This window comes from Aotus nancymaae, unplaced genomic scaffold (assembly GCF_030222135.1).
Source record: "Aotus nancymaae isolate 86718 unplaced genomic scaffold, 86718_ANA_hifiasm-v0.15.2.pri h1tg000083l, whole genome shotgun sequence".
NCBI classification, from domain to species: Eukaryota; Metazoa; Chordata; class Mammalia; order Primates; family Aotidae; genus Aotus; species Aotus nancymaae.
The window spans coordinates 3123658-3267836 of record NW_026988498.1 but is presented as its reverse complement, the minus strand read 5'-3'; the positions used below and the strand labels follow the sequence as shown (position 1 = coordinate 3267836).

The 144179-nt window shown below is 41.9% G+C and overlaps 1 long non-coding RNA gene and 1 pseudogene across 1 annotated transcript; one reads left to right on the top strand and one right to left on the bottom strand.

Moving 5' to 3' along the window:
* Positions 1–36794: 36794 nt before the first annotated feature.
* Positions 36795–104641, bottom strand: LOC135271582 (uncharacterized). Its single transcript, XR_010339708.1, has 3 exons — positions 104575–104641; positions 40386–40458; positions 36795–37050 (listed from the first exon to the last, which is right to left on the bottom strand). It is a non-coding gene; the product is annotated as an uncharacterized LOC135271582 (long non-coding RNA).
* LOC105710846 (ran GTPase-activating protein 1-like) lies at positions 54475–58613 on the top strand (annotated as a pseudogene).
* Positions 104642–144179: the final 39538 nt, after the last annotated feature.

Here is a 144179-nt window from a genome sequence, read left to right as displayed (position 1 = left end):
GTACTGGGATTAGAGGTATGAGCCACCGTGCCCGGGCTTCCCCGCCCTCTGCCCGGAAACTGGCTTTAGGTGAAAAATACTTGCGCTAATTTTCTGGCTTGCTCAAGTCAGCAGAATGCTTAAACCAATGTCCTGGACAGTTGCTGGGCATCCCCACAGAACAGGCTGAGTTTTCCAAGACGGCCCATTAATTCTTTCTGCCTCTAGAGGCATTCAGAGACAGGAACATTAAATGTGGAAAGACAAGCCCAATAGCACTGGTATCAGCTATTTTTCTTGTAAAATACCGCATTTTGATGTGACGCTATTGAACCTTCACATTTAATGACCTCTGCAATACACCTCTATCAGGCAAAGCCATCTGTATTTGGGAAAATATGCCCACTTTTCTGTTTACTCTGCATACATCGTCTTTACTTAAGGTTTAGGGGGAGATGCATCTATTTGGACATCTGTACTTAACTGATTATAGGCATGGTGAGCAAGTTTCATCCTTGTGCCTGCAGCTGCTGGGAAATGATAAGAGCCCAACATATGTTAGAAGCAACAATCGCAGACAAAGAGTACAACTTGTTTTTGAAGGTATGTAAATAGGAGGCTGGGAGTTGCTGCCTTTCTTCCCTCGCACCTTAAGTATTAGTTCTATTCAAAATAACAAATATTGTAACATGTGCCAGGACAGCATCGTTTTTTTGCTTTGGAAAGGAAAATGCACAGCTTGTGTGAGTTCACCCACTACCCTGGCTCCTAAGGCGGACACCCATATTACCTCTGCCTCTGCTTCAGAAGGCTGCTGCCACCTATGGGCGTCTGTCTGCATCTGCGCAGATGTGATGTCTCCGAGTGGGGAGAGGAAGCCCTAACACACAGGGAGAATACAGGGCACAGAAGGGGAGCGTGTGGAAGTCAGGGTACAAACAGCACGAGAGCCATCCCATCCTCTAAGAACTGCGACCCAGCTCTTTCCTATGAACCTTCGGGTGAAGTAAGATGATCCACCTCAACAGATCCATGGCGGGGAATGGAGAAACTTCAACCAAAAAAATCACAACCCTGCATATCAGTCAGACTCCTGGGGCTCTCCATGCTGACTTTTCAAATGAGAACACTTAGACACCACCCTGTACTTGCCAGCATGGTTCCTGTCTGTTTGTAAGTATATTCCACGATAATATTGCAACAAAGAAAATATAATTTTTTTTTAGATGGAATTTGCTCTCATCACACAGGCTGCAGTGCAATGGCATGGTCTCAACTCACTGAAACCTCCGCCTCCCAGGTTCAAGCGATTCTCCTGCCTCAGCCTCCCAAGTAGCTGGTATTACAGGTGCCCGCCACCATGCCCAGCTATTTTTCTATTTTTAGTAGAGACAGGGTTTCACCATGTTGGCCAGGCTGGTCTTGGACTCCTGACCTCAGGTGATCTGCCTGCTTCAACCTCCCAAAGTGCTGGGATTACAGGCGTGAGCTACTGCACCAGCCCTATAATTTTTGAATTATTTCTTTTTTTTTTATTCAGGCAGAGACTTGCTCTGTCACCCAGTCTGGAATGTAGTGGTACGATCTCGGCTTACTGTGACCTCTGCCTCCTGGGTTCAAGTGATTCTTGTGTCTCAGTCTCCTGAGTAGCTGGAATTACAGGTGCACAGCTGTGTCTAGATAATTTTTGTATTTTTAGTAGTGACAGGGTTTTGCTATAGCTAGTCTCAAACTCCTGGCCTCAAATTTTAGCCAGGCTGGTCTCAAACTCCTGGCCTCAAGTGATTTGGCCATCTTGGCCTCCCAACTTGCTGGGATTACAGGCATGAGCCACTACGCCCAGTCTGAATTAGTTCTTAAAAAGTATTTGTTTCACTTGCTTATATCCTATAAATCCTAGAATCATGAACTCTATTGAGTGTTGGGGACTGTATAAAGCAAACAAGCCCACACTTTAACTCCAGGAACCTATTTTAAGATATCCTGGACAAGGAGTCCTCTAGCCTATGTGTAATGGCTAACCGGTGCGTCAACTTCACTGGGCCATGGGTTGCCCAGATAGCTGGACAAACATTATTCTAGGTGTGTCTGTTTTGGGATGAAGTTAACAGTTAAATCAATAGAGTAAAGCCAATTGCCCTTCCTAATATGGGTGGGCCTCACCTAGTCCACTGAAGGCCTGAATAGAACACAAAGGTTTACCTTCCCCCTATTAAAGGCGTTCCTCCTGCTTGATAGCCTTCCTACTGGGATATAGGTTTTCTTCTTGCCTTCAGACTCAGACTGAAACACTGGCTCTTCCTGAGTCTCAAGCCTGCTGGACTTTGGGCTGGAACTAAACACTCAGCTCTCCTGTGTCTCCAAGCTGCCCACTCTCCCTGGTGATCTTGGGACTTCCCAGACTTCATAATCATGTGAGCCAATTCCTTATCATAAATCTCTTCGTCTATATGCACACATCCTGTGAGCTCTGTTTCTCTGGCAAACCAAGATAATACTCTGTGTTAAAGCATTTTCAGGGATGCTCACGTGCTAAGTGAGTCCAAGGCCAAGCAGTTAGCTCCTAAGACAACCAAGAGTTGGACTCAGAAGTGTCGTCTTCTCCTGGCCTTCTCTGTATTCACCCCTCCATCCTTCCACTCATCCTTCATTCAGCAAGCATTTATGACCTAGAGCTAACAAGTGAGCCACTTTACAATGTACTTACAATAAATATTTTGCAATGACCTCCTTGCCTGCAAACCCAATCACACTCAGCATTTCAGCAGCTCACAATACAGTCGTGCCCGCCTTCTCCAACAGCACCCCCTGCTGGTTTTCCTCCTACTTCATCAAGGGTCCTCTCAGTTCTCTTTGCTGGGTCTTCCTCAGGTGTGTGACATAAACGTCGTGGGTAACAGGCTCTGGTCTGGCCACCTGCTCTTCCCTACCTGCACCTTCCCATTAGGTGCACTCATCCCATCTCTTGGCTTTAAATGCCTTCCGTATGTTGAGTCCCAGACTTATATTTCTGACCCTAAACGCACCTCAATGCTCCAGATTTGCATATTCAACTGCCTGCCGTGTAGATATTGACTGAGTGACTGAAATTTAACACATTCCAAACACAGCTCTTGATTTTCTTCGTTTATCCCCAGCTGTCCCCCGACCACCTTGGGCACGTGTCGCCAGGACTCCCTGAGACTGTGTCGTGGGCCTTAACCTTGGAAAAATAAACTTTCTAAATTGATTGAGACCTGTCCCAGATATTTCAGGTTTACATCCCCTGCACTTCATCCATGTTGGCCTTTTGATACTCCAGCTGGCTGAGCTCGCTCCTGCCCATCTGTTCCCTTTACTTAGAAAGGTCTCGTGCTACCTCCTTCCACGGCTGGTGTCTCGTCGGGCCTCGGTTCTGCTTTCTTCTAAGACAGTTCTTGGAATCTGGCAGATACAGCTCCTGTAAAGGAACAAGGTTACAAAGTCACAAACCTGATGTACCAAGAAAACATAGTTTCTTCCTCCTATGAAGCTGCTCTATGAGATTCTGCCTCCTAGAGAGGAGAGAAAATGAATATGCAGCATTTGTCTCATTTGGCACGATTCAAGGATTTAAACAAAGTCTACAGGTGTAATTGAGTCATTTGGGGCTACTTTCACATTATTTCCATTCTATCCCTCCTATTTGTCCCTGAGATATTGCATAGGACTTGAAAGAAGCTGGAGTGGGGAAGAAATCCCTTGCCCGCGTGTGGTCTGTGGGTGTGTGCTGGGTTTTGCCTTCTGAGTTGGCTCAAGTTCCATCCTGGGGTATCCTGATGGTATCTACTGTTGACGTCTGCAGTTGGTGAAGTGATGAACTGTCATTTGTCCATTCAGGCAGAGCTAGTGGCCCTTCCCTGCTGCGTGTACCTCTTTCAACTCTCTCTGGCCATCCAGACTCCTCTCAACTTGCCTCTGTTCTCTTCACATTGGGCCTTGTTGAGACAAATATCATGGCCTGCCATACATATCCAATATCATCTAAATCCATCATCTGCCAGAACTCTCTGAAGCCCCGCATGTCACAAGATTCACTATTCCTGGCCACAGCCCAGGAGGGCACTTAACCCACACATATAGCCTGTGACCAATCAGATTCTCTCTCTCTCTCTCTCTCTCTCTCACTCTTATCTCTCTCTCTCCTGTCTCTACCTCACTCCCCTTAATAAATTGAGCAAAGGACACTGAAACAGGTCAGGAGATTAAGCTGAAAGATCCTTTATCAGGACCAGTACCTTGGCAAGTTGAAGTCACATGCACATTTCAGTTACATGGAAGCAGAGAAATCCTGAGTAGTAATAAGAACGATGGCTACTATTTAGTGAGTATTCATCGTGACAGGTGCTATGTGAAGCATGTGTTGTTTAATTTTTATAACCCCAATCAAGATATGTGTGTGTCTATCTACTATCTATTTTCTAAATAAACAATAAATAAATAGAATTACTGTGACCACCCAACAGATGAGGAACTAAGGGTTAAAAACGTTTTGAAACTTGTTTCCAAGGTCATGTAGTTAAGATACTATAATAAAAGCCCAGGCAGTGTGATCTCACAGCTATTTACTCTGTGACTGGACTGTAGAGAGGATGATGGAGCAAAGTCTACAGAGAGATGGGAACTATATGGTCTTAGACAGACAGATGGTGGACAAATAGACCAACAGAAAAATCAAGATTGACTAAGAGGTTAGCTGCTTAGCCCCAAGAGATTTTCAGTATTCCATATCTGTGCATGTCCTTTTTCCCTCATGTCTGAACACATTCAATGCTCCTACACTCTGCCTCCCTTTCCCATCTCCACACCTGCTTAAATAGCTCAAGAGAGCTTCTCGTCCTTGTAACCAGTAGCACTTTGGAGAAAAGACCCTTCAACTAGACACCCTCTCCCTAGTATTCCGGCTCTTCTGCTTTTCCTGTATACCAGTCTTCGCTTTCAGCCAAAATGGTCTGTTTACTGTGCCCTAATTACCTCTGGAAATTTCCCCATCTGAGGCTTGGTATGTTCTTTTCTATTATTCCCAGCTCTATAGATTTCCCTGCTATTCCTACTCCGCTGTCTCCACGAAGCAGTGGTGCTCTCCGCCCCCTCGACTCCAGAGCACCGTGTTTTCAGCCCCCTGGAGCACCAGTTTTACATCTATCACGTTACACTTTCTCCTTTCGTATTTGTCTTATTTCCCGTGGGCTGCATAGTCCTTGCCTGCACCCATGTGGTACTGTGTCCACAGCAGGAGCTCGGTCAGTATTTGTGGAATCTCAGGGAAGGAGTGGCGCTTTAAAGTTTAAAGCCAGAGAAACGTACATGCTCAATTCAGCAAACCCCCATCAACTGCCTGCTATGGGCCTGCAGGGACCGTGTTACTACAGCCATGAAAAGAAAGCAGTCTTTAATTACACAGGAGACAAATAGAGACTCTGTGAGCTGGGATGAAGAGGGCTGGCAGGGACACAGGTACAGAGGATCAGGCGACTGCAGGTGATGAGGATTAAATCTGCCCAAGAGAGTGGAATCCAGGAAGGTTTCCCAGAAGAGATCACATTTCGGCTAGCCTTAAAAATGGGACAGGTGTTCTCTAAGCTAAGATGTGGAGGAGCAGGGATGGACGAGACAGACCTAGAACAAAAAATGAAGGTGCAAAAGCACATGATGTGTTTTGAAACTGTCAGAAAACCAGTGTGTGTGTGCATGTGGGTGTGTATGCATGATGTGTGTGCGTCTCTATGTGTGTAGTGTGTGCATGTGTCTGTGTGTGTAGAAGGTTTGGGTGAAGAACAATATAGTGGGGAAAATGGGGAATTCGATCTGAAATGAGAAGGGGTCAAATTGTGGACAACATTGCATTTAACATTACATACTTTAAACAATTTGGAGGGCAGAGGGAGCTAAGTAAAGTCTTTAAATCAGCCAAGCAATGTGATCAAGCTTGTGTTTTAGAAAGATAATTATGGATGCATGGTAGAGCATTTGAGAAGATGAGCAGTCTACCCACTGATAACCGTCTGTCAAGTATTTACACCTGCCTCTATCCCTACACCTTCGTCCATGTTCATATCTGTATCCATATCTATCTACGAATCTATGTATCTAATAATATGCTGAGTGGTTTTCAACTGGGGGCAATTTTGTCCCCCAGAGACATTTTACAATTATCTACCTGGAGACATTTTTGGTTGTCACAACTTGGGATGCTACTCAATGTCCAACAACACACAAGACAGCCCCTGACAACAAGGAATTATTTGGCCCTAAATGTGAATGGTGCCAAGACTGAGAAACCCTGACCTACCTGCATGTAGAAACCCGCTCAGATGCCAACTCTAACTGGATCTAAATCAACTAAGCAAACCCTTCAAAGTGAAACCAGTTCCCTTTCTTTTTCTCTCCCTTTCAAGATCCTCAAAGCTTAAGTAGGTCAGAAGCAGCATGAATGTAGTTCAGTTTTGTTTTTATGCTGCTAAGTTTAAGCCAAGAGTGGCCTGGTATTTGTCTTCTTGTTTGACGTAAACATTCATTCTTAGGGCATTGAGTCTGTAGAGCTGGTTTTATAAATGGATGGGTTTCTAGATGTGATAATAATTGTGAACTTTTAGAGACTACTCACCCTTTCCGTACATTTTCTTATTATCTCCATTTTCCAGTGGAGAAAGCCGATGCAGAGAGTGATTTACTTAAGAGACTCACGGTCAGCTGGCAGATTTAGTAATTGATGGAGCTGGACCTGAAATGTAGGTCAATTCAACCACCAAGTCTGGCTCCTAACCATCGTGCCATGTTGATCTTTAGTGCACTGTACTAGTTTCATTATAATTTCCTTCTATGGTGTTGGTCTGATGAGCCTAATTGTCTTTGACTTAAAAACGCAAGGGTGGCCAAAAGGGGGAGAGGGGTTCACAGCTGTGCTGCGTCAGGCAGAACCTCTTGCAAGTAAAATGAAAACGGTTTTGCAACAACCGCAGGAAAAAGAGATTATGAACAGATAAAAGTGTCTGGATCACTCGAGTACACTGATTTATGACTAGCACTATGTCCCTTTGAGAAAGAATACTATACGATGATTCATATTTGGCATAAAAGATGTTTCCTCTAGCTGAGGAAACTGGCAGGTTCTCTCCTGTCTTCTCATATGAATATTTAAGAGCCCTGCATCATCATTCATTAGATTTTCTGAAAATTATAGGTGTGAGCCTCTTGTCCAGAATGCTGGCTTTCTAAGTAGGCTTTACTGGATCATCTATAACTTACTTACTTAAAAAATAATTGGATTTTTAGGCCACTTGAGGATTTCAGAGCCACTTCTGGGAAGCACTGCTCTCTGTGATGCAATGCACTTGCTGCTGGGCATGGTTTGCTCCACGTAGCTGTCGGTATTGAAGGTCTTTCCCGGAGCCTGATGTGGGATGTGCCTCCCCTCTTGCTACAGGCACAAAATCGAGCTGAACTCTACTAGTTCAACTAGTTCCCCACTCTGGAGCATAACCCCAGAATTGGGCATGCCATAAAGAAAGAGATGAGCTGGGCGTGGTTGCTCATGCCTGTAATCGCAGCATTTTGGGAGGCTAAGGCAGATGGATCACCTGATATCAGGAGTTTGAGACCGTCCTGGCCAACATAGTGAAACCCTGTCTCTACTAAAAATACAAAAATTAGCCAAGTGTGGTGGCATGTGTCTGTAATGTAAAGTATTAAAATCAGCCTGGGTTTGTCTTCTTGCGGACCATCAGAAATAGTCACATTTTGTCTTTGAAGGAGAGGGAATGATCCCAGGAACTGATCCCCCAGGAACTCAGGTCATGTTTGCAAACGATATTGACTAGACCTCTAGGCAGCTTACTTGGGAGGCTGAGGCAGGAGAATCGCTTGAACCTGGGAGGCAGAGGTTGCAGTGAGCCAAAATTGCAGCACTGCACTCCAGCCTGGGTGACAAGAGCAAGACTCTCTCTCAAAAAAAAAAAAAAAAGAAAGGAATAAAATGTAGCCATGGTGACTATCAGGGTAGGAGGAAAAGAATGATTTCCTCACCCATTGCAAAGATCATGGCTGAGACTCCTGTAACAAAAGACAGATTAACAAGGGAAAAGCAGACATGTTTATTTAATTCAAGTTTTATGTGACACTTTATATGGAGCTTTCAGGAATGAGGATGCAGAGAAACAGCACTGTGTAAATGTTACGCTAAGTCTGATGAAGAAGTGGATCCTTGTGGAGAAATGTGATTGGACCAAGGGGGTAGGATCTACTGGGAATAAACTGGAGGGAACTTAGCAAGGCCCATCTGTTCAGATTCTATCCTGTGTTCCTGTGTCCCATAGGACACCTCTGGAATGAGGACTCATTCCAGTCCTATTTCACGGAAGTTCAGCTAGGTCATCAGGCCTGCTTCAGGACACATGGCATGAGGGAAATTCTCTCCAATTTTTATGGTGAGCTTTTGAAATTTTCCCAAGGTGCGTACTTTGGGGTAACATGTCCTGAACCCCACTGTCAGCCAGAAGAGAGGGACTCCTGGGTGGAAAGTATTAAAAGAAGCCTGGGTGTGTCTTCTTGGGGACCATCGGAAATAGTCACATTTTGTCTTCGAAGGAGAGAGAATGAGCCCAGGAACTGATCTCCCAGGAACTCAGACTGTCTTTGCAAATGATATTGACTGGGCCACTAGGCGGAAATGGAACTGTGATAAGAGTTGAAACAAAGCTGTGAGTTTGTGTATGGAGGAGTTGGAAGGAGTTGGAGAGGTTGATGGAATCTGAAGAAAAGATTAAAACAAGGAACTGAAAATAAATATTTGAGATTCCATATCATTACTTATTAAACTTTTTGAAGACTACACAAATGAGACACATCAATTTCTCTTTCCCTTAAAAAAAAAAAGAGAGAGGCAAAACATAACCTCCCAATCCCGGCAAAAGGAAAGAGACACCCCTGTAATCCAAGGAAAACCAGTTTACCTTATTGCCATTTCATGGAAGCAGCCTGATCCACCAGGGAGGGACCAAAGAAAGGCTTTTATTTAAAATTAATGGCTGAGGTCGCCTCTTAAAAGCCTGTCATTTACATGAACAGAGGAGCAATTGCTTCCTGACAGCAGTGATGGGAAAATGGAAACATCGGCATTGATGTTTTACCCACAAACCTTCACTCATCTACTTACTCCATTTTATCCCTTGACCTGTCTTTTTAATCATTTCACCTCCTTTTTGCAAAGAATTACTGCTGTCTCTAACACAGGCAGTGACCTGACTGCCTGGGGATTTCAAGGACCCCTTTGACAAGGGGAGGTCACTTATGATTGTCCATTCATCCTTTCAGGGATAAATCACGTGGGTTCTTCCCCATTGCATGTGGACTCATAGGAGAATGGAGATATAGGGAAAAGGTTGGGTCTGGGTCTCTCACTCTCCAGAGGAGGGATACCTGCAGTTCCCACTGCACCACTTGAAGGACATTGTCCAGAAAGCCAGTGGTCCAGCTATCACTGTACTTAGGTGCAAGCATAATTGTCATGTCATCTAAAGACTGAGTGTTGTCCTGAACATACTAAAGGCCATCCTGGCTACAGAACACACCATCACTGCAGAGTATTCCTTTGTTTCATTTTGTTTGAGGAGAGAAGAGGATGTTCTTGTGGCCCCATTTGCCCCAAAGTGAGTCTGTAACTTCTGTCTGACTCTCTTGAAACTTCCTTAACTCACAGAAGTCTGTGTGTCTCCCCAGAACTAGAAAATTACAACACAAATTGAGGCCTTCCTGGTCTGAAATCTCCAAAAAGAAATTCTCTTTCTCTGGCCCTTCCCCCTGGATTTTCTTTACTCTAATTTTCTTTCAAGATGTATATGGTGGTGCTTCAGAAGCAATATAGTGCAATGGCTAAGAGTGTGACATAGACATATGTGACATATGACATAGACCCTTCAGTCCGGCTTCACACTGGCCAGACTCAAGGGTCTATGTCATATCCTGCACTTGCAAGTCTTGAGGGGAGAAGACTTCTCATCACAAGGTTTGTGGCTGAGACCCTGATATCATTTGGAGGTTTGTCCCCTCCAAATATCATATTGAAATATGGGGGCCTGGTAGGAGGTGTTTGGGTTGTGAGGGTGGATCATTCATGAATGGCTTGGTGCCCCCTTCACAGTAATGAGTGAGCTCTTATTCTATTAGTTTATGTAGAGCTGGTTGTGTAAAAGAGTCTGGCGCCTTGTCCTCTCTCTCTTGCACCCTCTCTTGACGTGTGACATGCTGGCTTCCCCTTGGCCTTCTGCCATGAGTGAAAGCTAACTGAGGCCTCACCAGAGGCAGATGCTGGCACCATGCTTCTTGTACATCCTGCAGAACTGTGAGCCAATTAAATCTCTTTTCTTTATAAAGTATTCAGTCACAGGTATTCCTTTGTAGCAATACAAAATGGACTAATACAAACCCCTATAAAAAAAAAGACAGATTAAGGAGGGAAAAGCATACAAATGTATGTAATGTAAGTTTCACGTAATACCAGAGCCTTCCGAAACAAAGATGCAAAGAAGCAGGAGAACCATGTATATTTTATGCTAAGTCTGATGAAGAAGTGAATGGTTATGGGGAAACACGACTGAATAAAAGGAGTGTGATCAAATGGTAACAAACTGGGGGGACTTAGTGAGGCCAGTTTGTTCAGATTCTCCTATGTGCCTCTGTGTGACATTCCTTCCTTCTGGTTATAGGGGAAAGCATCTGTCCATAAGGAACTTTAGGAGAGAAGGGAGGGAGAAGGTCAGAGACTGACCTTCTTTGGATACATGACCTGCTGTTGGAAAGGAGGGCAAGGAGAAGGTCAGAGAGACCTTCCTGCTTCTGCTTTCTCAAATGCCAAGGTGTCATATTTTGGGGTAACATGTCCTGAACCCCCTCAATAGTTGTGTCTTTGAGAAAATGTAAGCTTTGCTTTCCTTATCTGTCAACTGGGAGTAATAATTTTAACATACTAGTGTTTGAAGACTATATTAGCCAACGGAATCAGCACAGGGCCTGTGATATAATAAATACTTGATAAATACTACCTTTAGCAGTAGTATTATTGCTTCCTAACATTGTTATTAACACACATGCTCGATGTAATTCAAGTCAGACCAGTTACCAACACCATTCTACATTGCAAAACGCCTAATCACCCGTGCCTTTCACAAGGAAAATACCTAATGAAGACCCTTAACATGGGTGAGAAGGAAAGAAGAAGAAGACAGGAAGAACTTGGTAAACACTTCTGGCAAAGCAGGAACTTGCAAAGCAAAGAATCTGTCAACCATTGTGACTCCTCCCTACTCTATGAAGGCCTACCTGGGAGCATTCCTGGAGGCCTAGTGAAGCCCTCCTAATAGGAGAGAGTCCCTGATGCTTAAAGGATGGAGGAGTGAGGAGGTTGAAGTGGGTAGAGTCAGGGCTGGGCTGAAAACCTGGAGAGACAGGCAGGGCAGGACCAGGCTGAATTCCTAGTTATATTACTTACTTTGGTTTTTATTCTAAGAGCAAGAAAGCCAACCAAGTGTTTTAAGCAAGTAAATTTTAAAACCAAATTTGTATTTTGAAAAGACAACTCTTTTTCTTATTTTTGAGAAAGACTCTTGATCTGTTGTGCAGTGGTACAGCCCTGAATCACTGCAACCTCTGCCTCCCAGGCTCAAGCTATCCTCCCACCTCCACCTCCCAAGTAGCTGGGACCACAAGGTCCCACAAGGGGCTTGACACCATGTCAGGGTAATTTTTGTATTTTTTGTAGAGACAGGGTTTCGCCATATTTCCCAGGCTGGTCTCCTAACATCTCTCTTCAAGTGATCTACCCTTGGATCCCAAAGTGCTGGGATAACAGGTGCGAACTGCCACATCTGGCCTGAAAAGACTACTCTTAATCTTAAGCATAGATTGGATGGGACCAGAGTAAAAGAAGGTGATAGATGAATTGGAAGATTATTGTAGCAGTCTAGGCAAGAAATGTACTAGCTGAGAGTATGGTTGGGGTGGAGAAAATGGAAAGAGATGGCCATACTTGGGAAGTAATTTGGGAAAAAACATCAAGAGGATATATTTATGAATTAGTAGAGAAAGAGGTTGAAGAAGAGAGTGGTATCAACTGTGACTCCTAATTGTAACCAAAGAGATTAAGTGGTTGGTGGGACATTTGAGTTACTTTTGAGATATAAAAAATAATTAACTAGATCACTGGGTATGCAAATCTGGAGCTCAAAGGAAAAATTGGGCTGAATTTGGAAGTGATGAGATGGTAATAAAAATGTTTTCAAAGTTGGCGAAAAGTATAGCAGTAGCTAAAAAGGATGAGACATTAAAAAAATTTACTTTAAGATCAAAAGTTCTGGAGCGCACAAGGTAAATGAAAATAAGAACAATGGAATATGCAGGAGGAAGAAGAAATAATTATAAAGGTATTCTATCAATTTGTCTATTTTTAACCAATTTTGTGTCTTTCATATTTCTAAAAATTACTCAAAATAACATAACATTTCAAAATGAAACACAAAAGCAGTAGTAATTAATTTTTGAAATGTTTAACATTAGTAACAGAAGATTATAGTACATTGTGGTATCTGAAACGTGTGGGTCTGTCAGGATGGTTGAAATGAACAAATAACAGGGCTAAATCTAGCCTAGCATCTGATTTTGTAAGTAAGACTTTACTGGAAAACAGATATGCTCATTTATTTACATATTGTCTATGACTGCTTTCCACCACAATGGCAGAGTTGAACAGAGATTATATGGCCTGCAAAACCTAAAATATTTACTCTCTGCCTCCACTTTGGCATAAAGATTATTTTAAGGTGCAGACAATGAGAACAAGCAGACACAAAAAAGCCCTCTGCTTTGCCCCTATCTGCCTGAAAGCAGGACATAAATTTCCCTTTGAGATGGTGTCCCCACTCCTCTTTCCCATACCAGGAAGAAGAGAATGAATCTTATTACTGGAGATAGCACTGAGATAAGAATTTTACATAAACAAAACCTTAATAAACAATTTGGATCTTGCATTAGTTTCCCCCACACATTAACCTTCCCACAGATTACCCTGGAAGCTCAAAACCCCTGTGCCTTTGTAATGGTCACTTCTGCACAAATTTACAGCCCTTTGTTAAAGGGGTATATAAACCTCCAGCTCTGACTGCCTCTTTGGGGCTTCACCTGATTTCTGTGAGGCCTTCCATATGCACAAAAATAACCCTTTTTCTCCTGTTAATCTGTCTTTCGCAAGTTTACTTTTTAGAACACCAGTTACTGAACCTAAGAGAGTAGAGAAAAACTTCTTCCCTCCTCAGCACTAATAAGCATGTAACATGCAAGTAAAGTGCAAAAAAAAAATAGATGTGAGATCAGGAGGGAAAATTCAGAGTTGGAATCAGAGACACAGAGGGGAACTGATATCAGCATGCCTTATTCATTTCTTCATTGAGAAAATCACTTTTTTCCAAATTTTTCTGGTATTGCATTGAAAACACAGAAATCACTTTCTGGGAATCTTGGGTTTTTATACTTATAAATATTCACTTAATTTCCACAAGTATGACATTTTCCCCAAGGAAGGGGGGCATGCTTATTGGGAAAGATTGTAATGCAGGGCCTTGCAGATTTTCTACTGTCCTGATTTCTTATTAGCTTGAAATAACTTTATTTTTTTTTCTTTGGAATATCTTTTCCTTTCTGGTTTCCTCATTGTAATCCATAAGATAAAGACAAGTTCTTACCCAATAGAGTCCTGGGAGAAAAGAAGAGATTTAGAGTAATGTGTGACCTGTGCAGGATTCTCTCTGAATTGGAGTTTGGTAAATGGAGAGCTTGAATAAGAGATTTCTGATTTCCTTGTTAGTTTTTCTCCTTACTATTCTACCCAGAGCATATTTTTTAGATATATTTGGAATATTAATTGAGTACCTACTGTAAACCTTGCATTTTACATAATTTGTGTAAATTATTCCTCACTATAACCTTGTAAATATACCTTATTGACCCATTTTATAGAAGAGCAGTGAGGTTTACAGAAGTGAATTTCCCACATTCATAGAACTGGAATTTGAACTTGGGTCTATTTGAATTACAAAGGTTGCCCTCTTGCCAATATATCCTCCTGTCATGTTCTTGGGTAAGATGTGTTTTCCTGGTAGTTAATTCTGTATCAGCATTTGAACATATAGCCAAGGACACAAAGAGAGTTTGTTATTTTTAGGATTTCCAGTGGCGTTCTTTGTAAAAGCACTGTTCTTTTACATTTATTTTTTACATCTATCAAGATTTTTACATGTTGATTTTACAAATATGTGACCAATCTTTTTGCTGCTATCTCTGATCTCATCTTCTTGTAGCTGAGCTCTATATCTTAGAGTCTTCTCTTTTGAACACTAAAGCGAAAATACTAAGAGTTTTCCCAACATAATCCTTAATTAGCTGAGGTAGCTACTGTTGAAACTGCTTACTGTCCACCTTTACCCATGACAAAATTGGGAAAAGCATTTCCTTTGCAAGGAGATCCATAAATTATGCAGAAATATATTGCTAACTTACTTTTTTAGTAGTTTTAAAAATTATAATAATATTGTCTAACAATATGTTGGTAACAATGGTTTGCACAATGCACAGACAACTTTGCAAAATGTAGGGAGATGTTCTTTAAGTCTTTATTATGAGAATAGGTGAGTATGATGAATTCATTACTGCCTCATCTTCTTGCCTGTCCTATATTTAAAACACTGCAGCTTATGATGTAGAATATTAAAAATCTATTATGAATACATGATTAATACACATAGAAAAACTCCTCTAACAGCTGTGTGCGGTTTTATTGTTATGATTGTCTTTCCAGTGTGACATTAATAAAGTTGATGCCATAATACAGCTCCTCAAATTGGTTGTTACTGGTAACGAGGGAATAATTTGAAAGTAAATAGTCTCTGGCAAAACTAAAGATGGCTATTTATTTGAGAGTTGATTAATTAATAATTGTTCATTAACTAATGCTAAATGCCTCATGTGTTGTCTTTGCCTCTTGGCCAAAACATACTGGTGTTTTATTTTGGTGCCAATGCTAATTGTTAATTATTGCTCTGGGAGCTGGAATTTGACTGAGAAACAAAAGTTTGCTAGCAACTTGCTTTCCTGAAGTCAATGGAGGAGGAAAAAAACAACAAACCTTCAGACCCTTGGGTCTTTATGCCCAAAATTTGCAGCCCCACGGGTAAGGTTTGGAAAGCTGCAGGAAAACCCCACAAGACAACTATTCACAGCTGAAGCTTTGGGGACCATTTTTGCAAACTGAGTCCTAAATCAACCGAGGTCATTTTAATTGAATGCACTACCAGCCTGTTTCAGTGAGGAATTTCAACAGCGTATAGTTAATGCCCCATTAACTGGCTTTGTTGTGGTTTAACATTTTGACTACTGGGACCTAATTGCACCTTAGGTCTTAGCAGTTCTAAACAAAGAGTGACATTTTCAAATGATTTGGGAAAATGCATTAATTTCCTTAGCTTTTTTATTGTTTGTGGGCAGGACTGAGGAAGACTACATCTCTATAAAAGAGCACACAGATCCTTCCAATTTATTGCTTGACAGTTCACCAAAGTTTAGACATTTGCATGGTTGATGGTACATGATAGAATGCCTTGAATTTTTTTCCAGGGTGCAAAGTTTATATGATTTGTTTTAAATTTCATTGCAATAGGCAGTATTTTTTTTTTTTTTTTTTTTTTTTTTTTTTTTGAGGCGAAGTTTCGCTCGTTACCCAGGCTGGAGTGCAATGGCGCGATCACGGCTCACCGCAACCTCCGCCTCCTGGGTTCAGGCAATTCTCCTGCCTCAGCCTCCTGAGTAGCTGGGATTACAGGCACGCGCCACCATGCCCAGCTAATTTTTTGTATTAGTAGAGACGGGGTTTCACCATGTTGACCAGAACGGTCTCGATCTCTTGACCTCGTGATCCACCCGTCTCGGCCTCCCAAAGTGCTGGGATTACAGGCTTGAGCCACCGCGCCCGGCCATAGGCAGTATTTACATTGGCAAGATTTTTTTAAGGCTGAACATGCACAATTTCTGCAGGCAACAGGAGGCAGCCAAATGCCCAGGCAGACAGGGGAGGGTCCCTCAGTGAAACCCCACCTTCAAGCCAAAAAACAGCCTGAAGGCAGGAAGACCAGACCACCGCTCCTGGATGAAACCCACTACCCAGAGTGAGAACTTTTGCTCCTGTTTGTCCCCCCTTTCTTAATTGATTCTTTCTGAATAATGCCTTTTAACCAATTGAATGCTGCCTTTTCCAATACTATCCACAGCCTGCCCCCTCCCCTATTCTGAGCCCATAAGAGCCCAGACTCAGCCACACTGGGGGGACTTCCCTGCCTTCAGGTAGGTGGACCATCCCCATGTCTCCTCTCCCCTATTCTGAGCCCATAAAAGGCCTAGACTCAGACACACTGGGGGGACTTTCTTGCCTTCAGGAAGGAGGGCCATCCCCATGTCTCCTCTCCATGGAAGGCTGTTTCATCACTCAATAAAACTCCCTGCCTTGCTCACTCTTCAATTGTCAGTGTATCCTCATTCTTCTTAGATGCTGGACAAGAGCTCAGTACCTACCAAGTACAGGTACCCAGAGAAAGGCTGCCACTCTGGCCTTTTGCCCTCACTGGTAGAGGGCAGCCACCCCACACAATGGGGCCAGGGGCCAGCTGAGCTGCTAACATACCACTGTCCATCAGGCTGTGGATGGTGGAACTAAAAGAGCTAATTAGCACACAAACACCCCCTCTGGGGCTTCAGGGTCACAAGTACCCTCTCAAGGTGACATGCCTGGTCTGGCCGCAGGCCCCACATGGAGCTTGTTCCTGTGTAGGTGCTTGGAGTGGCCAGCCAGACCCTGCACTCACTGGCTCACGTGCTCCCTCCTGCAAGGGACTGAACGCAGCAGGCCAAGTAGATGGGATACCCCTGCTGCGAGTCCAGCAAAGGGGCTGAGAAAAATCCTGTGTCACTTCCACAATGTATAAAGCTCTAAATTTAATGAATATCATTCTTACACATCATTTAAAAATTGACACTAAGCACTTTGTGGCCACTTTAGTGAGTTCTCTGGCATTCTTTTGATGGAGTGACTTTCTAGTTAAGATAGAATTATACTTCTCTAATTTGGGAAGGAAACACAAGGAGCATTTGTTTAATTCTTTGATCCAGGTTAATTGAACAGTGAGTTGCCTATGCTATTCTGAAAGGTTTCCAGGAATGAATACTTCATCTCTTGGTAGCCTGTTTCAGTGCTGAATCAGAAAGTTCCTTACCAATGTCTTATTTGACTTCTTGTTGCACCAAAAGCTCTGCTCTCTGTGGATATTGAGAATGGTTGGGAAACAGTCTATTTATAATAATATTTCAGATTATTAATGATAGCTATTAAATTTCTCTTCGACTTTCTTCCCACCAAGCTAATTAACCCAATTCTTTTAACCTTTTCTTCCAAGACCTCACGTGGCTGTTAGCAGCCATGTATCATTTACATAACAATTCTCAGTTCTAGTACTCAAATTATTTCAAGGATACTCACTGGGTATTTGGCCATGAGGCATTGGAAAGGTCTCAATGAATTCCAACAAGAGTGTTCATTGCAGTGAATCTATAAATTGATTATAAAGCCTATTATCCACCAGGTGCTGAGCTCTGCCAAGGACCACCTTATACCAGCTGAAGTTGTCAGGCTCTTATATTTTATGGTAGACAGTTCTTCTCTTCGCAGAGTTTAAAGTATTGTGGAGGAGTGTACGTCTCCAGGAAATGAAATGAAATCATTTCAGCCCAGATTCACTTGACTGTCATCATTAATGTTGGTTGCTGTTCCTACAGCAGCTTCCTTTCAAAGATGATTTATCAAGAGAGTGTATAGGCTGAGAAAATGGACAATTTGGTGTAAAAACCAAATACATTGTTTTTGAGCTCATGGTCCTTTGAAAAGTAGAAGAACAAACAGTAGATGTCTGAACATCTAAAGCACTGTATTATCAAAGATGAGGGAGTGACAGGCTCTGCCTGGGAGTGGTTGAAAGTGACATTTGATCTGCTCATGTAGAAAAAGGAAGAGGGAAGCTCACACCAGTCCCAGGAACAGCTCAGAACCGAGGGAGCCACTGTGCAGATGAGGGGCCAAGTGGGGCTGAAATCCAGTGCCAGTGCTTGCTACCAAGCAAGGTGGCCTGGCCCTGGCTTATCCTGCTGGGGGAAGGGGCCTTTTGATTTACATAAAATCTCTACATGCACCACTGACAGCCCTAGAAGAGCTTAAGTCCAAGGATTTGGCATCCAGTGTCACACGGCAAAGGCAGATAGAGAGGTCCAGAGGTCCATGGGATGAAGCTTAAGCATGGACCCTGTAGAGAGCCGTGCCTGGAGAGGTGCTTTCACAGTCTCTTAGAACGTCTTAGAGATTTCAGACTCTATCCTGTGGAATCAATTTTTCATGCTAGAACATTAGACCTACCCTGCACGATCAGCACTGCATTTTGGAAAACATGTCCTTGGGGCCAGGCGTGTTGGCTCACGCCTGTAATCCCAGCACTTTCGGAGGCTGAGGTGGGCAGATCACAAGGTCAAGAGATCGAGGCCATCCTGGCCAACACAGTGAAACCTCGTCTTCACTAAAAATACAAAAATTAGCTAGGCATGGTGGCGGGTGCCTATAGTCCCAGCTATTCAGGAGGCTGAGGCAGGAGAATGACTTGAACCCAGGAGGTGGAGGTTTCAGTGAGCCGAGATTGCGCCACTGCACTCCAGCCTGGCAACAGAGCTAGACTCTGTCTCAACAAAAAAAAAAAAAAAAAAGAAAGAAAGAAAGAAAGAAAGAAAGGAAAGAAAAGAAAAAAGAAAACATGTCCTTGGCAGCAGCGTGAAGGGTAGTCAGCAAGAGAATGGAGAATAGACTGAGATTAGAGGTGCTGGGGTTAGTGAGAAGTTGTGAGCAGTCAAGGTGAGAATGCGAAGATTCAAGTTTGTCCAGATGGTGGGAAAGGCCACGCTTTGAGAGATACTTCTGAGGCTAAATGAGCAGAACTTAAGTCCCCACTAAGGTAAGGCCTACAGAGAAATCAAATATTTTCCCTGGTGCACCCAATCTCTGACTTCAAAAAGGACCTCATTTTAATTTGAGGTTGCTGTTTAGAGAAGGCTGGGTGTGATGGCTCATGCCTGTAGTCCCAGCACTTTGGGAGGCTGAGGTGGGAAGATTGCTTAAGGTCAGGAGATCAAAACCAGCCTGGGCAACATAGTGAGACCCCATCTACACAAACAAAAAAGATAAACTCAGACTCTCTTGGGACCCAAGTGTCCCAAGGCACTGTATTTCCTTCTTACCTGTGAAATATATAATGAGTTCCAAAGTCTGTTGAGCTTAGTAACATAACGAGATTCACACCTGACCTTTTAGGACTTTACAATCACATGAAAGATTTAAAAAAAGAAACCTTACATTTTTCTCATAATATTTGTAGCCAAGAAAATCCTTCCTTTCTGCAGTAATGATCTCTCCTAGGTGCTTAGTCCTCATGGACTTGAGACCCAATTTCAATGTGGTCTGAAAACATTCCTCTCTCACAGCCTCAGCCTTCCCTGCCCATACCTAGCACATTGGCTTCATAATCGAAGGCTTTAATTTATTCACCACACAATGTCTTTGCCCTCCTGCCATCTGTAATTTATGCCTAACACACTCTGCTGCCTGGCATTATTTAATTCTGCTTCAAAAAATGACAAGAGTTTTGTGAACCAGTTGGTAGGAATCACCCCATTAAAAATATTGTTATGCATAACGGTGTTTAAGAAAAATTCCCAGCAGTGAATTTCAGTTTTGTAAGATAAGGCTCGCTTAGCACTACCCTGCTGGTGGTTGCAGTTATCATTAATATTATAAAGTAAAGATAACAGAAGCTCTAGGGAAAGAATGACCTCCCAAGAGAATGCTAGAGATTCTAATCCAGATTTGAATTGCCCATCTGGGCAAACAAAACGAAGCAGCAACTTAAATGTGTCAGGGTAGAACCTGAACAGAATCTCTGAAGTTCCCAGGCAACAATTGACCTCTCTTTCCTTCAATATCATGTTTTTTGGCAGAACACAAATTGGTAATTAAAATATTGAGAATATCCTAGTAAGTGCGCAGAAAGGGCATCTTTTTTTCCTTCCTCTTGAAGATCTTGCAACCAACACTCTAATTTTCGTTTCCTGACTACAGTGTGCTTCTTGAGTAATAGGGAATAGAGCCTGCAGTCGAGAATACTAGGTGATCACCAAAGCCAATTTCTCTGTTTTCTGGAAGCATGTTTTGTTCACATTCCCTCTACCCTGGCCATGCAACTGAGTTCTGGCCAACACAATGCGAGTGCCATGCTCTGGACCAGGCTGGATCCGTGACGCCTGCCAAGGTTTGATATATTTTGCTCTTTTTCCTTTCACCAGCTTGACACAGCCATGGCCTTGGAAATGTTTGCTGAAGATGATTGAACCACAGGATTGAAGGGGCCTGGGTCTCTGAATCAATACATGGAGGAGAGCCTCTGTAAAAGCTCTGCATGCACCACCGACAGCCCTAGGAGAGTCTAAGTCCAAGGACATGGCATCCAGTATGACATAGTGGAGGCAGACAGAGAGGTTTGTGTCCTTGTATCTCCCAAAATTGTATGTTAGAGTCGTAATCCCAGTACCTCCGAATGTGATCTTCTTTGAGACAGAGTCTTCACAGAGGCAGTCTAGTTAAAGTGAAGTTGTTAGGGTGGGCCTAATTCCATAGGACTGGTGTCCTTATATAGAGTTTTTTGCTGCTGAAATATCAGGAGTTGGGTTTAGGTCCTGTTACTTGCTGCACAGAAAGCCAGTCACTAAGATGAGTATTGCCAAGGAGGAAGGCTTTAATCAGGTGCTGTAGCTGAGGAGGTGGGAGCTCAGTCTCAAGTCCATCTCCCTGACCAACTAAACCTAGGAGTTTATATAGCAGGGAAGAAATGTAACAATGTTTGATAGAACAGGAACTGAGGAGGGGTAAGGTAGAAAGCCTGATGACTGAGGGGCCTGGAGTCACCCATGTAATCACCTGGTGAGTTTCAGTTCTTTGATACTTTTTGAGAGGCCTAGGAGTCCTTTCCTGAAGAAGGAACTCAGATTTTGAAAAATGTAAGCTTCTTTTTTTTTAAAAAAATTATTTTTTAAAATTTTAAGTTCCATAGTTTTTTGGGGAACAAGTAGTATTTGGTTACATGAGTAAGTTCTTTAGTGGTGATTTCTGACATTTTAGTGCACCCATCACCAGAGCAGTATACATTGAACCCAATTTCTAGTATTTTAGCCCTCATCCCCTTCCCACTCTCCCCGCTGAGCCCCAAAGTCCATTGTGTCATTCTTATTTCTTTGCATCCTCACATCTTAGCTCCCACTTATGAGTGACAATATACAATGTTTGATTTTTCATTTTTGAGTTACTTCACTTAGAATAATAGTCTCTAATCCCATTCAGATTTCTACGAATGCTATTCATTCATTTCTTTTTACAGCTGAGTACTATTCCATCATGTATATATATATTACAGTTTCTTTATCCACTGTTGATTGATGGGCATTTGGGTTGGTTTCACATTTTTGCAATTGTGGATTTTGCTGCTATAAACACATGTGTGCAAGTATCTTTTTCATATAATGACTTCTTTTCCTCTTGGCAGAAACCCAGTACTGGGATTGCTGGATCAAATGGTAGCTACTTTTAGTTCTTTAAGGAATCTCCACACTATTTTCCATAGTGGTTGTACTAGTTTACATTCCCACCAGTTTATAGAAGCGTTCCCTTTTTATCACATCCACATCAACATGTATTTTTTTTTTTATTTTTTGATTATGGGCATTTTTGCAGGAGTAAGGTGGTATTGCAGTGTGGTTTTGATTTGCATTTCCCTGATAATTAGTATACTGACCATTTTTTTCAGCGTTGGCCATTTGTGTATCTTCTATTGAGAATTGTCTATTCATGTCTTTAGCCTACTTTTTGATGGGATTGTTTGTTTTCCTCTTGCTAAGTTGTTTGAATTCGTTGTAGATTCTGGGTATTAGTCCTTTGTCAGATGTACAGATCGTGAAGATTTTCTCCCACTCTGTGGGTTATCTGTTTACTCTGCTGACTGTTTCTTTCACCATGAAAAAGTGCTTTAGTTTAATTCAGTCTCAGCTATTTATCTTTGTTTTTATTGCATTCGCTTTTGGGTTCTTGGCCATGAAATCCTGTGTAAGCCAATGTCTAGAAGGGCTTTTCTGACATTATCTTCTAGAATTTTTATAGTTTCAGTCTTAGAGTTAAATCTTTGACCATTTTGAGTTCATTTTTTAATAAGGTGAGAGATGAAAATCCAGTTTCATTCTCCTACATGTGGCTTGCCAATTATCCTAGTGCCTTTTGTTAAACAGGGTGTCCTTTCTCCCCAGTTTATATTTTTGTTCACTTTGTCAAAGATCAGTTAGCTGTAAGTATTTGGCTTTTTTCTGGGTTCTCTATTCTGTTCCATTGGTCTATGTACCTATATTTATACCAGTATCATGTTGTTTTGGTGATGATAGGTTTATAGTATAGTTTGAAGTTGGGTAATGTGATGCCTCCAGATGTGTTCTTTTTGCTTAGTCTTGCTTTGGCTATGTAGGCTCTTTTTTGGTTCCATATGAATTTAAATATTTTTTCTAGTTATGTGAATGATGGTGGTATTTTGATGGAATTGCATTGAATTTGTAGATTGCTTTTGTCAGGTGGTCTTTTGCACACTATTGATCCTATCCATCCATAAGCATAGGATGTGTTTCCATTTGTTAGTGTTTATGATTTCTTTCAGCAGTGTTTTGTAGTTTTCCTTATAGAGATCTTTCACCTCCTTGGTTAGGTATATTCCTAAGTGTGTGTGTGTGTGTGTGTGTGTGTGTGTGTGTGTGCAGCTATTGTAAAAGAAGTTGAGTTCTTGATTTGATTCTCAGCTTGGTCACTATTGAGCTTGGTCCTAAGTGCATATATATAGATGGCCAAATCTTGGACAATGAGAATATTAAAATAAATATTTTAAAGAACTGTATTCCATTGAGTAAAATGAGAAACCATGAGTTTATAGTGACATAGGTAAATGAATAACTTAGAAGGTGATAAGGTATAGGCTATTTACATAGTCTCAAAATATCTTCCCACTAAATATCTATTAATTATAAAGGAAAAATGCCATTAGATTGAAGGATCCAGGGAGAAAGCACCTTGACCATGTGACCAAAATTAATATCTGTAATGAGTCCATCCAAACTGCACACTGCCTATGTGTAATGGTGCTGCCAATCTATTCATGAGGCAACATCAGCAAAAGCAGCCTGAGAGCTATTCTGTAAAATAATAGGCCTTTGATCCACAAAGGTTTTGAGATCAGGAGAGTTGGGAGAGGACCTAGCAACTGTCCCAGATTGCAGGGAAGGCATGACATGACAATTAAAATCGCATGACAACTAAAAACAGCATGTGATCCAGAATAATCTCCTTTTGCTGAAAAGGACGCTAATGAAAGAACCAGTGAAACACAAATGCATCAACACTAACTTCCTGATTTTGGTGGTTGTGTTGTTGATTTTGTCCTTGTTTATGGGAAAAACACACTGAAGTTTTCAGGGTATGAAGCACTAGATTTGCATCATGTTGGAAACTCAAGAGGTTCAAGAAAACCCTTTGTACCAAAAGTTGCAACTTTTCTAGAAGTTCGAGATTGTTTCAGAATGGAACAAATTCAGATCCATTTTACATAGTCCCGAGGTGCTTAATTAGCCAGTATGTGAGGCAGCCAGGCCAAGTTTCTTGTTTAACTGACTTTTTAAAACTAATCAATTAATTAGAGTCAGAGTCTCGATCTCATGCACAGGCTGAAGTGCTGTGGTGCGATCACAGCTCACTGCAGCCTCGAACTGCTGGACTCATGTGATCCACCTACCTCAGCCTCCCAAAATGCTGGGATTCCAAGCGTGAGCCACTGTGCCTCATCTCATTAACTTTTATGGCACAACATTGTCACATTATTAGAGTGGTGCAAGGAAAGTAAGTAATTTTATCAGGGGACAAATAAACCTATGTCTAAAACTCCACTCTGCTTAGTAGTTTTATGCCCTGACCACAGTACTGAACTAATCCACGCTTCATCTTTCTCGTCTGTAGTTGTCTGAGGACTCATTCAGTGCTAATATTCTGTGATTCTATACTGGGAAAAATCAGTGATAACCAACCAATAATTTTGGCATGCAAGTTTTGGGAAACATTTTTGCTTTCATTACATTTCCTCCCAGGTCCATAAAACAGGGAAGCTGTTCTATTACAGAGCAGTGTATCTCCTTTTATTGAAAGCTATGAGTGGTCTGAGGGTGGAGTTGGGAATGACGGCTTAAATTATTCATCGTGACAGAAATAATTATCTTCGTACATGAAACAGAAGCCTAAATGCCTTTTAGGAAGTCAACTTGAGAAATGTTCCCCAGTGATAGAGAAAGTAATAAGATGGGGGCCAGGCCCTATTCACAAGCTTTGATTTTTCAACACTTGCAAAGTGCCCTGTGCTGACAAATGTCTGATTAACAAAATTAAGAAGAGATTTGGCTGCAGCCTTAATCCCTCTCCTGGGCCTTTCCGTTTCTGGATTTCTAGGTTGATTATTTTTTTGGGTCAGCCTGTTCTCCCTGTGTCTCATTCTTTATCATTTGTGGTTGAGTCAATCTGAAGGTTTTCTGCCACGAGAGGCCTAGGGCAGAATAACTGTCTCCCTCACAAGAGGTTCTGCGTCACCAACAATTACAGCCCATTATGTCTCAGAAAGGCTGCTGATAGCTTGTCACCTTTCCCTTCAAAAGTTCATGTGTTTCTTCAAAAGAGAAATATAAGCTATTGTATAAAAAAGTGGCAAGAATGTTTTCATTCAAACCTGGATATGACTTGTGCAGACCCTAGGGGTCTTTTTGTTATTGTTTGAGTTCACTGGTATTTATTTTGGAGGTTGAGGCTATGAGGTTGGATGGGGATATCACAGGGAACAATCTGTCTGTCTGTACACAAAGGCATGGTTATAATATTGAAACGCTAGAGATAGATACGATTATTAGTGTTATTATTGTTGTTATTTCATATTTGAGGAAGATGAAACTCAGATTCTGATAACTTTCCCTAAAAGTCAGAGAGCTAATAGAGTTAAAGTTTAAACATGGGTTTTTCAACTCAAAAATGTCAACCACTGATTGGAGCATTTGCTAAGAATTGAATTGGCTTATAAAGTATAAACATTAGGTTGTAAATGACTTGGCTAGTAAGTTTGACCAGCAATGAATCATACAAACCATTATTATCAAGGTTGGGTAAAGACTTAATAACATTTTAAGGCTAAATAATATAATATTATTAAAATATTATTACATACTATATTATATAAGGTTACTATACATAATTAAATACTATATATTATTTATGTTTTCAATCACTTATTTCCAGTTAATCCAGTTGAACAAAAATACATTTACCTTTCTGACCTGGTGGGAAGACATCTGGCATAGCCCCAAATGATATTTTGGCTTTGACAGGTTCTAAAAGAAAAAAGGGTAAAACAGTGAACAATTACATACATTATTAAAATCATCTCCTTTAAAAAAATCTTCATAACAAATCAAGATGAAAACATAAAAACATAAACTATTAGAGATTTGGAGATATTAAATAGAACTAAAGACAAAGCAAAGCAAAAATGGGTGCTATCCTTGTTTTCAGCTCAACATTTTTAAAGATATGTGTATTAATACTCAGGGCCCCCAAAAAGGAAAAATCAGACAGGACCTACATGTTTGGGCTGATGGAGGCATGAGAGGCTCTCTTGAGGGAGCCTGTGCACAATGTTACATTTATCTTTCTGACTCTGCAGTGCAGCCCCTGGCATCTTCTCACCATCCTGGGCTTTGATTTTTCCACTACAAAGTGAAGAGCTGAACTAGTCTTGTTAAGGTTCCTAGAGCTTAATGTTCTACAGCAGGGGTGTCCATGTTTTTGGCATCCCTGGGCCACAGTGGAAGAAGAAGAATCATCTTGATTCACACATAAAATACACTGACACTAACGATAGCTGATGAATTTCAAAGCCACCAAAAAAATCTCAGAATGTTTTAAGAAAGTTTAGGAATTTGAATTGAGCTGCATTCAAAGCTGTCCTGCTATAGAGTGGTGAGAAGAAAGTAAGTAATTTTATCAGGAGACAAACCTACGTCTAAAACTCTGCTCTGTTGAATAGCTTTTTGCCCGGACCACAGTACTGAATTAATCCAAGCTTTGTCTTTCTCACCTGTAGTTGTAGATGCACAGCATGCGTCCTGCAGGCTGCGGATTAGACAAGACGAGCTTGTTCTAGAGGTCTATGGTTTTACAATTGAATAAAATAAATTTCATGACAACCTGAAAGTGAAAATTAATGACAAAAAAAAAATCAATTGTTTCCAAATCTCCAATAGACAAAAAGAATAAAAACAATAGCCACAATTCACTACATGCCAGGCCCAGGTCTGACAGCTTATATCTTTTAAGACAGAGGTCTCCAACCTTTTTGGCACCAGAGACAGTTTCATGAAAGATGATATTCCCACGGATCGGGGTCGGGGAATGGTTTCCGAATGAAACTCTTTCACCTCGGATCACCAGGCAATAGATTCTCACGAGGACTTGCAAATGGAAGGTGTTAGAGGATACCTGAAGAACAGGATAACGAAAACAGTTTAAAAGAAAGTGGTTGGTTTAAGCATCAGGAGACCTATTTTAATTATGGCAAATTAATTAATCTGCCTTGTACCGAATCCACATCTCATAAGATCTCTCACCTCAGTTCCTTGGTTTAGTAGTAATAATGAAAATAACAAAAGCAACAACAGTTATAGCAGCTGACATTATTGAGCACTAACTGTATGCAGCAATATGCAAGGAACTGTTAAACATTTATCTCGGCGGGGCGCAGTTGCTCACTCCTGTAATCCCAGCGCTTTGGCAGACTAAAACAGGTGGATCCTCTGAGGACAGGAGTTCAAGACCAGCCTGCCAACATGGTGGAACCCTGTCATTACCAAAAATACAAAAAATTAGTCAGGCATGGTGCTGAACACCTGTAATTTTAGCTACTCGGGAGGTTGAAGCAGGAGGATCACTTGAACCTGGGATGTGGAAGTTTCAGTGAGCCAAGATTGCACCACTGCACTCTAGCCTGGATGACAGAGCAAGACCCTGTCTTGAAAACAACAATAATAAATAAACAAAGAAAGCATTGATCTCATTGACACCTTGCAAAACACTAGCAAATATACTTTGCTTTCTGTTTGCCGATAAATAAGTTGCAGTTTGAAGAGTTTAAAGCATTTCCTCCAGGTGACACACAGTAAGTGGTAGAGCCACGAACCGATGAGGGCTCAGTTGGATTCTGAAGCCATGTGTTCCTTTCTCTCTCCCCACTGCCTCGGATCCCATTTTAATGCTCTCATTCTGCACTGGCACCATCAGTGGCAGCTGGCTACTGTCTAGAGTGTTCAATGAACAGAAACATCCTATTGCCAAACCATGTCAGAAAAATGAGAGCTGGAAAAAAGATGCAAATGAAAACAGCAACTGTCATAAATTGACCTTGTAGCATGGATCTCAACCGGAGCTGGAATATAAGAATCACCGTGGATCTTGATCGAAACAGAAGCAAAAGTGAAAGTGCACATGGCTGAGACTCTCCCCAGAGTGCAAACATTATCTATTTATCTTCTAGGTGAATACCCAATTGTCCCAGCACTACTTGTTCAAAAATTGATTCTTGCATCTTCACCAAAAATAAATTGACCTTAAATATAAGGGATTATTTCTGGACTTTCCATATTATTTCATTGCCTATGTGTCTGTCCTTATGCCAAAACAATATGATTACTGTAGTTTGTTTTAAGTTTTGACATTGTGAAGTGTGTATATCTTCTTGGGCATGTATAAGTCAGAAAAGCTTCTCTAGAACTCTTTTTTTTAAAAAAAAAATATATATATATATATATTTTATTGCGTTTTAGGTTTTAGGGTACATGTGAAGAACACGCAGGATTGTTTCATAGGTACACACATGGCAATGTGGTTTGCTGCCTTCCTCCCCATCACCTATATCTGGCATTTCTCCCCATGTTATCCCTCCTCAACTCTCCATCCCCCACTGTCCCCCCTAATTCCCCCCAACAGACCTCAGCATGTGATGCTCCCCTCCCTGTGTCCATGTGTTCTCATTGTTCAACACCCGCCTATGAGTGAGAACATGAGGTATTTGATTTTCTGTTCTTATGCATAGCCCAGGGGTGAGAACCACGGGTCCCAGAAGACCCGTGGCATTGTTTATTTCTAAAAGTGACTCTAGACTCACGAAGGACCTGAGCTTTCCAATGTATCTCTAATGCTGCTGCTTTAGCAACCAGGACAATAACAGCATTTAACTTCAAAGAAGTGGCTTTCTGTAGGCAACAATCCCCTATTTATTGCTGCTAGTGTCAAAGCTTCCATTAAAACATAAAGCTTTTCAATATCTAGGCCATAAGGTCTTAACTTGGAGTAAGAGGCTTATTGCAAACAATAATATTTGCTTGTATGTGCAATTTCTGGGAGAGGATCTAAAATGTTTTATAAGATTCTCAAAGGGGTTCATGATCCAAATTAAGAAGCCAAATCCCCTGGATAAATCTGCTCTTTGTAAACCCTATTAGAAGAATTCAAATCCTAACCCAGGTGATGGTGGACACTTCCAAGTGACTTGTGGACGACTATTTCTTTGGCTTCTTCATAAGGGAGGCATTGTGCCTTTTGGGGAGAAGTGAACGCTGACTGCCAGTGACCCTGAACACCAGGGGTTCAGTCTAGGGCCTGTTTCTCGCTGCACAGAAAGGCAATCAATGAGATGAATATTGCCAGGGGAAAAAAGGCTTTATTTGGGTGATATCACTAAGGAGACAGGAGATAAGTGTCAAATCCATCTTCCCAACCCACCAAAACCAAGGTTGATCTAGCGAGAAAGGAATGTAGCTATGCCCGGGAAAACAGGAATGAGGGAGGATAAGGAAGAGGAGCTGGCCAGCAGGAAGCAGGTGGTAGGTTAGGCAGTCATGGCGGATGAGGGATCTGGCCACTCACTGTCTGGCTGCGGTTATTTAGTAATTTTCAGTTCCTTACACTAACTGGGAGGCCTGAAGGAACCCACATAAGGGCTGAGCGTGGTGGCTTACTCCTGTAATCCCAGCACTTTGGGAGGCTGAGGTGGGCAGATCACCTGAGGTCAGGAGTTTGAGACCAGCCTGGACAACATAGTGAAACTTGTCTCTACTAAAAACACAATAATTAGTCTGGTGTGGTGGCACACACTTGTAACCCGAGCTACTTGGGAGGCTGAGGCAGGAGGATCACTTGAACCTGGGAGGTGGAGGTTGCAGTGAACCGAGATGGTAGCCCTGCACTTCAGCCTGAGTGACAGAGTGAGACTCCATTTAAGTCCAAGGGGGTCAATTTCTGTGTTTATTCAAAAAAACCCACAAACAACAGTTCTATAGGGAAATTGGTCTGGCATCACCAACAACCCTGAGAAACTGTGCACTGTGTGTACCTGTATTCTGATCAACTGGAAGAGGACAGAGCTCTGGAAGTTTCTTCCCATTCCAAAGTTCTATGTCCAGCAGTGACCCTGGAGATTTTCAGGAAAGGAAATGGCATGTGTAATTGGCTTATTTTCCAGTGAAAACCTTATATCTGCCATCCTTGCCACCCAAAGTGAACCATCCACTCTCCCAGATGCTTCCAGATTTCCTAATTTATGAAATCCTTCTAACACTGCATTTACGTGATGCTGGGTAGTAATTTTAACTGTGTACAATCCAGTCAAATGCTCTTACCATATGATGATAATCACCTAGATGTTTGAAACCTTTGTAAACTGTGGGTTCAAACTTTCTTCCCAGCTTTTCTCATGTCCCTTCTTTAGGAGGCAAAGACTCTTCTCTTAACAACTCCTGTGTTCTCATAAATATGACAGAAACATTCTTGGTCCTGTCATTTGACAAAGAAACATAAATATTTAGATACTGTGCAGAAGTGCCTGAGTAGAAGTATAGACGAATTATGAGGTTTGGGATGTCATCATTTCTTCATCTTCTAGGAATAAAAAAGAAACAAAATGACTCCATGGTAGACAGTGGTAAGTGGAAAAGGATATTTAGGCAGGATTCTTCAGCAGATTGCATGCTGCCAACCTTGCCTTTTTGGATTGCTGAGAAAACAGTCGAATAGAGAAATCATAGATTTCAATGGTGAGCGGGGGAAAGAATGCAAAAATTGTTATATGTCCAGCACACTGTATAAGATCTGGATTTCTTCTTTGTTTCCTGGGGCCAGGACCCAACTGTCTCTTCCAAACTCATGAACTCTTAAAGCAACCATGTATTAATGAGGCCAGTATGAGGTGGGAGTAGGCACTTCATCTTCATCTCATCAAATAAGCAACACATCATTGACTCCATAAGATCTGCAGCTTGATTGAAGCTTCTATGGCAGTGACCTAGATATTCTGGTTCATAAAAATACCAAATCCTTTAATGAAACACACAGAATTAAGTTAATATGATTTATGTCACCCGTCACCCAGGGGGCTGATGCTTCGTAGTGATCTTGATTAAAGGGAGATTATGAAATAGATGCAACCTCCCTCATTTGCATTTAGTTCAAAGAAAAGGGCCCAAATGGAACTAAATAGGCATTTAAATACAAGGAGAAGATTTTTTTTTTTTTTTAATTAAGCATGAAAATGAAACAACGTGCCAATAATTTACACAACATTATTTTAGGACTAGAAAGTGAATTAGGCATGAAAAAAGTTCCATACTGATTATGTTAATTATGTTTCATCTGAACAAGGAAATTTAATAATCTCCATCCCCCAATACCTCAATCTCAAATTTGGTAGTTTAAGCTATTTCCGTCTTAGAGTGTTGAGTGGTGCATGTTTTGAACATATGTGGTTTCTTTTTTGGTTCAAAGGAAGAAAAAAGTGAGAAACTAGTATGTAGTATTCTATGACTTTTGTTTCATTATCCTCATTTTACAGGTAAAGAAAATGAAGCTCAGTGGGTCCAATCTTAATAGTAGGAAGAAGTAAAGCAGAAATGTAAATCCACACCTATCTGTTTTTAAAGCTCATTCTTTTCTATCTCACCATGTTGCCTTCTCTTCTCTCCTTTGTATCTGGAGTAAAGGCTATTTTGCATAACTAATATACCCATAAAGTCCAGAAATGGTACCTGCAACAGAAAACACACATCTAACTAATACTGCATACATTACTTCCTGGGACATAATGGGTTTACTAATATCCCTTTCTGTAAAACAGTAGCATCTGCTTCCCTTGGGCTGAACTAGGCATTGTTTTCGTGTGATTACATAATTTCATATGACCATTGAGAGCCAGCATTGGTGAGTATATGAAAATTACAGTGGGTTGTGTGTGATGGCTCATTCCTGTAATCCCAGCACTTTGGAAGGCCCAAGCAGGAGGATCACTTGAGTCCAGGAATTTGAGTCCAGCCTGGGAAACATAATGAGATCTTGACTCTACAATAAAATCCCAAAATTTAGCCAGGGTGTGGCAGGCAGGCACCTGTAGTCCCAGCTACTCAGAAGGCTGAGGCAGGAGGATGGCTTAAGCCCAAGAGGTCAAGGCTGCAGTGAGCCATGACCACACCACTGCATTCCAACAACAAAGTGAGATCCTGTCTCAAAAAAAGAAAAATACAGTACAGTAATGACAATTGCTGACATGAACAGGTGCCTAGCTGGTGGTCAGAAACTGACAGGTCTCTGTGCATTTATTTACCTAACCACATTTAAGATATGTGCAAAACAGTCAATGTAAGAACTCAGAAATGATAAGAGAAAATGCTAAGAAAATAGTAGCGCAAAACTCAAACAGATGACTAGATCAAAATGAGATGCTGTGGTGAGGAAGAGGAACCAACACTGTCAAAGAAAAAGAAGAATGATTGGCTGTAAGAACGAATCATAATAAGGTTGCAGGTGCCACTAGTCAGCAAACTATAGTCACAGTGGAACAGCAAATCATAAGAAATAAAACTGACTTGCTATGAAGTTAGGTATTATTCTCATACTATGCATACCTCTTATTCCAGCTGCTACACTTTTTTCCTGTTCAAAGAAACCACAGTTTCCTCAAAATAAATGTAATGCTTTTCAATGATTATCGTGTTTCAGGGATAGACATTTGTCACAATCATCTTGTATCTTCCCAACCTCTATTTATTTACAAACATTTATATATGTCCTTTCGACAGCTTAGTAATTGGACTTGTTAAAGTATTTTATCTAAGAAAGATAATATTACTAATTGTGTGTGTAATGAATAAATATACAAAGCAATATTACATTAATGATAATTAAGCTCTGCTGTAATGAGGCATGTGGTGATGAACTCTGCTAGTAATGTAATGAATTCATTCTCAAAGCACAATGTTCCTAAGAGCAATTCACAACTGAGATCTAGATGGTTCAGTGCAGCATCCCTGGAGTCAAGACTGGTGTTTGGCACAAAGAAGGTGCCTAGTGATTGTTGAATGAATGAAGAAATAAGAAAAAAAAGAGAAGTGACAAAGTCTAACATTGTAACCTATAATTTTAGAAGAAGAGAGAACAGGATATTCACAAACCAGCTTCAGTATCAATATGCATTTTTACTATTGGACAATCAACTGCTAACTTCAAGAGCAGGATAAGCTCTGAGACAGTTAGAGAAGCCCGTTTGGAAGACCACTGTGCACACACTAATTTCAATATTAGAAGAAGAACCTCAGTAACTGGTGGGAACTCCTATCCTAGATGCAAAGTATTGCATCTCAACAGTTTGCTTGTAATTCTTCCAAGGTTTGCCAAAACTGCAAATGGCTTTACATGAAGTTATATTTTGGTACATATTACATACCAAATAATAATATGGTACCTAATTTATGTCTAATAATTTTTAAGACATGATGATTATAAGACATAAAACAATAATATGTACAGCTTACAAATGCAACCAAATTAAAGATCTTTGATAGCAGTGAAATCTGGGTCCAATAATGTAATAGCAGACACTTCAGATGAAAGGCTTTTACCTAGAAAAGAGGAGTTGCTTTTAAACGTTTAATAGCAATCTCAAAAGGCTTCTGAAATTTCAATATGGAATTAATGTTAACTGTTATTTTACTACACGCCGACAGAGGCGAATGGATAAATATTGTGCTTTATAAACGTGATGTGAAAATACAATGGCATCTCAAAATGTCTCAACAAATAGGAAATGTGTGTTCAATTGCTTGGTAATGGCCCTGCAGCCAGGGAAAGTCCTTCCTCAGCTCTTCACCCTGACTCCACACAGAGAGAATTGGCTTCTTCAGGCTTCCACAAGGCTGCTGGGGTATGGATTCTTCCTATGAAGAGAATTTGGAGGCAAGTGAGGTTCAAGAGTTTTCCTATCGTTCCTAGAAGCAGGAGGAGAATGTTTTATCTCTTGACTTCTAAGCTTTTGTGCCCATCCAGGGACCATTCCATTTCCCAATATTTATTAAGAAGAGGAGGGAGATGAGGTTTCTGTGAGGGCCCAGTGGTGGGATGGTGGCCAGGAGGTAGCAGGAGTGTGCAGATGAAAGAATAAAGGCAATTCAGTGTTCATGTTTTATTCATTTATTTTCTTTTAATTTTTTTTTTGAGACAGAGTCTCTCTCTGTTGCCCAGGCTGCAGTGCAGTGGTGTGATCTCGGCTCACTGCAGTCTCCGCCTTCCAGGCTCAAGTGATTCTCCTACCTTAGCCTCCTGAGTATCTGGGATTACAGGTGCCCGGCTCATTTTTTGTATTTCTAATAAAGGCAGGGTTTCACCATATTGGCCAGGCTGGTCTCGAACTCCTGACCTCATGATCCACCCGCCTCAGCCTCCCAAAATTCTGGGATTATAGGTGTGAGCCACTGCCCCTGTCCCACGTTCATGTTTTTCTTGCATACTTAGCTATGGTAATTCTAGAAAAATCCAACACAGATTGTCTCCACTGGACCATGACTTATGAGCAGCATTTCCAGACAGTGCTTTACACAACCTTCCAATCTCACTCCATGAGAGGTAGGAACAACTTTGTTACAAGCAGGCTGAAAGGGATAATGGTCCAGGAAGGCATGGGTTCTCTTTCTGGCTCACACGTGAAGAGGGCACAACAGCTCTCTGCATTGTAATGAGCCACATATGTTATGTGGTGTGTGTGCTGGGGGAGGAGAAAGCAGTGTGGATAGATAGAATAAAAAATAAGGATGGTTCCAGAAAAAGATACCGTCTGCAACTGCTGTGGGCTCAGAAGTAGCGTGGATGGCCAGGCAGTTGAAAAATGTGATGTGGGGAACACCTGCTAGTCAGTAAATTCTTTTTTTTTTTTTTTTTTTTGAGATGGCATTGGCTGGAGTGCAATGGTGCAATCTCAGCTCACGCCAACCTCTGCCTCGCGGGTTCAAGCAATTCTCCTGCCTCAACCTCCTGAGTAGCTGGGATTACAAGCACACACCACCATGCCTGGGTAATTTTTGTATTTTTAGTAGAGATGGGGTTTCACCCTGTTGGCCAAAGTAGTCTGGAACTCGTGACCTCAAGAGATCCCCTCACCTCAGCCTCCCAAAGTGCTGGGGTTACAGGATTGAGTCACCACGCCCAGCCAATTCAGTAAATTCTTTCAAGCTTTACAGACTTATCTGGGTTGGGTTTGTGAACATCTTATTCTTTTAATCAGCAATATATTCACTAGAAAGAGAATTCAGCATATTTATTTACTCCACTGGTGGCTATTTTAAAGCAAGAGTCTTTCAATCTACTCTAAGGGAAGAAGGATTCCACAAAGGCGTCTTTACAACATACTGTTCCCCTTATCAAAAGAGACAGGAAAAGTCCTGCCTCTCCTTCCTGAAGTTGTTCTGGGCTGGCTCAGCATGTAAACCTGGCCTCCGCAGCAGCAGCTTGCGCGTGATGGAAACTTTGATTGGCAGAAAGGAGCTGTAAGTGCTAAAGATTAATCAAAATAAGACTTTTCTGCAGGGAATACTGGTTTGTAATAAAACATTCAGGTTGCCTAGCATTTCGATGATTAGCTGCACAACATGAAAGGGATTTTTTTTTTTTTTTTGGATTAAAATGAGTAAACCCTACAAAGCACAGAATGTCTAAAAATCTCCATGTGGTGAAAGACACATGCTCGAACCTGTGAGGGACTAAGAGAACATGAGTATTCTTTTGGACAGAGCTTTAGATGAATTGATTTTTCTCCCCAGTAGTATGACCTTGGGCAAGAGGTTAATACTTCACCTCTCAAAGCCTCATTTTTTTTAAGCAATCAAATAAAAATATTTGAGTTGCCGCTAAGTGCCTGTCCCACCTCTAAGTTGCTCCTGCCATCTGTGTGGGCTGAAGGGCACGGACAAGGCAAAGAATTGAGTTTGGTGCCTCTGGGGGCCTTGGTAATCTGCATGTTTCAAGTTACTTCATCGATGAGGGAAGAGCAGGGCGAGGCCAACTTTCCATGGGAATTCCTCATTCCTTCTATTGGTAAGGACTTCGGATGAGTCCTACACAAGCCAGTTCTGGTAAAGCAATTATTTAAGTGGCACCAGCTGATGGGCAAGCAGTGCACGACAGCGAGTACTCAGAAGCCTGTGACAGGGCACTCAGGGGCCAGGAGCTTGGGGCCTGTCGTAGGTCACACCTTCCATGTTACTATGGTCCCCTCTTGCCACCCTTAAAAAAAAAGATGAGGGCAGATGCCCAGAGAGCAGACACAAGCCCCAGCTTGAGTTTCCACAGAGCGTTCATTTTGGCAAGCATTCCTGATGGGATTGATTGAGACTCTCGGAGGAAATTGATGGTTCTGTAGAGAGAACAGAATCTAAAGAAACAGTTTTTCTTGCCTTTCCTTGTGCCTTGGGAGTGAGGGCTGAATTACCTTTCTGACTTGATTCACTGCCGCTGAGAAACTGGTTAAAGGGCTCTCTGTCTAAACGGTTTATTTGATGTCCTTATAGCTGGAGAAGGACCGTGAGGAGGCAGGTAGAGCTAAGGACGCATGTTCATCTCACTGAAGTGCAGGTATTTCATTAAGGATGATGTGGCATGGTGTCTGTTTGCTGGTAAAGACACCCTATCTTGTCTGTCAAAGCCTGCAGCATTCTCTGTGGCTGGCCTGTCGGTATTTTATATGTGACACATAGACCCCCTTTCTAATTATGTGCTTCAAGAAAAAACTCACACACCCAATCCATAACACTGCGGGAATGTTCCTCCTGCTCTGAAAAGCAGAGGGCTCATAGCCCTATTTTTTTTTTTTTTTTTAGGCAGAGTCTTGCTCTGTCACCAGGCGCCAGGCTGGAGTGCAGTGGCATGATCTCAGCTCACTGCAACCTCCACCTCCCAGGTTCAAACAATTGTCTTGCCTCAGCTTCCCCAGTAGCTGGGACTACAGATGCGCACCACCACGCCCAGCTACTTTTTTAAATATTTTAGTAGAGACAGGGTTTCACTATGTTGGCCAGGATGGTCTCGTTCTCTTGACCTCGTGATCTGCCCACTTTGACCTCCCAAAGTGCTGAGATTACAGACATGAGCCACCACGCCCAGTCATAGCCCTATTTTTTGTGGATCATAGCTTAGGCCGGCATTACCTGTCACGGTGTGGGAGGCAAACTGCCTGCGTCCTGGACGCTGTCTCTGGCTGCACAGCAGCTGTCAGAGGCAGCACCCAAGGCTCACGTCCGTTGGAATCAGCATAAGCAGAAAGCAGGATCTGGAGTGGAAAAATCTGGTGTCCACCCGAGCTCTGCTATCAGGAAACCACGTCTTCTTCTCCCTTTCAGCCTTTGTTTCCACATCCAGGGATGATGATAATCATTATGCAGGTAACAGATTTTCTAGGAGGATTCAAAGAGAAATGATATCTGGAAACCATGTATACACTGAAAACATGCAGTTAAAGGCTTTTATTATTTTATTTCTGTGATCCTCATTTAGCACTCTGATGGTTAATGAGGTACTGTACTAATCGTGTTATTTATTAACTTTGTATTTTATGCGACTTTGACATCTCCGGGTCTTGTGAACCTGGGAAGGAATGGCCCCCTAAGGTTAGCTAATTTCTAGAGATAGAAAGGCTTGCAGGTGAATGCGCCCATGACCTGCAAACCAACTATCCTGTCCATGCTGCACCCTCCTCCTTTTATCTGGCTCCTGCAGTCTGGGATACCATTCTCCTGCCCTCAATCACCCCAGGGCCAGGCATCTGACAAGAGGGGACACCCCAATACCCTTGAGCCTGCAGAAATGACTTGAACTACCCAACCCCAGGTCTGCTCTGCTCCCTCACCTTGCCTCCTGTGATACCCAGGAAAGGCTTTTGCCCCATTCTTCCCTCCTCCTCCCTGGCTCTTGGCCAGCCCTGCTGCTTCCCCACATGGCCCTGTGTGGTGTGCCCTGCCCCTGTTTCCAGGAGTCATGTGGGAGTTTAAACGCTCCTCTTCTTAACAATCATTTCTATGGCTGTGCACGTCTTATCATATCTGATTAAAACAAATCCCAGGGGTGTGTGTGTGTGTGTGTGCGTGTGTGTGTAAGTTTTTAGAGACAGAATCTTGCTCTGTTGCCCAGGCTGGAGTGCAGTGATGTCATCACGACGCACTGCAACCTCCATCTCCTGGGCTCAAGTAATCCTCCCGCCTCAGCCTTCCAAGTAGCTGGGATCATAGGCATGCACCCCCATGTCTGGCTTTTTAAAAATTTCTTGTAGAGATGGGGTCTCCCTATGTTGCCCAGGCTGATCTGCAACTCCTGGGCTCACGCGATCCTCCCACCTCAGCCTCCCAAAGTGCTGGGATTACAGGCATGAGCAACCATACCTTGCCCCAGGTAAAATTTTAAGACAGGTGCCCATATGAATACAGTATTTCTGGAATGAACAGATCCATGGAACATAAGAGGCAATGGCCTGTGTGTTTTACAAGACTGCTTCATCTCTAGGTAGCAGGATTGGAGTGGGTTCAGTGGGGTGTACTAGATAGCAGTCCCTTGGATTGCCAGCAGGTGCCAGGGTCCTGAGCTCCACCTCAGGGCAGGCAGGGCAGCTCCTGTTGGTGTGAGATTTCTTTAATCTCCACCACTTGCTCCTGCCATGCCACGAGAGGTTAATGCTTGGCCAGACTGAGAACTATTGGTGTGAATCACCTGCAAATTTTTCTCCAGCTTTAAAATATTATTATACTAAATACACCCTAGGGACCATTTTGTGGGCCAAAGATATTTGAGGTAGATAAATTAGATACAGAAAGATTCAAAATATTAGGTCACATAGGATACTCCCTCTTGATCTAAAAAAAAAAAATACATTTACTGTTTTTTAAAATAAAGTGGAAGGGGAGCAAGGTTTTCCCCCACATTTGAGCTGAATAGAAAACTGTTGTGCCCATTAAGTAAGGATGGTGACCCGTGATCATATGGCCTTTTGGGTTTTCCTTTTGGCCCTGAGCTGTTTGATGGAAGGAACAGCTTTGTAATGTATAATTCAGTGTCTTGTATCTGGCCCTGGAGGCTGCTGAGATAGTTTATATAATGATGATACTCATGAGGGCAGAATTAATTGCATCTTCCTCACCAGTTGCTGAATGCTACAGTATCACTGGAAAAACCAGAATTCCCCTTAGGAAACCCAATTTCAAGTTAATATACAGTAATGCTGTACATGGCTTTATTAATCTAGAGCCAGGGCAGACGAGGAGGTAGGAACTGGCTGTCTGCAGACCGGAAATGTTGGCTTTTGCTTGGCCAGTCCACAGGCCAGCTGTGTGACTGGGGTCACCTCCTTAACCCTCTGCTCTTTAAGTTCCTTCTCTAAATGTGGAGCTGAAATAATCACATATATCTCTTGGGCACACATAATAAAAACAAATGAGATAATGTCTTTGGAGAGATTTGAGTTTCTTGAAGAGAATTACCGTAACATACACAGACACTCGTGTGTGTGTGTGTGTCTATGCATGTTATCAGTGTAACAAATGCAGAAACTATAACCCCTCCCGAAATGTAATTCTACTCCACCCATTTTCCTTAACATAAAAGCCATTTCTCCTCCACAGAACTGCTGTGAAAGTTAATACTAATGCTCCCAATAGATTGCATTTGGAAAAGGACGTTGTGTGTCGTGCAGCTAGAACGCCACATGTCCTATGGGAATGACCCCATGCTGGGCTCAGGAAAGACCTCAGACATGTTTTCCAATGGCCTCCATCAAATCTCTGTTGTGTATTCTTTTCCCTGCTAATCGCTGTGGTGTTTAATTGTTAAAGCCATGTGTGTTTCAAGGGAAATTGAATCCATATGTTTCTGATTCATTCGCACTGAGCTCATCAAATTGTTGTTTTGTAAGAGCTATTTGCTGTCCAGGAAGAATTCCCCAGCGCCCCTCCCTACACCATGCTATGCTTTCTAATATCTTTAAAACAGGATGCTGTGCTCTGCCCAGAAAAACCCTCTATAAATACCGTACTACTGCAATCACCTCCTCCTCCTCTGTAACGTTTTAATGATAAAAGTAAGCCTCTTTTCATGGGAGCAAGACATGACGATATCTTACAGAAAAGCCGCCTAAGTATATCCTATGAAAACTGCAGAGTGAAAACTGAGTTAAACAAAGTGAAGCAAGTCTCTTCACTGATATCTCAAGACTTCAAATTTTAAAAAGTGAAGGGGCCGGGTGTGGTGGCTCATGCCTGTAATCCCAGCACTTTGGGAGGCTTAGGCGGCCTGATCACTTGAGGTCAGGAGTTTGAGACCAGCCTAGCCAACATGGTGAAACCCCGTCTCTACTAAACATACAAAAAAAATTAGCCAGGTGTGGTAGCACGCACCTGTAATCCCAGCTACTCAGGAGAAGCAGAGTTTGCAGTGAGCCAAGATTGTGTCACTGCACTCCAGCCTGGGCAACAGAGCAAGACTGTCTCAAAAAGAAAAAAAAAAAGCGAAGATTAAGTTGCCTAGATTCATTCATTCAACAAACATTTAGAGAGTACCTACCGTGTACTAAGATAAACCTTTATATACTAGAAATATCACCATGAAAAGATAACCGGTCCTCATGAAGCGTATATACCATAACGCATTTCCCAAGCATATTTTGATCATGGAAATCAGTATTCTAAAAAAATTACTCCTTAGGGAGCACTAGTTTATAGGGGAAGAAAATGTTAGCTTGACTAACCTGAGTTCCCTTGAGCATGCGCTTAGATGGAAAATACGATGCCAATCTGCAATTCTTTGTCTTAAGATATATTCTGGAAAGAGAGCCAGAAAATGAACAATTAAGCGAGAAGTATTTGTGGTCAGGCTATGGTACAATACATGCTGTAAAGCAACTAAGGTGAGGTTGCAGTGTGTGGAATGAGGGCTTATTTTTCCTTCAGCCAAGGAAGTGACATTGGAGTAGAGATAATTGAATGAGAGAGAGGAGCTCACAGGAAGATCTGGGGAAAGGGATGATATGAATGTCATTCTATTGGCAAAGTTGTTTTTGCAGTGAAATCACAGTTAGTTAATGCTGTACTTCAAAAGACTGAATGACGGGTAGCAGAGAGACTGGAAAGTAACTGAGGCTGGGATCAGCTCCGAGGCAAGGAAGTGACCGTTTTAACTTGCACTAGCACAGACCACGGGTCAGGTGGGAGGGAGATGCCTGCACAGGGGCAGCCTGCTGGGAGAAACAGGCTCACAATTCAATCACAGGCCATTCTCTCCATCACTGTTCATTAAAGGTTTTTCTGGTTTCTAATGGAGAAATTAAGACAGTGTTAGTGCTGGCCGGGTGTGGTGGCTCACGCCTGTAATCCCATTGCTTTGGGAGGCTGAGGTGGGTGGATCACCTGAGGTCAGGGGTTCGGGACCAACCTGAGACCTGAGAAACCCCATCTCTACTAAAAATACAAAAAATAATAATAATAATAATTAGCCAGGCATGGTGGCACATGCCTGTAATCCCAGCTACTCAGGAGGCTGAGGCAGGAGAATCACTTGAGCCCAGAGGTTGCGGTGAGCCAAGATCGTGCCATTGCACTCCAGCTTGGGCAACAAGAGCAAAAGCTTCATCTCAAAATAAATAAATAAATAAAAAGACAACGTTCATGCTAGTAAGATCTTTGTGGGTGTGTTTATACATATAGTATTGTAGACATCTTTTTTTCCCCCCAGAATCTTCCCCAGTCTGGAACTGCCTCTTCCCCAGATGGCCTTGTTTGGTCTCTATCAGATGCAGACTGTCCAGTCACGGTGCACTGTTCCCTTGGTTCCAGCGACTGGCTCAAGGAAAGAAAGGCAAGTTCCGAGCTGGACCAACCAGAGCTGCTCAGGAAGCTGTTTCTCTCCCTTGGCTAAAGGCAAGGACCAAGTAACCCAGAGTGGTTGATGTCAATCTCTGCAAGAACCAGAGGATAATTTAAGCTCTGGAATCCAGCCTTGCTTAATGCTAAGACTGCTTCTGGACTTTGTAGTTATCAACACCAATAAATTCCCTTTTTTGACTTAAGCGAATTGATGGCTTTTTCTTGTGATTCCAGCCAGAAGAGCCCTGACAGAGTGTCATTTCCTTTGGTTATTTGTTGTGTGCCTATAATTCATGTCATAGGGTAGGCACATTCTGTGTTTTGTTTCCTTTATGCAGTTCCAGGTAGGAGGCTCCTTTCGGTGTTGTTAAGGTTAGGTACCTATGGCAAGATGGAGTCGGGAGTACAGAGGGACAGGGCTGGTGAAGTAGCTCTCCTTACAGAATGTTGCCCGAATGCAGCCAGTTCCCATGCGAAAATGCCATGTTGTGTGCCCTAAGGACATGGGTTGGCTCTGTGTCCTCAACAAGTCTCACGTCAAATTGTAATCCCCAGAGTTGGAAGTGGAGCCTGGTGGGAGGTGACTGGATTATGAGGGTGAAAGTTCTCGTGAATGGTTTGGCACCGCCCCGCACCTTTGGTTCTGTCTACTGACATACAAATACTCTCTCAAGAAGCTCGCAGTCTACAGAAAAAAAAGAAAAAGACAAGTTGGCCATTACAAATGAGGTGTGTGAGAACTTCTGTTCCACAGACATGCCCTCCATTGGGAAGAGGCCACAGAAGACACCTTACCCAGGGAAGGTAGGGGTCATCAGGAAAGGTTTAACAAAGGTAGGGGCTGACCTTTTGTCATAAATATGCATAAGATTTACCATCTTAATCAGTTTTTTTTTTTTTTTTTTTTGGAGATGGAGTTTCACGCTTGTCACCCAGGCTGGAGTGCAATGGCGTGAACTCAGCTCACTGCAACCTCACCTCTTCGGTTTGAGCAATTCTCCTGCCGCAGCCTCCTGAGTAGCTGGGATTACAGGCATGCGCCACCATGCCCAGCTAATTTTTGTATTTTCAGTAGAGACGGGGTTTCCCAGTGTTGGTCAGGCTGGTCTCAAACTCCTGACCTCAGGTGATTCACCTATCTCGGCCTCCCAAAGTGCTGGGATTACAGGCATGAGCCACATGCCCGGCCCTATCATTTCTAAGTGTACACTTCAGTGGCATTAAGTACATTGACATTGTTGTGCAACCATCACCACCACCCATCTGCATAACTCTATTCATTGTCCTAGTCTGGTACTCTATAGCCGTAAAGGATGACTCCCCATCCTCCTGTTCTCCAGCCCTGGTAACCACCATTCTACTTTCTGACTGCTATAGGTACCTCATAAAGTGGAATCACATAGTGTGTGTCTTTTTGTGGCTGGCCCATGTCACTTAGCGTCAAGTCTTCAAGGTGCTGCCATGTAGCCTATGTCAGAACTTCCTTTTTAAGCTGAATAATATTCTGTTCTATAGACACACCACATTTTGTCGATCCATTTATCTGCTATGAGACTTGAGGGTACACATACTGCATCAAAAAATAGCAACAGGCATTGTGCTAGACACCTACCTGGGACTCAAAGCGAAACATACACTTACTCCCTCAAGAAGCTGACAATCGAAAGAGACAGATTCTGTTCACATGGGGCTGATTTTTGAATTGATCCTTAAAGGATAAGGAGATTTCCACAAGTACTATAAGGTGAAGAAGGGCATTTCAGGGAATTGTGATCAATGGTAGCACTTTTCAGGAACTTCGGGTGGTCCACACTGCTTGGAGAGTTTTGATCCTGTGAGATGAAGTCAGAGAGACAGGCAGGTGCTGGGTCATAAACAGAACTTTGGAATTGATGAAACAGCCCGTGGTGGGAAACATGGAAATATTTAAGAGGATGGAATTCACATGTCATTGGACAAGTCTTAGGACCCAGCCACTGAAAGAGGGTGATAAGAAAGTAAACTGACCGGGCGCGGTGGCTCACACCTGTAATCCCAGCACTTTGGGAGGCCGAGGCAGGTGGATCACAGGGTCAGGGGATCGAGACCATCCTGGCTAACACAGCGAAACCCTATCTCTACTAAAAATACAAAAATAAATTAGCTGGGCCTGGTGGTGTGCACCTGTAGTCCCAGCGACTCAGAAGACTGGGGCAGGAGAATCACTTGAACACAGGAGGCGGAGGTTGCAGTGAGCCAAGATCGCGCTATTGCATTCCAGCCGGGGCAACAGAGCAGACTCCATCTCAAAAAGGAAAAAAAAAAGAGAGAGAGAGAGAGAAAGGAAGAAAGCAAACTGATCATTTGTTAACATGATGTGAAAGAAAGTCCGCAGGATGGTCCCCAGCGATCCTCATTAGGTCAAGTCAAGAAAATCACAGCTAGATTCTCTAGATGGTGTCCGTCGTCACAGAATTTTGTTCTTCATTTCTGATGAAGCCTACTCTACTATTATTTATGTTTGTCATATTTTGTACTCTTCTGGGTTTCTTAAAAAATGAGAAGTCACAATCCTGTGGGATCTTTAGTCTACCTTCACCCGTTTCTGGCTTGTAATAATATTGGTTAACATTTTCTGAACCTTTTTTCTCATACTATGTATGGATCTACCCAGTGAGTCAGTTTCCCCAAGGCTTGCATTATTCCATTTACTTTAAAACAAATCACAAAACATTTCCTTTGTGCCAGATATCAGACTTTTGCCTATTTTGTTCTTTGACTTTATTTCATTGATGAATATACTTCTTCACACTGAAGGGAGCTAAAAGGTTTAACCAGGAAAGAGTTAAGCCCCAGACAACAGTTTCCAGATGACAAAAGAGCTATTCCACCCAGAGACACCTACTCTGCACTGAGCCTTAATAATTGATTTAATAGAGGGTGATAGAGATGTGGGTATAAAGAGTGTGAATATGTTTTTGTTGGTTTTTCTACTTCTCTGATGCTCTGCTTGATAACTAGTATGACAAATTACATCGATGCAGTAGTAATGGTCAAAGGAAAAAGAAATGTCTTTTTGACAGCACTGACAATTACCGAATTCCATCATGCAGGGCCTGTTGCGAATAATATAATCACATGAAAATATACATTTTATCCGTGCACTGTTTGAACTCCAGGATTTCACCCCATCATTAAACACACTTAGCTGAGCCCACAGAGCCATTTGCAATTCTGATAGGACTCAGTGCAGAGCAGCTGCCTGGACCAAACTGGAATCCCAGCCTCCTTCAACTCTGAGTATATTTGCCTGTGAGCGACCTCTGTTCTTTTATCTTGCCAAGAGCTGAGTTAGAACAATCCAGTTCACACCAGTTCATAGTTTACCTGACCTGAGCATACATCTAAAAGGAAATCAATAGAGCAGAAAGCCCTTGTCCAGCAAATAAGAGGAAGGCCAGTGATAAGGTTTGATAAGGTCATGCATTGACTTGCCTGGCAAATGGAAATAGGCAAGTGTCTGCTTGCAGGGAGCTGCGGTCTCTCTTCTAACCAGATACATAGCTTCCAGTTTAAGTAAGTTTAAAGTTCCCAACTGTGTATGGAGTCCTTTAAGAAAACGTGATTTTAAAACACTCCAAGTTCTTAAGGCATGTTGTTTTTTAAACGGGCATCCATGCTTTAAAAGCTTTCTTTTCAAAAATGCTCAGGGTTGATCTGCTTTTCCATAGCTGGTGCTTTCAGTGTAGGATTTGATTTACAAACCCTCATTCACAATCTAAATTTTAAAAATGCACAGAATGCATGTAGTCCCCCGTAGTGAAATTCACCATCTGCCAGAATGATGATTCACAAAGCAGGGCACGTAGTTACCTGGAAGTTAAAAGAGCCCATTTTTAATCTCCGCATTATGAACAACACTAAAATCTGCTTGAAAGTAGATTTATCTGAATGATAAAAGAGTGAGTGATTATGACTAATAGTGAATAATCGCTGCCATTAATAATTATAGTTATTGCTAAATTGGTTTTTATCACTGCCTGCTTCACATTTATATCTAATGTAAAATATGATAAGGTTTGATTTCAAGAGGCAAGTAATAATGATAATAACATAGTAAAAACTTGTCTTGAAGGATCTCATTATACCATAAAGTAGATATCCTGCTGTTCAAATAATAGCCAGCAATATGCATACTAGCTTATAGTACATTAACTTATAGCACACCGTTTTCTCTAATCTAAAGATAACCTAATATGACGGTGCAAGCCCTGTCCTCTACTACTGAAATTCTGAAGGCATTCTCCTGTTTTCAAAATAATAATTAAAATCACATGTTCGGAGCCTAGCACATCTAGCTATGTACACAAGGGAATTTACTGCAACAAATTGTTGTGATAGTCCTTCCCTCCCAAAAAAAGAAGAAAAGGAAGGAAGGAAGGAAGAAAGGAAAGAAGGAAAGAAGGAAGGAAGGAGAGAAAGGAAGAAAAGGGAAGGAAGGAGAGAGGGAGGGTGGGAAGGAAGGAAGAAAGGAAAAGAAGGAAGGAAAAATGAAAGAAAAGATAGGAAGGAAACAAGGAAGGAAGGAAGGAACAGAGGGAGGGAGGGAAAATCCAAATGTTTACAATAGATTACAGGTTGAATAAATGGTAGCATGTTTGTACTTTAGGCTGGAGTATATCTAGTAAAAAGAATGATTTAAAAAGAATAAGTTAGAGCTGTATGTTTCTATAGAAAAAGATGCATATTATATTAAGTTAAAAATATTGCATAGTAAGTAGTATATGGTATATCCCATTTTTGTTGAAAATGTAGGAAAAAATTTTTAAAAGAGCAGAGAAGGGAAAGGAAGGGAGAAGAAAGGAAGAGAAGGAGGAAGAGATGGAAGGGTGATCTATATGTCTACACGAGCATAGAAAAATACACGGATGTACATTGAGTAAAATGTTGACATTCTTCTACAGATAGAATATGAAGAGGGAGAAGAATTAATCAATGATTTATTTTTAAACCCCTGTTTGTGTTACTTGTGGTGCAAGTTTTTATTTCTATGATATTTCACAATTCCAAAGAAGTACAAAAACTAAAAACATAAACGATAGCTTTTATCTGAGATTCCTTGACTCAAGAGTTTCATCTCCCGAAGTTGAAAAAGAATTACAATGTCACTATTTTATTTTTATGTGTATCATTACAGACACACATTGAAAAAAACAATCAAACAGGCCATTGATTTGCACTATTAGAAAAGAAAAACATTTTCTCTATAGGCAATTTATGTCTATTCATTGAATACCTAGCTTTAACATGGGTGCTTATAACGCTTAATATTGATATCATTCTTTGCTATTTACAAAGCACTTTCATGAGCACAATTTAATTCAATCTTCGGAGCCAAAAATTCAGGATTATTTTACTTCAAAGGAGTAAGTGCTTACAATCCTACTCCATCCATTTTCACCACAAAAGTTAAACTTAGATTTACAACAACACTACTGCTTTTACTGAGGACAGCACAAGCTTCTTGTAGAAATACCGTGTTAAGAATGCATTTATGAAGCAGACAAAACCAAAACAAATGAGATAGTCACTAAATGAAAAAAGAAATTGTAGCAAAAAGTTCAAACTTGGTGTAAGTAACTTATCAAAATAATTTTTCTTTTTAGTGGAGCTGCTGTCTTTATAAATGATGATATTTAAAGTCATGGCCTTAAACATTGCCAGTTGACTGGGTATATGAAACTATTCACTATTCTTAACACAGTTTAATACAAATGATGTTTCTGGATTCTGGAGTACAGTGTTAATAGATTGCTGTAGGTGTTGTAGCTTGCTTTTCCATTTAGGGTGGATTCTTTCAGAAAATAACAAAAACGTTTTAGGTAAAAAAATGGCAATGGAAGAGTTGGTTGTCAGAATAGGAAATAATTCATTCTGGTTCTTGTATTTTGGGGAAAGAGAAAAGTGTATTGCAATGCTTTCTATAGATGTAACTTCTGGTTTTGGTGATCTTGTCTCATTCTTGCAATGACTGAAATGGGTAGATGGGGTCATTAGAAAATTGTAATGCGGCCAGGCGTGGTGGCTCACACCTGTAATCCTAGCATTTTGGGAGGCTGAGGCAGGCAGATCACACGAGGTTAGGAGTTCAAGACCAGCCTGGCCAACATGGTGATACCCCATCTCCACTAAGAATACAAAAGTTAACTGGGCATGGTGGTGGGCACCTGTAATTCCAGCTACTTGGGAGGCTGAGACACAGGAATTGCTGAACCTGGGAGGCAGAGATTGCAGTGAGCCAAGATCATGCCACTAAACTCCAGCCTGGGAGACAGAGCGAGACTCTGTCTCAAAAGAAAAAGAAAAAGAAAGTTGTTGTAATGTACATTTTGTTGCAGGTGAAAGAGAGGCAGGAGGAATATTGGAGACCAGTTATTGGAAGGTGATGCTAGGGCTATAATCTCAGAGTCACACTTCCCTGTGCTGCCCTCATTAAACCACTCAGACAAATGTACTGTAATTATTTGTTTCATTCTTTTTTGCCACTAGACTGAAAAGCTTGATACGAGTCTTATTCATGGCTTTATTTCCAGCGCCTGGTGTAGCGACTGGCCCAAAACGGGTCCTCCAGAAACATCTATTGAATAAATGAACAAATGGAATCACTATGTAGTGGCTGGAAATACCTTTCCAGTCACCTAGGTTGACCTTCTGATGTCACATGGAGAGTACTGTGGGCTAGAGAGGTGACTTGCTGGTAGAGCACAGGCAGCTATCTACTCAGCCAGGTCTCGTCAAGGTTCATTGATACTTCTGTCCACAATATCTTCGTTTTCTCAATTATATGTCTTTGAGTGAAAATGGCCCGCCTGTAGAAATGAGACGTTGGAAAACTCCCCTCCGTGTCCTCCTCATCCCTTCCTCACCAAGTAGAATCAATTCCAAATCACATCCATCTCAGTCTGGTGCTAACTAAAAGTCACAAACTTCTAGTTTGATTGTCAGAAAGCAAGTTGCTGATGGAGCTCTGGGGCTCAGTTTTCACCTAAGGAGCGTTCTGGTGACCCACATCGGGGCAGTAGGGTTAGAGCCTCGACTGTGCCACTGACTCATTCAGTGATCAACAGCGGTGCTTCTCAAAGCATGGTCCCCACAACCACAGCATCAGCATCACCTGGGGACATGTTAGAAATACATATTGCAAGGTCTCATTCCAGACCTACTGAATTACAAATGTATAACAAACTACAAGACAGAGCACAAGAGTTTGAAAACCTTTGGCTTAGAGCATGCCAGTGGTCATCCCTTTACCTTGTTTCCCCCATTCAGGTACATCTCCTGCTGTTCCCAATCTACTCATCCTAGGAACCAACTTAGGTGTGTTTATGAGTGTATGGGGGTAGTTTATCATGTAGCACTTGTAATATATAAACTCAACCCTACTACTCCCATTCCATTTCCAATGTGGCTAACATCTCAGCTCTCCTTCTTCCTTCCCCTTCCCCTCCCTACCAAGGCATTGGCTGGGCAATCTTCATTAGATTGAACTATTTTGGGTTTCTAACTCATTGAAATCTGTGACCAATAGCACACTGCCATTCTACTGAACAAATACAGGGAGAAAGTCTAAGGTGAAGCTGAACAACTGGCCAGTTACTGTGGAACATTGTTAAGGTCAGCAGAAGCAAGGAAATAATTACAACCTATTACTGACCAGAGGGGATGAAGGAGGTGGGACAACCACATGGAACGTGGTATCCTGAATGGGACCCTGGAACAGAAGAACAGCTGAAATTCAAGTGAAATGTGGAGTCTAGTTAGTAGCAGTGTGCCAGTGTTGGTTTCTGAGTTATAACAATGTACCATAACAATGTCAGATGCTATCAATAGAGCAAGGAGATGAGGAGTACAGGGCAATTCTCTGTACTAACTTTGCCAAGTTTCTAGAAATCTAAAATTATTCCAAAATGTTTAAAGGTTTGTTTACAGAAAAAGGATGTTAAGAATTTTAATAATTAGTCATTTAATAAATGCTCCAGTTTTTTTTAAAGAGAGAGAGAGAAGGATGTTAGCATTAAACATTTAAGCTAACCCAACTTCCTTACTTGTGAAGGTAAGAAAAATGAGACCTGTGAAGATTGAGACCTCAGCCAGGTTCACATGTTTATGATTTCATAACTGTGCATATGCTTCAGTGCTATCCAAGGTAGCTTCTCTCCCAGACTCTCTGTCACATAGAACAAATAAGATAAATCCTGTTAAACAACTTTCAGATTTTTATAACATAGCTTATTTATTATTGTTAGTGTTTTACACTTCAAGAAAAACTGATGTTCAAAATTGTAATATAGATAGGTTGGGAAATGTTAATACTCTTGTAAAATGCTTTTTTGGTTTTCTCAAAATAAAAGTATTAATTCAAGTTTCTTCTTTTTTTTTTAAAGTTTCTTTAATAGCAAGTTTCTGTATTGGAAGAGTAAATTATTTATCCACTTTTCCAAACACAGCTACTTTTCCCAAGTAATTTATGCTCAGAAGATTGCTCTAGTAAGCTGTTTCTGGAGTTGGACTTTCAACCCTATTTTCTTTTTCAAATATTTGTTATTTAAAGTAAAGTGAGTTATTTGCAATGTTTTAAGACTGTATTAAAACTTCAAACAAATGGACATTCTAACTGAGGAAAGGCCTTTATTTTTAATAACTGATCTTTTGTTTTAGGCATCATGAAAATCCCTACAGTTGTCCATGATTTCTACTTTTTAGTGAAATATCACATCTCTGCTAAATCTGCAGTCTGTTATATGACTTAGAAAACAAGAAATTACCGTGGAAATAGTATTAACTGGAGCCTTTAATTATATATTAGTAAAAAATCCATGATCTCAATTCATTTGGGAAATAATCTAAATGAATTCCCTGGTAAAATTAAAAAAAAAAAAACCTGGATGGTCAGAGTCATTTCAAATAAGATAATTCACATATTTCATTGACATCAGTTTTTAAATCACGCCTTCCCTCTGGAAAGGATCTTTTATCATTGTAGTCATTAAACAACTCCTTTTGATTTGAGTGTTTTAAGCAAAATGTGAGACAGAACGGGTCTACCAGAAGGTTTCCGGGTCTGTTGTTTGCTTATTTTTTAACATTCTATTTCTTCCTGGGGGTTCTCCTGTAAACAATACAATCCATCCACTGCTCACAACAGCACCACATGTTTATACAGCTTTTAAAAATGCAAGTAGTATTTTCTGAAGCTCTTAGAATCAGGACACGCATTCTAGAGGAGATGAGACAAGAGTCATCCCGACTCTGCCTCATTGCACCCTGACCATGACCCACCTCATGGGGAAGCCCATTCTGTTTTTATCAGGTGACTTTTTAAAGAACATTCTTCCTTGCATTGAAACATAATGTTATTTATGGGAGCTTTTATCCTGCTGGACTAGCTTTTTCTTCTCAGACAAGCAAGGCAAGGAAGACATCATTAAGACATCAACTTTACAGCAGAGGAGATGTCACGAAGAGATCACTAAGCTGATAACAGGTAGGTCTGAAGTTAATCCAAGCCCATCAGATAGCCAAGCTCTTAACCACCGATGCTATAACATTCTAGTTTGGCATGACGGAATCTCAGCTCCAAACAAGGGCATCTGCCCAAGGCAGTCAGAGGGAGCTGAACTCCAGCTGTGGTGGAGGATTATTTCTGCCCAAAGGCGGCAGGAAGCCTCTTTTTGATGGACGCTGTCCACTTGGGCGTGGACTGCAGGGCTGTGTTGGCTCAGGAGGGGAAGCTGTGTCTGGTGCACACAGGGGCATGTGCCGGGGAGGCGGTGGCCCCGTTTGCCTGATTCCTTTCTCATGGTCTTGGCAATCACTTAATTTGCTAAAGAATGCTAAGGAATCCTTCTTTTAATGCTCTGCCTAAGTATTTTCCCTGGAGAAATGACAAGGGTACCAGTCTATGGCCATGATGGTTTCCACCCCTCCCCACCACCACCTCTTTTTGAATATCGACTCAGAATATATCCGGATCAAGATGTCCAGTGCTGCTTCTGCCTACACAATTCTCAATATAATAATACCTATGTTACTTCTCAAAAGATGGCCAACAGTGTGTATTCATACCCATCTGCAAAAGTTTTCCTACCACCCTAGGAAAGGCTTCTGAAACTAAAGACTAAAACTCCTGTGACCTAGTTGGATGTCTTCTTGAAATATTCTCACCCTTTTTCATTTGTAGATCATTTGTCATATTGGCAGGGGGCGGGGGGTGGGGGGAAGAAAGGGGACATAGGAAGAATTTTGCTTTTTTCTCTGTTGCATGCGAGTATTTTATGACAGTTGCCAACAAGTGGCTTGTTCTGACCTTGAGCTCCCTTCTACATGGATTAGACCTGAGAACTTTTTTGTGATTATTGTTGCCTTTGGGGTTTTTCACAAAGAGTGATTTTTTTCTGACATGGTTTTTTATGTTATACTATTCTTTAATAAAAGTCTCTGATTAGGAATGTGGCCCTTCACAAAAGTCACTTACCAGTGGGCTTTTGTGAATCCCAATAAGCTTCCTTGGTAACTCCTTCAGTTCTTCCCCATTGAAATTATCTGGACCCTAGGTGTGGTGTACATATGCTAAAGCATGGACTGTGGAGTCTATTCTACTTGCCCATTGCCATTTCTTCTAAGTATTTTCATACTCTAACACTCACCAAGGGGTACACTGTGGTACAACTACATAAGTATCTAAAGACTTCAGATGTGTAATGCCTTATGGCTTACTGCTTGTATTTATAGGAATTTAATCTTAGAGAAATATTCATGGATAGGTGCAAAGAAATTTAGATGCAAAGTTGTCTATTGCAGTAATGTTTAAATTAGCCAAAACTTAAAAGCAATTTATATGTTTAGTACCTGAGTATCAGTTAAATAAATTCTGATAGATCCAACCAATGGTTATTATTAGTCAGCCTTTAAAAATCATGCTCTAACTATAAAACTCCTAGAAAAAAAAAAAAACGTAGAGGAAGTACCTTACAAGATAGGTCTTGGCAATGATTTCTTTTTTTTTTTTTTTCTTTTTTGAGATGGAGTCTTGCTCTGTCACCAGGCTGGAATGCAGTGGCACAATATCGGCTCAGTGCAACCTCCGCCTCCTGGGTTCAAGCAATTCTCCTGCCTCAGCCTTCCAAGTAGCTGGGATTTGTGAGCCACCACATCCAGCTAATTTTTGTATTTTTAGTAGAGATGGGGTTTCATCATATTGGCCAGGATGGTCTTGATCTCTTGACCTTGTGATCTGCCCACCTCGGTCTTCCAAAGTGCTAGGATTACAGGCGTGAGCCACTGCACCCAGCCGATTTCTTAAATATGACACCAAAATCAGAGATTAAAAAAGGAAAACAGACAAGTTGACTCTAAGAAACCAAAAATCTTCTGTACAGCAAAGGAAACAATCAGCAGAGCAAAAGGCAGCCTAAGGTATTGGAGAGAATATTTGCAAATCATATATCTGATAAGAGACTAATATCCAAAATATCTGAGGAACCCCTACAACTTAATAGCAAAAAAACCAATAACTCAATTAAAAAATAGGCAAAGGACTTGGATAGACACTTCTCCAAAAAAGACATACAAATGGCCACCAGTCTATGAAAAGGTACTTGACATCAGTAATCAGCAGTGGAAGGCAAATCAAAAGCACAGGGATATTATCTCACGCCTGTCAGGATAACCATTACTTATACGAATAAAAAACAAAAAGAGAAAATCACAGGAAATTAGCAAGAAAGTGGAGAAATTGAAAGGCTGGACACTCTTGGTGGGAATGTAAATTGGTACAGCCATTATGAGAAAAAAATAGAGGCTCCTCAAAAAATTAAAAATAGAACTACCATATGATCCAGCACCCCCACTTCTGGGTATCTATTCAAAAGGATGGAAATACATTTATTGTGTGTGTGTGTCATGTTAGTCAGCCTTAAAAAAAGGAAATTCTGTCATATAGCTACAACACGGATGAAACTTGAGGACATTATATTAAGTGAAATAAGCCAGTCAGAGGATAAATATTACATTATTCAACTTATATGAAGCATTTAAAGTAACCAAACTCTTAGAAGCAGAAAGTAGCATGGTGGTTGCCAGCAGCTGGGAGGTAAGTAGAATGGGGAGTTGCAGTTCAATGGGTAGAGTTTTGGTCATGCTGATGAAAAAGTTCTAGACATTTGCTGTAGAACAATGCACACACATTTAACAATACTATGTGGTATACTTGAATATTTGTTGAGGGCAGAACTCATGTTGCATGTTTTTTTACCATAATAGAGACAAGATCATGCTGTAGCATTTATTGATGGTAAAATGTTTACAATATATTTGTAAATTTTGAAAAACAAATTTATGCACAATATATGTAACTTCAAAAAATACATGCAGAGAAACACATAAAAAATAAAGTGTAAGGATAACACCAAACTGTTACTTGTGCTTATCTCTGGGATATGAGTAATATTCATTTTCCTTTTTAAATTTTTATACTTTCTAAAATTAAACATTTGATTTTTTTTCTGAGTTAGTATTTTAGTTTGTTTACTTTAGAAATAAAAATGCGTTTTTCTCAGAATAAGAAATATATTTTCTGGAGCTTTTTTTGTTTGTTTTGTTTTTGAGATGGAGTTTTGCTATTTTTGCCCAAACTGGAGTGCAATGCCAGGATGTCAGTTCACTGCAACCTCTGCCTCCTGGATTCAAGTGATTCTTCTGCCTCAGGCTCCCGAGTAGCTGGGATTACAGGTGTACACCACCTCACCTGGCTAATTTTTGTATTTTTAGTCAATATGGGGTTTCATCATGCTGGCAAGGCTGCTTTCAATCTCCTGACCTCAGGTGATCCGCCTGCCTCGGCCTTCCAAACTGCTGGGATTACAGGCATGACTACCGTGCCCAGCCTCTGGAGCTATTTCAAAGTTCTCTTGGATAATGGAAATAGGAAAAACAACAATGACGACAACGTAGGGTTTTATTCATTCATTTCATCCTACAATTATTTACTGAGTGGGTGCCATGCTCTTTCTCTCACTGTTGGGACGCATTCTGAGAGGTATACTGAGTGGGTGCCATGCTCTTTCTCTCACTGTTGGGACACATTCTGAGAGGTATACCATCACTTATTGTGAGACTTCAGGTAAGTCATTTGGCCAAAGATGAGCTTCATTTCCTGATGTTGAAAATGGGGGTAATGGCTGGGTGTGGTGGCACATGCCTGTAATCCCAGCACTTTGGGAGGCTGAGAGGGGCAGGTCATAGGGTTACGAGTTTGAGACCAGCCTGGTCAATAGGATGAAACCTGTCTCTACTAAAAGTACAAAAATTAGCCTGGTATGGTGGCAGGCATCTATAATTCCAGCTATTCAGGAGGCTGATATAGAAGAATTGCTTGAACCCAGGAGGCGGAGGTTGCAGTGAGCCGAGATCACACCACTGCACACACTCCAGCCTGGGCAACAGAGTGAGACTCCATCTCAAAAAAAAAAAAAAAAAAAAAAATGGGGATAATAATAATATGCTCAACCTACTCAATCAGGATTTTGAAGGTTTAATAATGTCAGCAAATACAAAGGTAGTACATTAATTGCAAAATACTGTCATTTTTATGACTATTATCCTTACTATTGTATTTTCTCAGATTTTCCAATGCATGAGGCTGAACCTGCATTTATCAAAACACACTTGGCCTTCCCAGGATCTACACAATCTTCCAACAGTATCCCAAGCTTCTTCCTTTCTTCTCTGCCAGCCAGTCCCAGCTCAACAACCATGAGCTAATGTCCTAAATCTTCTCGCAGAGGGTATAGTCCAGTAGATTCCATGACTTGCATTAAACTCCATTTCCCTTTTTATTTTCCGGACTTGTGAATTTTCTCTTTTTAATAGTTTTACCCTTAGAGACTTTAAAATTGATATTATTTTCCACCCCATCCCTGTTCCCTGCTCATCCCTACCTTACCATACAACTGACCTGTCAAGGTGGCCTGAGTTCCCTTCAGCATCTCCATACTGCATGGACTTTTCAGGTCAATAGTAGCATGAGATACAAGCAACAAAATGGCTACAGTTTGATATTTTGAACGCATTCAGAATAATCAAGAATGCATTCAAACCCAACTGTCATATAAAAGGAGAATCCCTTTTATATGACAAGGAAAGGGATTCCCTAAAAGGAAAGGGATTCCCCTGAGATGAGTGCTTCTCTCAGTCTGCCAACCTATTTTCTATATATATATATATATATATATATATATATACATGTATATATGTAATTATACACACACACACACACACACACACACACACACACACACACATATATATATAATTGAGATGGAGTCTTGCTCTGTTGCCCGGGCTGGAGTGCAGTGATGCTGTCTCAGCTGACTGCAACCTCTGCCTCCCGGGATCAAGTGATTCTCCTGCCTCAGCCTCCTGAGTAGCCGGGACTACAAGTGCACACCACTACTCCCGGCTAATTTTGTATTTTTAGTAAAGACAGGGTTTCACCATGTTGGCCAGGTTGGTCTCCAGCTCCTGACCTCAAGTGATCTGCTCACCTTGGTCCCCAAAGTGCTGGGATTAGAGGTGTAAGCCACCGTGCCTGGCCCCTATGTTTTTCTGTCTCACCCTATGTGTCCCCTCTCCTCTGATGACATTGGGTTGTATTCTTTGCATTTTCACCAGAATAAAAGTAGAAAGGTTACTGTGCTTCTCCCAGTCTGCCAATCTATTTATTTGCATCTTACTTTCTTCAAAAAGGAGTTGGTAAATGCTTTTTACAAAAAGGAGCTCATTTATATTTTATATATGGTAGATCAAATAAAGATAAAGGAGAAAACAGAAATCACACAGAAAGAAAGGGAAAAGAGGAAGGTTAGGGAAGAACGTTACTAAAAATGAGCACAAAATTGTCTGAATTTCTTGTCATCCAGTCTAATAGAGAAATAAGTTGATACTCTATACAGTTTGTGTGATGAAAGAAACCATATTGACTTGTTACAAGAGACCATATTTTCCCCTAATTTTATATTCTATCGAGAAATCCTATAGACTCTTATTAGGGACATAACATAAACCATGTCCTCAGTACTATTTTCCCAGAAAACAATATACTTTGTAAATTATGTTTATTATCTACCATAATATTTTAAAAATGATTTCATAAAACTAAGAGAGAGTGGAAATAAACCATATTATTTTGGGGAATAGGACTATCTGTAAAATTTTTCTTCTTTTTACTTTTCTGTATTTTTCCAATTTGACTATAATGAGTATGAATTACTCATATAAAGAACAAAATAAACTTTACTTAAAAATAATAAATAAATGCACTTCATGAAGGTTTTTCTTAAACCAATCTTTAGTAAAAGCTGAGAGCATGGTCATGAATCTTAGTGCAGGCAAAGCGTTTCTATGAGGACCAAATCATTTTAAACCAAGGAGTTTACATTCTAATGCTCTGCTTGACACAAGTATCTAACGATGATGTTCAGCTTGTTCCTTGGACTGTCTCAACTACCATTTTTCTCAACAGTTTTGGACGTGAGTTAAGTAGCTGTCAATTGGACGTTTAACTCTCAGGTTATTTCCAAAAGGCTGAGATTCTTTATTAGAAGAAAAGGTGATCAACAGATACTAAACCTTAGACAGTTTAGAAGTAATATCGACATGATGCCTGGAAATCTAAGAGTTGCTGATTTACGGGATTTTTTTCAAAGAGGCTGCTCCATCTTCACCTAACAGTAGCAACATGGCAAGAAGCTTGCTTCAGGGACAAACATTTTATTTTTAATTAAAGGAAAGCTTTGAATTGGCCCCAAGCCTGGGTGAGTACTCAGTTGAGTCGGCATAGTTCTGCACCAAGAAGCTTGGAAAAGACTTTTTCAGTCTGGACAGCTTAAAGGTCACGATGCACTTTTTTTTTTTTTTCTACCTCTAATAAATTGTTTAATATGCAAAAAAAAAAAAAAGAGGGATTTCACAATCCTCCTCCTCCGCCATCATCTGCCACAGGGCAGAGAGCAGGTGGTGTTCGAAGCGCATGAGGCCAGGAGCCTGAGAGACCGGACAGACAAGCGGTCTGGACATCGGGACCGCTGGACCCCAAGTCTGCAGATCTCCAGGGGAGCCCACCAGCCTGACCAACGTGGCCCCGGAATACATTGCCAAGCTGCAAGAGACACTGGCCAAGACTCAGGTGGCTAGGGGACAGCTGAGTTTCAAGGGCAAGAACCTCAAACTCAACTCCACGGAAGATGCTAAAAATGTGATTAAAGAGATTGAAGACTTTGACAAGTTGGAGGCTCTGTGTCTGGAAGGCAACATGGTGGGCATGGAAGCAGCCTGGGTCGTCACCAAGGCCTTAGAGAAGAAGTCGGAGTTGAAGCGCTGCCACTGGAATGACATGTTCACAGGGAGGCTGTGGTCCAAGATCCCACCAGCCCTGATCTCACTAGGGGAAGGACTCATCACAGCTGGGGCCCAGCTGGTAGAACTGGACTTAAGTGACAACGCATTTGGGCCTGACGGCATGCAAGGCTTTGAGGTCCTACTCAAGAGCTCAGCCTGTTTCACCCTGCACGAACTCAAGCTCAACAACTGTGGCATGGGCTTCGGAGGGGAACAAGATCCTGGCTGCAGCTCTGACCGAGTGTCACTGGAAATCCAGTGTCCAAAGCAAGCCTCTGGCCCTGAAGGTCTTTGTGGCTGGCAGGAACCGTCTGGAGAACGATGGCGCCACTGCATTGGCAGAAGCTTTTAGGGTCACTGGGACCCTGGAGGAGGTCCACATGCCACAGAATGGGATCAACCACCCTGGTGTCACTGCCCTGGCCCAGGCTTTTGCCGTCAACCCCCTGCTGCAGGTCATCAACCTGAACAACACCTTCACTGAGAAGGGCGCTGTGGCCATGGCTGAGACCTTGAAGACCTTGCAGCAGGTAGAGGTGATCAATTTTGGGGACTGCCTGGTTGCCATTGGGGGTTGCCACAAGGTTGCCGTTGCCATTGCAGGTGCCATCCATGGTGGCCTGCCAAAGCTGAAGGAGCTGAACTTGTCATTCTGTGACAAGTATGCAACTACTTGTTAATAATCTTGATAAATTTTTATACTTTCCAAAATTAAACATTTGATTTTCTTTTCTGAGTTAGTATTTTAGTTTGTTTATTTTAGAAATGAAGATGCGTTTATTTGGAATAAGAAGTATAGTCTCTGGAGCTACTTCAAAGTTCTCTTGGATGATAGAAAACAACGACAACAAAGTGGGATTTTATTCACTTAGTTTATACTGCAAATGTTTGCCGAACACTGTGCCATGCTTCTTCCTAGACTACAAACCTGTAGAGCATGTGACTCCACTGAATATACAGGCAATTGTTAACACAGTGGTAGGTATCTGTGTATTTAAACATTGAAAAAGTGCAGTAGAGCCCAGTGTGGTGGCTCGTGCCTGTAATGCCAGCACTTTGGGAGGTAAGGTGAGAGAATGGCTTGAGGTCAGGTGTTTGAGACCAGGCTGGGCAACATAGCAAGACCCTATCTCTCTATATTTTTTGTAAAAAAAAAAAAGAAAGTAGCCAGGTGCTGTGGCTTGGGCCTCTATTCCTCAGGAGGCTGAAGCAGGAGGATCACTTAAGCCCAGGAACCTGTGATTGCAACACTGCATTCCAGCCTGAATGACAGAGCAAGCCCTGTCTAAGAAAGATGGATGGAAGGAAGGGAGGAAGAAAGGAAGGGAGGAAGGGAGGGAGGGAGGGAAGGAGAGAAGAAAGAAGAGGTACAATAAAAATATGGTATTATAATCTCATGAGACCACCATCCTATATGTGGTCCATTGTTGACCAAAATGTTGTTATGTGGTACATGACAGTAATTAGTAGATATTGGACTTCTGTTAATTATCTTTCATATCTATCGGTTTCCCAGGATGTTGAGTTTCTGCCTGGATATAGCACTGCGGTAGGGGAAGGATGGGGAAGAGTAATACTCTATTCACCACCGCAAACTGTAGAATTACAACTACCCAGTTTTCTGTTTGTTGTGAGATGGGGTCTTGCTCTGTCACCCAGGCTGGAGTGCAGTGGTAGGATCTCAGCTCAGTGCAACCTCTGCCTCCCTGGTTCAAGCAATCCCCTGCCTCAACCTCCCGAGTGGCTGGGATTACAGGTGCATGCCAGCACACCCAGCTAATTTTTTTCTATTTTTAGTAGAGACATGGTTTCACCATGTTGGCCAGAAAAGGAAAAAAGAAACTCAACTGCATCTTAGTTAACAAGCTGGACATTTCACCTGACTCTGGAGAGGTTGTCAGTCACAACAGGTTCAGCCACATTAATTTATCTTACAGGGCTTGTGTTCAACACAGGGTCTAATGAAGTAGTTACTTCATGTAAAATAAGAAAATTACTAATAACTTTACTGAAGAATTAAGAGTATTGTGCCATCAATTGCATCTTTTCCTTTAAACAGTAAAATGAATGAATGTTTATGGAGAAAGTGTTTAAATTTGCAAGCAATTGAAATACAGTGTTATTGTTCTGAATTTTCTGAATTAATTTGTCAGAAAAAGTGGCATATAAAAATACAGAAATAAGAATATGAAAATAGGAACGTATATTTTTACCATAATCTTATTGGTAAAACAAACAACAAACCCTCAAAACTTTAAAAGACATCTAAGCACCCCTTCATCCTCCCAAGTCAAACCAATGAAGAAATCTCCATCATAAGGCATCTTCCTGCAGCTAGCCAATAAGCATTCTTAAATACTTTATAGAAAGGCACGTTCACAGCCAGGCAAGGGAATCTGTCCCACTTCCAAATACCTGAAATTATTATGTATTTATTTATGATAATGTTAAAACTGCCTCCCTTATACCAATTTATCTAGAGTTGACTCCCAGGGCCACAGGGACTCAGGCCTTAAAGTATCTTAAAACAACCCTCATGCCCCATTGCCTTCACTCTCTTAGACAAAGCATTCCTTGTTCACCCTCATCTCTCCCTTCTGTGACAATTTCATTTATGGCTCCTTTGGAAATGTGGCTTCGCCAATACAAGTTATGTGCAAAAGCACTAATTTTTTTCTTGTTTTGTCAACACTATCCTTAATGGCCACAGCCAAAGATTGTGTCATCTTTTATTTCACTCATAGTGAGCTTGTACTTATTTAATAATACTCCTGGACATTTTAAAAAAATTTCTCTTAAGCTATAACCTTGTGATTTTTAGATTAGTCTTATTGTTAGGTGAAGAAGCTTTGACTTTCTCTCATTAAAGCAACATAGTCTGAGTGGATGCTTACTGGCTGCAGTTTGAGACCAAGGCATCTGGCAGTGCCTGAAGTGCTGCTCTATAATTTTACTAAAATAAAATGGAAATAATTTAGGATGTTTGGATACAAGGCTGACATAGTGCTCTGAATTTTAAATAGTCTCATCCAGGTGAAAATCATCTACCATAGGCATTGAGCTCTCCTCACATAGGGGTATAAACAGGCAAGGTCAAGCATGTCTCAGGTAGCAACTGTGGATCTGCTCAAGTTCAAACAAACACTAATGGAAAATCGTAGACACCTGCACCATGAAAATGGGAGGTCTCGTTGCATGAAGACTTTTAAGGACAGATATTATTAATCATTCACTTCACTCATCACTTAACAAATATTCACTGAGTCCCCACTATATGCCAGGATATTTTCAGAACCAAGAACAGAAGAGGATGCGGAACTGTGACAAGTTTCCTTCACCATGGAGTAAAGATTCCAGTTGTGGGAAATAAACATTAAACAGAGAATCAAAGCCAAATATGTTAGGAGGGGCTGAGTGCTTTGGAGAAAAATCAAGCAAGTTCAGGGGTATAGGTTTTCCAGGAGTTGTGGAGGTGGGGCTATCATGAAATAGAGATTATGAAACATTTTCATCTCAGGATCGCTTTATGCCCTTAAAAATGATGAAGGATCCCGGAGAGGAGACATCAAGATGGCCGCTTAGGAGGAACTCGGGAATGCAGCTCCGAGAGAAAGCACAGAGGGTGAGTGGACGCCGTATTTCCAGACTGATTTTTACTGCCCACAGACCAGGAGATTCACACGCAGAGAAGCCACACGGGTCGCCAGCGCCGCTGGCGCTGCTGGCTTGAACGGCGCAGCCGCTGGGCCGGCACCCTGAGGCAACGGCTCACTGTACAAAGTAAGAGAGTCTGAGTCCCCTATAAGCCAGCAAGGGGAGCTGAAACGGGGAGCCAGGCCAGCGCCACGAATCTCAGAGCCGCGGCTTTAGCCAACGCAGCGGCTCCGGAGGCAGATCAGATGAGACGGTGTCCCCTCTTACCCAGCAAGAAGACCTGAAACACAACTGAAACCGGGACGGTCCAGCTCTGTGGAGGAGGGGCGTTCTCCATAGGCACCCTGCTGTTCTCTACCAAGGCAATCCGCCACTACAGAGACTCCGTCACTACAGGGGCGGGCCAACATATCGGAAGCAGTTCTAACTACACCCAGAAGTTCACACGGAAGCTGGGTGGAGCCCACAGCAGCTTAGCGAAGCCTCTGCAACCTGAGTGTGACTAGGCTGCCACCTTGTGGGCAGGGAAAACAGCAACCGCACAGGGGAACATCATAAAACCGTAACTCCCTGGGACAGAACACCTGGGGGGAAGAGCAGGGGGTTTATGAGTTCTGCCACAGCAGACTTAAAATTACCAAAATCAGAAAGACAACAACTACAAAGTCAACAGGTGGATAAATCCACAAAGATGGGAAGAAACCAGCGCAAAAAGGATGAAAACACCCAAAACCAGAACACTTCTCCTCCTACAAGGGATCACAACTCCTCACCAGCAAGGGAACAAGACTGGATGGAGAATGAGTGTGATGAAATGACAGAATCAGCTTTCAGAAAGTGGATAATAAGAAACTTCCGTGAGCTAAAAGAACATGTTCTAACCCAATGCAAAGAAACTAAGAACCTTGAAAAAAGACTTGACGAAATGCTAACAAGAATGGACAACTTAGAGAGGAATATGAGTGAATTGATGGAGCTGAAAAACACAACACGAGAACTTCGTGAAGCATGCACAAGTTTCAACAGCCGAATTGACCAAGCAGAAGAAAGGATATCAGAGGTCGAAGATCAACTCAATGAAATAAAACGAGAAGGCAAGATTAGAGAAAACAGGGTAAAAAGGAATGAACAAAGTCAACAAGAAATATGGGACTATGTGAAAAGACCTAATCTACGTTTGATAGGTGTACCTGAATGTGACGAAGAGAATGCATCCAAGCTGGAAAATACTCTTCAGGATATTATCCAGGAAAACTTCCCCAACCTAACAAGGCAGGCCGAGATTCAAGTCCAGGAAATACAGAGAACACCACAAAGATACTCCTCTAGAAGAGCAACCCCAAGACACATAATCATCAGATTCACCAGGGTTGAAATGAAGGAGAAAATACTAAGGGCAGCCAGAGAGAAAGGTCGGGTTACCCACAAAGGGAAGCCCATCAGACTCACTGTAGATCTCTCAGCAGAAACCCTACAGGCCAGAAGAGAGTGGGGGCCGATATTCAACATCCTTAAGGAAAAGAACTTTCAACCCAGAATTTCGTATCCAGCCAAACTAAGCTTCATAAGTGAAGGAAAAATAAAATCCTTTGTGAACAAGCAAGAACTCAGAGAGTTCATCACTACCAGACCAGCTCTACAAGAGCTCCTGAAGGAGGCACTACACATAGAAAAGAACAACCAGTACCAGCCACTCCAAAAACACACGAAAAGGTAAAGAGCATCAACACAATGAAGAATCTGCATCAACCAAAGGGCAAAACAGCCACCTAGCACCAAAATGACAGGATTGAATTCACACATAACAATATTAACCCTAAATGTAAACGGACTAAATGCCCCAATCAAAAGACACAGACTGGCAAATTGGATAAAAAGCCAAAACCCATCAGTGTGCTGTATCCAGGAAACCCATCTCGCATGCAAGGATACACAAAGGCTCAAAATAAAGGGATGGAGGAAGATTTACCAAGCAAATGGAGAGCAAAAAAAAGCAGGAGTTGCAATTCTCATCTCTGATAAAATAGACTTTAAAGCAACAAAGATCAAAAGAGACAAAGAAGGACATTACATAATGGTAAAAGGATCAATGCAGCAAGAAGAGCTAACGATCCTAAATATATATGCACCTAATACAGGAGCACCCAGATACATAAGGCAAGTTCTTAAAGACTTACAAAGAGACTTAGACTCCCACACAATAATAGTGGGAGACTTCAACACACCCTTGTCAATATTAGACAGATCAACGAGACAGAAAATTAACAAGGATATCCAGGACTTGAACTCAGACCTGGAACAAGCAAACCTAATAGACATTTACAGAACTCTCCACCCCAAATCCACAGAATATACATTCTTCTCAGCACCACATCACACCTACTCTAAAATTGACCACATAATTGGAAGTAAATCACTCCTCAGCAAATGCAAAAGAACGGAAACCATAACAAACAGTCTCTCAGACCACAGTGCAATCAAGTTAGAACTCAGAATTCAGAAACCAACCCAGAACCGCACAGCCTCATGGAAAATGAACAACTTTCTCCTGAATGTTGACTGGATAAACAATGAAATGAAGGCAGAAATAAAGACGTTCTTCGAAACCAACGAGAATGAAGACACCACATACCAGAATCTCTGGGACACATTTAAAGCAGTCTCTAGAGGAAAATATATAGCAATAAGTGCCCACATGAGAAGAAAGGAGAGATCTAAAATTGACACCCTATCGTCAAAATTGAAAGAGCTAGAGGAGCAAGATCAAAAAAACTCAAAACCTAGCAGAAGACAAGAAATAACTAAGATCAAAGCAGAACTGAAGGAGATAGAGACACGAAAAACCCTTCAAAAAATCAATAAATCCAGGAGCTGGTTTTTTGAAAAGATCAACAAAATAGACAGACCACTAGCCAGACTAATAAAAAAGAAAAGAGAGAATAATCAAATAGATGCAATAAAAAATGACAAAGGGGATATCACCACAGATTCCACAGAAATTCAAACCATCATCAGAGATTATTACAAACAACTCTATGCACATAAATTAGAAAACCTGGAGGAAATGGATAAATTCCTGGACAGCTGCCTCCTGCCAAGCCTAAACCAGGAAGAAGTCGAAACCCTGAATAGACCAATAACAAGGTCTGAAGTCGAGGCAGCAATTAAGAGCCTACCACCCAAAAAAAGCCCAGGTCCAGATGGGTTCACAGCCGAATTCTACCAGACATACAAAGAGGAACTGATACCATTCATACTGAAACTATTCCAAATAATCCAAAAAGAGGGAATCCTTCCCAAATCATTTTATGAGACCAACATCATCCTAATACCAAAACCTGGCAGAGACTCAACAAGAAAAGAAAACTACAGGCCAATATCCATGATGAACATAGATGCAAAAATCTTCAATAAAATAATGGCAAGCCGATTACAACAGCACATCAAAAAGCTTATCCACCATGATCAAGTAGGATTCATCCCGGGGATGCAAGGCTGGTTCAATATACGCAAGTCTATAAATGTAATTCACCACATAAACAGAACCAAAGACAAAAACCACATGATTATCTCAATTGATGCAGAGAAGGCCTTCGACAAAATTCAACAGCCCTTTATGCTAAAAACCCTCAATAAACTAGGTATCAATGGAACGTATCTCAAAATAATAAAAGCTATTTACGACAAACCCACAGCCAATATCATACTGAACGGGCAAAAACTGGAAGCATTCCCTTTGAAATCCGGCACTAGACAAGGATGCCCTCTCTCACCACTCCTATTCAATATAGTACTGGAAGTTCTAGCCAGAGCAATCAGGCAAGAAAAAGAAATAAAGGGTATTCAATTAGGAAAGGAGGAAGTCAAATTGTCTCTATTTGCAGACGACATGATTGTTTATCTAGAAGACCCCCTCATCTCAGCCCAAAAGCTCCTGAAACTGATAGGCAACTTCAGCAAAGTCTCAGGATACAAAATCAATGTGCAAAAATCACAAGCGTTCCTATACACCAATAACAGACTTAAAGAGAGCCAAATCAAGAACGAACTGCCATTCACAATTGCTACAAAGAGAATAAAATACCTAGGAATACAACTAACAAGGAATGTAAAGGACCTCTTCAAGGAGAACTACAAATCACTGCTCAACGAAATAAGAGAGGACACAAACAGATGGAGAAACATTCCATGTTCATGGTTAGGAAGAATTAATATCGTGAAAATGGCCATACTGCCCAAAGTAATATACAGATTCAATGCTATCCCCATCAAGCTACCAATGACCTTCTTCACAGAACTGGAAAAAACCACCTTAAACTTCATATGGAACCAAAAGAGAGCCCGCATAGCCAAGTCAATTCTAAGCAAAAAGAACAAAGCAGGAGGCATCACACTACCAGACATCAAACTCTACTACAAGGCTACAGTAATCAAAACAGCATGGTACTGGTACCAAAACAGAGATATAGACCAATGGAACAGAACAGAGGCGTCGGAGGCAACACAACATATCTACAACCACCTGATCTTTGACAAACCTGATAAAAACAAGCAATGGGGAAAGGATTCCCTGTTCAATAAGTGGTGTTGGGAAAACTGGCTAGCCATATGCAGAAAGCAGAAACTGGACCCCTTCCTGACACCTTACACTAAAATTGACTCCAGATGGATTAAAGACTTAAACATAAGACCTAACACCATAAAAACACTAGAAGGAAACCTAGGCAAAACCATTCAGGACATAGGCGTAGGCAAGGACTTCATGACCAAAACACCAAAAGCATTGGCAACAAAAGCCAAAATAGACAAATGGGACCTAATCAAACTCCACAGCTTCTGCACAGCAAAAGAAACAGTCAATAGAGTGAATCGGCAACCAACAGAATGGGAAAAAATTTTTGCAGCCTACCCATCTGACAAAGGGCTGATATCCAGAATTTACAACGAGCTAAAAAAGATTTACAAGAAAAAAACAAACAAGCCCATTCAAAAGTGGGCGAAGGATATGAACAGATACTTTACAAAAGAAGACATACATGAGGCCAACAAGCATATGAAAAAATGCTCATCATCACTGGCCATTAGAGAAATGCAAATCAAAACCACATTGAGATACCATCTCACACCAGTTAGAATGGCAATCATTAAAAAATCTGGAGACAACAGATGCTGGAGAGGATGTGGAGAAATAGGAACACTTTTACACTGTTGGTGGGAGTGTAAATTAGTTCAACCATTGTGGAAAACAGTGTGGCGATTCCTCAAGGACCTAGAAATAGAAATTCCATTTGACCCAGCAATCCCATTACTGGGCATATATCCAAAGGATTATAAATCGTTCTACTATAAGGACACATGCACATGAATGTTCATAGCAGCACAGTTTACAATAGCAAAGACCTGGAACCAACTCAAATGCCCATCAATGATAGACTGGACAGGAAAAATGTGGCACATATACACCATGGAATATTATGCAGCCATTAAAAACGAGGAGTTCGCGTCCTTTGTAGGGACATGGATGAACCTGGAAACCATCATTCTCAGCAAACTGACACAAGAACACAAAATCAAACACCACATGTTCTCACTCATAGGCGGGTGTTGAACAAGGAGAACACATGGACACAGGGAGGGGAGCACTATACATGGGGGTCTGTTGTGGGGGAGTGGGGGGGGACAGCGGGGGGGTGGGGAATTGGGGAGGGATAGCATGGGGAGAAATGCCAGATATGGGTGAAGGGGAGGAAGGCAGCAAATCACACTGCCACGTATGCACCTAAGCAACAACCTTGCATGTTTTTCACATGTACCCCAAAACCTAAAATGCAATAAATAAAAAAAAAAAAAAAAAAAAAAAAAAAAATGATGAAGGATCCCAAACAGCTTTCACTAATGTGAGTTATTATTGACATTTGCCATAAAAATGTTTAGAGCATTAATTTTAAAATAACAATAATAAACTCATTGAAGTTTATATGGCATGTTTCATTAAAAACTACATTTAAAGAATAGTGAAAAGAGTAGTACTGTTTTATTTCCTATGAATTTCTTTGTTGTCTGGCTTCTCGTATATAATTCTGCATTTAGTATGCTGTACTATGTTGCTTTGGCTGAAGTATATGAAGAAAATATAAGCCCAAATAGGTAGTTTACTAATCAAAATTGTTGATGCCATTTATGCCTAGTGTTCCATTATTGGAACACTAAGTATGTGGGAGTTATTTAATCCTAATGCTCAAGGTTATCACCAAGGTCTGATTTTTCAAATTCAAAAAATTGCAACTTCAGGTGTAAATGGTTTAAAATGAGAGGGGTATTTTATAGTCTTTTCAGTTAACTGTGGATATTCTTTATTGATGTTGATAACAACAATTTTGATTATTAATATTTTCTTAAAGGTTGGTTGTGATATGAAATTGGAAACCAATCAATAAATTTTGCATACTCTTTTGCATTAAAATCCACTAGTCTATCTTGCACTATGAAAGTACTTTTTCTCTATGCATGATTTTGCAACATCATGCATTTGGTTTTTCAAATGTTTGCACATTTAATTGTATGATACAAAAAAATAAACCACCATTGACCTCACTAGAAAAGTGTCCAAATATTTGCCACCATCAAGGTCATCTTGGTGAGTACAAGTTTTCAAAAATCCTAATTTCACCAGAAAACTCAAATGTATTAGACCACAAATACTATCAATTATTTTCCTTGACATGACACACACTCTCCATTTATTTCAAGAAAAGTCTGCTAAATGACCAAACCTGAAATCATATCGCTTGTTAGATATTTTTTCAAATAAAAACATGGTCCCATGAAAAAAAAGTAGCAAGTTCAGCTTGCAACTCAAAAGATTGCACAAATGCTTCTTCTTGAGACAATCATCGTAGTTTGACATGCCATAGATGTGCTTTACTTTCCATATTGTCATACAAAATATTGAGAATATATGTATTCAAGGGCCAAGATCTAACAAAATTAATACTTCCACTGCTTCATTAGGACATTCTTAAACAAACAACAGTGGCTTTTGCTTACTTATTTACATATTGACTTATTTGAGTGTGCGGCAGTGAAGAGTCAAATGACTACCAGACAATTGATGCAGCTAGTTGATTTATGCTAAGGACTGGTGTTTTACTCATCATTACTTTCACACTATTCATGCACATGTTAAAGGAGTAAAAATGAAAAATGTCTTAGTATTCTTCAAAAAATCATTTTAACCTTGTGAACACCCAATAGTGGTTCATGGATCATTCTTTAAGAAACACTGCCATGAAAGAAAAACCTGGATAACTCCTTTATTCATTCGGGAATTGAATTTCACCTAATTTTTCTGGGAGATTAAATTGTCAATAAGACAAGCGAGGGATTTATCAGATATTCTGAGAATGAGACTTCCAGCAAACGTCCAAAGTTGGGATTCCTTGCTTCTACTAGATATTATTTGCCTGTCAGGTTTGTGATAGTAGGTCTGTGTACCAGGGTAACATCATCCATAACCTCAATTCTAAAACTGTATCAGCTGAGCTTCCTCTCCATTTATCCTTAACCAAATTTCCCCATGCTATTTATAGCTTCAAGCCAGTGAATTTCTCCTAAGTTATGTATCTTCTTGACTTATAGTTGTTTTCCTCTGCATCTTAGATGAGATTAGATTTTTTTGTGGTGGTGGCGGTGGGGAGAAAGGTACATTTTATGTGCCTTCATCTTAGTCATGTGTTTGTGCTACCAACTTTTTGATTAAACTAATAGGATCTTATCTGTCTTCTGGGTTTAAATTTCAAATTTTTCTTGTTTATCTATCTTAAAACTTAAGAATCAGTTTCAATCCTTTTCTCTTTTATGTTTTCTGGAGAATTGTGTAAACCTTCTTCACTGGCCTTTCACTTTCTGTGCAGCCTCCCCTAAGCGTCCGATGTTGCTTTAAGCAGGTAGTAAAGAGCTCAACAGCAAAACAGAAGGCCGATGTTGCAATACAGGCAAGACAGTGAACTAATGGCAAGAAACACCTTCTCAGTATCTTATTTTCACATTCATAAAGCACACGGTTGAGCTAGGTGATCTCTGGGCTCCTTTCTACCCCTATGAAACCCACTTCCTTGAAGTGGATTCCTGCTCTTGCTCTTTACTGAGCCAAGTATAGAGGGCGTTGGAGAGGGCATGATGAAGATGGTTTCTGTCAATTTCCCAACATATTTCTGAGTAACCTCTGCTCACCAGGCAGCATGTGTTCTCCTGGAAATACCAATGAAGGGTTTGCCTCTAATTAGAAAGAGTGGTTTGCCTTCTAACACATTATAAGCCTGGATGAGTTCACCACCCCCATCGCTGGATAATAACTCAGGTGAAAAATGATAGCTATGTTCTCACTAGGGCCTTTGCATTCATCTCTTTTGGGATGGAAAAAAAAAAACTATTAACATTAAAGTGGGTATCTAGAAAGTTACCAGTTTAAAACACTTCTCACTTATGGGAAAAAAAAAAAGATGAATTACATGCAACTGAAACTCAGCTGCACAGTGGCCATATAGCCGATTTCCCTTTGGGGTTGGCTGACTTGACTGAGACTTTCTGGCTCATTGGCTCATGCACAAACTCCTGACTCCTGCCATTCATCTTGACCTTTTCTCCTCATTTCTGGCTGAATACCCCATCACTGAACTTTCTCCACATCTCTAATCTCATTTTAGGTGGGGACTAAAGCTGTGTATCAACTTCATATTCTTGTATTCCTATACCTATATTGTTGAGAAGCTGCCCCACTTAGCTGGGACTGCACAATTCTGTATACAAACCTCTGATCTCTGCTGCCTTCATCAGTGAAGTTGGTCTTGGCCTTATCATCCTATTTTAGGAGATCCATGTTTTCTACAATGGTCTGGGTCTTGGGTAACTATTTGAGTTGATACACTCAAAAATATAGAATCTTTGGGTTGTCATTGCTATTATTCTGAGTGACAGGTTGAGTTTATGGTGGTCATGGTGTAACACAAGAGAAGTAGAAACTGTAAGCATATATTATCACAATATGGTATAAAGCATATAATTTGGAATCAAACTGACCTGGCCAATGATTAGTTCTCTCATTGACTATGTAGATGACTTAAAACAGTTGATTCAATCTCCCTGATCACTAGTTACCTTATTCATAAAATGTAAAGACATGTAGTGTTTTGCACATGGAAGATTCCAGTGAATGATAATTATTATTAGCTTTACCATTGATAAAGATTTCTATTTTAAAAGTTTGGGTAATTTATTTGTGTAACACTGTATGCTAACAATGAAGTCACATTACCTGTATAACTTTGCAATAGTTTGTGTACATTCTCCTTATTCTCTGGAAAGCATGAAACACTCAATATTATATAAATTTCTTTTAACATTCATGTAAGAGTTAAAGAAAGAGGAAAGAAACATGAAAAGTGGTTCAACAGTCAAAGACAGGTTTATTCTGGAGAATAAACCTGAGAGGGGCTTCTGGCCGATTTCAGTCAGAAGCATTCTCTCTTACTAAGGATATTTAAGGGTTTTAAGAAGAGGAAAGCTTATTGTAGGTTCAGAGTGTTTCTATATGAGGGAAAGTTTACTGTGAGGTGGAATGTCTCTGGTTGGAGGGGAGGCTATCTTGGTGTTGGCATGTTTCTGGTGAGAGAGGGGGGTTTATCTTAGGGTTGGAATGCTTCTGATTATGCTGACATCAGCCATTAGGCTGATGTTTTGGGGCTAGATTAGGCAGTATTTTTATTTAAGGGGAACTTAAAATGGTGGTGTTTGTCTACGATGGCAATGCTCCTGCTCTGTCAATTAGCATAAACAAAAGAGAATTCTGATACCCTACCGGAATGCTCTCATTCCTCTGGGCTTCTTCACTCACAAGATAAATGTAGGCGTGGCTTCTCCTTGTGGACATCTGCAAATGAAGAGTGTAGGGACTCTCCTGGCCCTGCATCACTAGCAGGAGCAAAAGCTGCTCCGAGTCTTGTTCTTAGAACCTGGTTGACAGGTGGAGCAGAATTGATGCCTATGGCTCCAAGTCAAATATTGCTAATCTCATTTATTTCCCTGCCACCAAGCCCTCTTCTCTAGAATCACACCGGTTATCACCTATTAAGGCTGGGCTCTGAGTACCAGGCAATTGATTTGCACCACGAAAGTTGAGGGTATTATCAGATATTGCAATCAGTACAGAGGTAAGAAGATTTCAATTTAATTTCAACTTAACCTCCATCTATGTCTGTTAACATTAGTAGAGGGTGTCTAATAAAATGGTCAAATTTGTGATCTCATTTGTTATAACTAGCACTCTTTTCACAGATGTGATGCCTGATTTCCAGCAGCTGAAGGGAAGTCTATTGGATTAACTTTTATGATTGATTTGCTCTGGGTTCAGTCAGCCTGCAAGGCAGATGTGACAGTTGGAAATATAGAGTGTGTACCTTGGCAGAAGACAAACTCATTCTCTTCCAGAGAACAAGATATTGTCAACACTTGGGGCAGTGGCTCATCATACCAGAAACTTTAAGTTCCCTCCACGATGGGAATATAGTTCTGCTTTCATTTAAACTTCTAAGGAATTCACTCTCACTCTATTACACCAATAATCAATTACCCACCTGTGGATTTTTCTCTTTTGAGAGTTATAACCTTCTATGGTCAAGCATAACTCTGGCTTTACCACTTTGTCAGCAGTGAACATGTATTCAAAAAAAAAAGATAACTAATTTTACAATGACCCAAGAGTTTAGGAAGGGGGGAGCTTATTGTAGGTTCAGAATGGTAAACAATAATTGGAAGGTAAATCAGATTCTGAAAAAGATAACATATTCATAGATCCACAAATAAAACAGAATCAATTTTTTGGTTAGACTTTAAAGCATTTAAACATTTTTCTCTAATGATTGCTTTTGTAGTCACACAAATATGGTGTGTGTTTTCTTAAAGACAGTTCTTGGGAGTGCTAATTCTTTTGTTAATTTATTCAAATAATATTTGAGTGCCCTTACGGGCAGGCACTTTGCAGACTTCTGTGAACACAGAGGTGAATAAAATATCGTTCTTGATGCCTCTAATGAGTTCATCACCTAACGGTATAGAGAGACACAGGAACCAGCAGTAGAGTAAGCTAATAGCAGCGGAAGGAGACAAGTTCTAAAGATACAAAGATGTGGCTATACTTCCCTGTGGAAAAAAACACATCTTCTGCCCTCTCAAAGATGTTGAGTAGAATAAATAACAAAGTTGTACAGAAAGTGCAACAGGAAACATAGTCCGTCCTGAAAAGCATTTAATATACTAGTAAAATCGGAATACACTAGTTAAATAAAAATGAGTACCTTGGCCGGGCACTGTGGTTCACACCTGTAACCCCAGCACTTTGGGAGGCCGAGGCAGGCAGCTTGCCTGAGGTCAGGAGTTTGAGACCAGTCTGGCTAACATGGTGAAAACCCATCTCTACTAAAAATACAGAAAACAAAAATTAGATGAGTGTGGTAGCGTGCACCTACTCAGGAGGCTGAAGGGAGGTGGAGGTTGCAGTGAGCCAAGATCACGCCACTGCACTCCAGCCTAGGTGACAGAGCAAGACTCCGTCTCCAAAAAAAGCAAACAAAAATACCATAAGTACTTTTAGTTGAGTCTTTGCAACTGATCATTAATTCCTATTCAATCTTTGTTTTCTTTTTTTTTTTTTTTTTGAGACAGAGTCTCACTCTGTCACCCAGACTGGAGTACAGCGGCACAATCTCAGCTCACTGCAACCTCCCCTTCCCAGATTCAAGTGATTCTCCTGCCTCAGCCTCCCGAGTAGCTGGCACTACAGGTCTGCGCCACCATGCCCAGCTAATTTTTGTATTTTTAGTACAGACGGAGGTTTCACCATATTGGCCAGGTTGGTCTCGAACTCTTGACCCTGTGATTCGCCCGACTAGGCCTCCCAAAGTGCTGGGATTACAGATGTGAGCCACCATGCCCAGCCAATTCCTATTCAATCTTAAGTACTGAGCTAAATTAGTGACCACAGTTCTGTGCATTGGCAGTCTAAATTCCTCTAGCCATCCCTTATTACTACATGAGCACTCACTGTAATTTTCCGGGAATCTGTTTTACCTGTCCTAACATCTTAGAGTTTTGTTCATCTGCTTTCCGGGTAGGCCTGTCAAACCACCCTGCTGCTTGGTTGTGTGAATGAATCTGCAGCTCAGTGATGACAAATTCATTTCACCATCTCTTGAGTAATTTAAAATTGGACAGATATCAAGCTGGGGAGACACATGACAGCAGATAATTCTGCACGACCCACAAGGAGCTGACCTAGTTAATGTCGAATTCCTGTGCTTTGTGAGTCCTGTTTCAGAAAATCCCACCTCCCTAGGAAGAGAGGTGGCTCAGAAATCCAGCCCTTAGTGAGGTCAAGCAGACAGGTGATGGCTCTGGTTGGATTACTTCCTAACCCCCAAATAACTCAGTGTTTAGTTCCAGATAGACAGCAGAGGATATCATACCTCCAGGAGTTATGGTCACAAGTGGTGTCCCCATCTTCTATCACAGTGAGCTAAGCCCATGCAGCTGGCCTGCTGGGCAGGAAAACCAGGTGGCGGACTGTGTTTGGACTCCCCAGCTGGAGTGCTCTGGGTGGGAAGGCTGTGTCTACAGAGGCGGACCCCTCCACCCAGGGGAGCCATGTGGCACCTGGTGCAGCTGGAGCTCCCAGACTGCTGTATCCACAGCAAGAAGGCTCTCTTATTTATACCAGTGTGCTGGATATGGAGTTACTTTCCCTGGGTGCTGTAATGGGAAAAATACCGGTTTTGTGACGTGCCTTTGAGGAACTAGGAACGTTCTGCTCAGACCCCACGCTAAACACCTAGTACCTCCTCTCTTCACCTGTCGGTAGTTGCCTTAAAAAAAACCTTCATTTGAGCTTCATTTTTAAATATTTTTAAAAATTTAAATGAAAAATATTTTTCTTTTAAATTGTGAACCTATGATTATAATTTAGTAGCTCAGACTATTTTCCAAATGACAAATTCCTAGGTGCCTGTTTTAAAAAGCAGAGGGAGGAGGACTTTTGAGAGGCACTGGGCACCGTCAAGCGGCTACGGACAGGTTTTTATTTCTCAGGGCCTCAGTTTCCCCATCTGTTAAATGAGGGGGTTGACTAGATAGTTGATAGGGCCCCTTTCAGTTTGTTCACACCGTAATACCAAAACTAAATTCTGTCTAGGTGAGGAAAACAAATTTACCAATTTTACCTGGCCCTTGGCTTAAAAGCAAAAATAGCCACAGATGCCTCCTTGGCTGTCTTGCGAAAGGGTTTAGACCTGTACATGGGTACCCAACAAAGCCTGGTTTGAAGGGCTAAAAGTTCACTTCCCAAAAATATGACTTCCATTTTAAAATTATTTTTTAGTAGAGACAGCATCTCGCTCTGTTGCCCAAGCTGGTCTTGAACTCCTGGCCTTAGGCTATCCTCTCACCTCAGCTTCCCAAAGTGCTGGGATTATAGATGTGAGCCACCATGCCAGGCCTCACTGCCATTTTTTTTTTTTTTTTTTTTTGAGACGGAATCTTGCACTGTGGCCCGAGCTGGAGTGCAATGGCACGATCTCAGCTCACTGCAACCTCCGCCTCCCGGGTTTAAGTGATTATCCTGCCTCACCCTCTCGAGTAGCTGAAATTACAGGTGCCTACCACCACACCTGGCTAATTTTTTACATTCTTAGTAGAGATGGGATTTCACAATGTTGGCCAGGCTGGTCTCGAACTCCTGACCTCATGATCCGGCCACCTTGGGCTTCCAAAGTGCTGGTATTACAGGCATGAGCCACCCCGCCAGGCCTCACTGACATTTTTTAATGCCTAAAATTGTCATAATATTCATCCACCATTAGCTTAAGTCCTTTCACATGTAACAGAGCCTAGATCACTTCCTCCTGCCCCCAATAACCTAGAACTACTATAGACAGTTAAAACAGGATGCAATGAACTCTACTGTGTTGGGCTACCACATATTCAGAGCTGTTCGCTAACTTAGTCTAACTCATCTTATTCTCCTGGGTCTCCTATAATACCACTGTATTGGCTTCCTTGATTTGGGTTTTTCTTTCCTCCAAACCATGACCAAATTTACCCTTCCAGCACCATGTCACTGTTACCACCTACAAGTGTTCCTAAAAAAGAAGGGATCATGCGTAAAGCTCTGTGCCCTGGAACTCAAGACCTACTGTGACGTGGCTCCCAGCACGGCCCTCCCAGGCAGCCAGGCCCTCTCCTGCCCCATCTCAATTCCGTCTCTACATCTGTTCAGCAGCAACAGTCCTTACAACTAGATACACAGCGTCACGCTGCTTGAGAGCTCAAACTGACTTTCTAGGTTGATTATAATTGCACCTTCCTTTCATTTTTGCACTCTAATTTTCTTTTCTCTTAAAAAATTATTTATTTCAGTGATGTATAATATAACAGTTATACATACTTTTGGGGTACAGGTGATCTTTTGATACCTATATACAACGTGTCAGGATCCACTCAGGGTAACTGCGTTATCGATCACCTCAAACATTTGTGTTTGTGTGTGTGTGTCGGGATCATTGAAAATCTCCTCTCCTAGCTACTCTGGAATACACAATAAATTATTGTTAGCCATAATTTCCCTACTGGCAACCTAGTGTTTATACATTCTTTCAGACCCACTTCAAACCCTCTCTCTTTTGTAATAGCTTTGTGACTCTCCCCACTACCCCCTCAGCATATAATTTATTTTGCCTTCTAGAACTTTCCTTAATCTTATATTCCATACTACAAAAACTAACAATAGATTGCATTCCTCCTTGTGTTTGTTTTACTGGGTGTCTATTTTGCCTAAAGATTCTTATGAGATCCAGGTCAGCACTGATTGTGTCTTCTACTTTGTTTTGTAATTACGATAGCTCCTGAGGTTGTGCTGGAAATACCAGATTTTCCAAATAGACTCTTACTTGATGAATAATATTTCTGTGTCCTATTTCTTCCATAATGCCCCTTGCTTTTCTCCCAGAGACATAACCTAAAATGAGAGGAAATAAGCTCAGGTGGCGGCTGCTTCCAAGATGTGAAACTGTAAGGAATCAAAGGCACGCGGCAACACTGCCTGGTGGCCTGGCATTAGCATTCGGTGCACACAGGGGCAGAACACATTCTTTTACACTTTGGTGCAATGACCATCCACGTCAAGGGAGGGGACTGAGGACATCCCACCTACGGCCCAGAGATCAAGGTGGCCCAAACTCAAGAACAAGAACAAACTGGGACTGGGACAGGGCCAGCTTCATGGTGCAGGGTGCGTAGGAGGGACTCACACTTGGTTAAATGCTCTGCTGTTGTCATCTTCAAATTCTTTTTTTAGGAGGGGGGGTTGTTTTGGTTTTATTTTTGAAATGGAGTCTCACTCTTGTTGCCCAGGCTGGAGTGCAATGGCCCAATCTCAGTTCACCACAACCTCCGTCTCCCGGGTTCAAGTGATTCTCCTGCCTCAGCCTCCCAGTAGCTGGGATTGCAGGCATACGCCACCACGCCCGACCAATTTTTGTATTTTTAGTGAGGGTTTCTCCATGTTGGTCAGGCTGGTCTTGAACTCTCGACCTCAGCTGATCCACCTGCCTCAGCCTCCCAAAGTGCTGGGATTATAGGTTTGAGCCCCCATGCCTGGCCAACCTTGAAATTCTTAATAATTTTGTTTGTTTGTTTGTTTAGACAAGATCTTGCTCTCTTGCCCAGGCTGGAGTGCAATGCTGTCATAGCTCACTACAGCCTTGAATTCCTGAACTTGAGGGATCCTTCCTAAGCCCCTCAAGTATCTGGAACTGCAGGTGTGCACCACCATGCCTGGCTACGTTTTTTAAGTTTTATCAACATAGTGAAACACAGTTTCACTACGATATCCAGGCTGGTCTTCAACTCTGGGATTCAACTACCTTTTCATCTTGGCCTTCCAAAACACTGGGATTACGGAGGTGAGGCAAGACTCCTGGCCTTAATAGTTTTCTTTTTTGTTGTTGTTGAGATGGAGTTTTGCTGTATCTCCCAGGCTAGAGTGCAGTGGTGCAATCTCGGTCCACTGCAGCCTCCACCTCCTGGGTTCGAGCAATTCGTCTGCTTCAGCCTCCCAAGTAGCTGGGATTACAGGCACCCACCACCATGTCTGACTAATTTTTATATTTTTAGTTCAGACAGTGGTGTTTCACCATGTTGGCCAGGCTGGTCTCGAACTCCTGATCCCCCCAACTTGGCCTCCCAAAGTGCTAGGATTACAGGTGTGAGCCACTGCACCTGGCCATGGCCTTAAGAATTTTTTAATACAAGATGTCTACATTTTCATTTTGTACCAGGCCCTGCAAACTATGGAGCTGGTCCTGACTCCGGATACATTCACAACACAAAATGGCCCATGTGAGAGCTCCAGGAACATCTTGGCAGCAGCGCTGGACCTGAAGAGCCACCACTGGACATGACAGAAGAGAAAGATCCCACACAGCAGCCTGGGAATCTGCATTGTGCGTGCACATCAGGCACCACCTTAAACCCCGAGAACCAAGGGGGCAGAGTTGAGAGTTGTCTTTCTGCAATTCTGCAGATGAGTGATGAATACAAGAATAACTCTTTCCGTTGTGACTGTAAACCCATATTGTAATCCCTTAGCAATGGCCACCTGAAGAAAAAATAAGCTTCAGTCAAAAAGAAAAAAGAAACTGGTTTGAGAGAGAAAATCCATAGCATTCAGAAATAAAATAACTTTGAAAACATTTACCCTCTCAGGCAGCCAAGGGCGCCGTTAGAGACAAGGCTTACGCCAGACTTACAATCTCCCATATGTAGTCTTAAAATTTATTTGTATTCTTTTGAAAAAGAAAAGCAAAAATAATTCAAGTATTCACCCAGGAAATAATACAACTAGGCTATTGTGTCTGAGCTCATATAAACACAGAAACATAGAGAAATCGGCACAAACTCCTTTTACAAACCAGTTAATGTGGCTGCGCCAAAGAACCAGCATATCTGAGAATGAGGCACATATTAGACTCTCCGCGAACATTTGCTACGTGAGTGGATGAAACCTGGTGATTGGATCAGCAAACTTCCAGAGCCCAGGAGATTCCTGAAACCTAGGAAGTAGGCAGGAGTAGTAACACACGCCAGAGGGGAAAACAAAAAGATCAAGCCAAGAATCTGTCATTATTCATCAAAACTAGAAAGAGATAAAGAAAATATGGAGGTAAAGAACACACAAGGCATTATTATAGCACTGTGTAGATGACCACTGCTAATGGCCAAAGCTCATGGAAGACTCCCTGTGAATACTTGTAAAAATCACTGCACGTGTGTTAACTGCTTTGATATTTCCACATGAAGTGGAAAATATGATCCATAATTCACAGAAAGAGAAAGTGGAGGCACAGAGGGATGAAGTCACTTGCCCCAGATCACAGGGATGCTAAATGAAGTTGAGGAGGCCAGCTCCAGGCTGAAATCCGACGTGACTTTCCTGGCCTGACCGTGGGTGATTACAAAGGCTTTATCCAGCAAGCCTCACAGGGAATAGGGCCAGCCCTCCCCGCAGCAGGCTTCATGCCCAGCTAGGGCACTGGAGGTTCTGCAGGGAGCTGGCGCCCCGCAGGTTCTCCAGGCTCTGACACAGTTGCGTTCCTAGCCCAGGCATCTTCATTCCTAGGTCTCTACCTGAGGCTTTGACTGAGGTTTTCCTCGGGGGCCTCTGCAGAGTCTTCTTATCAGGAGGAGTGGGTGGTGGGCCAGGAGACTGAAGATGCTTTGCCCCACTCTGATTCAGTGCTCAGCACTTTTCCAGTCCCATCCCCTGCCCTCCCTCTCCTCTCCGCAGCCCCAGGGTCCATTTAACTGCCAGAGCCTTTTATTTGGGGGCTCCCTCTATACTGGGATGACCTCCACATCTGTGTAGATCCACCAGTCTGCCATCCCATGGGAGCTGGGAAACAGAATGGTGGGAGGTGTAGCCCTCCCGGGTCAGCCCCCTGCTCATGCCATGACAGCGAGTGACCCAATCCCATGGAGGGAGGAATAGAACGGTGGGAGGTGACACCTTCCCGGATCAGCCCCCTGCTCGTGTCATCACAGTGAGTGACCCAAGGCTCACTTCTTTCATTCTGGTTTACATTCGGTGGGCTCCAGCATGGGCAGCTCAGCTCTCTCTACCACTCGGCCGAGCTCCCGACAGAGGTCGCCTTCATTTTGGTTTGTTGTTGTCCACCTCTAATGAACGTCACACTAGATGAAACAAACATGCTGTAAATGCCTGAAGGAGGAACCTGTTTCGCTGGTCAGTCTTTCCTGAAGAGGCCCCATCGCTGGGCTGGGGGATGCTGGTGTTTGTCTTAAGGTGTCCTGGAAGTTGTGGGAAGAATAAGTGCAGGAACTCCCGGACTAGACGCATTGCCACTGCACAGGTGCTACTCTGTTAGAGAGATACCTGTTGTTGGCAGGTGCTGGCTTCCTTCAGCCTCTGTGTATATGTGAGATATAATTTAGAAGAATGTCATTTCATCATTTTTGTAACTCAGGTCCTTTCCACTGCATCTCAACATCACCGAGGAAGCCTGTTGGGCACCAGCCTTTGAACAGGGGCTTGGCACAGGTGAACACGGCAGAAAGATACTAGTGGAGCTAACATTTCTTTTCAAATGAATCAGTTGTCTGTCCTTTGACTAAAGATAAAAAAATCGAGAAAAAGCTAACAAATGAATAGAGTTTCTCTTTACAATTCTACTATAAGGGATTATTTTTATTAATTTAAGTCCTTTCCCTTGTTTGTTTTAATTATACAAGTAGGATGTAATCATTTTAGAAAAATTAAAGTACAGATAATAATAATAACAATAATTCATTACTTAACATACTACTGCCCAGACAAATTCACCATTTACATGTAACTGTATATATGTATGATTTTTCATTGAATATGTCATGAACTTCTATTACCTATACATATTTATATATGAAAATAATCTGGACTTCAATGCTCAATGAATTGTAAATAAGAGACATAAATTTGAAATTTAAGCATGCAGCTAAGTCTAGAGCACACAGCTATAAGTTAGAGAAAACTTAATTCACACCAGTGATTCCCATTTTTGAGAGGAAGGACCCATGCCTCAGAACGCAGATTGTTCATGCCTGGGGCCACTAGTCCACCTAAGAGGTCCTTTGCCTGCTGCCTGTTCCACACTGACCATGCTGCTGTGGCTGAATGAGGCTTATCCCATTAGCTGAGGGCAGAATTCAAGGCCAAGTTATTACATTCTTGCTATTAATTGAAAAAAATGAAACCAAGCTGAATTTCTCTAAATGAAGTTCAACATGTATTTAAAGACATGGCCTTCAGCTGGGCAAGGTAACTCACGCCTGTAATCCCAGCACTTTGGGAGGTCGAAGCAGGTGGATCACTTGAGGTCAGGAGTTCGAGACCAGCCTGGCCAACATGGCAAAACCCTGTCTCTACTAAAAGTACAAAAAATTAGCTGGGTGTGGTGGCAAGTGCCTGTAGTCCCAGCTACTCAGGAGGCCGAGGAGAATTGCTTGAACCTGGGTGGTGGATGTTACAGTGTGCCAAGATCATGCTACTGCACTCCAGCCTGGGCAACAGAGCAAGACTTTGTCACACACAAAAAAATGAAAATAAATACACACTCTTCAGAGATGATCCTGGTTGCTATAAAAAGCAATCTGCCACTTCTCCCCGTGTAAGAATGGTAGATATGGGGTCCACTCACCCGGCATTGAAAGAAGAAGTAAATAACACCTACCATGTATGGAACCATTTCCATAAGGGCAGACCTTATGCCTTGTGCTAGAGGCTTTAATATCTCTTACGTCACATAGTCATCAATTCTGCGCAAGAGACATTATTAACACAATATTATAAATAAGATGATATGGCAGAACTAAGGTGAGTAATAACTCAGGCAATGTCACACAGCCTCGGGACAGACACAGAAGTTACTCCAGTGCAGTCTGGCTCCAAGGTCAATGTCTTCCCATAAACTGAACCTGCGCATCCCATTGCTGTAACAGTGTCACCGTGGGAGGAACTGAGTGATTATTTACAAAGTCAAGTCGGTGGCAGCTCTTCACTTAACAGTAGCGCATAGGCATCCCCTGTTCTGCTAGTTCAAAAGCACTAGAGAATAGACTGATTCAGAGTTCAAGTCACTGACCATCCTTGGAGAAAGAGACTTTCTCAGAAACCCCAATAATTAAACAAATCAACATCCACCCAAAAGAACCTGAGAAATGAAGAATTCAAATGCTTTTGTAAAGCTTTACCTTATTTCAAGGAATATTATAATTAGAAGAAATCATCTCTATCAAGAGATTTAAATATTTCCATATTCTAGAAATGTAACTTTATGAAATAATAGAAAAAAGTTAAAATATAAACGCCTTCATCAGAGGATTATTTACAACAGCAACAATAAGGTACTGTGAACTTTGAACAAGGAACAAACACACATATGGTAGAATACAGACAAGTGTCAACAAAACTTTGTTAGAATATGGAAAATATTTATAACATGGTGTGAAAAACCCAACGCTGTATTTATAGCCTGAGCTTAAAATGTCAAACAATACATGTAACAACAGCCTGAAAGAGAAGCCACCCCACAGCTGAGCAGGTGTTCTCTCGGCGGGGCAATTACAGGTGCAGTTTTCCCCCTTACACTCCCATGCACATGTTTTCTGTTTTTGTTTTTGCTTTATTGAGCATATGCTACATTTAAGAACAGGAAAAAAAAAAAACATAAAATTTCAATTTGCAACCACAAGCTGGCCATTTACACCAGTTCTCCTCAAATTGTAATATGCACATGCTCACCTGGGAACTTGTTTAAAATTCAGATTCTGATGAATTTTGCAGCAAATTCTGAGAATCTAGATTTATGGGAATGCTGTGGGTCAGGGACCACAGCTGGAGTGCAATTTCATGTACAACACACAAAGAAAGACTATTGCAGATCCTCTCAAGTCAGAAAGCTGGAGACCGGAAGCTTCCCTTGTAAGTTCTTTCTTTATAACCTGAATCAGAAAGTGTTGCTGAATGGCTCCCTGCATCTCCCGTGTGGTGATGTCAGCCTGCTCCTTTCCTAGCTGAGCTCTGTTCTGCATGAATTTCAAAATCTGCAGTCCAGCTCATGAGGTTTTCTTCTCCTGGGTAACCTCCCTTTGCCCCTGCTTTGAAATTAAATTCCATTTGCTCTGCTCATGTTGGCACAAGTTAGTTTAAGAAAACCATCACTAAAACAATTTTCCTGAGTAGTATAATTATAAAGCTAGTAATGAGACTCCTCACTAAATGAATAGTGTAGTAGTTAGATTACATTTAGACAAGCACCACATACCCCATTCTGTTTTAATCCGCTCTTAAATGCAATCCTGTTTGCTTGCATAAAAGGGCTTTTAGATGGTAATGGTAAGACTATCATATATACTCTTGTAAGATGACACTATGTATAAATCGAGGGAGATTTGGTATACAAGGCGTTACCCATGATCTTATCCATGGTGGCAGAAATCAGGGAGGCTGCAGAAACTTCTCCAGTGTTGTGCCAATGTGGTAAAGGAACCCTAAAATTCAACCTGCAGTCATGTGAGAATTCACTGAAGTCTGATGTGAGCTTCTCTTAGTACATCTGTCAGATGGCACCATGGCACCATAAAGGGCCTATTTGAAGCTCTTCCCAGCTTGCCACACCATCTCCCCCACAGAATCGTGCCCTTAATGTTCTGCATTGATTATGTTAGTGCCCAGACTTGTAGGGCATTTAGTAACCTGTTTATCTTTTCTCTATCCTCCAAGTCACCTGCAGCTTTCTCAAAGCACAAACAGTGCTCTGCTCCTCCCATTCGAGAAAACCACATTTTTTATGCAGTGCCAGCCCTGTCCCTGAGACCTGTGGTGAAAGTGAAGGCTGGAGTAAATGGATTGGGGCATATTGGGCATCCGGTGACCAGGGCTGCTTTTAACTCCAGCAAAGTGAATATTGCCCACTGTCAATAACCCCTTCATGAACCTCTGCTACATGGTACATATGTTCCAGTATGAGTCCTGGGCAAGTTCCACAGCTACATCAAGCTTGAGAATGGAAGCTTATCATCAGTGAAAATCCCATCATCATCTTCCAGGAGTGCAATCCCACCAAAATCACATGGGCTGCTGCTGCTGCTGATTATGTCATTGAATCCACTAGCATCTTCACCACCTTGGAGAAGGCTAGAGGGGGGAGTCAAAAACGTCATCATCTCTACCCGCTTTGCTGATGCTTCCATGTTTGTGATGGACACAAACCATGAGAGGTAAGCAAATAACCTCATGATCATCAGGAATGCCTCCTGCCCAACCAACTGCTTAGTTCCCCCAGATCAACATCATCCATGACAACCTCAGCATTGTAGAGGGACTCATGACCACAGTTCATGCCATCACTGCCACCCAGAAACCCTTGGCTGGCCCCTATGGGAAGCTGTGTCACGAAGGCTATAGGGTTCTCCAGATCAATGTCCCTGCCTCTAATGGCACTGCCAAGGCTGTAGGCAAGGTCATCTCTAAGCAGGAAGCTCACTGGCATGGCCTTCTGTGTCCCTACTGCCAACATGTCGGTCACAGACCTGATCTGTCTGGGGAAACCTGCTAAATGTGATGACATCAAGAAGGCAGTGAAGCAGGCATCGGAGGGCGCTCAAGGGCACCATGGGCTACAGTGAGCACCAGGCTGTCTCCTCTGACTTTGACAGTGACACCCACTCTCCCACCTTCTATGCTGAAGCTCGCATTGCCCTCAATGATCACTTTGTCAAGCTCATGTTTTGGTATGGCAATGAATTTGCCTACAGTAACAGGGAGTCTTATGGCCTCCAAGGAAAAAGAGAGCCCAGACCACCAGCCTCAGTGAGCCAATGAGAGGAAGAGAGACCCTCAGCTGCCATGGAGTCCCCGCCCCACTCAGTCCCCACCAGACTGGGAATATCCCCTCAACACAGTTTCCGCTCCAGACCCCCTGAAGAGCAAGGGGACTAGGGAGCCCCACCCTCTCATGTACCATCAATAAAGTCCCCTGTACTCAGCCAAAAAAAAAGCACATAAAAACTCCTCTGGTGTGAAGGGAGATCCCCAGCATGGTATCTCTTTAGAGTCTGCATGTGCGGTTGGCCCAATCACACAAAGCTTCACTCTGTATCCAGGAACCACTCAGTTCACCCAAATCTCTCCTGATGATGATATGCCTTTGACCTGTCTCCTACTGTCCAAAGGACAAAATGCTCCTAATAGCTGTATTTATAGCTGGGCGAGGTGGCTCACATCTGTAATCTCAGCACTTTGGGAGGCCAAGGTGGGCGGATCATGAGGTTAGGAGATCAAGACCATCCTGGTCAACATGGTGAAACCCCATCATTACTAAAAATATGAAAATTAGCTGGGTGTGGTGGCTCATGACTGTAATCTCAACTACTCGAGAGGCTGAGGCATGAGAATCGCTTGAACTCAGGAGGTGGAGGTTGCAGTGAGCCAAGATCGTGCCACAGCACTCCAGCCTGGTGACAGAGTGAGACTCTGTCTCAAAAGAAAACAAAAATAAAAAATTTAAAAAAAGATGCCCTATACAACTCCATTTGTCCAGTAAGCCCAGTTTCATAGGTGAAAACAGGCTCAGAGAAGGTGTGTAATTCACTCAAGTTCAACCAGCGAAGGAAGCAGAGCAGAGATTGCAACTCATGCTTTTCTAACTCCAGGGTACAAATTATTAGCCATTATCCTCAATCAATGAAGCGCATTCTCAGGTTGCCAGCCCATTTTCATTTTATGGAGCCTAAGTCTACAGCTCTCCTTCCACATGCCTCCCTGCAACTTAGTGAAGTCTTCAGCTTCTCTGATAGGTTAAAGCGTTGAATGCCTCCTGCAAAATTTAGATGGCCCATGTTTTTGTGGAGAAAGACCATGCCTCGCAAGAGCTATGGGGCCTGACTGAGGCCACAAAGCCAGAGAATCTGCAGAAGTTGTGTTTCCTCATCTAACAGGACTGAGCCTCGTAGTTTCCTGCAGGGTGGTGGGGAAAATATTATGCTAAGAGCATCTCTGAGTTTTCCAGGAGCCTCTTTCTGGCTCTCTTGAGACTTTCATTTCCTTATCTAGGAAATGAAAATAATTATATCTATGCTTCTAACATTTTAGGGGCGTGTGTGTGTGCGTGCACAAAATGAGATAAGGTATGTAAAGCATTTTGTAAAATGGAAAATGTTAATGCATGTAAATTATTATTATTATGACTTGACTCAGAATACGCATTGCTTAATAAAGTGAGTTTATCTCTGGAGTAGTTTAGATGTCATATGTCATATCAAGGAAAATAGTATTATGTTACATAGAAGTATTAGTTATGTTTATATATTTACCTTATTAAAATATAAAAATAAAAGTAGGATGTTTCCTTAGATGTTGTAAGTCTTCTTTTATATTTTGTTCTTTATCCTGGTTTCAATTTGCATGCTTTGAGTTCCCTCTTCAGTAATAGAATTACTCCATTCTCCGCTGATTGATTCTAGGAATTTGCTGAATTCAGCCAAACTATGACATATTTGCATCTTTAAGGTTTGAAATGTTCTTTCAGTTTTTAAAATGAGTTTATTTTGGGGAAATGTATGACTTCTTGAACTAACGGCAAATTAAGTTAATAAAATTCATACCTGCTGTGGGCAATGATGATTATATATCAAAGGAAAAATAAATCAAAGGCTAAATTCCACACTCTGTAATTGATCAAATTTCCCATTCATTTCCGTAGAAATACTTTCTGTTTGAGATTATAATGTCGAGGCATAGAGCAATGATTCTTCCTTTTAAGCTGCTTTTCTCTCTGGCCTTTTCCCACTGCTGGCACTGTCTCTTTCCTCCTACCTGGCCACACAACCGTCAGAGTTTTCTCACCACAATTGTTCACTACTCAGCCTACACTCACAATACTGCAATATTCCTTGCCCTTAGGAAGTATGTTTGTTTGTGATTGTGTTTACTGATTTGTTAACAACAATCACATTTTGAAAACAAACTTGAAAAAAAAGCTGGTGCAGAATGAGACATAAAGCTGGAATTCAGGCAAGTTGCTCACAAGGCCCTTCTGGCTCTATTTAGCCAATGACATAACCACCCCGTTCAGTGACCCCACACTCACATATGAATTATCGTTCTTAAAGTAAGGCCAATTCAAGAGAATTTAAAAATGATGTGATCTCTGACAATACTTCTGGACCTAGATAGATATGACTTAGTATGCATTTTAGGGAGACCATAAATCCAAGCCCACTTGCACCTGGGTCAACCAGTTAGAAATTATGAGATGAGTTAGCAAATATTTATTCCACTAGATGTATATCTAAAATGTGTATTTATTTTGAACCCAAATTAGCCTCTTGTGTAGTTTCTGTTAAAAATTTGTGCTGAGACAGGTTGATTCTACAGAAAACCTTAGTTCTAATCCAGAACCCTAGAAGTTTCTTAGGATCTGAAGTGAATGATAGTAACTTTCATACTGTTATTTATACCATATATTACTTTAGGATTTACTTAGTCGATACTTTCATAGGAATATGACACTGATGGATAGCAAAGTACACAAAGTAATTAAGCACACAAAAGCACCTAGTCAGAGGAAAAATTGCAAAGAGTAAGTACAGACAGAGATACTAGGCAAACTACTAAATAGAGATTCGGCTAATTCACATCAGGAGCTAAGAATATTTAGAAGAAGTATTTCTGGCAAGTATACAGTAAACAGAAGATCAGAGGAGATCATGACTAGTTCAGAAGACATATCATCAAAAGTCTCCAAAATTCAAATCAAATCAATATGATTCAATTTACCGCAGCATTCACTTTGCAAACACTCTGTGCCAACACACTCTGGCAGGGGCTTTAATATTTAGTGTATTACCCCTAACCTCAAAGAATTTAGACCTTGAAAGGAAAATTAGAAAAAGGCATAAGGGAATTTTAAAAACAACTTACAGTAAGATAATCGAAGAAAGTAATTGATTATTGGCCGGGCGCTGTGGCTCATGCCTGTAGTCCCAGTACTTTGGGAGGCCAAGGTGGGAGGATTGCTTGAGTCCAGAAGTTTGAGAACAGCCTTGGCAACATGGTGAAACCCTATCTCTATCAAAAATACAGAAAGTCCCAGATATGGTCATATGCACCTGTAGCCTCAGCTGCTATGGAGGCTGAAGAGGGAGGATTGCTTGATCCCAGAAGGTTGAGGCTACAGTGAGCTGACATCACACACTGCACCATGATCTGGGAGACAGACAGAGCAAGACCCTGTCTCAAAAAAAAAAAAGGAAAAAAAAGTAAGAAAAGGAAGTAAATGATTACTAAGATAGATGCCTGGGTTTGAATTCCACCAAGTCACTTAATTCTTTGTCTGTTTCCTCAGTGACATAGGAGAACAATAAGACCACTTAGACCAGTAGACCATTTAGAAACACTGGGTCTAAAAGTACTTTTTAATGTTTCTTCTCTCTCTGGGAATAAACTCATGGGCAGGAACTGAGGTCCTCAAGGATTCAACAACTGGACAAATAAACGTGAAAAGGGCAGTAGAGTTCAACCCTGAATGCTGTGGTGGGCGAGGAAAAAATAACCCCTTAAGAAGACAGAGTTCCATGTTTCTGCGACAGGTGGTGAGTGGGAGAATCCTGGTGGCATGGGACGGCTCAAGAGGAGGACATGCAGGACTTTGGGTGGAGTGCAAAGTACATCCAACGAAGGAGGGAAGGATTGAAAAGGAAACCTGTCCCTAATTAGGTCATGTGGAACCTTTGTTTCAAGCAGGACAGTGATGTTCAGAGCTGTGTTTGAAAAACAAAACAAAACATTTGGAAATCTGGAAGTAATGTCTAAGTGGGCTGAGAGGCTGGTGATACAGGAAACAGAAAGCGTATCAGGAAGCCTTTGTCTACAGGAAAACAACACGTCCTTGAGTATTTAAGGTGGGAATGGTAGCGGGAATTGCCAGGAGGGACAGATGAGAACAGGGCTACAACACCCTTGTGATAATGGTCATGGCAGTTGGTCTTTGTACCACAGTAGGTAGAGACCATCTTCTAAATAGCCTTGCTGGCTAGGGTGAGTCTGTCCTGAGTGGAGGTCTGAGTCGTCACAGCTCTTTATAAAGATGAATCTGGCAGCCGTGTGGACACAGATTATGAAGGAACTGAATTCAGAGGTGGGAGGTGCTGGGAACAGTTCAGATGGAAGACATGATTTAGCAAAACTGAACCAAAATGTGTTGAGGGTGGAGCAAAGACATAAAACATGATTTTCTCCACGCAGTTGTTATTTCTATCCTGAGGCAGGACCACTATAACGGAGCCTTAAGTCCATATCACTCAGGCCGCCTGCTGTACTCTTTGTCCAGGTAAGAGGTAGCAGCCCAAACTGATGTGTTGGCAGTGGTCATTGAAAAGATGAATGGGTTCCCAGCTCATAGAGCATAGTCATTCATTGAATGTGGAAATCTGAGTGATGAATAGTCAGAGGTGACACCAGGTTTTACAGCTTGGATGACTGAAAGAACATTAGTTCCATTACATAAAATCATGAAGAGCAGGATTTCAGTTTTGGACAGATTGAGTTGGAGGTGGTGGCAGATGGCCATTTAGGTAGAAAAATTCAACAGAAAGCTGGAAATTTTGGAGCTTTGGGGAAGGAGCAGAGCGAAGTATAAGGACTTAGAAGATATACCGTTAAAACTGTAGTCAAAGCCAGGGGAGTGATTAATTTCCTGAATTAATAAAGCAGTTCCTATATGGTGGATGAAGCGACAGTATTCATCACCTCATCCTGGTTCCCATGGCCACATCGAGAGCAGATACAGCTCTCAGAGCGGAAAGAATTTTGCCTGGTTTCTTCCTATTCAGATGTCAAGGGAGAAGAGACTCTGATTTAGTTGATTTAATCAGCTTAGCCCTCTAAATCAGATAATTAAGCTCCCTCTACCTCACTTCTAGTCTCATCTGCCTTGTCCCTAAATTACGCAATTTGTATAGCGATATTGATTAAGTATCCAACTACCTCACTGTGTATGGGATACAATCATTACAAATCTGAAAGTAATTGTCCAAAGAGCTTAACCTGATACGGAGTTTTAACAGCATGTAAAGTGAACCTAAGTTATCAAAGGTTTATTTTATTGTGAGTCTTCTGCACATCTCTAATTCTATTCTGCACATTACTGATCAATCATTTAAACACTGAATATATTTTTTTAAATTAGGGAGTTTGAAACCATCAAGAACTTTTTTTAATCATTTACTAATATCAGAAGGAAGTTCCATGAGGATAAATTGGAAAGAATTAATTCTTAGATGGAAAGATAGAAATATTTATTATAAAAATGTTTAAAAGCTAAGAATCATTAGAATCATAAAGCTCTAATTAAAAAACTACAATGGGAAATTTCAGACCCTTTTTCTGAACCACATGCATGTTAGTTTGATGCCAACCAAATCTTATTAGGTCTTAATTTCTGATAAGGATAACTCAGGGCTATCTGGCCAGTGCTAGGGTTCTAAACTTTCAAGGAGGATTTCTGGAGGATGAAAACAGTTTTTGGTGCCTTCACAGTTAAGAAAATTAGTGTTTTGAGAAGGAAGCTGCATCCTTCCCACTTCGTATGGTGAACTTGGACACAGAAGGCAGAGTCACAGAGCTCATAGAACGCAATTCTAAAAAACTCATGCAAGGAGTAGGGTTTGGGGAGAGGAGGGAAATGTCACCACTACTCCTACATACACTGTCAGAGGAAAGATGTAAGTACTATTTACCTGGCACCTGTTACTGACTGGGAACTGTACCAGCCACTCTAAATAGGTGACTGTTTTAAAATGTAGTTTTTAAAACAGTGAGGTACGGTGAGGCACGGGTCAGAAGATGACTGCCATTGGAAAGATGGTTTGTCGATCACAGTTCACAGGAGGAGGAGCATGTCACACCATGGGAGCCCACATGGGGAGTCACCAGGGTCCATCAAGAGGCAAAGGGAGTGAGGAGACAACACAGTCACAGCCTCTTGTGTGGTTTCTGTGGAAAGGATGGGTGAACCAGGGTGAGCAGGCTTAGGATCTGCTGGTGTGAATAATGTCAGCAGGCTCTGGGGCATGGGGGTGGCCCCTAGTTGCTACCTGGACCTGGGGTGATTAGGGCAGGGGAGGTGGCCCTGAATGTGAGTGTTCCATAAAGAGATGGTTGGGGAAAGGGCTCTGGATGGTTGGTTCTCATGTAAAAGGTGCATTCACAGGGGAGTGATTTGCTTTTCCTAGGAGCTAACTCCAAGAGGGGCAGGCCCTTCCAGAGCAGAAAGGCCTCAGATGTCAAGGCATCAGAAATACAGATGATAAAGAGGCATGATCAATACACTTATTTTATTCAAAAGCATGAAGATTTGAACAAAATAGTCATCCACGTGTCTGCCGCAAAGAATTATTTGCATCCATAAAGGAGAAGACAAATGCAATCCTGTGGAATGGGCAGAGTGCAGGAGAAAAGGGAAAATAAAGGCTCAGCTCGCACCTCTCATTCAGGCCATGGAACCACTACACAGGAAAATAAACGAAATTAAGCAGACTAGAAAACCGACAGGAGATAAGACAGTCTCCTCCCCATACCACACAGTGCACTTTCGTAAAGCCTCACAGCTGCACAAGAAAGCCTTTGTGAAGTGTTGCCCAAAACACCTCCTCTGTCTATATTTCAGCAAAGGGCAGAAAGCTCTGTACTGTGTCTCCTAAAACCTTTGGGGAGCTTAAGTCTAGGAACTTTTTCTCTTAACTTTCAGGAAACTCCTGGACAAAGCTTAGGAGAATGTGGATGATGGGGATGAGGGCAAGTTTTTTTTTTTTTTTTTTTTTTGACCTTTTATTTTAGGTTCAGGGATCCATGTGCAGGTTTGTTACATAGGTAAAGTCGTGTCACAGGAGCTGGTTGTACAGATTATTTCATCACCAAGATATTAAGCCCAATACCCTATAGTTATGTTTTCTGCTCCTCTCCCTCCTCCATCCTCAACAGACCCCACTGCCTGCTGTTTCCCCTCTTTGTGTTCACGAGTTCTCATCATTTTACTCCCGCTTATAAGTGAGAACATGCGGTATTGGCTTTGTGTTCCTGTATTCATTTGTTAAGTATAATGGCCTCCAGCTCCATCTATGTTCCCGCCAAAGACATCTTGTTCTGATGGTTTTAACTGTAAACACTGTGCATTTCCTTTGGGTGACATTGGCTTCTTAAGATGAAATTGACTCATGTTAACCTCAAAGGACTTTCTAAAATGCAAACATGCTTTTTCACTCCAACTGAAGAAAAGGCGTCGGTGCCCTAGCCTGCTTCACCAAACTCCCGCTTTGAAAAACCCTCCCGTATTTGTGATCCATTCCAATGGGAATGTTTTAGAGGAGTGGACAAACCCCCACCCACGTGGGTGACTCTTACTCCCACGCTAACTGCAGAACTGCCGGGATGGACACACCCAAATCTGGTATTGAAAGTAGTTTGTGCTAAAGTTTGATTCTGATCTGAGTTTCTGGTAGGAAATAGCTACATAACAACGTGTAGTGTGTGCATATTTAGAGTTGGAGGAAAAGAGCAAAGTGTAGTTTCTGCAGTTGGCAACACTCAGGAGCGATAATTGGGCTGGTGTCAGATGGCACCTGTGCAGGGGCCTCCCGTACCACGGCCAGACGCACTCCCCAGAACCCCGCACGGCACGCGAGGGCGAGGTTTGGCTTGGAGCATGGAAACAAATCAGAGGTCACCATTTTAGTCTCTCTTTTTTAATAGCGATCCAGGGCAACTTTTGTTGGGCATTTAACATCATAATAGCTGCCTGTTACGGACTACCTTTGGGAATATTTTAAGTTTTGTTTTTTTTTGTTTTTTTTTTTTTTTGAGACGGAGTTTTGCTCTCGTTACCCAGGCTGGAGTGCAATGGCACGATCTCAGCTCACCGCAACCTCCGCCTCCTGGGTTCAGGAAATTCTCCTGCCTCAGCCTCCTGAGTAGCTGGGATTACAGGCACGCGCCACCATGCCCAGTTAATTTTTTTTGTATTAGTAGAGATGGGGGGGAGTATTAAAGTTTTAAAACGCCAACTTTCCAGCAAATTTTATTTAAATTTTTTTCTAAATATAAAAGGAATATGATAATGAGAATAAAAATTAATTTGGAAGAAAATTACATTACATTCAAAAATTTAGAAAAGCTTAAAGCAATATTTCCATCATTCAGAGAAAATTCCTGTAATGTGGTATTATCTTCTTTAGCATTTTTCCTATTCCTTGCTCTTTCTCTTCTCTCTCTTTGGATGATATTACATCTATAATTTTGAACCATACTTTTCAGCATTTAGCTTTACATCAAAAATAGTTTCCTATGTGCTAGAAAAAATCATGACAGCATTATTTTAAACGGCTGTAAATAATATTCTGTCATATGGTGTGCTCTAATTTATTTAGCCATCCTCTCACATTGTATTTTTAATTTCTTATTAATTTAAAATGATGATGCAATGAATATTTTTGTACATAAATATTCCTGTGCACTTATAGGGCAAAATATTTTTAAAGATTTTCTTGTCCTTCAAATTATCCAATGTTCCTCCCCTTTTTCTGCCAACATCACAAAAAGAAGATTTCATCACAGAGGAAGATCAAAACAAGAAAGAGAGAGAGAGGAAAGAGAGAGAGAGAAAAGAGAGAGAGAGAAAGAGAGAGGAGAGAGAGTGCCAAAGTCTTACTTTTTGAGTTCTAAAACTCATGACGGAGACATAACCCTGAAAATCTACATTTTTGGTTTACAGGAGCAGACATTTTTAACAAACAGAAAAATATTTGTTTTTGTTTTGCATTCAAAGAGTTAAACCTTAAAGAAATTGAGGCAAAGACTTCATGCTATAAATAAAAGATTGGAAGCAAGCGTTTTTAATCTGGTGTTTGTAAACAAAGCAAAATTTCAATATACTTTGTTTCCCATTATATTCCTATGTATTTTATTTTATGCATCTAAAGCATTTTTCTGAAAAGAAACACAGGGCTCATTAGACCACTGAAGTGGCCCATGACACAAAAACAGTTAAGTGTCCCAGGTTAGTGACGGGCAGATGACATCCCCTTCAAAACTAGCTAGAGGTCACTGGGGCTGCAGGAGGTATCAGACCAGCATACAGGCAGGTACCAGTGATGTGTCTTTGAGGGAGAAGCTTCCTCCGTGTGTGTCTGTGTGTGTGTTGGGAGCCCTAAAAATAGCGAAATGTGTATTTCACATGGCAGCATGGAGTCCTGGCACTTCGGGGCCTTATGACTGCACCAGAATCTCCCCCTGCCTCAAGGAGACATAAGGTGGCTGAGAGAGAATTGAGCTGGCAGGGACAGAGGACCACTCCACGCAGGGCAGCAGGAGGCCACCGCACAAGACGTGACAGACTATTCACCTGGTGCCCAGGAGAGGAGCTGTTCCAGCTCAGCTGTTGCCACCACGAAGGATGAGGACCCAACTGGACAGAACAAGTCCAAGTCAGCCAGGAGGATGCTGTCATCAGGGAACAGGGCGAAGAGGGACATGGAGGCTATGCCTGGACCACGTCCAAGCCCCTGTCCTCTCCCTCTCTTTCTCTAGCTCTGAAATGTGTTACCAGGGGTTAGGAGAGACTCTGAGATCCATGAGTGTTGATCCAAAATCACTGAAAAGCAGAAGTGACAGATTTTAACTGAAACTGACTGGATCTTATTTTTTAATTCCAGGAGGTATGAGAACTTGAAATCAACATTTAGTCACAGAAAAATAGAAGGTCTTTTTTTGTACCCTTCAATTTCATGATCTGTGAAAATATCGCATACTCAGTAAGTTTCTTTAGATGTTAAATCTCTGAGTCTAATAATAAAAATTTTATTAAGGCTCTTCATATATACTTTTAATTATTTTTCAGAAAAGCTCTACTAATTATTCTCCCAAGCCACAAGCTCACTAGTACTGAGTATTATAATAGTTTAAATATTTCCCAATTTGATTTTTAAAAGCACAGTTAATTGGTATCCTATTTTACTATGATTTGGAGTCATTGTATTCTTCTGTGAAATATGCATTCAAGACCATTGCTCATTTTACTTTGTGGGTGTTAGTTCTTTTATTGGATTTGGTTGATCTTGCCTACATTCCTCCGCACCTCCACTGGCCTTTTTCTTCCTCTTTTTTCTTTCCCTCTCCCTCTCCCTGCCCTTCCCCTTCCCCTTCTCCTTTCTTCTTATAAATAGTTACTTTGTTCTGTCCAGGTTGGCAAGCCATATATTCAACCAGCTTAAGAAACAAAGAACCTCCAGTTTCCCTGGACATCACTTCTTAGGAGAGGAGGAGAGATTGTAAAGCAACAGTAACAACAAACTTCTCAGCTAAGAAGTCTCAAAGTTTCCACTTTCTACAAGACCATTTGTGCTTTAGAAGGAAAGACTGGATCATGTAGAAATGATTGCTGGTCACCTATTCAGTGTCCACCAATATTCTTCCGTATTACCGAAAGCCTGCTTCTACTTGGAGCATCAATGCACTTCATTTTCCAGCTTTTGTTGCAGCCAGGCACAGCCATGTAACCAGTTCTAGCCATCAGGATGTGAGCAGCCCCTCTGGCAGGGCTGTCTCATCGGAGATGGCAGCATGAAACTGCCATAGTCATCACGGACTGCTTTGATTTGGGCTTCTTTGATGTGAAGATAAACTTGTGTGTATTAAAGCACTGTTACTTTGAGTTTCTGTACAGTTAGCTGAAACCCGTCCTAATAGAGAGACCCAAAGAGTTCATGCACTCTGTTCCTAACCAAGAAAAATCATTAAGGCAGAATGGAAGGGTCTTCAGAGGAGCATAGTGGTGGCTGTTCTAATGGTTTTCGAAAAGGCAACGCAAGAAGGAAATCTCATCAAATTCTTGATAGCACAGTGCTTTGCTTTTGGTATAGTCAGGGCTCTGACAGAGAGTACTTAGGCTTTTAAATTAAGTGCCTATCAGCTTAAACATTTGTGGATATTTCTATATTAAATATGTGAACAATGACCTTAGCAAAGAATTCCAATTTTATTGCCAGTGCCGGACGTAGAAAGCAAAGAGGACGTCCTTCAGGGAAGTGACTGGGCGAGTGTCACGTGGCTCCCCTGTCACTGGCCCAGTTCATCTCCCAACCTATCAATCGTTTTTCATTCTTCCCAAGTGTTAGATGCCTAAAAAGCAAAGTCCAAATGCGACAAGCCTGCTTCAGACCTCTGCACAACACAGCCTTTGTCTGAACATTCTAGCCTCCCTTCCTTCGGCAGCTCATACACAAGCTTAGGACACATTTGACGCCTCAGTGTAAGATAGTTTCAAGTTTCTTTACTGTTGCTTCTACTGTCCTTTTAACGTGTCATACTCCTATCTCAAGCATCTGTCCATTCATACATATGTACATCTAACCAATATTTATTGAATATTTGTTATGCATCAGGCAGGCATTAGGATGGGTGTTAGGGTTATCCCAAACAAAGCAGTTACGGTTCTAATCCCTAAACAAAATTCCACTTACCAGCCATGCCTCCAAAGACTTAGCTCAAGTCTCCCCATCCCCCTTGAAGACTTCCTTTCTCTCTGCTCTTATTCCTCATGATTTGCTTGGCCATTTTTTGGCTCATTGCATTTTCATATATATCTTGTAATCACCTGGGTCAATTTACAAATACACACACATGCAATCTCCTGGGATGGTATGAGGCTAGGAATACATGTAGGAAGAGTTGGCACATTTACAGTGTGAGTCTTCTAACTGATGAATGTCCTAGATCTACTTATTTACCACATCTACTTAATTAGATCTCCCTTGATTTCTCTCAAGGATGCTTTGTGGTTTTAGAATACAAATGTCACACATCTCTTTAAAATTTCTTTTTAAGTATTTAATGTTCTTCGATGCTGTTGCAAATCCTGTAATTGCAAGATTTCATTATTTTCTGTGTTGCAGGTCTACATATATAGAGTTGATTTTTTATACTAACCTTATATCCAGAGACTGTGTAAATAGATGTCGAATTTAAGTTGTTTGTAGATTTTTTTAATTTTTCTTCATATAGAATCAGTCCATCTGTGCCTGATAATTTATTTCTTCCTTTCCAATGATTCTGCCCTTTGTATGCTAGCTTGCATTACTGCCCTGGCCGGGCCTTCCAGGACGATGTGGGCTAGAAGCGGTAAACAGAAGGTATCCTTACTTCTCTCCACAGGAATGGGATCCAGAGATCCGGGAAAAGTGAATGTGAAGGTCATCTCTCATCATGTTACTGCTAGAAGTAATTCTTCTGATCCGATAGGCAGGCAAGTTTCCTCTCTCAAAATACCATGGACACCTTGTCTAATATTGACATTTTTTCCAGCTAGAGGAAGGCTGTTCCTTAATGAAACATAGGCAAGTGGCTGGAACATTTCTACCCAAAGAAGAATGTCACGCCTTTACACAGCTGTGGCCTGTGTGGGCCGCACTCTAGCAGCAATGTCACTCTGTATACTGTCGCACTTCTTGCTTTTATTTGTCCTGGCTTATCTAATCCTATGTTGGGTCCCTACCCAAGTGTAAAGTGGTTCTTTTTGGAATGTGTTAACTCTGCTATGACATCTTCAGCATTTCTTAAAAGGTACAGAAGGATCCAGATGGTGGCTTCTGGACAAGGCACAGAAATTAGGTCCTCACTTATGCAGCCCTTGACATCCCGACGTCAGCAAGCATCTTTCCATCTCTGCAAACACAGCTTCGGACCTGGAACCAGTTGGAGACCCAGGAGTGGCCACCCATCTGGGACTTGATGTGGAAAAATGCTCAAAAAGTATCAGGCTGTGAACTGGGCACTTTTAGTGAGGACAGAAGGCAAAGGAAAAAGAAGGAGAAGCTGCGAAGCGCCTGTTGATGTTTTGCTGGGCCAGGAAGAGGTATGTGTTCACCTACCTTCCAGGGCCTAAATTCTGCTGCTTCTTCCCCTATTCCATCTTGTGTCAATTTCCTTCCCAGAAAAAAAAAAGACTGACATGAAAAATAATTCATATTCATAGAGTCAACTCCGATGAAAATAATCCCTAGGGCTTTAATGTACTGCATCACGAATTAAAATGCTCTGGATGCTCAGAGTTTGGGCTGGTGTCTCTCCTGGGAGGCCATTAACGGTTTATGCATATTAGGTTATTTTCCAAATTCTGCTCTTTTGCTCTGGAAAACGAATTTTAAAATCCAGCTGAGATGCATCTGGAAGCCTTTAAACGCTGGGAAAGATTCTTATCTGGATGGGATGGTTTAAGTGTGATGCTGCTTGAACTTGGGGCCAAGAGCCGCAAGTTCTTCCCAGGCCATTTCCAAGACTTGAATTTTATAATACTATGACTATCTAACCAACAATCCCCTCAGGGATAGATTTCAAAATTGGACATTATGTGAAAAAAAAAAATCAATTAATTTTTTTTTTTTTTTTTTTTTTTGATGTAGTAGAAAGGCCCTGAGCTGGGATTTTTAAAATACGGCTTCTTGTTTCAGCTCTGCTCCTAATTAGATGAATGACTTGGGAGTCACTTAACCTTCATGGACCTCAGTTTCATTGTCTGCAAATGAGTATTTGCTTGATAATACCCAATGTCTCTTTGAATTGCCTCTCCCAATAAAGGTGTTAATTATTTATTTTCCATCTGTCCACTTTCCTCTATATTCCCGTGTCATTTCCTGGTCCTCATTCCAATTAATGCCTGATTCTGGCTTCTCCTCTCAAGAGCTATGCGACTTTAGGCAAGTTACTTAACCTTCCTGTGCTCCAAAAAACAGTCTTCATATTGCCTGCCCCATAGAGCACTGTGAGGACTAAATGATTAATGCACGTAAATTGCTTGGTTCAATAATAAGTACATACATGCTAGCCTCTATTCATTATCTTCCGTAGACTGGTTTCACTTACTCAAGAGTATAGCTGATGCACTTTATTCCTGGATAACAAGGTTAGAGTTGAAGTCATTATTATCCATGAGCAGCCTCCATTTATTGAAGAAAAGTAAACCTATTAGATTATCGACTCTTTTTCTGTTGCCTAGTCTCAAGTCATTGATTCAGGAGCTCCTCAGAGTAACACGAACTTGAATATATCTCTCCATCTAGAACTCTGTCTCCACCCTCGTGTGAAAACACAGAATGAATTGTGAAGGTCTGATCCAATTCAGAGTCCTTAAAAGCAAGATCTAAGCACAGGCTTGTCTTGGGCTCTCTCAAGTCTGCAGTACAGGTTGGAAAGATCATCATTCAAATATAGGAAAAACATGTAGATTCCAAGTGAAAAACTAGTATCACTGAGTAACAGGTGTTAGGAAAAAGATTAAATTGTTTAGGATGGTATAATTATACACTGCATACTGTAAAATGCTCAGCTCATAAGTGCACATGGTATCAGTGTTAACAACTGTGTACACTACCTGCCCGATGCCCCGGTTGAAATGCAGCATCAGCCCTAGGAATTTCCTTGTACCTCTGTCTATCAAGGGGCCTCCTACAGCAGCAGTAACTGTAATGTTGCTTCCTATCCCCATAGATTAGTTTTGCCTGTTCTTGAACCTCCTATAAATGTACTATTTGTGTCCGGCTTTTTTTACTCAGCCTAATGTATATGAGATTCATCCCTGCTGCTGTATGTACCCACTCATTCATTTTTAGCACTAAGGAGTTAGTATTCCATTGTCTGACTGTATTGTTAATTTGTTTATTCCTTTTGCTGTGCATGGATCTTTGGGCTATTTTCCTTTTATGCTATTATGAATAAACCTGCCAAGAACGTAGAGAATGACCGCAACAATGAAGTGATTTTTTTTTCCTGAACTTTTAAAGTTTTCTGCCATGCGATTATATTTTCTTAAAAAATGGAGGATTTAAAATGTATCTCAAGGTCTGTTCAAGTCTTCCCTCTTTCATAAAGAATTCAGCTCCTCCCCCTAAGACCCCCAGGCCTCTTTTCTGAAAGGCTTTTGCACGCGCCCACGCACAAATGCAAGCGTTTCGCACACTGCCATCGTGTGGCTTGCTTTCGGATTCTGTATTCGTATTTGTATTTGTTTCTTGTGAAATGAGGCTTATCTCCTTATTAGGTGACATGACGTCTTAAGTTTATTACTTCTCAATGCAAAACTTTGTGCATCTAGACATATTCGGCAAGTTTGTTTCTGATGATTGTCTTTACTTTGGTCTTCGCCATTGACATGGGAAGTCATCAGTGTGGTAGAAAGATGAAACAAGGACCTGGAGATTAGATGAACTGCTCCAATCAGAGCCTTCGCACAATGCCCCATCTGGTAGTTCCAGGGCCCCATACTCAGGTGAAGGGAAGTGCATTGATTTGGAATTTCTGTTATGTGCCCTTTCCTTCCCAGCTAAGAGAACAGGCCTGCTGAAATTGGCTTCACTCTAAATATCCTTAAGTATTTCCCTTTGTGCCCCAGAGCATGCTATTTGCAGAATGTCTGTAAAATCCCCATTCAGACAATGTTCTCTCAGTAGGATGTAAGTGGAAACTTAGCTCTGATCGTATTCATTGTCACAGCACAGATGAGGGCTTCTAGTCTTTAGGTGTGTGGTGTATGTGTGTGTACTTGCTTGTGTGTGATGTGTATGTGTGTGCGCACATGCTTGTGTGTGTGTGCTGTATATCTGTGTGATGTGCGGTGGAGTGTGTATATGCGCATCTATATGTGTGTGGCATGTGGCGTGTGTGGTATTTAAATATGTGTAAGTATGTGTGTGTGGTGTATTTTGTATGCATATCTGTGTGTGGGTGATGAATGTATATGTGCGTGTATGTAGTATAATTACAGTATATTTTTGTGTGCATGCTGCTTCTATGTATATGTGCACATGTGGTACATGTATTTTTGTGTGCATATGTATGTATGTGATGTATGTGTGGTATGTGTATTTTTGTGTGCATGTGTGCATTTAGGCATGTGTGTGCCTGCAGATCTGTGTGTGCATATGTGTATATCTATGAGTGTGTGTGTGTGCATGTGTGGTGTTATTGTCTATGTGTGTAGTGTGCACTTGTGTAGACATGCATTCACATACACACCTGCACACATCTTTCTTCAGTTCTAAAAGGAATGATGAAAAAACAGAATTGCTCGGATTGAAAATATCATAGAAATAAATGAGTAAGTTGTTTAGCTTTTTGATGATAAAATATCAGCTCTGGCTGCTGAGTAGTTAGAACTGGGTGGGAGGGCAATTCCTTAGAGAATGTTATGTGTTCTCTAATCCCCACAGAATGGCCATGTTCCCAGTCTTCCATCCTACCTTTCCTACCAGTCTTCCCTTCATAGTTGCTGCCTTAGATGGCCTGAGCTTATATATTAAGATATTTTCTTTTACATTTGTTCTTCATTCACATATTTTGTTTTAGTGAAAGCATGCAGAAGAAAAGCTAAAAGTACTTTAAAAGCAAATATTTAGTGAGTCTTTAGTTAATGGTAATAAATAGCTCTATAGAAAAGAAACATTATTTTCACTTATTAATCATTAGAGTGCTTAATTTAAATGTTTCAAATCAGAAAAGGTTCTTATAAATTTATTCAAATGTTAAGTAAAGCTGGGCACAGCAGCTCATGCCTGTAATCCCAGTACTGTAGGAAGCCAAGATGGGTGGATAACTTGAGGCCAGGAGTTCAAGCCCAACCTGGCCAACATGGTGAAACCCCATCTCTACAAAAATACAAAGATTAGCTGAGCGTGGTGGTGCATGCCTATAGTTCCAGCTACTCAGTAGGCTGAGGCATGATCCCGGGAGGCAGAGGTTGCAGTGAGCCGAGATGGGGTCACTGCACTCCAGCCTGGGCAACAGAGCAAGACGCTATCTCAAAAAAATAAAAAATTTAAGTAAGCATAAAACTAAAATTGGAATTTTATTCTTGATTTGTATTATATATGGTAATGTAGTTTTACTGAATATCAACTAACAGTAAATTTAAAATAATGTTTATATATTTTATTATCATGAAATATTACCTTTTATTGTAGAAAATTAGAAAATAAAGATTAGCAGAAAGAAAAATACTTATCAACTCTAGAGCATTTTTGTAGTAAATATGGCACATAATAGATATGTGTATACTTTTACAAATATATATAGAAACAGATATAGAAAGGTAAATACTAATATATATGGGTATATGTGTACATGTGTAGGTATATATATGTATATCTGTATATATTTATAAATATATATACAAAATAAAATAAACTGATCATACACTTATTATTTTCACTTTTGATAGGTTATAAGCATATTTACATATCGATAAACACTCACCTACAGGGTCACTGATAATGTGAATGGAATTTCATTCTAACAGTGCTGTCTACACATGCAATTCTCTTGGTGACATTTTCTAGGTTGCTTCCAGTTTTTAATCACAAAAAGCCCATTGTGAAATTTTGCTTCTAGATAAGATGAAATAAGAAAAGCCAGGTTTACCCTCCAAACTAAAAAACTAGACAAAATACAAATCAATGATTTTTGAGACATTGGACATTAGTCATTAAAGAAAACGGATGAGAACAAACAAAGCTAAGCCCCAGCTTGTAGTCTTGAAGGGATTCGAGACCACAGTGAGGAAGAAGAAACTCCAACAGAGCCTGGCAGACTCCCTGAGTTGTTAAGGATGATACCTGGGGAGATCCGAGTGCTGTGAGTTCACAGCACAGAACACGGGAAGGAGAGAGCTGCATAAAAGAAGATCACGGACATCTGCAGGCTATCTTCCTCAAGTGTTTGGCAGACTGCTGATCAGAACATGCATGTGAGGAAACTACCTGAGTCTGTCTTTCTCTGGAAGAAAGAACCACATGAAAAGACAGAGGAAATGTAGCTAGAGCTCCCAGGAGCCTGGGAATAATATCCGTTTCCTCCAGCCAGACTGGAAAATTTCCTAATTCACAGGGCACTGGGTAGAGTGCTTAGGAGGGTCTTTCCCTGGTCATAGGGAACCATTAGCCCTAGACCGGGTTTATCAAGTGTAACTAGAGGGGTGTTTAGGGTTAAAAAAAAACTATTTCCAAATGACTTAGCTGCCTCCCAGAAGAAAGCTCAAGAATTTTCATGGAAACATAAAAATACCCAGTGTTCTAAACCAGGTAAAGTTACAAGGTCTTGCATCTAATCAAAAATTGCCAGACAGGTAAAGAAGCAAGAAAAACGTATTGCAATGAACAACATTATCACTGACATTTTTGGGGACTCTTTAAATCCGTCCACTCACAACTGGCCTAGCAGAAGACGGACACCTGCCCCAGAGCAGCCAGTTGCCTAAGTCCACTCACCTGACGTTTTACAATGAGCAGAACCAATCGGCTACCTTTTTTCTTAATTTAAACTAAGGAGCAGAAAAAAGTTAGCAGTCAGTGGATAACTGAGCTGAAAGGCCATATAAAGTTATATGTGGGGTGTCATTATTCCTCTAGGTACACATTGCAATTATGAAGAGCAGAGACTCAGAGCAAAAATGGAGCAGATCTATGCCCTACAGATCTACAGGACGAACAAGGTCAGCAGCGGGGAAAGGGTAGTAAGAGAGACGATTGCACTCAAGATGTGGCAGCTCTTCAGATTCTGAATCCTGGTTATTCAGCTTTTTCTGAATTGCCCTGAGTTCTCCACCCTTACATCAGTGATTCTTACTTGGGAGTGGTTCGGGTTTCCCACTCATCCCAGGAGACATCTGGCAAAATCTGAAGGTATTTTGGGTTGTCACAGCTAGTGAGAGGCTGCTCCTGGCATCTACTGGATTAAATCCAGAGACATTGATAAGCACCCCACAACATGCAGGACAGCCCCTACAACACAGAATTACCTGTCCCCAGATGTCAGCAGGCCAGCTTTGAGAAACACTGCCTTATGTTAACCTCTTTTTGAACCGAGTTACTTTGCATGGCTTTCTCTCTTGCATAAAATGCTTCTGTAAAACACCACTGTAGCTAAGGCTTTGTTCACATCCTTATTTATTTCCTCGGGTTAAATTTCTAGAACTAGACTTGTAGGGTGGAGGTAGGGTTAAAGAGCATGCATTATTTTAAAAGTTCAGATGGACATGGCCAATAAATGTAGCATCCTTTCACAGTTTACTCATGTGTACTGAAGTCCAAGGCCAGGCCAGGCTTTATCTGTTAGGAGAACAGCTCATCAGCCTTAGCACACATCTTTGTCTCCCATCCCTAACCTTCTCCTCTTTAGAATATCTTCCTTGGGGTCAGCTCGAGGCGACCCTGCGACACACGTGCTACCACTCCTTTCCCTGTGTCCAAGACAGGTATTCATTCATTCCACATTCGGCAAGTGCTAGCTGAATGCTCACCACGTGCCTGAGAATTCTTCCTCACACAGTGCTCCAAGCAGCCACTGCTAATCAGTCGGAACTGGCACATGGAATTTAAACGAACAATAACCAAAACAGCAAGATAATGATCGGCCATTTCTGCCCTCTGAAGGGTTAAATCAAGGGCCTTGCTTTGAGCTTTCTCCTCCTTCTCTACGTAAAGAACAGAGGAACCACTGTGCAGGCCAGAGCTGATACAAACGCTCCCACTTTTGAGTCACTTCAGTGTTACACCTGACCCTTCCTTTCTCCAGAGAGAGGAAAGCTTGCTTTTTTCCGCCTGTTTGTCCTAGCGGTAGATCAGTAACTGTGTCACCTTAGGGGAAGCTGTAAGGCACACCAGAAAGAACCAAAACCAAAACAGAACCCTCTTCACTGCTGTTTTTGGAACGTCTGAAACCATAATTATTTCCCTTTTAGATAGTTATTAGTCAGGAACTTTTTTCCAACAACAAAAAAAAACAGCACTTACCTATGAAAATCATGTATCTTTCTGTGTGATCCTAAAACCATGTTCCAGACTCTTGAGTCTGCCTCTGTTGTCCCACATTCCAAGACTATCCAGTTCAACGCGCAGCTGCTCAGATCTGCAGGAGGTGTCAGGACTTTAACCTTCCACAATTCCCTGATGTACCTGCCAGAGATATGAACTTCCAGTGAGTTGTGTCAACCTCAACAGACCAGAAACAGAACTTAAGAGTCCACTCATATTTCATTTTTTGAAATCATAATGATGCACCTCAAAATTAAGAAAAAGAAAAGAAAAAGAGCAATGTCCTTACTTCTAAACAACATGCCGTCTTTTTAATCCTTGTATCCTGGAGGCAGCAGATGGGGGAGGTCTCTGCTGCCCCCCACTCACTTCCCTTTCTCTAAGTTTCCTTTGAATCTTCTTCATGGGCTTCAAATATTATTCATGGGCTCAAAAGTAAAACACATCCAAGGAAGAGGCTCCCTTTTTTTTTTTTTTTTCTTCCCCACAAACTGGCTTCTGGATTTGTCATGGCGTGTGGGCACTGTTACTTAACAGACGACTAAACTCTGCTGCAGCACTGCCAATTTTCCAAAACCTTCTTTTAATTTAAAGGTATTGAATCATCAATTGCTTCCCAATGTTCACTTAAAGCATATTCAATTTATTACCTTCTCCAGATAAGCCTAAACAAACTGGCAACTCCAACTCAGTTTATTTATTTATTTCTTGCACCGGTTTATAAACCTGAAGATGAGCAGAAACACACCCTGACTTGACCAGATGGTCCCGGTTTCCTGTGATAGTCAGCAGTCCTCGAAAGAGAAATGATTTACTGCTGTGGATTTAAGGGCAAAAGTAGTTCAAAACAACGGATAAATTGTTTAACTTCTCATACTAAGGTGTAACTGACACTGTCGGGAAACCTAGGTTTTCTCTCTCTTCTCCTCTCAATTGGTTTTCTCTGTGTGCAAATGACTGGCAAGCCTGGGAGAGATACCAGCCCTGTATTAACCCTTGGCTCTGCCTCAGCCTTCTTAATTAGGAATGGGTACACTACAAAGGTGGGCGAGAAATGAGGTGGTGATGGCTGGGGGGTTGCTAAGTGAAGTCACAGTCGGGTCTTCCCCAGTGTTTTCTTCAGGGTCACAGAAGGACCCAAACACAAAACCAATCTTCTTCAGGTGTTTCTCAGGGCCGGTCGTTCTTGGCAACTGCGAGTTGGGGTTGGCCTCAAAGCCCCAAGCTGCACCTGTTGCACGTGGGCATTTCAGGTTGAATTTCATACACTACAGATTCTGAAATATTTAGCAAAGAAAAAGTCAGTGCTGGATCAAGGCAGCATGGTGATACTGACTTTTCTGTATTTTTTCTTTTGTTGTTGGTTTTGGCCTTAATGAATATAAACCTTTCTCATGCATTTATGCCTGAATTAACTACATCTGAGTTTTATTGTGAGATATAAAAATTACAAATATTGTATTAGGGTTCTCTAGAAGGAAAGGACTAATAGGATAGATGTATACATAAAAGGGAGTTTATTAAGGAGTTTTGACTCACATGATCACAGGGTGAGGTCCCACAGTAGGCTGTTTGCAAGCCGAGGAGCAAGGAAGCCAGTCCAAGTCCCAAAACCTCAAAAGTAGCGCAGCCTTCAGTCTGTGGCCGAAGGCCCAAGAGCCCCTGGCAAATCCCTGGTGTAGGTCCAAGAGTCCAAAAGCTGAAGAACCTGGAGTCCGATGTGTGAGGGCAGGAAGCATCCGGCACAGGGGAAAGATGAAGGTCGGAAGACTCAGGCAGTTGAACCCTTCCGGGTTCCTCTGCCTGCTTTATTCTAGCTGTGCTGGAAGCTGATTCTGGCTGCGCTGGCAGCTGGGTGCCCAGCCAGGTTGAGGGTGGGTCTGCCTCTCCCAGTCCACTGTCTCAAGTGTTAATCTCCTTTGGCAACATCCTCACAGACACACCTGGGAACAATACATTGCATCCTTCAGTCAAGTTAACACTATATTAACCATCACAAATAATAAGCAAAAATGATAATTTTTTACCATTATTATCTCAAAATTATGAAAGCTTCTATTTATAGCACTTGCAGCTTTTTAAAAGTAAGATTCATAAAACTGTGTTCCCCCAGCACACTGAATCCTACTGTCATGACTTGGCATGAAAAACAGCGACCCACTCAGAGTCCAGTAACAACACGCCCTCCCGTGATGCCAACTGCCAGGTTTACTCAGTGTTTGACTGTGGTTCACTATTCATCCAACAATGTTTTTGATGCGTACGGTGCTAAATGCTGGGAATACAAACCTGGATAAAGTACCATCCTAATTCCTGCCTAATGGTTTTCCTGGGTTTCACTGGCTATGATTTCAGATCCCTCCCTCCCTCCTTCCTTCCTTCTGTCCTTCCTTCCTTCTTTTCTTTCCTTCCTCCCTCCCTCAGTCTCTCCTTCCTTCCTTCCTTTTCTTCCTTCCTTCCCCCCTTCTTCCTTCCTTCTTCCTTTATTTCTCCCTCCCTCTCTCCTTCTCTCCTTCCTTCCTTCCTCCCTCCCTCCCTCCCTCCCTCCCTCACTTTCTTCCCTCCCTCCCTCCCTCCCTCCCTTGTTTCTTAACCACTGTTTGTTAAGGGATGGCTCCACACTGAATTCTGGTAATCATTATGCTTTTCTTTTGCTAAAAGTGGAATGCAGAGGTGAATTGTCTAGAGCAACTAAGGGTATGTGGGAGAAGTTGATGCTTTGCCTCTCACAGGTGAGTCTCAAGCATCCAAGGAAATGATAGAAATGCTTACAGGTGGTTTTAGGTAGTGATGCCTTGTGGGGTAAGTTTCTGTTTTCTTTTCCTAAGAAAATCAGTCCAATCTGATTGCTAACCAGTGTTTTGGTATTGGATTTGTGGTTTGCAGACCTGAACCTGGCCTTAAGGTAGGTGCGGGGTGAGACTATAAGCCCCTAAAGGGGTAGGAGCCCATTAGAGATAAAAGGTAAAACCAGAAATCCAGCGACAGCCATCTGAAACCCATTCAGCCTGATGGACTTTTTTCTAGACTCAAGGGCATCTTTGTTTCACTAGAAAAGGGCAAAGACGGCGAAACAAAATCATGAATATCCATGTGCTTTCTCAAGTTCTTTATGAGTATTTTCTACAATTTAGATGTGCCTTGCCCCCACCAAAATCCAGGTGGAAGTTTAATTTCAAGAGACAGCGTTGGGAGGTGGGAGCTAGTGGGAGGTGTTTGGGTCATGGGGTGGATTCCTCATGATGGATTGGTACCATTCTCAGGATAGTGAGTGAGTTCTTACTCTTGCAGTGTTTCCAGGATTAGTTCTTGCAGAAGTAGATTAATTCCCTCAAGAGTCGGTTGGTATTGGCAGGGCACGGTGGCTCACGTCTGTAATCCCGGCACTTTGGGAGACTAAGGCAGGTGGATCACAAGGTCAGGAGTTTGAGACCAGCCTGACCAACATGGTGAAATCCCATCTCTACTAAAAATACAAAAAATTAGCTGGGAATGGTGGCACACACCTGTAATCCTAGCTACTCAGGAGACTGGATATGGGTCTGCCTCTATCTCAACTATCCTGAGACAGGATAATTGCTTGAACCTGGGAGGTGGGGGTTTCAGTGAGCCGACATCACACCACTGCAATCCAGCCTGGATGAGAGAGCAAAACGCCGTCTCAAAAAAAAAAAAAACAAAACAAGAGTAGGTTGGTATAAAACATGTTGCCCTCTTTGGTCCCTTCTTTTTCTCACATGCCTACCCCACCTTTGACCTTATGTTTCATTTTGACACAGTGAGAAAGCCCTGGCCAGAAGCCGGCGCCATGCCCTTAAACTTTCCCACCTGTGAACCATGAGATCAATACACCTCTTTTCTTTATAAACTACCCAGTCTCAGACACTCTGTTATAGCAACACTAAATGCACTGAGACGGTTATTTTGTAGAAGTAATGTAACCCTCTGAAAAGAACGAGAGATTTGGAGAAAAATGCCATAGCTGTTAGTCCAGTTTGGCCATGACCTAGTAAAGTGAGATTGCTGATGCTAAAATTGTCGAAATAAAATCAGGGTATAAATTTCCTGAAACCGCACCTGGCACAAAACAGGTGCTGCATGAATGTCTGTGTTAGCTATATGCTTTCTCAAAAAGTAAATCTAAACTTTACTGAATTGCCAGCTGTGGTGGCTCACACCTGTAATCCTAGCACTTTGGGAGGCTGAGGCGAGTGGATCACCCGAGGTCAAGAGTTTGAGACCAGCCTGACCAACATGGTGAAACCCCATCTCTACTGAAAATACAAAATTAGCTGTCTGTGGTGGTGTGTGCTTGTAATCCCAGCTACTTTGGAGGCTGAGGCAGGAGAATCGCTTGAACCTGGCAGGCAGAGGTTGTAGTGAGCTGAGATTGTGCCACTGCACTCCAGCCTGGGCAACAAAAGTGAAACTCCATCTCAAAAGTAAATAAATAAATAAATAAATAAATAATAAACTTTACTGAATCAATTAATGTTCCTGTAAACTGGAGACAGCAGTAAGTCCCCACTTGCCTGAGTGAATCAGGTGGAAGATTAATTAAAGTAATGCATGGTAGTATATATGAAACAATAGGATTCTTTGCTCACAGAACATCCGAGAAGTCCCAGTCTATAAGACAAGATAAGAGAGCACAGGGAGCTCGGGCTCCGCACGCTGCTGTCCCATTGCTGCTTGCTGCTTTCCACTGCCCACTCCTATCCTCACGCCACAAGAATAGAGGGGGAGTTATAAACCACTGGTCTGTGTAAAAGTATTCTTCAAGCCATAAAAAGTATGTACATACATAAAACCGTTCTGTAGATGCTCTCAAGAGCTAACCAACAGGGTGACAGAGTCTTTAGAAAACACTAAGTGAACTTTGGCATAACCATTCAAGAAAAAAAGTAATTCACCAAAATGAGTAAAATTCCAAATGTCTTGTGTTTAAATGAGTAGGCGCTAGTCATCTGGAAAATTTCAAGCGAGGGAACACTTTGTTCTTAGACAATGCCAGGAAAACAAGGCACTTATATTGATTTTGAACAGTGTTTCCAGGAAATGGAAGAAATTTTCAGGTAAGAATTTGCCCAGCAGCACTGTGTGTGGTCATCAAGCCATTGACAGTTCCGATAATCAGGCAGCCCCCGACCCCCTCCGGTGCCCAGCCGGCCACCTCTGTGTGGCACTGTCGTGGACAGGGCTGTGTCTCTGCATCATCCTTAGCTCCTCTGTGATCATTGCCATGCGCTTCACCTCCTGTTTCTACCTGTGGACATTTTCACAAAAGGTACTTCTCCAAGCAAATCAACGGCTCCAAATTCAGACCCATTCAAACGGGGAAGAGTGATGGGACATCAAGCCATGGCCATGGGCTGGGGGAGGCACTCGTCTTTCCCATGTCCCATACCACAGCGTAGGAGTCAGCTCCCCTTACCTGCTTAATAGACAAAGGATAAGGAGAAGAGAGATAGCACTTTTACCAGGGCACGTGGGGGCGGCAGGTGGACAACTCTGTGGGGCTGTTCATGTCCTTTGTGAAGACTCGTCTTTAAAACCACATTCGGCTGCCTGGCCAGAAGAATTTGGTTTCGTGGAAAGTGATTACAGAGGCAAACTGCCAACCATGCTGGAGGGTTCTAACTCTTCTGCAGCTAAACGGTGGCATGGGCAGTAAAACTGTTTGTGTGAGAAAGAGAAAATCATGGACAGAGCGGAAGTCTTCTCTAGGGCTCTGTTCAGAAACTTTACCCCACAGAAAAAGGCTGTCACCACTGAAGAGGGGCAAGGACTGATCACGAGTCTTAAGAAATTCAGATGGGACAGTATTGTCTGGAGTTTGATGAATTCACTGTTTCTGTTGAACTTGATGAGTTCTGAGCCCATTGCCTTCATGATTTTCTCCTCTAGTGTCTACTTCAAATCAATAGGATTACTTGAAGATTCTCCCTGCTACAATGTAAACATCATGAGGAAAGAGATGTGTTGGACTTGTTCCTTGCTATATTTCCTGGCTCAGAACCTGGCACTGAGTAGACGTCAAGAAATAGTTAAATGAATGAATGAATGAATGAACGAATGAACTTGTGGTCTCGTATAGAGCTGAAGGTGTCTTACCACTACCCTAAGAGCTGACATTAGGAGGGCTTGCTGCAAAGCCAGGCACTGTACTCCACATTGTATTTTCGTCATCTCTTTTAATGAGACTTCTTCACAATGTGTATCCTTTAAAAGACCTGATGAGTAGCCAGCAGTGGTGGTCAGCTGTTACACTGGTAGCTGCAAACAGAATCCAGGACAGAGAACTTCCCACGGTAACACAGCTTCATTCTCCAGACTTCAGCTCCCACTGCCTACATCAGAACCACCTGCAGGTCCATAAGCTGTGAGTGTCTTTGGGAGTTGGGGGAGTGTCTTTTGGATGTTTATAACTTATGCATCTTGATATTGAATGTGCACTTAATACATGGAGCTTCACAGTACTTGATTTTTTATACAAAAAAATGACTTAATTAAAATTTCTCAAAGGAATGTCATAGAATAAATATGAAGATCACTTAAGTACCTTCCTGTGCTGGACATAACAATACAATTCTGGTAGCTGATATAATGCAAAGATGAATGTGGGAGGAAAAAAATGCAGATGGTTAGGTAACTGCTCTATTTATCTGATTTATCTCCCGTCCTTGCAGATAATCTACCTTTCAGGCCGTCTTGCTTTCTGTCAATCTATCTTTTTCTCTTTCTTCACACCTATACATCTATCTAGCTACCTGCTTATCTCTGCCTGTCACAGCACTTCTAAGCAATATGATTAACAGGACTAGGTTCTTTACTGTGCTACTTCATCTGTCGACACCTGGGATGGAAAACCTACTGCGAGCATCTGTTTAATGGTACCTCAGTTTATCCATTCAATATCTAACCAAGGGAAGAGCAGTGATCCGGGATTAATAAAATATTAAATTCTTCACCTGCTCTTTATTTGTAAAGGATATCCTATAGTTGGGGGACATCTGCCTCACACTGCGCCTCTACTGTAGGTCACTGGAATTGAGGAGTCCTGCCTCTCCCAGACATCACTCTGCAGTGTACACTACTTTCACCAAATAACTCTGAGTCTTCCCTAAGAGTCCCTGCATCCAGGACCAAGTCAGGCTCTTTGAGTGGAAGTTAAATTCAGTACAGGGACTCTGGAGAGCTTTTGAGGTCATCTTGAAAAGAGGTACAAGGGCTGAGTGCAGTGGTGAAACTCCGTCTCTACCAAAAATACAAAAATTAGCTGGGCGTGGTGGCATGCAACTGTAATCCCAGCTACTCAAGAGACTAAGACAGGAGAGTTGTTGAACCCGGGAGGTGGAGGTTGCAGTGCAATTTCACGTGCTTCGATGTTTTCCAAGGGCTCTGGAAATTGGTGCCTGGCTCAATTTCTTCTTTAGTAAGTGCAGGAGCCATGAGGGCCAGGTCCCAAAGATCCCAAGCTTCACTATAAGTGTTTCCTAATCTGGGCAGGTTTGTGATCTCTTTAGGGATATGTCTGAAATGAAGGAGCAGCCAAACAACAGGGCGCCGTCACAGCAACCAAGGCTCTGAAGGATGGATGGCACGCTTGTCCAGCCTGTGGCCTGCAAGCTGCACGCGGTCCAGGATGGCTTTGAATGCAGCCCAACACAAATTCATCCGCTTTCTTAAAACATTCTAAGAGTTTTTTGCAAAATTTTTTTCAGCTCATCTGTTATCATTAGTGTTAGTGTATTTTAGGTGTGACCCAAGACAATTCTTCTTCCAGTGTGGCCCAGAGAAGCTAAAAGATTGGACAGCCCCGAAAGGAGGCGTAAGAACGTGCAGCCCGGGCTCCCGACGAGGAGGACCAGGCAAGGCCCGACGGAGTTTGTCTTTCATGAGGCGCTGCAGTAGTCAGGATTCCTGAACACTATGACTGTGGTCCTTTGGTGGACCCTGGAAATGTCTGAATAATCTTAAGTACATATGCAGATTAGCTGATGGAAGAACTGTTTTTCATTCCTCTGAATGGATTCAGTTTGTCTAGACAGATTGTAAATCCACTAGGTAATTATCTCACCTCCCATCGCTGTGGAGTTAAAAGATAAAGAAAGAGCACTAGATACTCCCATGTTAAATCAAAATCGGCCAGTTACGTGTGCATTCATTTCCTAGGGCTGCTATAACGAGGTACCGTAGACTGGGCGGCATGAGGAACAGAAGGCTGTGTTCCAGTCCTGGGGGCTGGGTGTCCGGAATCCAGGTGTTGGTAGGGTTGCTTGCTTCTAAGGCTGAGAGGAAGAATCTGTTCCAAGGGTCTCCCCTGGTTTCCAGGGGTTTGCTGGCCATCCTTGGCATCCCTTGGCTTTACTCCGATTCCCGCTCTCATCTTCACATGCTGCTCTGTGTGTGTGTGTGTCTGTGTGTGTGTGTCTGTGTGTGTGTGTGACTCTGTGTGTGTGTGCAAATTTCCCCTGTTAGGGTGCCAGTCATATTCGGGCACACCTTGTCCAGAAATTTGATCTCATCTTAACTAATTACATCTGCAAAGACCCTATTCCCACATAAGGCCACATTATGAAGTGCTGAGGGTTAGGACTTCAACTTCTGAATTACAGGGCAGACACAATTCAGTCCATAACTGTGGAAAAGATGTTTTAAAACTCGCAGTTTTAGGGTGACTCCTGACCCCCTTATCCCCCATTTGAGCTTGTTTTGGTAGAACTTCTGCTCTGAATCCCATACACTGCTCTCATGTTTACAGGGCAGCCCAGCTACCAGAATTTGCCACTAACAGAGTCTGGTATGTATATCTGAAATATTTCATAATTTATAGTTGGCATTACTACATGGCAATGATCAGAAGGCAATGAAAGTATGATGTTCTAAAGATTCTGGAAAACTGTAAAGATTTTCTCCACTCAAAGCTAACATTTCTATTTATAAATGCTAGATAATAGTGATTCAAAAAACTTTCCTCAAAAGCTGATAACTTGGTGGCTTAGGCTCTATGTTTATAAAGACAAATCTTTTTGAATTTTAAAATAAATTAATACAAGAGCCAAAGAAGGTACTTGGAGTGTCCTTATCAGCAGAGAGACTTTCTCTTTCCAGAGATAATTAGGTAAAAAAATAGACAGGTCAGCCCATTTCTTTGAAGTGTTATTGCAATAAAAGAGAATTATCCATATTAAAGCTGCTTAAGCTTAAACTTATTTCACATTCATTTTCTACTTACTGCTGTTAAAAATTAGATTTATTTGTACCAAAATTGGGAATAAAAGCTTGCTATGAAACAAGACCCACAAGCATTGACTCCACCTGTAGCCCCGAGGAGACCCTGGCACAACTGAACTGTCGGTGAAACTGCCTGAGCCCAGTGTTTGGTCTGATGTGATTAGCATCTGTCACCACAGCAGCAAGACTAGGGCATGGGGATGAGCATTTATCAGTGAACTGAACACAGAAATGACCAAGGGCTGGGGCTGGAGTCCAGCAGAAAGCAGCACATCACATCCCTTAGAAGAGTCATAGAAGTTGCTCTTTTGTTCACTTTGAAATATTCCAAATAAAGACAAATAAAAAAGGTGTCCCGTGATTCCATTATACTGAAAACTAAAAGCAACTAATAACTTTATATTTTATTAAAACACAAAGAATATATAATCTAAATGCTTCTACCTCAGAAATAAACTGCAGTTTCAGAGTACCACATATTTACAACATATCATCTCCTCAAATATTTATCCTATAAGTTTAAATTACACAATGTGCCAGTCATCTATTTCTGCATGAAAACAAAACAAAAAGAAACAAAATCAAAACCCCTACTTAGCAATGAAATAAAATCAGCATCAGCCTCATGGATTCTGTTGGACAGGAATTCAAAAATGGTAAAGCTGGGATGGAGTCTTTCTCTTCTTTGACACCTGCAACCTAGGTGGGAAGACTCAAATGCTACAGGTTACACAAGCAAGTGGGGCCACTCTCATCTGAGGTGTGAGGGCATCTTCACTGCTGTGTCTATCACCTGAGCTGGGATGATCCAGAGCTGAGCTAAGCTAAGACTGTAAGCAAGATTGTCTACATGTGGCCTCCCCATGTGGCTTGGACTTCCTCACAGCATGGTGGCCTTCAGGTAGTTAGACTTTTTGCATCATAGCTTGGGGCTTAAAAAGTAAATGATCCAGTGGGCAAGGGGACAAGGTGGACGTTGCCTCATCCTTTCTGACCTAGCCTTGGAAGCCACACAGTGTCACTTCTGCCACATTCTATGGGTTACAAATGGGTCACTAAGCCCATCCAGATTCAATGGGCAGAGAGGGGACAATTGGACTCCATCTTTTAATGGGAGGAGTGTCAAAGAAATTATAGCCATCTTTAAAACACAAGCCTATATTTTCTGAATAATTCCCCCTTTTTTTTTTACTCATGAACGACTTCTGTTTTTAGTGAATAGAATGAACAAATATTGAGACCACTGCGCTTTTCTGAAATGGTGCCAACACAGTTGTGTCAGTATTTCTTGTAGTACCTGAATGGAGTTTTAAAACATATGGCACCTGGGAGTGGTAGAGTTTGCAGGCAGAAGGATAAATTCATAAAATCGTGTTTCCTGCAACAACATTTTTCCCCTCTCCAAATTCACAAACAAAATATTTTCCTAAAACTTCCCTTTAAATCTCAAAACATACCAAACAGGAATTTTCTTTTATTTTTTTTTTCTTTGTTTCTTATTTTGAGACAAGTCTCACTCTGTCTGTCGCCCAGGCTAGAGTGCAATGGCCCAATCTTGGTTCACTGCAATCTCCACCTCCAGGTTCAAGTGATTCTCATGCCTCAGCCTCCCAGGTAGCTGGGTTTATAGGAGCAGGCTACCATGCCCGGCTCTTAGTAGAGATGGAGTTTCACCATGTTGGCTAGGCTGGTCTTGAACTCCTGACCTCAGGTAATTCACTCCTCCTTAGCCTCCCAAAGTGCTGGGATTACAGGTGTGAGCCATTACATCCGGCCAGGAAAATTTTCTGACCAAGCCAATTTTGGCACACAGGTTGCATGCTTCAAATTAAGCAAAATGAGTTTCTATCTGAAGTGATCGCATAATTACTGCTGAATGTGCTTAATCTTCTTTCTCTAACACTTTATAGCAGTTTTCCAAAATTTTCTGCACATTTGACATTTTCTTTGCAAAATAGCTTCCAAATGTTCTATAAGAAATTTTAATAATAATTTCTTAGCAAACCAAATATAGATATAAAAACACAGTTGTACATCATCTCAAAAGCAGTAAAGTTAGTTATGACTGAGAATAAACTACCTTTTGAAATGGTCATTTCTTTAAAAACTCACTTCTATAGAAGTATTTTCTAAATTAGCTTCTGAAATAAAAGTTTTGATTTTGTTTTGAAATGTTTGAGTTTATTTTGAAATAAAGGTTTCGTTTTTCAAGAAGATTTCATAGTTTAAACTATAGAAATTACATACATTTTATAAACTTAGTTTGGGTTCTTATTAATATTGGTTAAGTTAAATTAACAATTTGCAACACAGAAAGAGAAATTTAGGTGAGGAAAATAACAAAAACAGTAATTAAACTATTTTGGCTTGTAAATTAGGTATTCCTTTATTGTTTTCTTGGAATACTAGAAGGCTGTGGTTAAAACCAGCCAACATATAATTATTTTTATATATTTTTCCAATTGAAAAAAGTAACATAACTTTTGTTGTATGATGGAAATGCTAGTACATGGGAAAGATGCAGAAAGGATGAAAAAGTATTTTAGAAAGTAAGTAGAGGTGTTACCATCTTTTCAATGGCTCTGTGATATCTTTGCAAGCTTAATTTTTAAGTGAAATACATGCTAGGAAGGAAGTAACCCCAGACTGTTATGGTCTGAGCTAGCATATGACTTCTTCAGGGCTCGTGAATGCCAGAGAAAAGTGGACCCAAGAAACCCAAGAAGTATGCCAAGTTTGTTTTCAGGATTTCTGATTCACTGTTCCCTCCTCAGTTACCACCCACCCCATCTCCAAAGAGAGGCAGAAATTTCTGCTAAATTGGCCCCACCTCCCCCTTCCACCATGCACATACACCAAACAAACCTGACCTCGGAAATTTAAATGGAGTTTTAAAAGATGATTCTTTTATTTTATAAAAAATCAATGTTTAAATAATTTATTTATAAATAATGTATTAAATGTATTATTGTTCTCATAATAACCATAATCATAAATGCTAGCATTTATTGGCTACTCACCATGGGCAGACACCATATGTTATGATTTATATCATTTCATTCACAGAAAATTTATGCTCTCTCTATATATATGTGGATTATATGTAAGGATCATTAAAATTATTTATGCCCAAGTGTGGTGGCCCATGCCTGTAATCTCAGCACTTTGGGAGGATGAGGAGAGGATTGCTTGAGCCCAGGAGTTCAAGACTGGCATGGGCAGCATAGTGAGACCCTGTCTCTACACAAAAATTTTGAAATTAAAAAATTGGTCAGGCATGGTGGCACATACCTATAATTCCAGGCTTCTCTGGGGGCTGAGGTGGGAGGATTGCTTGAGCCCAGGAAGTTGAAGCTGCAGTGAGCTATGATCACGCCACTGCACTGCAGTCTGGGCAACAGAGCGAGATCCTATCTCTTAAATAAAAGTTATTTATAGCTTCAACACCTAAGGTAACCACTATCAACCTGTTGGTACATATCTTTTTGCCTGTTCTCAGTGGTTATATTGTTTTATAACTTGCCTTTCCACTTTGCACACATGAATATTTTTTGTTATGTAAAAATCCTTCTTTGATGTTATTTTTCCATGGCTACACAGCATGTCATTATATTGAAGCAGACTGATTTATTTAACCAGTGACCTGCTGCTAGACATTTAAGGGGTTCTTAGTATTTTGCTATGACCTCCAGAGCTATAATAAACATTCTTGGTACTATGGTCTTTCATACAATAATGATTTGATCACTAAGCTTCCTCAGATGCTAAGTTTGAAAAGTTGGAGAAAACATTGAAAAGTCACTCTTTGAGGGATATTTTACCGTAACAAGCACCAATGACCTTAAAAATGATGGAAGGATTTTAGTCACTTACCTTAGAATAAAAGGAGTTTGTTTTATTGGCACTAAGGCTATCCCAGCAGCCCAGAAAAACACATTAAGTGCTGAAACCAACCTATTCCAACTACTCATAAATTATCTTAGGGGAAACTTAATTTGAGAAATACAATGATCTAGCTGAGGCAACACAGAAGTTGAGCTCTCTCCTCTCTTCCTTGGCAATAAAGTCAAATTCTAGCGGCTGCCATCACTTAAATCACACCTGATTTTTCTTCTGTATACAATCCTCTGTGAACATCTGTCAGATTGTTGCTTTTTACACACTTGAGGATGTTATGTCATCTCTGAATATATACCCATATGTTTCCCATTTAAAATGTAAATTCTATAATTAGGTCAAAAATTCTTACATCTTTCTGAACCAAACAAAACATATTTATCTGATTATCATAATGACAAAATAATGTTCTGTTCACAGAACTGTCCATGACTACAGTCAAATGTGTTTGCATTTTTCCTCCGTTGATGATTTCTTCCTGACAAAGAACGTTCAAGAGAGCAGAAGGCAGGTTTGGCAACTACGTAGCAGTTCCTCCACCAGAAACTGAATACATTCTAGGGATGCTCCAAGATTTATGGGTTTTCAGAAACTGGCACCGTGGTACATCATTCTCTGGATCATGGTCTGATTCCTGCTTCTATTGATGCAATCGTGCTGGTTTCCTATTATGGCTGGCCATATTTCACAACTGGCGAAAAACTGAAGTTTAGACGTGCCTCCAAAAAAGGTCAGTAACTGGAAAACCTACAAACCAAAACTTCACTAATCCTCTGACTCCCCCAGGAATTTCACTGCAGTAAAACTGCAGAGACAGCTGGACAACAGAGTAATTTTGAGTGCAGAATTCTTTAAAATGGACGATATTGCTTTGTCTCTGGTTTCTCTTTTTCTTTTTAAGGGTAGTAAAAATACTGAATAACATTACCATTTAAAAAAAAATACCTACATAGTGTTCTTAGAGAAGCTGTAATAGGCACTTTTTTCTGGAAATTCTTTAAAAATGCAACAATGGTGGTTTTTTCCTGATTTTTTAAAAAAACTGTTCTTAATTGAAAGTTAGACAGTTTTAATATTTGAGTGCTTTGAAAATGTACTATCACCTCTACTTAAAAGGAAACGTGTTTCTAAATAAAGTATTCATCTGTATTTAAAATATATTAATATATGTGTCTCTACCAATATCCATGACAAAATTAATAATAGTATAATTCAATTTAGGGGTACAACATGCTATTAAAAAGCAGTTTTTCAGTTTGGGGATTTCTTTCTTTCCTTCAACCCATTTATCACTGCCTTCCTGTCTTCCTTCCCCCAATACACACAAACAGACCTACGTGTGCACACACAGATGTACACACAGAGACACACACACGGATACACACACACACAGACACACACAGACACACACACACGCAAAGATATGCAAACAGACATACACACACAGATATACACGGAGACTCACAGATACACACAGAGGTACACACACACAGACACACACACACGCAAAGATATGCAAACAGACATACACAGATACACACGGAGACTCACAGATACACACAGAGGTACACACACAGAGACACACACAGACACACACACAGAGGCATACACACAAACACACACAGAAATACACATACACAGAAACACACTCAGACATGCACACAGACACACACAGAGGCATACACACAAAGGCACACACACATAGACACACAGAGACATATACGCAAACACATACACACAGATTTACACATACACACACACAGACACACAGATGCACAAGACACACACAAGAAACACACAGACACCCACGCCAGAGATACAGACACACACACACATACACACCCAGTGTTAAAATAAACATGGGACTGCTGGTTATGTGGTGTAACGGCAGCACTGAGGCACCAGAACCAGGTGTTCTGTGTTCTCTCCTTCTTTAAACCAGATCAACTTCCTTGAAGAGTCTGTGCCGTCAAACATTCATCCCAGGGCCATGGAAGTTTCTTATTTTGTCTCCCTTTCATGTGAGCGAAAGTTTAGAACCACACATATCACATCCTCTATCCTTCAGTTTTTTGTATGATTTCGTATGTTTCTTAACATGTAAAGTTTTTCATTTGCATTCAGAGGTTAGTCATTTTTTGAATACTAAAACTTTAACTGTTAATTCATTTAATACTTTTGCTGTGTTAAAAAAAAATGCAACAATAGGGTGGGCACGGTGGCTCACATCTGTAATCCCAGTACTTTGGGAAGCCGAGGCGGGCGGATCACCTGAGGTCGGGAGTTCGAGACCAGCCTGGCCAACATGGAGAAACCTCCTCTCTACTAAAAATACAAAATTAGCTGGACATGGTGATGCATGCCTGTAATCCCAGCTACTTGAGAGGCTGAGGCAGGGGAATTGCTCGAACCTGGTTGGCGGAGGTTGTGGTGAGCTGAGATCGCACCCTTGCACTCCAGCCTGGGCAACAAGAGCAAAAATCCATCTCAGAAAAAAAAAAAGCCTTAATGGCACACAACAAAGAGCGTCTATTTCCTGCTCATGTGTTTTTGAGTCAACTGGAACCCAGCTGGTTTAGGATGGACTTGGCTGGGCCAGGTTCGGGGGGCTCACCTGTCTCTCATCTCCTCGTGCCCGTAGCTTCCTGAGTCATGTTCTTCTCGTGGCAAAGACAGACACACAAAAGGACGAAGAGCACTAGAGTCTCTGTGAGTCCACATCCACTAAAATTCCATCGGCCAAAGCAAGATGGAGTCGGAGCCAAAGTCAAGGGGCAGGCAAATACACCTTATACACAATGAGATCAAAGCACGTTGCACAGCCAAGTAAACAGCAAGACGTCAGGAAACATAACTGTGGGGACATGGAAGGGAATGAGAGTCTGCTGAACAATACAGAGTCCCATTTACCACACCTGAGCCCTTTGCTGCATACTGGGAACACAGGGCGAGCAGAACCAGCTCTGCCTTTGTGGGGCTTACGTTTTGGAGGATGAAGCAGACAATAGATAAATAAATACAGTCAGGTGGAGGTCACTCTAAAAGAAACGGGGAAGGGGCTCTCACTTAACAGGTGGTCAGAAAAGTTTTCTTCTGATGAGACCTAAATAAATTGAGGGGACTAGCCATTTGTTTTCTGGTGTTTTCTAGCTAGAGGCAATAGCCGGGAAGACAGTGCCCCGGTGGGAAACAGCTTAAAGCCGTCAAATGTGCCTAGGGAAGAGGAAGCTCAGATGGAACCTCAGAAGGACCAGACACCAGGACACACTGACACACACTAACACACAAACACACAATCTTATTCCGGGTGACATAGGGAAACAGCTTAAGGCCGTCAAACGTGCCTAGGGAAGAGGAAGCTCAGATGGAACCTCAGAAGGACCAGACGCCAGGACACACTGACACACACAAACACACAAACACACACAGACACACAATCTTATTCCGGGTGACATAGGGAAACAGCTTAAGGCCGTCAAACGTGCCTAGGGAAGAGGAAGCTCAGATGGAACCTCAGAAGGACCAGACGCCTGGACACACTGACACACACAAACACACAAACACACAATCTTATTCCGGGTGACATAGGGAAGCAATGGAGGGTTGAGGGCAGGTGAATTGTGAGTGGTCAGAAGTGCAGCCCTTGGGGGATCTAGAGGAGCATTTCCATTTTAATTTAGCCAGCCCTTTGGGGGATATAGAGGCACTTCTGCTAATACAAATTGTTTATTTTATGACTTCAATAACCTCCAAAAACTCAAGTCAAGACATCGTTTTGCAGCAAGACTGTCCTTGTCTTCTGTTTGATTTCCATTTTTGCAACACAATCTGATTCATTCCGTTTACAAATTATTTTCTTATTTACTCCACAATCTGAGAAATGGATCCAAATGCTAAACTGCGTCCATTTTCAGGAATTGTACAAAAGATTGTGCAACTGACTGACCTTGCGGGATGCCCTGTGTAAATGGCTTCACAGCGGAACGGGCTTCCTGGGGTCTGATTTTCCTTCTAAACAGCTGCCTCATCTGCAGCAGTCCGGCTTCTCAGTGAAGAAACACAGCGGTGGAACAGGCTTTAGGACCGAAATGAGCTTCAAAGGCCCTGCTCCCTTTTTAAAAAATGCAGGCAGGGGCATTCTTGACTTGCCCTCCCCACGATTCTGGTTCCAAGCCCACCACACCATATCCCTACATTTCTTCTTGGCCATTAAAAAGGAAGTTTAATCATCTTTCACCAAATTTGCTTTCCAAAGCCAGAGGATTTCATAGATAGGAAACCATCAAGCCTGAGCAGCATAGACTCCTAACAGATGGTAGTAAACGGGTTTGAAAATATTTCAAAACCTGCCCTAATTTCCATTCCCCAAATGTTTCTCCCACTCAGTTTTTTTTTTTATAATAGCAGCTTCCTTCATTGTCTCCAGTGGTCTCATTTTGGTTATAATTTATGCTTCCTTATGCTCTACGACTGGATCCAAATTACCCACTAAACATGGGCAACTCTAGAAAGAAAACTTGCTGCATTTCAAAATGTTTCCATTCATCCTATTGATTGAATATTCCATTGAAGACAAAGAGAAGTGACATTCTGCTTTTATGCACGTTTCTCAGTAGAAGAGGAAATGCCTGTCTCAGAGAAAAGGTTTATGCTTTAAAGGGAAAAAGTCCACCTCAAAACAAAAAAGACTGTTTTGTTTTTGCCTTGGACGCAAAACAAATTAACAGCTTATCATGAAAAAAGAGGCATTATGTAGCAATAAACATTCCATACCTTCACAGACATCCTCTCAGGATAATACTATACTGTAGTGGAAATAATTTGGGTCCATTAATCTCAACGCTACTTACCACTGTGGTACTTCATTGCTCCTCTGTCTTATAACAAAGGCATGATTTTAAATATATATAGATATGAAGTGTATAATAATATAAATATGGCTAATGTTTATAAAACCCCTTTATCTTTACTTTCTCCATTGAGCCTAACAAAGCCCCATGACAATGAATGGATCCATGATTTTGTTCCCATTTTACAGATGAGACAACTGAGAGAGGACAGAGGCATCAGGCAGCTTGTTCAAGATCACACATCTGGGGCCAAGACAGCCAGGACAGAAACTCTTATGTTTAACAAACTTCCTCTTTCTTTATAACATTTGTCTTCTTTGGAATGCGAATTGATATATATATATTTGTAATAAAAATAGTAAGGAAATTCAGAAAGGCATGGGGAAAACCTTTAAAGTTTTACATAGTTTTACCACCCAAAGAAAATCATTAAAGTTTTCCTTTGCTTGAGCCTTTATCTACTGTTTCTTATTACAAAACTCAGATCATACTGTTTTGCAACCTGTCTTTTTCATTTAATGGCTACATGATAATCCATCAAAATGGCTGACTATAATTAATGTAATCAATCCCTTTTATTGGGTTTTTCTCATTCTCCCCTGTTTCAAGCATCCTTGTCATCAATTAAGGCAGAGACTCTTAGGGAGAATAGATTCCTGATGATTTCTAGAAGATACATTCCTAGAAGTGAATTTGCTAGGGTAAAGGGTATCAACCATTCTAAGACTTTAAGTCCACACTGGCAAAATGACCCATCACCAAAGTTATTGCTAGAGACCCTATGATTGGCAGAGTCTTGGACCCATTTTCTAGGACCTGCTTTGGCTTACATGCTGTTTCTCTGGGCTTGACACCACTATAAGTAACATTTCTCACCTGTAAGTGGAAAATATAATAAGCTGATAGATGTGCAAATCTCTTTCAGAATAACACTACTCAGTAATGCCTGAGGTCAAACTGTTCTTCTGGTCACTAGAATGGCTCACTTGGGCTACAGGAGAGAATGGAACTCTCTTAGAACTTACATGCTAGTGAGGAAGACACAGTAAACAAATCAGTAAACAGAATATGATGCAATCAGTGTCACAGGGTAGCGAACACAAGAGAGAAAAATTGAGCAGGGTAAGAGGAGAGAGTGCCATCTATTAGCCCAAAGAGGTTAGGAGGGAGCATGACAGCTCAGAACACTTGGACTGAAGGAGGTAACATGTCACCTGACCCCACTCACCGATGTCAAAGACAGGGACCAAGGTCCAGATGAAACGAGAGTTCTCTGGCCCCCTTCTAAGGGCATGCAACAGGGGTGAAGCTCTCTGTTTGACCACCACAAGTTCAAACTCCTTGTAGGAGGAGGAGCATGTAGACAGGCAGGTGCAGGAGCTGGGGTGAGCTCTTTGGGCTTTTACCCTGCAGTATTGTCTAGGGGTGGGTACCTGCAGCTCTAGTGTTACAATGCTCTTTTAGCTCTGCCATGCACAGACAGCTTAAGTGTTAACCAACTGAGTGACCCCTCTGCCTTTCTGCAAGGGCAGAGGGCCAGAGTGACAGCTTTCTGTATCCTGAGCTCTTGTCCAGTGTTCCGGGAGAATTGGGTCACACACGGATTCAAATGATGAATGTAGGGGTTTTACTAAGTGATAGAGGTGGCTCTCGGTGGGCTGGATGGGGAGCTGGAGGGGGTATGGAGTGGGAGGATGATCTTCCCTTGGGGTTTGGCCAGCTGAACTCTCTCAACATTCAGACATTCCTTCTCTTCTCTCTTTCTCTGCTGTGGCATTTGTCTGCTTGTCGCCTAGTCTCCTCATCTGCTCATCTGTTCTGGAGCCTGGGGTTCAAGGTTTATATGGGTACAGGATGGGGGGCACGGCTGGCCAAAAGGCAACTTTTGGGGCATGAAAACAGAAATGTCTATTCCCATTTAGGGGATGGACACCTCTGCAGGCTTGAGGGTGGGACCTTTGCTGGGGAACCACTCTCTTCTACCCAGTGCTTCCCTGTCTTCTGTTTGTATCACAGAGAGTCTAGTTGCTCTTGCTGCCATGGCTCAGCTAAGAGCATGCAACACCCTATTCATCTTTCAATGGCGCCTCCACTGCACTGTGCCACACCATGTGTCCCCGGTGCCTCCTATCTTGTCTCTCAGGAGTGTTCAGTATTCAAAATAGGCCTGGAATTTTGGAATCTCCTTGTTTCTTCAATATTTCCAACCCTCCAAATAGCCTGGAACCAATCCTAATACCATAATCCTGTGTAATGTACCTTCCATCATGGGCTACACTCTCAGCATTAGTACATTAACTCCTTTCAATTAACAAATGTCCTCTTTTTTAAGTAAATATGTCTAGGAAGGGTAGCATATTAAGCTGTGATAAGCCATTAACAATAGTATGAGTTATTTTACCCTGTTGTTTTCCTATTGATTAGTCAACTGAGATCCTGGTACTTGGAGAATGAGAGTTTCAAAGAAAGAGGAGCAAACAACAATGTGATTGGGAGCACGAGGCTATAACTGCTCGATGCCAGTTGATCCAATACCATGGTGCATGGTGTGGAACATCATGGGTCAGAATTGGGCTTAAGTAGCAGAGAGGTAGGGGTTTGAAAGAAAAGGTTGCAAGGTCCACTTTGTGCTTGGACCACAGGATAGAGCTCATCGTTGTCTTGATTTACTTTGATTAGCACAGTCCCTCGTACATTCTACACACCCAGTAAACGTTAAACACTGTTTTTGTCATCTTAATTTTTTTTCACAATGCCCACTGGCCATGTTTCCTCTGAAAATAGAAAACAGAGACTGAGAGGAATTGGCCGGAAAGTTGGAACTAAGGGAGGCTTAGGGATATGGTGTATGTTCATAGGAAGAAAGGAGCATGGGTTTGGAGACTACCACACATTCCCTGCCAAATCTCTCTGATGACTCCTCAGGCTGGGAGGCACAAGAGATCATCTCTCTCCCCAGTCTTCAAGAAAACTGAGTAACCTTTCTCCATTTTACAACTCAACAGTGAGATCCAACTAGGTCAATCACATCTCGAAGGTCTCATCAAAAAAGTCAAGATGACCAGAGTGCAAGATAAAGGGTGGGGGGTTCAGTATCCAGAACAGGGACTTTACGCCATCAATGTATGAGGTTTGATACATATAAGTTAACCCTGCAGCAAGCCTGGGATATGGGTAACATGGCATTCATGTCATAAGTCCGTGGGGGAGGCAGTATGATACTGCATGGTGGTTGAGAACTTGTGCTTTAGAGCGACAGAGATGGGAATGTAAAATCCAGCTTTGCCCCTTTCCAGCTCTGTGACCTTGTGCAAGTTACTTAAATTCTCTGAGCCTCCATTTCCTGTTTATTGAATGGAAAACACCACATCTACTTTGAGGATTGTCATGAGGATTAATTGAATGTAAAGTAAACGTAAAGTCATGCAAAATGCTCCATAAATGGGAGTTCGTATTACACTTCAATGATAATTATATTACCATTAATCAAACTGTAATTTAATTCAGTTGGGCAGATAATGCTTCTGTGATATTTTCAAGGTCAGATAATCAGAAAATGGCAAGAACAAGACTGAAAGCCTAACTCCCCTGGTCCTAGAACAAGGCTTGCATGAGTAGGGAGGTATTAATTCCTTTCCAGTACAGATTCTAGCCAAGTTTAAGTATCCTTGTTAAAGATAATTCATTCTTCCTTATGAAAACTTGATCAATCTTCTGAGCCTAGACCAAATCGTTGTTCTGAACCCAGATGTTCTTGGTGGCATATTCACTGTCCATTTTCATTTTCCATAGAAGCGTTTGGGGAATTTCCCTAAATCATGTGTCACATTGGGAAGAAGGATCACCATGGTCCAGCTGCCCTTAGCTGCACCTGTGCTCTTTGGCACATTTGTAACTGCTGATGTCTGTCACCTACCAGACAGAAAGAAGAGCAATGCGCTTTGTTGGAAAGAAGGGGCCTGGTCCTCCTGGCCTGTGGCTCTGTCCTTCTCTCTGTCTGAACAGTGTTGTTTTATATCCCTGGGTCCCAGTGCCACTCTGTAGTAGGTGAGGTTGGACAGGGCATTGCTAATCTGTGGGATTACCTGGGCCCTGCTGCCATCGGTCTCTGAAAACAGGAACCTTTTGCCCATAGATCTACAACCTCCATTTTGGGTAATTTTGGTCCCAGCCTCATATTCTATGCAGTCTGAGGTGCCAGTTTCCCTACCCGACAATTCCAAGTCTTCTACAAAAACTCCTGACTCCCCTCTGCCATCCAAAGCAGACCTGGCCACATGAGCAGGTGGCCTCAGGGACCAAGTCTAAGTGTCACCTGTATATGGGTCATCTGAGGTCTTTATTTAGTGCCAGAAGGGACCGAAGACTCCAAACCTCTGACTTCATAATTGAGAAGACAGTAGAGTCCCAAGAGGAAGTGAAGTGACTTATTCATCTTCACCCACATTAGTGACAAAATAGGACGAGCATGTGTATGCCCTGTTCTCATCAGATATTTCGTTTAACATCCACACAGAGGTGCTGGAGCCATCCACACACTTTGAACCATGTTTCTTCCCAGGACTTTTTTCACTAATTCAGAATGAGAGGCTGTGATGTCAGGCCTGCCTTAAGTGACTTGCATCAAGTCCTACTGATTGAGACAGGAGACAGGGCATTACTGGATAGAAGAGGGCAGTTCCCTGGAAAAGGCCCCACCCTCAAGCCTGGAAACCAGCAGCCCTAAGTGGGAACAGGCCTTCCTGTTTTCACACACAAATGTTGCCCTTTGGCTTGCCACACACCCCATCCTATACCCATACAAACCCCAAACCCCAGGCTCCAAAGCAGATGAGCAGATGAACAGAAGAGCAGAGAAGCAAAAGACCAATGTGGCAGAGGAGATAAAAATAAGGAGTGTCTGAGCATTGGGAGGAGTTTGGCTGGGGGTGCTCAGAAAGGAGATTGGCTGGGACAGCCAGACTCCGGGGGAAGATCATCTTCCCACTCCATCCCCTTTCCAGTTCCCCATCCATCCTGCTGAGAGCCACCTCCGTCACCCAATAAAGTTCCCACATTCACCATCTTTCAAGTGTGTGTGTGACCTGATTCTTCCTGGATGCCAGACAAGAACCTGGGTAACAAGAGGGCTGATTAACAATGAACTGATTAACACTTAAACCATCTGTGGAAGGCAAAGTTTTAAAAGCACTGTGGCACACCCACTGGGGCTTTGAGAGTTGCAGGTACCCACCCCGAGATGCTACCATGGCGTTGGAGGCCAAAAGCACTTGCCCGGTTCCTGCACCTGCCTGTCTGCATGCTCCCCTTCCTATAAGGGGTTTGAACGTTTGACCACACACAGCTGCCGAACAGATGAGCCACATCCCTGTTGCACATCCTGTGATGGGGGCCAGACAACTCTCCCATTTCACTACCTTATTTTAGAAAATGTTCGGGACTCACAAAATCAGGCATGTCTCTGCTTCTTCCCTAGTTGCCCACCTGTTGTCCTTCTACCCAAGTAGACTGAAGTTTCTCTGGGGGCAGCTTCCAGGACCGTCCCAGGAGCTATACCCCCTCTGGAGTCTGCATGCAGCATCTGATCGCTCACTTCACTTGCAGATGAAGGATTTTCATTTGACATCAGACTCTGAAGGGACAGAAATCCCAGAGGCTTTGTGAGCTTGGGGCAAACCCAGACACTTCCTCCTGGAACCTTTTGCATTTCATGAGTTCCATAAAACATGTTCTTCCCTTGTTCCTCCAAACTCCCACACTCCCAAAACTATTCTTTCCCATTGACTTTCTATTAATAATTCCACATGTGGACTTTAATGAAAATGCATTCCATATGTTTCCGATGGATTTATATGTAATGCAGAAAATTATTATGTAAGTCCCATTGAAGTCCAGGCAGCCTTCTGAACCTTTCCTCAGACCTCCTTCTCCTTCTTTAAAACAAGAAGTTCAGTGGTTGCCAAGATTACATTAAAAAATGAGTCCCATAAAAAGAAACGAATTGATGGCATTCACAGAAACCTGGATGGAACTGGAGACTATAATTTTAAGTGAAGTAACTCAGGAATGGAAAACCAAACATCATGTGTTCTCACTCCTAAGTGGGAGCTAGGCTGTGACGATGCAAAGGCATCAGAATGATATAATGAACTTTGGGAACTTAGGGGAAAGCGTGGGACGGGAGTGAGGGATAAAAGACTACACATTGGTGTCAGTGTATACCGCTCGGGTGATGATGGGTGCACCAAAATCTCACAAATTACAACTGAAGAATGTACTCATGTAACCAAATACCACCTGTTCACCAAAAACCTATAGAAATAATAATTTAAAAAAATTTTAAGGCCAATTTCCACTTCCAAATGGGTCAGTTCACTTGCACCATCTCTGCTCCCACTCTGCAAGGAAATTGGGAACATGGCCCAACGCAGCTCATTTATCGTGGGTTCCCTTTTACTCTGCGACTTCTCTGTCACTGCTGTGCAGCTGTGTTTCTGTGAAAACAAGGGCACCAGAAAAGGAGAAAAACACTGTTTATGAGGCTGCTTAGATTGGTGAGTCATAGCATTTCAATAGCCCGGAGATATACACAGATGACTACTTATGCAAATTTCAGACATCATGTTTGAACAAAAGGTTACGTGGTAACATAACCTAGAGCCTTTATTACTAATGAGGCACTTATTTCCATTTGAATACAGAAGTGTATATTTTTTTTCCCTTTCTCTGGCTTCTCATAATTGTGTCTAATAATATAAAAATAACACTGGGTCTTTATCTCCACCAGGCGTAGGCATCAGATTTCATGTTCTTCCAGGCGTTAGGAGAACATGTATTGTTCTGATTTCTCTCCACTTTTCAGTGCAGTTCCAAGATGCTAAGCCCCAGGTGCATCTTTGAAATGAGAAATTTCATTAACTTCTTTCACTTCTGAAGGTTGGCTGTTCTTTAGGCATGGCTTTAAAATTAATAGTAATAATAATAAAGGAAGATGACTTTTAAAACCTAGTGATGTTCGGTTTTATTATCAATTAGGTAAGACAAACTTGGCACAGATTAATAGCAGCTTTCTCACTGCCAGAGTGGTTTGTATTTTGGTACAATACAGAAACTTAGAATTAACAAGAGGGGGAGTTTCTCAATGAGATCTATATTTCCAGAGATGAGCCTTAATGCCACAGTGAATTTTGTTTGAATAAATAAGATAAATGAGACAGACAGTTGAATATGTAAATACGAAGACAAATGACTTGAGTAAACCGTAAAAATCAGTGAAAACTTGAGTTCACACCAGTGTGTTTACACACGCACACATACACACCCCTTTTATTTGAATTAACCACTGTCAAAGACTTAGTGACACAGATCAAATTTCAAACAATGTAATCCAAGCCCAGTCCCCTTGTTTCAAATATAAATTTAGCAAGTGTCTTTCAATATTACACTTTTTCTCCTTTGAAACTTGAAGACTTTGGGCATTTAAGAATCAACATTTCAGCTGCAATGCTTCTGGGAGGGATATTTTTAAAGGGCATTTGTCAACCCAGGAGTGAGTGAGTTAATCCGTCCACCTGCCCCGATTGAGAGCAGGACTGTTTGTCGGACTGAAGCCAGAGCTGCTGGCTATGAGGACTGAGACTAAGAATGGAAGTGGAGGGACCAGGTTGGTGGGTTTGAACCCCGTAAAAAAAAGAAAAAAAAATTAGGGACCCCTCCAAAAATGCAGATGGGCTGCAAGTCTTCAGAGTGCACTGCCTGGGACCTCCTCCTGCACTGTTAGCCTGGCAGTCCTACTTACCTGGCTGTCTTCTCAGCTACCCTCTGGACTCTCAGGTATGAGCACTTCAGCATCCCCCATCCTGACCTTCAACAATTCTTGTCTTAGAAGAAGATTGGAAAAAGAGCTCAGCCTCCGTGTGGCTCATTGACTTCAGCATGGGTGCTGTGATGGTCTGTTGCATGCATCAACTTGTCTTGGCCATGGGTACCCAGATATTTGGTCAAACATTATGTGGGTGTATCCATAATGGCGTTTTCAATGAAACTACCATTTGAAACAGTAGACTGAGTAAGGTATTGCCTTCCCAGGCTGGGTGATCCTCATCCAATCAGATGAAGGCCTGACTTGAACAATAGGCTGAATAAGAAAGAATTCTCTGTTTCTGTCCTTGAACAGGGGCAACAGATTTTTCCTGCTCTGGGACTCAAATGGTAACAGCAGGTTTTCTTGGGCCTCAAGCCCGACAGCCTTCAAACTGAAACCACTCACAGCTCCCCTGGGACTACACTGTGCCAACTGCAGCTCTTGGACTTGGCCTCCATAATCATGTGCGCCAACTCCTTATAAATACATTTATTTACATGCACGTGTGCACACACGTGCACACACACAAATGTGCACACACACGCATATACATACATGCACACACACACACTTGTGCACATATACATCCTGTAAGGTCTGAGCGTGCCGTGGACGGCATGGTGATGCCGGTGACCCACAGGTACACCTCTGGAGGGCCTTCTGAAATTAAAAAAGCTGAAGACCGTGAAAAGCAGAAGAACTATCAACCTCTGCAGCACCTAACTAACCTGAGACATTCTTCTATTGTTTCTTATTCTGGCCTCAACTGACAAGGCCATTGGACTTTGTAACTGACCTTGGCCAACCTCATGACTCCACACCCTACGACCCCTCCCAGCTTGCAAACCTACGACCCCCTCCCAGCTTGCAAAAAAACCGCCCTAAACTGCAACTCTTGTAACTTTCCACTGCCTTCCTCACAACCTATAAAAACAACTCCTATCCCACCCCACTTCTCGGACCCCATTTTCAGACTCAGCCTGCCCACACCCAGGTGAATAAACAGCCATGTTGCTCACACAAAGCCTGTTTGGTGAGTCTCTTCATTCAGAGCACGCATTTTAACACAAGTTATTGGTTCTATTTCCCTGGAGAACTCTAACCAATACAGGTGTTCAAAAAACAAAACCAACAAAAAAAGCATGTGATCTTTACCATTAGAAACATGGAACTCATTACGTAACTTACAGAAACCAAGTCCTTGTCCTCAGCCTTTAGCATCAGGCAGTCAGCTCCAACATGAATAAGAAGCAGCAGAGCTGTGGAAACCCGACACAGTGGGAAAAGATTTAGAGAGTAACACCACATTTTCCCTCTCAGGAGACCCTCTGCAGAGAGGCCTCCCCTCTAAGCCTTTCACATGGTGTCCCTGTAATGTTCCTGAGGAGGTGGAATAATGAGGATGATGTGGTGGCCACTTCCCAAAGCAGGGACACCTGCAAGCGGCCCTGGCCGCCAGGGCTGAAACTGGACCCTCCATGCAGGCAGAAGCGCCCGGCTCAGGGACAGCCTGGTCCTCTGGCCAGGGCATGTTTCACAGTGAGGACTCACCCCCTTTCATTGATTTGCCTAAAGGAGACATATGCGCATCTTTGACCAGGTGATTTCCAAAGTAGCTGCTGGCAGAGACATCATTTGACTATCATGGAAAGATTTGATTTTTCAGTAAAAATAAAGAATGATGCAAGAGAGGGAGGGAAAGAAGGAAGGAAGAGAGAAAGGAGGGATACAGGGAGGGAGAGAAGGAAAGGAGGGAAGAAGACTATTTATAAATGTAAATGAACAAACACATAACAATCTCTCATATATACTTGGTTTCTTTTGTTCTGTTTTTTGGAGACAAGATCTCACTCTGTGCCCAAGCTAGAGTGCAGTGGTGTGATCACGGCTCACTGTAGCCTCAACTTCCTGGGCTCAAGCCATTCTCCCACCTCAGCCTCTCGAGTAACCGTGACTACAGGCATGCACCACCACACCTGGCTGATTTTTAAATTTTTTTATAGAGACAGGGTTTCACTGTGTTGCCCAGGCTGGTCTTGAACTCCTGGGCTCAAGTCATCCTCCTGCCTCAGCCTCCCAAAGTTCTGGGATTACAGGCATGAGCCACCATGTCCGGCTATCTCATATATTCTTAAATTGCCTTTCTCAAAGGTTAATTAAGAAGAGAAACACTGGCCCTTTTTCCTTGGTCAAATGTTGCATACATTTATTGACTCCATTGTGGGAACACAAATTACTGGGGAGCACCTATTAATTAATTTCTTAATTATACACTCACTCTAATTTAAAATCCAGGCAACACCACCAGTGAGAGAGCAAGCAGGGCAGACGATGCTGCATTGCTGGAGATAAGGCGTCCTTCACGATCCCTTCCTAGCTGAGGAATTCTGCTCTTAAGTAGAATGACCACTTCACTAGTTTTCCCATTTTTAAAATCTCTTTTTACTCATTCCTAGACCGTAATCCCAGAGGGACACATCCTGGCTTTGGCAACTTGAGTCCTCCTTCCCTGAGGGCCTTGCTTCACTATTCTCAATAGGACACTTGGTGGCTCCTAGCCTTGCAACTTCACTGGGGCAAAGCCCTCTGTCTCCATGGTTCTTAAGCCGTTTGTGTTTCCCATGACTTTCCCAACACCTGGGTTAGCTTTAAAATGACAGAAAAATAGAGCATCAGGGCCAAAAGTGACCTCCTATGACGTCTCTCTAAACTCTTTCTGTTACAGACAGAGACAAAGAGACTCAAAGTGACCATAGGCTGCTCTCAGACTTCCACGGCTGGTGAGTGGCAAAGTTAGGACTGGAAACCCAGTCTACCGAATCTCCTCCGCCCTCTGCTTTTTCTGCAATACCAAATACCCATGTGTTCACGTGCCCAGAGTTCTCCCAAGGAATGGGCTGTGGCCAAGGACTAAAGGCATAGTGGATTAGTGCTGAGGCGGGGGGATTTTTAAAACTCTGTATAAAAGAACTCTGAGCTCTCCGTTGCAAGCATATTAAACTTGTCTCAGTGTTCAGGATGAGGATGAAGTGCAGGGAATGGAGGAATAAAATATCACAAAGCATTCAGTCTTGCCTCCTTGCAAGGGGCTCCAGGCAGACCAAGTACAGCTTAGAAAATATGTAGATCTCGAGCCACAGTACAGTGGGCAGGACGACTGGCGGACTCCCTGCACTCAGCTCCCCAAAACGGTTTCAAGAAACGAAATGAGCTTAAAAGAAATGAGCGTGTGAGCTTAAGGGAAATTTAATAACCACCTCTCCTTTCCGTTCCTCTCTTATTGGGCATTTTAGGGATTTGTGCTGGCAAGGAGACCAAGATATCGTCTCCTTCTGTGGAGAGCAGGCGAGGAAGGTAAGGCGGAGTCAAGGCAAATGGTGCCAATTAGGGAAATGCTGTTGAGTCCAGAGATTGTTGTTAATCTGCTTGCCCTGCTCCTTTAAGCCCTGACAATCACTTGGCTCTTTGTTATATTCTTTTAAATTGGTAGAGACACTTGCATACACCAGACACTTTACACACACAACTAATCCACTTCCCTCTCCCCCAGAGCACGCATGCATGCACATACACACACCATGCACATCCTGTGTTTGGAATTGTGATGGGAGTGGGGAGCAAACTGTTCCCCTCTGGCCCAGGGGACAGGTGAACCCAGAGGTACCCTCAGCCACTGCCAGGGCATGAGTCACACCTTCTCCTTCTCCTGAGCCCTTCTTTGATGGTATCTCTTGTCATTGGCTTGGCTTTGAAAGGCGATTCATCTGAGCTTTTCCTTTTGTTCGTTTGTGTTGTTTTCGTGGGTTGTCTATTTGTCCTGTCTTTAAACCAATGAGCTATAAAGTGACTATGGGACATGGAGTAAAGTTATCCCCCATGGCTGGCATTTAGCATGAGTCTAGACCCAGCACTGCCCAGACACTCCATTGCTCAGACGTATCTGAGTTCTGAAGTTTGAAGCAGCCTTCACCTTTACAGGGTGATGACATGGTCTGGGACTGTGTTCCACCCACATCTCATTTTGAATCACAGTTCCCATAATTCCCACATGTTGTGGGAGGGATCCCATGGGAGATAACTGAATGATGGGAATGGGGTTCCCCCTTACTGTTCTCATGGTAGTAATAAGTCTCAGGAGATCTGATGGTTTTATAAGGGGTTTCTCATTTCTCTTGGCCCTCATTCTCTCTTGCTTGCTGCCATGTAAGATGTGATTTTGCTCCTCCTTGCCTTCCGCCATGATGGTGAGACCTCCTCAGCCATGTGGAACTTTGACTCAATTAATCCTCTTTCCTTTATAATTGCCCAGTCTTGGTATATCTTTATTAGCAGCATGAAAACAGACTAATATAGGTGACCTCCTCTGTTTGTCTCTGCCTCTCTCTCTCTGCCTCTCTCTCTCTCTCTCTCTCTCTCTGCCTCTCTGCTCTTCTCCTATTAGAACTGGAGAATCAGTTGAGGCTCCTGCCTTGCCTTTTAGACAATGGAGGGATCCCATGGATTCTTGGGCAAAGTCAATCAGCCAGACTCTGGGCTGGTGGGTCACGGGCCCCAGCAGTACCACTAACCCACCTGACTTCAGGTTCTCTAGGGTGGAGGGTCCCATGCTGGCCCTTACCTCAGGCAAAGAGCTTAGCTTTAGTCCAGAACTCTTTATATTCCCATAATGCACACAACCTGGCTCCAACTGCATGCATCCTGACCTGAGCCTTCAGCCTGGCTAACTCCAGTTTTGTTCTCTTTCCAGTCTAACAAGACGTGTTCTTACTGACAAACGAAGCAGTCTCTCCTTTTTGCTTTCTTCCTCCGTTAAATGTGATCTGTTCTTGCTAAGAGAAAGCATGCATTCATATCTATACCTCTTGCCCAGAATTCTTTAGTTGGCTCTTCTATCTGCTTCTGGACTATGAATGATTTGAAGACAAGGGTTACATATTTCTTCTCTTTACTCTCCCATGCTGAGTGCCCAGCTCATAGGAGAAGCTCATGCTTGAGTGTCTGGAAGAAGAAAGGCTAGGTGTGGACAGATGCTGGCTGAGGAGGAGGAGGAGTTGAATGGATTTGGGTGAGGGAGATTTATTGGGATGAGCAAGTAGAATTGCCCTGCGCTGCTGTAGACAGGAGCCCCAGGCTGGAGGGAGGAACTAGAAGCAGAAGAAGTGAGCATCATCAGCAGAGGTGAGAGCCGAGGAGCCAAGGAAAAGTCGGTTCTCAGAGGAAAGAGGGAAGGGAAGGAAGAGGCCAAGGACAGACCCTGCAGGACAGCCCGATTCTTTCTCCCACAGAAGAAGGACAGCAAGCCAAGGAGGATGGAGCAGAGAAGGAGCATTCTGTCCACGCAGGCAGGGAGGATGGAGCAGAGAAGGAGCATTCTGTCCACGCAGGCAAGGAGGATGGAGCAGAGAAGGAACGTTCTGTCCACGCAGGCAGGGAGGATGGAGCAGAGAAGGAGCGTTCTGTCCACAAGGGCAGGGAGGATGAAGCAGAGAAGGAGCGTTCTGTCCACAAGGGCAGGGAGGATGGAGCAGAGAAGGAGCATTCTGTCCACACAGGCAGGGCCTGACCTAGACACAGAAATCATAGGTAGAGCTAATGTTTATTGAAATTTTATTCAATTATGTGTGCTACATATTGTTCCAAGGGCTTTATGTCTGTTATTATTTCAGCGAATCCTCCCAACAACTCTCTGTGGTATGAGTTTACAGACAGAGATGAAGCTCAGAGGGTTTCGAAATGCCCAGGACCCTATGGCCAGTAAGTGTACCACCCCAGGGGCACTCCACAGCCTCTTCCCCGGTGTCTTTGGACCTGTTTTAGTCATTGAATTAATTACTATGATAAGTGGATCACCCTATTTCACTGGATTCACAAAAATATCTTAATGAATCCCTTTTGATGTTCTAGCTGTTACTTTCTTCAAGCAAATCTGAAAGCAAAACATGAATGCAATGACTGTTTATATCTAGAAGAAAAATAATCTGTTTACATTGCACTCGTTACTCTCTGGTCACCAGAGAGAGAAGATACGTTCAGGCAATAGAAGAACTACACCCAATTAAGGGAGATGCTTCCTGGAAAGTCCAAGGCCATGAGTAATTGAAACCCTCCGGCCAGCACAGAGGGAGCTGAGCAGGGTTGCCTAGTACATAAATAAGGCCATGGCACTTGCTTGGATAACACACTCCCTGTGGCTTCTATTGCCACTGCTTTCTTTAGAATCCTGATTGCAAGAAGAATATGGGGTTTTCTTTAGTCTGGGGCTGTGATATGATTTTAAAAAACAAAACAGGGTCTTCGTCCCTGACTTCTGGCACGGGCTCCAAAAACCCTTGGTGTTTCCTGAGTGACAGGAGTGTCTTTCATCATTCATAAGAAGCCCCTTGCACCAGATTATATATGAGTTTATGCTAATGAGGTGACTCAGTGGTCCTTAGATGCTTTAAAGGGAGGGCTTGGTCGTGTCAGAAAAATCCAACATGAGATTAAAGGTTTGGAACTCTCAGTATCACTCCCTGACCTCAGGGGAGGGCAGAGGAGCTGGAGACTGAGTTTAGTCATCAATGGACAATAATTTAATTAATCACGCCTGTATAATGAAACCTCCATAAAAACCCTGAATAATGGGGTTTGCGGGGGCTCCCTGTAGGAAACATGTCCATGGCGGAGGGTGGTGCACCCTGGCTCCAGCCAGAGTTGGGGCAGAGGTCCTGCACACCTCCCTTGCTGTGGACCCTGCCTAATGCATCTCTTCCACTTGGTTGTTCCTGAGCTGTAGCCTTTACAATCAAACTGTTGTAAGCACAGCACTCTCAGTGAAGTGATGAAGAAATCAAGTCTGAAGTGGGGGTCTTGGGAACCTCCAAATTTGTAGTCAAGGCAGCAGAAGTGGGGGTACCTTGGGGAAACCTGACACTTGCTGCTGGTATCTAAATTCTGACACCTTCTACAAGATGGATGGGCCTTGGGGATGTTATGCTCATTGAAATAAGCCAGTCACAAAAGGACAAATACTGCATGATTCCACCTCTACAAGGGACCTAGTATAGTCAAATTCATAGAAACAGAATATCAAATGGTGGTTGCCAGGGGCTGAAGGAGAGGGAATAGGAGGAGTTAGCACTTTTTGGGGACAGAGTTTCAGTTTGGAATGATGCAAAAGTTATGCAAACGGATGGAGTGATGTTGCATAACAAAGTGAGTGTTCTTAATATCACTGAATTACACTTAAAATGGTCAATTATGTGGATGTTCATTTCACTACCTATAAAAGAAACAAAGAAAATGCATGGTATGCAGAAGCATTTATTACTCCTCCTCCCTTTCTGAGAAGAATGTGTTGGCCCGGCGACTTCTAGTTGATCTTAAGGTGAGGAACAAAGAGAGAGTATCTGCAAGCAAGGGATGGGTGCATACGGACAGATTTGATGAAGAAGAAGCATTTCAGGCTCGTCCTTCTTTTTGAACATCTTCTTTTGTTTTTTTCTTTTCCCTGACGGAGTCTCTTTCACCCAGGCTGGAGTGCAGTGATGCGATCTCGGATCACTTCAACCTCCACTTCTCAGGTTCAAGTGATTCTCCTGCCTCAGCCTCCCGAGTAGCTGGGATTAGAGGCACCCGCCAACATGCCCTTCTAACCCAGTGTTCAACTCCCTGCAAAACTTTCCCAGAGCCATCTGAAGCCCATGGCATTCTGTTCCAAGATGAGTTAAATGAGAAGCAAAGGCTGTAAACAACTAATGCAGTTCGATGTAACTAGAAATAAATATTGTCTGTGTGAAAATTATTCTTTCCTGATCAGCTTTACCAGTGTGTCATCCAGAAAAATAGTTTCATCAGCCAATCCCTCTTCCTCTTGGGTACTAGTTAAAGACTGTATTGGGCAAAATTTAAATGACTAAAAGCAAAAGAAGAGAAGCAAATATGTATTGATCAGAGTATTAAAATTTGCAGACAATCTCTTACTCACAGAATCGAACGTTCACTAAGGCTATGCTAAGCCAGACACTGCTCTCTGCATAGGATTTCATTTTATAACCAGACAGCTCTACCTGGAAGGACTATTGTCATACCCATTTTAAAGATGAGGAAACTGAAGCTTAGGAAGATAAGGAACTTGCTTCAGGACATACTGCTAGTGAGGGGTGGAGCTAGAATCTGAGCCCAGGAATCTGCATATTACACTGCCTCCTCCTGTTTATGAAGACAATTATTTCTGTCTAAAACAGTGTCTGTCTATCCTGTGGACCATAAGCTCTGTATAGTATAACTCATAACTTGGTGAGTTCTCCAAAGAATTTGCTGAATCATTGAACATTATTGTTATTCCACTAGTGCTTTGGACCTAGTCTTTAGTTCACACAGACATGCAAAATATTGAGCTAAGTGACATATCCTGGAATGGGGGTGGTGGAGGTTAACCATTAGATAGGCGTCTGTCAGTGCCCCAAAGCCTGACCCAGAACTCTAAAGGACCACCACTACTATACACCCATCCTCATCCCACCTGGACCTCGTCTTGAGTCTGCTGGGATTTATAGGAGGGATTACCAACCATCCCTTGAGGTTCACTGGTGAGAACATTTTCTACCAGCATTGCACGGGGTTTCTTCCCTGCCTTCCACATGTGCTCAGATAATACACAAAGCTCTTTCTCTCCAAAGGTTAGGAACCATTAGGAAGGGTAATTCAGTTCCGATAATAAAATGCCTGAAATTGTATTTTATCTGCAAATACTGATGATTTATACAAACTCAGTGAGGATTCTTATCCCACTGGTACCTCATTTTCCTCTTAGGAAATTGAAATTTTAGCATAAACTGCTATTAATCTGGAATCTAACCAACCAGAAAATTCATCACCAAAATGTTTTTAGAATCAGCAGTCAGGAAGAGCAATCAGCCATAAGAAGACCCAAGATCAAGCCAGGCGTTTGGATGCTAAGGAAGATTATGATTGCCTGTTTTCATAACTGTTTTTTTTTAACAAAGAACATGTCCATCATTCCACAGGGTGTGGAGTGGAGGCAGGAGGTTTATGTGAAAAAAGCCTAGAAAACATGGAGCAAGTCCAGGAAGAAGAAAAGTATTCACAGGAAAGAAGAGATAAGTAAGCAGAGAGGTCTAGGTATGCTACACTTGACGTTAGCCAAAAGGCTGAGAAGCGATGAGAAATCCAGGCACTAGAAGCAAAGTGAATAACCCAGAATCTAAAGTGCAATATATATATACACACACATACATACATATATATATACACATACATATATATATAAAGAAGCAAACTGAAGGAAATGGAGTAGGAATGAAGAAACTGAAGACAAAAGAAAGTAGTCAGTAATCTAAATGAGACAAATTTAAATGAGGCCAATGAAAGCTGGAGAGTATATTACTATATCAGCCAAAGCATCTCCAGTTGTGTATAATGGAAAACAAACAAGAACAGCTTAAATGAGAAGCATGGCCTCTAAGTGAGTGTCAATATCAACGGAGTCTGGAAAAAAGGTGAAACTGGGAGAGCTTGATGAAAGCCTTTGCTGAGGTCTCATTCACATTTCTCGGCATCAAGATTCATATAGGCGCCAGGCGAAGAGACTCACAGCTATAATCCCAGCACTTCCGTTACAGGTAGACAGACATGAGTGGGGCAGGCTCTCCACCTACCCACTAGGAATGTCGGGTGGTGGTTTGGCAATGATCACATTGTCTCTCTGAAGGAACTAAGTATACAGTGGTCCATTTCCAAGATAAAGTGCCTTGAATTGGCTTAAGTCAGCAAACACAGAAGAAACACGATATACTAGGCCCTTGCTTTCCCTGCTTGAATAGCTGATGCTTGCTTGTCAGCCTCCAGCTTCCCCGCCTTCCCCGCTCCTAGCTGCCCTCACCCAAACCAAAGAAGTCTAGTCTAAGATGAAAGTTGACTAGCCTGCAAAATAGCTCGCTTTGTCTGTCCTTATCAGCCTGCCCAGCTACTTAGGTCATAAGTCAAATACTTGAAGATCCCCTGAGCTGACTAGGATTGCAATTCACTGTGGGCTACAACAAAATGCAGCAAGACAGCCCTGAAAAAAGCCCAAAAAACAAAAAACTGAAGCTCCTACTCAACAATCCATAGGCAATGTTTGGGAAGATTGTGACCACGTAGTACTCAGCCTATGAGGAACCTGAGGAGGGACCTGCGTACCAGGGAATAAATGGCTTGTTGAAACTGTGCTGGGTGTGTCTGCCTATCAGACACCAGGTCTTGCAAGACCATCATTAAAAGTCTCACTTTCGCTGTTCTCCGGGTCTCTGAGTCCATTCTTTGGGTTTGGATGGATGAGTTTGTTTTTCGAACTCTCTAAAAATGATAATTCAGCAGCACCAGGGAGAAGCCATTTCCTGATGGTCCACACCTGTTAACTTCAAAATATTAATTGAATGCAGACCTAGAGAGAAGCAACTTCCTAGCATGCACATTAAGAGGCAAAAATTGGTGAAGCATGATTTTCAGGGGCACATTCCACCAGAAAAAAGAAGAAAGTGTCAGATAGGCATGGGTACAACTCCCTAAACACTGCGCATGCTTAGTTCCAAAGCACCGTGCATGCAGGAAGTCCAGCCTAAGGGAAGAATCATGGGAAATCATATTTTCTCTCTTGAACCTTCAGGCGCCCACTTGGGTCTCTTCAAGGCCAATGTTCCATTCTTTCCTGTTCTAAAAAGCCTTTTAAAATAAACTTCCACTCTTGCTCTGAAACTTGCCTCGGTCTCTTTTTCTGCTCTATGCCCCTCAGTCAAATTCTTTCTTCTGAAGAGGGAAGGACTGAAGTTGCTACGAACCCATAGGGATAGGCCACCCATAGCTCAGGGTAACTCAGATCTCTGTTACCAGTAAGACTTTGAGATACTGAGGTGGGAGGATCACTTAGGGCTAAGAGTTTCAGACCAGCGTGGGCAACGGGGAAAGACCCCTACCTCTACAAAAAAATTAAAATATTAGCCAGGCATAGAAGCGTGTACCTGTAGTTCCAGCTATTTGGGAGCTGAGGCAGGAGGACTGCTTGAGCCCAGAAGTTGGAGGCTACAGTGAGCTGTAATCACACCGCTGCACTCCAGCCTGGATGACAGAGTGAGACTCTGTCAAAAAAAAGAAAAAAGATTCATATAGGAATGTTCCTGTGGTGCAATAGACATGAGGTTGAAGACCAAGGCTTGGGCCCGACTGTGTCTCTTATTACCTGTGTGATCATAAACAAGTTACTAACTTCAGATTCGGTTGCTTTGTCTTTAAAATGGAACCTATTTTATTGGAGTTGTTGTGAAAACCAAATTAAACAAATTTGTGAAGATATGTAACGTATAGGTGACACACAGGGGTGCTCAGAAAATGTCGACCTTATCAGGCTGACGGTTTGCCTGTGCCTGTTAGCTGTGGCCAAACACTGTTCAGTACGTGTGGCTTTCAGTGAACAATCAGAGAATCTCTGGTCTCTGGCACAAGCAAAAGATTTACATTAGGAAGTGCAATTGACTGGCTGGCCATGTGTGCTTTCTGAAGGATGGTATTTTAAAACGGGAACAAGTGTATTGCATGCAAGATACATTTGGTGAAAAAAAATATTTAGACTATGAAACTGCAGAAAAAGCCTGTGAATTTTTTAGAAATGTAATTGCACAACATGGCCTCACTCCAAAACAATTTGAAATGCAGATAAAAACAGTATGTTTTGGAGATACTTGCTGAAATTTATATGAATCCTGTGCCTTGTCTTAGGGCTACAGGCTCAATAAAATAAAACTGTTGGGGTGTGAAAACCAGAGCTGTCCTGGAACTAGCACAGTGCACATGAACTTGTTGCTCATAGAAGCCAAGTAAACTATATAAAGTCAGAGGCATTTGTTTTCTTGATTTGTTTCATAATGTATACTTCCCATGAAATCACAATTTCAAAGCCCAGGTTAGCCTGAAGTAGAATGCTATGTAGATTTCACAGCGGAAAGCAGGATTATTATCTGAAATACTTTTTCCATCTCCCTACTTGCCATTAATATATGTCATTAATTCAATCTTCGTACCCAGATATTATCCAAAATATAAGATTTATAATTACGAAATCTACAGCACACACACACAAAAAAGTTGCTCAGTCAGAACATTTTTTATCTTGCCTTAACACAGAATAGGTGATTTTAAAGGTTTTTGAGCTTGGAATTCTATTAGAAGAAAAACAAAAACAATTCAGTGTTATTTTGCAAAAGTGTGTTCTAATAAAGAATCTGAAGACTTTTACCTGTCAACCAATCCCTAAAGCGAATTCAATTAATGCAGTAGTCAATTTCCAGTGATGGAATTTTTAATCAAGCAAATTTTAGAAATTTTTTTTTCCTGAGCAATCAGTACCACCACAAGCCAGTTTCCTATGGTGATATGTTAGTTAGAAAATAGACTTTACTTGCACTACATTAAGCAAAGCTAGGGCGGGTAGAACTAGCACTTTATCCAGTTGTGTTAAATAATCGGAAGCCAGCTTACCAGTGACTCCCAGCTGGGAGTTACTATTAATATAATTTCCAGCCAGCTCTTCGGGAGTTCAAAGCTGAATATATACATATATGCTTGAATATTTTCCACATGTAAGATTTGTTTCTTTGAAATATGATAGGACATGAACTTCACTAAATAGAACCTCATGACTTCAGAGAAGATTAAGAAATAAATTCTTTTAATTGATGTTGAATTTCATGACTCCAAGATATCCTTATCCTCCTGACTTGAAAATGTACTATCATTAGAAGTGGAAACTCATAATAGAAAAAAGTTTAAAAAATTCCTTTTATCACTTACTAATTATATTGTTCTCTGTTCAGCAACAGGGAAATACATACAGAAGCCACAAAAGCTTGGGATAATTACATTTTCCAATTACAAGAGTTTAAATTTTTTGAGACTATGACATTAGAATATTTCAGAATAACTCGTCAGCTTAGAACCAGGGTTATTATATTCTTTTCATATTGGATTAATTTATATGTGTTTCTATGTTGCTTTGAAGGATTCTTGAGTAATTTCTCTGCATGTGTCACAGGATTTTTTTCCTGTCACTCCTTTCTAGTGTCTGACTTGCTCCCGCCACTGCCCTCATTAACCACTCCCACCTCCATCTGGATTACTGGGTCTAAATGGCACAGGTGTTCTGCTTTTATCCCGACTGCCCTTGAAAGCATAGGGAGAAAACACTAGAAGTTGTGTCCCACATGGGGTCAAGGCTGCTATGAGCTTAAGGCCGGAAGTTAAATTAACATTGGAGACCAAAGGACCAGAGGCCATGGCAAGGCCCAGTTGAAACAAATAAGTTGCAGAGCAGTCGTCTGAATTAATTCCAGAGACAACATGTCTGCACCTGCAGAACTTCTTACATGTACCACACTGCATTCCTAAGGCTCAGTGCCATTTAAGGGGGCCAGATTGAGGTGCACCCACCATCCCCTCCTGGGCACCCTCCATGCAATGCGTGAACCAACTCCATCAGCAACGAGAACGCACCTCAGCCCCCTGCACACTGACCTGTTACTCTATATAGTTATAACTGTGACTTTATGCAAGCTTGCTTTATTTATTTATTTATTTATTTATTTATTTATTTATTTATTTATTTATTTTTGAGACAGAGTTTCACTCTTGTCACCCAAGCTGGAGTGCAATGGCATGATCTCCAGTCACTGCAACCTATGCCTCCTAGGTTCAAGCGATTCTCC